This window comes from Topomyia yanbarensis, chromosome 2 (assembly GCF_030247195.1).
Source record: "Topomyia yanbarensis strain Yona2022 chromosome 2, ASM3024719v1, whole genome shotgun sequence".
NCBI classification, from domain to species: Eukaryota; Metazoa; Arthropoda; class Insecta; order Diptera; family Culicidae; genus Topomyia; species Topomyia yanbarensis.
The window spans coordinates 391396393-391540571 of NC_080671.1; the positions used below are offsets into that span (position 1 = coordinate 391396393).

A 144179-nucleotide genomic window follows, 5' to 3' on the forward strand; every position below is an offset into this window, starting at 1 on the left:
CCAGAGAATATTTTGTTTAGAAAACAAATTAGTCCTTATCAGCGTTATCAAACCATCAACCAAGACGGGTCGAAACTAGCATACACATACGGGAAAACCAAGCTCATTCCTGGTTGGTTCCCGCTAATTACATGCACCGAGTCCCAAATCTTGATCGAATCGGAATCGGTCTTTGACGATGAAAATAATCTGAATTCTTTCAATGGCCAGGCCATTTAGCTTCGAACGTAAACTGAACCGAGTGCCAAACCTGGGGTCGTATGCGAGTGCGGCATCATTTGTGTTACATTCGTGCTAGCTACACAACACATACGCTCGCTATGTCTGGATGCGGTAAAGGAGGAAAGGTGAAGGAAAAATCAAAGTCCCGCTTGTTTCTTGCCGGTTTCCAATTTCCTGTAGGCTGCCTATATTGGAAATATTGGAGCTGGCAGAATACGCAGCTCGTGAAAGCAAAACTAAGGATAGGTAATGTCCAGGCCATTACCGGGGTGTTGACGTTGAATTATTTTGCGTATAAGTTTTCTGCAAAACAATAAAAAATCCTGACAAAAACATGTTACTTTTGCTGGTCATTCGCCAAACTTAATTTTCAAATTACTGAACTAGTCAACATTCCTTAACTTTTATCGGCAGAAATTTACCGAAAACTATATACTCTTATTGACAAATGTTTATATATACCTATTTGAAGCGGATAGCTCGCTAATAAAATTGTTTTACTGAATTGATTACCGAACAGAATACTATTCAAATCCCCAGAAAATTTCACTGAACCCGATGAATCAAACCTAATATGTAAATTTAGCTGTTGGAAAGAGATACAAGCAGAATTTTAATAATATGATACGAAAACGGAGAGTTCTACGTCAACACTGCGGTTATTTCCCGGATATTATCCATTCTATCTAGATTAACTGTTTAGAGCACGAAATCTAATGAACACTCGATTTTGTGGGTAAAATGATCGTTTCTCGATACGGTATAAAAAAGCTTGCTGTACGGTCAATTTCTTTATGTAGTGTCGGAATTTTTCCAAACCTATTTGTCAAACTATAAAGACAGCTATAACCATGCAATTCCTCACAATTTCTAATGTTTCTATGTTAGTGAGTCTGAGCAATTAGTTTGTGCTTAACAAAGGAGGACGCTCCAGAACTGTTTCCAGCATTTTTTTGAATTCTTTGAAGTGTTTTCTGCTTGAGAAGCATAACAAATTGCTCAAGTTGGCACTGCATATACACCATTACCGGTCTAAATAATTGCTTAGAAATTAATAGTTTGTTCGTTATGTAGAGCCCAGAATTTTCGTTTATAAAAGGATATAAACATTTAATATGTTTGTTGCATTATGCTTGAATTGCTTCAATGTGTCTTGTTTTAGTTGTAAATCAAGCCTATCTAGTTCAACTTGATCAGGCTAAATCAAATCCAATGAATTTGATAATATGATTATTTTTTGCGTTGAAAAAGGTGTTATTGGCTTATGTGAAACATTTATTTGTTGTATTTTTCACGCGTTGGGAGAAAATTTACATTTGTTGACAATACTCAAGCTAGATTGCAGTAAACTGATCTACCCTTATTGTCACGTCTTATCTTCGAGCTCATTCCATTATTTACGTTAATAATTATCCAATAAAATATCCTCTACGTTTCTTGCACCCATTTTTTCCATTTGCTAAATTCTAGCATCGAAACGTTCGAACGTTATTGAATTGTAGGTTTATTCGAGTATTTCTGACTGATTTCCGGTGGCTGTTATTGATGTTCTCTAGAGCAACCACTAGTAAGCATAATTTCCTTTGGGGCGTTGCCAAAACAAATTAACTCCTCAGTTTTGAAGGAGTCAATGGTATTTTTTCCTCAGAACCTTCGCCGAACATTTGACTTGGGGGACTTGAACATCAAAGGAAGCTAAACATCAGCAAAGCTAAGGGGGTGTTGCTATTGATGCACTATCATTGCTATGCATAGATTTTGTTTGATTTTACACTAAGTAACCGACAAGGCTCATACCATCGGATAGATAGCTTTAAAAACTCGCAGACTACATGGCACCTGAGCTCAACACAGTCAATAGAAGCCGCCTATAGTTAGCCTGCTAAATTATGAACAGATACGAGTTATTTTAATATTGTAGCATATGGTTTCCACATAACGTTCTCAGTCTGGCTCGCAGAAAGCCTTCGATGCCATTTGATAAAAGGACTAGTAGTTAGGAGGTACGTTCACATTGATGGTGACTGTTGTTGTACGAGTTACTATATATTCGCGTCCGATGTTATTTTCCTGTCCCCCAATTTATGATGGATGTTTAGACACAAATGGCACAGGTTGCATTCAGTTATTTAGTATCGTATCAACCGTGCAAGGATTCGGACGAACATTTAGCAACAAAGTATAATCGATATTGTAATGAGTTTCAATAGTTCACTATATGCAGAATATGATCTAGTATCGATGCTGGACTTCTAAAAATGACTGTGGGCGTAGTCGGAAACTATTCCATGATAAAATGGTGAAATGGAAATAGGTGGAATATAAGTAGTTAGTGTTATCATGCAATACGATGGAATCAATTGTGCTGTAGATTCAAACCTGCGATTCCCGCTCACGTGGATACCACAATGCACTGCTGCTGTCTCGGTAGTCGATCGGACAAAGTTTCACCCGGAGAATCGGTACAGGTATGGATTCGTTGTTATAGCTTATGACCAATTTATTTAAAATAATTTTAAATTGAGTGAATTAAGAAGATACCGAAATTTAGGTACAACAGTACACTATTGCACGCCATATTGATTGTTTGTTTCATCACTCATTTCAAATACATAGGTATTCACGGGAAAAATATTTATATGGAAACCTTAGCTCCACCAGAAATGAAGGCTATAACGTCGCTGTTGTGCTATCTTATGACAAACGCCATTTTGGGGTAAACTGAGTTAGATATGCCACATTACTCATCTAAAAAATCTCTACAAAGTGGCGTTTTCAGAATTTTGACATTCTGCTTGGTTACTGAGATATAACGAGATATATGCCGAGAAATTTTCAATTTTTTGCTTCAAATGACTATGTGTGGGGATTGGCTCAAATTATCGTGATGCATAAGATGTTTTTACGGGTAAAACTATCTGAGGAACACAATGGAATAATAATTTTCAAAACAAAAATACACGAATGGCGAGAAAAATGAAGTTTTGGTTTTAAATTGGAAATATTGCATATTTGGCAACACTGTAGCCAAAAATAACTATTTTTTCTAGATTCACTGAATAATTTCCCTTAAAATGCATCTCACCGATTGTTTATAGGCCCAATAAAGCCAAAGATATAAATAAAATTAAAAAAAAAATAGATGCTTTTTCTCTATGGAAAATATTCCATGCGTGATTATGACACGCCATACGAATTTTGTCATCAATACACACCTATGACACGTGTGAGTGCGACTTTTGTTTACATTTTTAGTTAATACTCGCAACATAGTCAACTAATCTTCGTAATATTTGAGAGACTATTACAGAATAGATAGAAGCATAAATTGTCTTCTTTGAATTGTTTGCATCATTTATAAGTGCCAAGATATTTTTTTAACGGGCTTATAGGACTGCAGCTTATAGCTTGAGGGATCTCGGTCCGTCCCGCGAGACAAAATTTGCAAAATCGGAAGGATTAGCGACTGTCCGCCAAATAAACACCGGTCCTCGGGAGGAGGACTAAATTTTGCGCCTGTTTGTCTCGAAGTGTGTAACGTCAAGTTCTCTATTCTGTCTGGTCCAATATATCCTGCTCCTAAAAACGCGTGTTAAGTCGTCAGTGATGCAATCAAAACTTCGCATTGATTCCGCTTCTATTTTCTTCCTGATCTCCTCATGGGTCCCCTAGGTCAGAAGCGGATCAATCGAATACAAACTATTTGGCGCAAGTTCAGAGCGTGTAACGTCGTGTCATCTAGTCTGTCATCCTATGGAAAATCATCCTACCATCGCCTTGGGGTCATATTGGCAAATTTCGCATTGAATCCGCTTCTGTCTCTTCCTAATCTCCTTTTTGTCTCCTAGGTCCGAAGCAGATCAATCGACTATTAATTGAAACGGTAAACATACTAGCAGTATGGGTCCTTACTCGCGAATACTTTTCCTTGAACTGTGCTGTTTCTTCTCTATCTTACAACTGTGCTGTTTCTTCTCTATCTTATAACATAACTCGATTATCCCTGTACTAGTCAATATACATACTCATTACATTATGGACCAGGCAAACCCTTAATTTTTCTATTATTGTTATCCTGAGTAGCTATACCAGTGAAGGTATTTTAGGATTTCGTTAAAAAGAATCTCTGCCAATAAAGGCGTAAGCAATATTTATCCACATAAAGTTTGCTCGAAACGAATGTCCGCCTGGTTCGACTCGAACAGACCACACCGACCCGAAAGGGTTGCTTATCATTTCTGAGAGCCGGTGTGCTTGATCGAGTTTAATAATCATGAGAACAAATCCTGAATAATTAACTATCTCTTAGGTGCCAGTCCTGCACTCCTTTCCTGAACTAGCCTCATACTCACGATCAAAAGAGTCGACAACTAGTAAGATCTACATGTCCCCCACCCAAGCGAATTGATCAACTTGCAAGTAGGAGCACATATCTACCAACCAGCTAAGAAGACTTCTGAATCAATGAGAATGGACCATGCCAGTCGAAGGCCACAGGCCCAGCGCCATCTCGCAGTGTCATTGTCATTTCTCAGCCCACCCTCTGGCAGACGTTCATCCCCCCATCTAGACTCTGTCAAGATGAGAACCTACAACGCCTAACTGTTTGTATGTGCTAGTCCGTTTAGATTTTGGTTTGCTGAATCGAAACAAGAAAAGCAAAATAATTGTGATTAGTGTCGTAGTTATAATAAATAAGTAAACGATTTCTCCTCTGTTGTCCGTTCCCTTGTTCGTAGTCCTCCCTCCTGTTCCTGATCTGTTTGGGCCACTGGCTTTCCGTTTCCTTGGCCATCACACTCGAACCGCACCAATCCGTTCATACCATGGCAGGAGAAACAAATGAAAAGACAAAACAAAACAAAATGAAAAAATGGACATCTGCTATCTGTGCCTAAATTGATGTTGCTTCTCAGTTTTGCACGACCCAGGGGGGACTTGGCCTTGACCCCAATGCTCTGTCACCGATGTTACGTGATATTCGTTATGGAATATTCTTTGTTTGGGGGCCACTCATAAACAATGTTGTACTTTTTTTATCCCTGATCCGCTGATACATCTAAAATTCATTTTTAGTTTTTATCTCGTTACGTGACGCTCTTCCCCTATTGTCAATATCCATCATCATTTATGAATGGTCCCCTGGTGATATATTTAGAGCAGACAATCCAATGAAAAATGGATTGACAGGATTTTAGTGCGCTCTTGGCGCCTTGTGTCACATCTTCATGTTTGTTATACATATTAAGAATACCAAAGCATGCGATGTGATGACCGGAAGATTAGAGAAACAACTCCTCCCCTTCCCCCCATTTATAAGTGTCAAGATATTCAATCTCAAACTTTAAAAATCGTTTTTCTCGAAATGTGCAAAATGGCGCTTGTCATAAGATAGCACAACAGCGACGATAAAACAAAATAAGATTGATCCGCATTAACAAAAAAATCATTCAGATTTCGTTAATAAACTTTCTACAGGTCAGAATAGATGACTAGAAAACTCTCACCACTGATAATCGAATTACCTGAATAATTGGATCAACCATTTTTTGCCTTTCTCATATAAAGAAAGGCTATGCAATCACTCCAAAAATCGATTTTCCAACCGAGGCCCGGAGGGCCGAGTGTCATATCCCATTCTATTCAGTTCGTCGAGATCACAAAATGTCAGTGTGTGTATGTATGTGTGTGTCAAATAATGTCACCCAATTTTCTCAGAGTTGGCTGAACCGATCTGCACAACTTCAAATGAAAGGTATAACGCTGCCATAAGACGCTATTGAATTTTTAGTTGATCGGACTTCCGGTTCCGGAGTTACGGGTTGAAGAGTATGGTCACACAGCAAATTCTCATATAAACTGGTAATCCTATGATGTCCAAATGATGTAATACATATTCCAATACGTTCAACATTACTTGAATTTGCAGGTCTGGATCACTAATGGCCAATTAAAGTAGTTTTGACCACATTGGTCACCTATGACGGATCTTGATGCCCCCTGGGAACTCGTCAAGCTCCTGAGCTAATGTCACGCCTGTTTTCCAGCAAACTCTTAACCGATGCTTACAAACTTGATTTCAAATGAAAGATATAATACTTCTATTGACTGCTATTGAATTTCATTCAGTTTTGACTTTTAGTTCCGGAGTTACAGGTTGGTTATTGCGGTCACATAGGAATTTCTCATATAAACTGGTACAATCGTAATACCTAGGTTTAAAATCTGGATCACTGATGGCGAATCAAAAATTTTTGGAATGTATTGTCCACTAACGATAATTCCGAAAGTCCCGGGGTAGCGGGCGATTCCAGATCTAAAGCCACTTCGGTGATGACTGAACCAAATTTCACTAACCTAGTCTCAAATGAAGCTCGGTGTTGAGCCCTCCATCTACCCCTCTCCTTCTCAAACCCTCCCCCCACCCCCCATCCTCTCAGACCAACATGCATTCCCTTCATCCACTCCGTATACTAAAATAAGTTAGATGATTCCCGACGTATCCTCCCCTCCCACTAATTATATTCCTTCCCTTCTCCATCATGAAGTTAACATGAAGACAACATTGAGCTCACGCTGATTAAGCTATATAAATATTATATTTTTGTTTGTTTCAAGTGTGTCAAGTATCGACATGTTGCTTTATCTGGTTCGTCACAGTCGTGCACTGATATCTAGTGTAATAAGAATGTAATTGACATTTCCACAATGTTATATTGAACATAACCAGCCATTAAATCATAGTTTGGATAAATGAGAAAGGCACAATTACACCACTAGGTGGATTAATACAGGTTTTTCATGTTACGTTTTACATTTTTATTCAGATCATTTTCAGCAATTTACCTACAGCAGAAATCTTAATTTAAAAAAATGAAACGACGTCACCGAGGGTAAAACCGTCATATGCACAGCCGAGATGAATCCACCCGATTTTATCGCGTAATACCATAAGCTCTATTACCACAGAGAAAAACAATTATATAAGCTAACGCATTTTTATCTGAAAATATTCAACTGAAAATATGTTTCAAATTACGGCCGAAGTCTAGTGGTCACATAGGAAAATGTGCCTCCAAGTATATTCTTTCACAGAGTTCACCACTCCGTAATTTGACATGAATCGTTTAAATATATTATTAGTGGTACGAGATGCCATATCGTGTAGTCGTATCTCGATTGACTCACCATTCATATATACGGTAATCCCGAGCGCAATGTTACAGGTTCAGACACCACACAAACCCATAAAAAGAGCATGTAGATGGTCCGGGATCTTCCGGACCATACTGATGGTGTTTTCATGGTTTGAACCCATTTCAAACACTATCAAAACACCATGGAGGTGAATTCGAACCAGGAGCATGGTGGATTTATGGGCTTTTCGTTTGCTTGGGATGGTGACTTCAACGTTTACATATTTAACAGCATGCATGTTGTTTCGCGAATCTAAAATTGTGGATCTTTGGACGTAACTATGAGGATAGGGTTTCTTATATAAGCAACGGAAAATAAAACTCGCTGTAGGATTCTACTTTCTAAGAGTCGGATAAAAAACCTTCAGCGAAAACCTGAAAAATACATTTCCGTTTCTTACAAGGTAGTTTTTTAGCCGACTTTTAATCTTGAACATCACGATATACGGATGCTCCTACGTGCGATTTATTTATTTTTAACCGGATTTTATACTGATGGTTCAACCTTACCGAGTTTTACGGATGTGAACTTTTTAAGCGATTCTTATGCTGAAGGATCTCTGTCCAATTTTTACGATTGAAGTTTATTTCCGATTTTTAAATTCTAATATGTTTTAAACGGGTTTTGGGAAGCATGTTCTGTCCCCCAAAGTTTTTCGCTATTCGGAAGATGAACCCAATCTGTATTGATGCTTTACACACGATGTATGAAGTTATGTGATTTGAACATGAGTACCGAATCTATGATACCATGATTGTTGATTGTTTGATATTGATGTCATTAAAGTAGAGGACCAATATTACTGGTCCGAGATGACTTTCTTGCGGGATGCCAAATGTAGCAAGGAATGGTACAGGTAGACAGCCCTTAATGCTGATTTGGAGTTGCCTTCCATCGAAACGAGGTAGCAACGGATCCAGCGCATAGGTTGTCCATTAGACCTCTCCACATTTTGAAAAAGTTTTGAAATATACATGGGTCAGCTCAGATTTTTGTTCTAGGTGTTAATTTAAGAACTTTCGTCAAAAATGACTTAATTTGGACGTGATTAAGGGGTGTCTCCAATCAAAAATCATGTTTTACTATGTGTCTGTAGTAAGATTACTTACACTCTAATTTAATAGGCCCTACATGCCCACAAATCATCAAAGATTGTTCCTTAGACATATCTTAACATGTTTTAACAGGTGAACATAGCTCTAATCGCAATAGAAAATTTGTTAACTGGATTTTTATATAGAAAAGTTCATCAAAACCAAGGGAAATTAGAAATATTTTTTCTTGGTTTTGATATTCTTTTCTATATAAAAATCCAGTTAACAAATTTTCTATTGCGATTAGAGCTATGTTTACTTATTAAACATGTTAAGATATGTCTAAGGAACAACATCTGTTGTTTTGTGGGAGGGTAATACTTTTTAAATCTCAGAATAAGTGAAATTACTATGGAAACATAGCGAAAATACGAAAGTTTTTTCAAAATGTGGAAAGGTCTATTGTCCATGAATGCCGAGCTTGTTCCGCTTCGCTATTGCTATATCATGGTTGATTTTGTCGAAGGCCGTGTAAATAGCATCGGTTTGCAGTCTATCAGCGAGTCCATCGCGTACATATGTTGTGAACGAGAGCAGGTTAGTCGTTGTTGATCGTTTAGGCATAAAGCCATATTGGTTGTCTGCAATGTAGTGTTTGTAGTGAAAGAAAATAGGTTCCAATCAGCTCGAATAGTTTCCATATGGCACTCAAACCCGAGATTCCCCTATAACATTAGTTTACAAATTTTGGGGTCGATTGCATGAAGTTAAGAAAAAAAGGTGTTTCTTAAGTCAATTTTGGGTCGCTGACCATGAAAATCATGTCCATTTTCTTTTTCAAAGAATCGTGTTTGAGATTTTTTGAAAAACGTATTTTTGAGCACTTTTTGCAGTAATTGTTCAATATCTCAGGAACGAATCTTCCAATTAACACAATCGACTCACCATTCGATAGGTGTTAATATGCCCATTCCAAAAAATAATGCATAACATGTTTGTTGCCGGACAGCAGTGAAAACTAGCAAATCTATGAATCTTCTTTTTTCGTTGTGAATCAAGATTGGATTATAAATTCCTGCATGGAGGATAATCTTGTGTTAGGATTAAGTTTTAGGGTATAAGTACAAATTCTTAATGTTAATGTTTTCGCTGCCGTACAGAGCTGTCTAAATCGTACCCCGTACAGTAATCAGTCTGTGTCCTAGCATTTAAGTATAATAGTATTAGAGATTCACGGTAATCAAATAAGCTAGCTTGGACTACTAACCTTAATGACCTGTTCGGTTTCGAAGTCTATTTAAATTGTAATTTAAATGTGCTCCTAATGGTATTGTTCGCACAGTCTTCGATCCGTACTGTTTCTCCGTATCAATTGTATCCGTACTGTTTCCTACCCGCACTAACTCTGTCCGTACCGTAGCTTTAATTCCTGTTAGGTTCAATTTTAGGTATTTATAAACATCTAATATAATTAAACTTACCACAGTACAGGTAGGGTAGATTTAGTTAGAAATGGGAACAATTATTTAACTTGAGAATTGGGTTAATTTATAACAATTGTGAAAATATGTTCTAGCTTACGCTACTTTTTACCGAATGACTTGACTTTTTTTTCTTTCTTCCTATCTGACTGTCTTGTCCGTGACCGATATTCGTGCCAATCCCTCGAGAAGGCGAAGGGCGCGGTTTGTTGATGTTGATTTGCTGTATGGGCGCCGAGGGGCTCGCTGAACTGTATGGCGCTATTAACAATGTTAGTTATGTATATCAACAATTCAGGGTTAAGAGCAACCAAAGTAAAAAAGCATTTTTTTTTTGAAAAATTACTCATGTTTAGTTGACTTTTCATAAAAAAATAATTCAGCAAAAAAAATCTTTCAAAATCTTATGTGACAAACTTCTCATGTGGATTTTATGCCTAAAATCATGAAAATCTGATAACGTTAGATGTTATTCAGCATTACATTAGTTTACAAGAAAAATGAAGTTGCGAGAAAAGGTGTTTTCTAGCTTAATTTTGAGTCGCATAACACAAAAATCATACTCAATTTCTATTTCAATGAAATTCAAGTTTTTTTTTCAAAAAATGTTTTTTTGCTTACCTTTTTTTTGTTTTTGTTCTAGTTTTTTATAGCAGAAATTTTTTTTTTCCTTTTTGCATAATCTAATAGCGATAAGCTAAAAAGAAAGATGTTCTCTAAGTTCTTTGAAAAATATGTTTTTGCGCTTTTTTTAGTTATTTGTCAATATCTCGTTCAAAAAGGATCCGATCGAAACGAACGACTCACAGTTCGAAAGGTATTGATTTACGAAAATGTATAATATGCGTAGATCCAAAGTGCAAATATTCGTTGGAAAAGTTTCGTTTTGCCTGTGGTGATTACATATTTAACAATCGTTCCAGAAACCGGTTGACCGAAAATGCTTTTACCGCTTATAAACATTATTTCGGATTCTAAGCTAAATTCGTGATTGTGTGAGTAGCACGAAGGTATATTTATAGTTAATAGAAAGAAGATTTCATTTAAATTTCATTTAGTTGTAGATATTTATTGAACTGTGCAGATACACATTTCGTTAACGTCTTGCTATTATAAAGCCTTGACAGTACAATCCCTTAGAGGAATTTTTGTCTACTGCTTTAACAGACTCCCACTGAGACTCCTTCCCGATAGTGGTTCGAGTATTTGACGACTGGCAGTACTACACCCTCTGAACCGCCACATCGGGGCAGGGTCTGCGAAAATCACAAAATTTTAATTTAGCTCAATGCGCCATAGCATCAATATTTTTCATACGATGTTAGTGATATAAGGCTTAAAATTAACGTAAACATATTATCTGTCATCTTAGACTCTAAAAGGTCCGAAAAAAAATGTTCCGCTGTAAAAAAATCAATTAAAAATGGGTAACTTTTAAAAATGGTCAAAAATTCACTATTTTTCAAGTTGGATTGCTTGCAACACTAAAAGTTTTACATTTGATCGACACATATTATATGTTTTTGGAAAGGGCATCTCGGCACCTGTCAAACTGCATATTGACGAAATTTATTGGATGATTTTCATGAGAAATATTGACTATAAACTAAAAAAAGTACTCAAAAACAAGTTGAGAAAATCTCAAAATTGCTTCCCAAAATAAAAAACTTAATATTGTTTTCGTGTTCAGCGACCCAAAATAAGGCTAGAAAATATTTTTTCTTGAAGCTTCATTTTTCATGTAAACTAATGTAATTATCAATGATGGATTTGTTTCCCTTTTTATGAACTGGGATCATGTGGGCTGTAGTGAGTAGTGATTGTCAGCTTGAAGACTCGCCGAAGTGGTTCATGAATACCGCGCTTTTTGTCAAAAATCGAGGGAACACGATCTGGGCTCGGGGAATTAGATGCTTTCAACTTGGAATTTGCTGCCGGAATGGCAGCGTCTTGTCGACTCAAATTCGGTTGATGGTTCGTCCTGGAGAAGGAGTGAGATTGTCGGCGGCAGCGGCTTGTTGTGGTGGAAGACGCTCGTCGGGTATATCCACCATCATATGGATGCACCACATCCGCGAAAACCACTGTACCGACACAACCCTAGATTAAACTGTTGTGAGAATTGTATTTCAAATTAGGAAGATATTCAAGTATTTGTTCGTTTATGTCTACAGTAGATCTATCCAACTAATTATACTTAGAAAAAGAATTAGTAGTTCTAGAAAATGCTAGAAGACCACACAATCATTTTTTTAAATTTAGTTTTGTTGATCGGTACTTCCTTGACATACAGTGGTCCTATATGCTTTATCATTACAATAGAAATCATCCACGCATGAAATTTTTTGTTTCATAGAAGCATACGAAGTGTCTCTAATCTAATGCCATTATTGCAGCCATCAACATCCTCCTCACTGAACCGAGACGATGCCAATACCTCTGACAACAATCGCCACTGCACCGATTTATTGTTCATAGCAATCAAAGCAGCATTCATATTTATTCTGGTAAGATATGATCCACGCCCAAGGTATTCTATCTCCTGAAACACTTTTTAGTAAACCTCTACTGCTTAAGGATTATTAGTAACCATTAAAAAGTGATTAGAGAAATCTCTTTTAGAAAAATTTCTGACCCTATGTGCGGTGTTGGGAATCGCACATGAGCTGCATACAAGGCAATCGATTTACCAACTACACTAAGCCCCCCCCCCCCCCTACAATCAAATATTGCACACAGTAATTCATAACCATCTAATTATGAATTAAATTGTTTTGCTATCAAAACCAGAACGATAATGATAATCCAATAATCATCTGCATGTTTAGGTAAAATAACAAAAATGAAAAATTGCGTAATTTTGTGATTTTCGGATTTTTACACAGAGCGTCCAATTGTTGATCGTTGATTGCTTTTGTACCTTTTTGACTTTTTTAATTAATGAGTAAAAAATAATTATCTGTGTGCAGATTTACCTTATTGCTTCGTAATGTTTAAATGTTTAATGCCATGTGAAAATGCATAAAATAGGCGTTCCACATAAAGGTAAAAGCTAATCCATGTTTCCATTGTTTTCCATGTTCCGTGACCTATTTGTTGGGAAACACTAGCTGGTGCTCATTATCTACTGTATGGCATTCGGAGATATCTACCGAATTATAAATGGCTACGACGACTGTGCCAACGTGTGTGGACATGACAACAAACCCGATAAAGATCTCTCGTGTAAGGTAAGGCTACCGCTAAAGCGATGTACAGGTTTAATCTAGTTTGATATGATTACATACATATATATTATATGTAATGTACAGCTTGTACCACTCTACATATTTACAATGGTTTAGCCCATAAATAGAAAGCGTTTAATATTCAAACAGATTTCGTGTGGATTGACTAACCAGAAATACGTGTTCCGCGAGCATTTTTAAGTAGGTACATACCATTGAGTCCTGGTGTAGGTTAAAATTTGCAATTTTGGATGATTGGGGAGCGAAAATGTTTTTGGTCTAATTGGTCATTTTCAATGGTTCCTGTAACGCTTTAAAGAAACGTACATAAATTGAGTACCAGATTTCTTGGTATGAAAAAGAGCTAGCAAATCAGTTTCGAAAGTCCGAAACCAGTGTGAATACCAATATCAGATTTCTTGGTTCGGAGAACGGTATGAAGCTACTAAGTTTCGCTAGTTTGAATCATCAGCCATAAATGGGAATCCAGAACAAAGCGTCAAAATGATGCAAAAAGAATAGATCGCTAGGACGAAAATTCGGAAGGTTGCACTAGACAAAACATCGAAATTAACAGAAGTTCGAAGTGGACAATGGTCCATGAATGCATAACGTCGTCAACAGACTGAACAAAATCGATTCATTTTAAAAGAAATGTAAGCCAACAATCGTGGCACAGTGGTCCAGAATGCGAATTTAGGAACAATTTTAAGGTTTTACTAAAACCTAATAACTTAGCTATATAATATTTATAGGAACATTGTTCCTTCTTTTCTCAGAAATAATAGTTAGGATGGTTCTAATTTTAGCAAGATTTAAAATTGATCTTTTTAACATTATTTTAGGGCGCATAATTTGTTTACATACACTAACTACTAAACTATTTTCGTTTAAATGTTATAACTTTCAGAATCATCCACTACAATGGCAGACGAGACGAGAAATGTGATAATCATTTTACGGTTCAGATATGTGCAGGAGTAGAGATTTCGCGATCGCGTGTATCATCGCCACGGTTCGAGCATTTGTACGTTAACGTGTTCGATCGCGTGTGCGTTTGTATGTCGCGTGTGCTAACGTGTAACTTCGCGTGTATAAGTTCTATTTTACGACCGTGTGTCCTTTCGTAATTCCGCGTGTGTTCTTGGATGATCGCGCGCAGACCGTGAATCCGATACTTGACTTTCAGTCTACGGTTCAGATGCTAGAAGAAAGTGAGTTCTTTCATATCACTAAATCATAAAAATTCATAATCCGGCCATGTCGCCATGGTGGATTGTCTAGTGGATATGAGCATTATTTTTTTGATTGGTCCAACGGAATATATGGATCTAAGTTGCTAGGAAGGATGGTAAAGGTTTCCGTACGTGATCCATTCATGATTGCGCGAACACGGTCTTTTTGGGTTCGCGTTTGAGACCCCATTTGTAGCTTCGTAGGTACTAAAATGTTTACCTTATTACCGGATATTTAGCTTTCGGTGCACGGCTCAGATTCTGACAGGGAGTGAATTCATCCATATCACTAGAGCTCTTGGTCATGTTGCCATGGAACATGTTGCCTAGTGGATACGAGAGCTTTCTTTTTTAATTGGACCAACTGAAAGCATGGACCTAAACTTCTGATACCGAGGATAGATTTCCGGAAGTGACGGATCCATGATCGTGGGAGTTTGTAGGTTCACGCTTGAAACTGCATACCGAGATGTTATCATGTTTGCGAGAACGCTGGTGTAGGTGGCATGGATGATCGTGAATGGTTCAGGCATTTGTATGCTAACGTATTTGTCGCGTGTATAAATTCGTTTTTTTGTCGCCATGGAACGTGTTATTTAGTGGATAAGAGCATCATTTATCGTTTGGTTCTCCTGAGAGCATTGGAGCTATGCGACTAGAATAGGATTTCCGGACGTAACCGATTGAGGATCGCGTGAACACGGGAGTTTGTAGGTTGTCTTGGTACCGCATTTGTAAATTTATAAGTGCTAAACCGTTCTCTTAGTCGCAGAGGTGTTTTCATGTTTGCGAGATCGCGGACGTAGGTGTTCGTGGATGATCGCGAAGGGCCCGAGCATTTGTATATTAATGAGTTTGTCGCTTGCGCTAGCGTGTAGTAACCTCGCGCACATAAATTCGAGTTTATAATCATGTGGCCATTTGCATATTCACGTGTTTTCTTGAATGATCGCACGCGGACCGTGAATCTGATGCCTAATTTTTAGAGTGTGGTACAGATGCTAGAAGGGAATCAGTTTTTCCATATCGCTAGAGTTTCCGGTCATGTCGACATGGAACGTGTTGTCTAGTGAATAAGAGCGTCATTTTTTTATTGGTCCAACTGAAGGCATGAGTCTAGGCTGCTAGGACCGAGGGTAGAGACTTCCGGACGTGACCGATTCATGTTCACGCGAGCGGCGGGTTGTAAGTTTATAGGTGCTACAATGTTCACTTAAATACCGGGATATGTTAACGTTGGTGAGAACGCGGGCGTAGGTATATGTAGATGATTGCAATTGCATGTTCGCTTTTGTGACCAGGTTTGTGACATAGCGAAGGCCACGAGTGTTTGTGCGCTTATACGCAAATGATGCATACCTTGCAATCAATTTGCTTAACTCATCTATATGCCAGCAAATGTTTATATACCATTAAGTTAGAATTTCATCATGTTACGCTGACTGGGAATGGATGAGTCACGCGCATCGGTAAATTAATTGTACCTTAATTTATCCAAATTTAGCCGAACTTCCCGAATGCTCAAATGAATACCCACTATTTTATCATATGCGCCAGTTGTGCACTAAAACAAAGCAAATAGCAAACAACAGCGAAAAGTTCTATGAAATAGTTTCGGTTTCATACTAGTAACAAATCACAAAACAATTTTTTTCCATTCCCGAAGGGTACCGATCGAACAGAGCAAAAGTATCTTCTTGTCGAATCCTCTGGCGTATCATCCGATCTACACCGACAGTGCGTGTCACGATGCGAGGATATCGAAGGATAGTAAGACATACAATAGCGTTTCAATTAATTCAAAATTCATACCTACTCACCACTTTTCCAGCAAGCCATTCCTGAACCGGTGCATTCGCAAAGAAAATCCCGCCGAAGAGGTGGCTACTCGTACCGGGCTGCGTAACTACTTCCAAGAGGTATCGGAGGATCTTGAATCGTGCTACATGGAAATACTGTGGCTATGCGTCATAGCTTTCGTTTTCTCACTGCTGACACTGGTGCTGCTTCGATTCGTACCGGGATTGATAGTGTGGTTGGTGTTGTTAGCCGTCGTAGTCGTCTGCTCCGTGGGTACTCTCTGGTTGTGGCTGAAATGGAACTACGAATCGGATAACATGGCTAAAGAGGCGGGCGACGGGGCCAAGATGCGAGTCAACAACTATCTGTACTACGCCATAGCTGCTACGGTTGCGACGATTTTCGTATATCTGGTGATACTGGTGATGAGAAAAAGGATCAAACTAGTCGTACAATTGTTTCGAGAAGCGGGCAAAGCGATTTCAAATATGCCGTGTCTCCTCCTGGAACCTATCCTGGTACAGTTTTAGCTTCAAGTCGGACCAAGATTTACTAACTAGTTATAAACTGTAATTTGTTTGCAGACCTTCATTTCTATAGCCGTAGTAATAACTTTATACATATATTTCACCATGTGGATTGAAAGTTCCGGAATATTGAAAGTAGAGAATAATCAAAGCGCAAGATACGAGAAGGACTCAACTATGCTTTTCACCCGTTGGTACAATCTGCTAGCTTTCTTCTGGATCTGCCAGTTCATAATCGGATGTCAGCATATGGTAATTGCAGGAGCCGTGGCTTATTGGTTCTTTTCCAGAAACCGATCTAATCTCGGAAGCCCCATTTTGAAAAGTTTTGGAAATTTGATACGGTATCACATGGGTACCGTTGCCTTCGGGTCGTTCATTATAGCTCTTGTGCAGATTTTACGCACCGCGTTAAAAGCTCTTATGGTGAGTTATTCTACACATGCTAATCAGCTAATAATTCCTCTTCCGTTCTAGTGTTATGTTCGAGAGCATCAGAATAAACTTGCTAATTGCGTTCACGACTGCTGCCAATGTTGTCTGAAATGTTTTGAGCGATTTCTGCAGTATCTTACTAGAAACGCTTACATTATGACAGCGATGCATGGAGACCCGTTCTGCAAGGCGGGAAAAAATGCTTTCCGACTGTTGACAAATAATGCTCTTCGGGTGTTTGCAATCAACTCAGTAGGGGACTTTGTACTGATCCTTGCGAAAGTGTTTGTGGTTGTAATCACCTGTCTCATCGGGATGGAACTGATTCAAAAAAAGGCTGGCCTACATCATCCGTACGTGCCGATTATTTTAGTTGGAATTTTCACTTACTTGGTAGCTCACTGTTTTATGACTGTCTACGAGGTACATATTACTTCACATATGTTTTCGCTTATTATGATTACTTAACGTTTGTTTTATCCAGATGACGGTTGACACCATATTCCTGTGCTTTTGCGAGGATTGTGAAACGAATGATGGCATCAGCAAACCGTACTACATGTCACGAGGACTTATGGAGTTTGTGCAAAACTCGAAGAAGGCACTGGCGATACACGACAATCGCGCCGCAAGCTCTTTGCGGGAGGGAAAAGCATGGACTGACGAAAAATCCAACAAGATACAGACTCAAACAATTTCGGAAACTGTGGACTGATGTGTGTTTTTTGTCCATTTCTGAATGTAGATTTACTACTTCTTCGTTTATGTGTGGTGTGAATTTTTTAAGTAAAATGATAAATCAAATAGCAAACAATCTATTTTCAGTGATTCCTCACATTTCTAAAATGTTCTGGGATTCTTTTTCGTCGTGAGCCTTTGCAGTTTGCGATTGTCAGCTCCAGCAAATGTTTTCATACTTTTCAATCGTTCTGTAGTTGTGCGTCCCTGTCGGAAAGCTCCCCGACGCTTTTATCTTGTCGCATATAGAACTCATTCATCACATAAGCAGATCTGTCGTTGGTAATGTGTAGTGTTCGATCAAGCTAGTATTGAATACTCTAAGATCTACTTCCTCGCTCAGGGTTATTTGGAAACTATTTCTTACAAACAGTCGACGATATTTTACAATAGTCATCCGAAATTTATTATTTTAAGTTTCACTGCAATGATGTCATCATTGACCATGCGAGTAACGTTATTGTATCAGATTACTTGTGAGCTTTTCCAGCTTTTTTTTATTGGATTTTATTTTTTTGTGATTTTTAATAAGTTATAAATTATTATGCTTGCAAAGAATAAACGCCTATTAGCTCTGAACTTACGCCATATTTATGCGACACTAGTAGCGGGTTTACCAGTAGTAATTGATTAAATGGTAATTGTGTAATAGGATTATCATAACTCCAGATTACAATCGGTACTATTACATGCATCATAATCATTGTTTACGTTACTGCTAGTATACTTGCTATGTGGGTATATTGGTAATAGGAAACTACTTGAAAATCCACCATATGAAATATAAATAAAGGGAAAACAATCTGCGCTAGCGCAAGTATAAAAATATTTCCTTCTCTGTCGTTCTTCAAAGTATTTCTTTACCAGTTTAATCCTTAGAATCTGTTTTGCGTGCTGGTGTTGCAGATGTGTGGTAATTAGTACTGTTTCTGGACAGGCTGACTACTAGTTCACATGTTGATGAAGTTCAGTGTTTGTGGTTGTGATTTTGTAAATCAAGCTTTGGTTTTGTTTTTTTTTCTAAGGAAAACATGTTTCATTTTCTTTCTCTGAAGCACTGATCTTCTTTTGAACAAATTCCTCAATTCAATTTTTAGGTTGTTGTCAACATTAAACACGGTTTTAATAAAATTTATAGAGAATCTAGCTAATGTTTTTTTTTTAAATTTTATGTCATCTGTCTTTATTTATCCTTTAGTAACTGTTCCGATTTATTTCTTTCAAACGAGCATCAATATATTGAAGAATGTATTCTAACTCTACCCAGGTGATAGCACTCTAGCGATATAAGGCGAAACCATTCCTATGAGTACTTAGTTGATGTAGCGCAATGTGTGGAGTTATCTTTCTTAACAGTGTGTCAATATTTGAAAAAAGTTCGTTCCAAAACACAAACGAATGAACCGGTACGCGGAATTGTGATGATTAACCCTCCTTTAGCAGCATCTTTTTCTGCATTTAGGGGACCGCATGAAGCTCTAAGATTCGCTAAAATGTCATAACGATGTACGCTTACTGCAATATGCGACCTCCGGAAGGTTAGGAACATTGCAACAAACTAAAACCCTGAACAAACCACACATTACTCTACAGGCAACGCAATATATAAAGATACTATGATAATAAGAAACAAAATCAACTACAGAAAATTGGATTTATTTACATTACATTTGAATTCAATCAATGTATTCTGTCTAAATAAGGCTGTAAAAACTCCAAAACTATATTTTCTTTTCTCCGTTTCTAAAGGAATCTGTCCTTGTATGCTGTCGAAGATTTATGGAAAACTTTTGACAAACTATCGCATGATATCGCAACTTCGTCGAAAGCCGATTAGGTAAGAAACAAGCCTATCTACGACGAGCCATTCAAATTTTGGGTAATTTATGGGCTACCACCAAAGGATTTTCGCGCTCGAGTATTTTCTTGCCTTCCAGCTTGAAATCGAAAGAACAGTTGTGTGCCTCAGCATAGCGATGTTGGGCGCAGAAAATTTTCTCACAATGACACTTCATGATCATAATGACACCCAACTTTCGATTGCACTGAGCACAGCGAAGTTTCTTTGATTTGAGCGGTTCGGCCGGATGATGGATGGTTGTTGGTTGTTCTGATGACTGAGGAACCCTAACGAGCGATGGTAGTTGTGCATCCACGCTGCCAAGCGGAATCGAGTCGCCACCATCGATTTGACGAATCGGCGCACCGTCAATGAGCAAATCGTCCGCTTCCGGGAAGCTTGATTGAGTCTTTAGGAGGAGTTCGTCTTGTTGAATAATCTCCGGCAACAGAAGGCTAGAGTTGTTCGATTTCTGTAACATTTTTGATGTGGAAGGGTTTGAATTTCGACTACCTCCGATGTTGATGTACTCTGCACTATCGAAAATATCACTGGTATCTATTTCGACAAAATCGTCGAAAAATGAGTCTATGTTGAACAGGCTTTCGTCCGATGGGAAATAGTAGTTAGCGGTAGGGTTTGAGCTGTTATTAAATGGTGAAGAGGTGCTATTGAATGCAGGATGCCCGTGCAGCAACCGATTCCGATGGTTCAGGTCGTTCAACGATGGCATTCTATGGCTGCTACCTCCACTACTACTATGACAACTACTATTGTGTTGACTGCCACTGCTAGTTTGAGTGTTGCTACTGGTAACATTACTACTACTACTACAACCCGCACTATGGTGGATGTTCCCTCCGGAGCAACTTAGTCTTGAAAACCTATACTCGAAATCAGTAAAACTGTCGTCAATCAAATTTGAACCACTCTCACTGCTACTATTCAAATCAGAATCAGCGATACTATCTAAATTACTAATACCAGGCAATAGTTGCCCTGCACCCTGTTGACACCGCAAAATATCACCTGAATCTCCATTTTTCATAGAAAAACCTTTGTAGCGGTTTAAATTCTCGTAACTCCGCACATAGGCAACGTGATCATTGTTTCTATGCTTTAGCAGTGGCGACAACTCCCCGTTCTCACCGCTTCCAGTCTTCTTTTTGGTGGTAGCGTTAACACACTCAAGCTCAGAAGTCGAGCTGGACAAGCCCGCATCGTTTAGATTGGTGTAACCCCTTCGGTATTGGGAAGGAATCGCATCCAACCGTGACAACTGCGGGACTAAATTGCAATTGGTCCCTCCGAAATTGTTCAGCAGCGTAGGACTGCTTCCGAACGTTTTGCGAAATTCATTCAAATCGATGGACTTCGACTTATTGGCCTGATTCTTGTAGATCAGATCCGATATGCTAAACAAATCGTCCTCGTCAGAGGAAATGGACAGATCGCTATGAATGAACCCGTTGGATGTGCGAGAATTGGAGACCTGCTCCTCTTCCTTTTCTTTGCCTTCCCCAGATCGAGCATAGTTATTCACCGAATCGTTAGACATGGCATTCCAGTGATTGATTTCCAAATTCGAAACCGCCGGCAGTTTGAAAACGGAACCACTGCTGTTACCCTTCTCCATCAGTCCATTGTTGATGAACTTCAGCTCCAATTCGTTGATCCCTAGATCGGAGTGGTGGTGGTGGTGTCCTACACCACCATAGTGAGGAGCCCAGGTACCACTATTCGAGGCTCCGCTTCCTATGCTGCCGACAGAAGCAGCTGCCGTAGTAGCCGTAGCAGCTGTCGCTGGCGGGGGATGTTCATACAACTGCAGTAAGGAACTAGAAGCTAACTTATTCTGTTCACTGTTGGCTTTCGATAGGGTGCCCGGAGCCAGCGCGGTTGTAGTCTCCGCAACCTCAGCGGTGTCAGCGGTCTGCAGGTTGGTAATCGAGTTGAAGTTCTTCGGCGATTCACCGCGCAAGGCCACAGTTTCCAGCTGCGGGTAGGAACTATGGAACGATTCTACTGGGGAATCCTCACGAATCAACAGTTTCGGCAACTCGTAGGAGGAGTTATCTATAGAAAAAAATGTTTATATTGATATCGGGCGTATTGCGTAGCTAAATTGATAGGGATGAAGAACAATAAAAAGATAATAATAAAACATACCGTCGGAAGTAGATTTGTACAGCGTTCGAAAGGTCTTATCTAGCCCGCCCGCAGAGGAGCCCTTGTCGAATGCTAGCTCGGCTGAAGCAAAACCCGTTTCCTTGTCGAAGACACTCTCCGCCAGCAGGTTAGAGCAATCTCTGGCCATCGAAGTCGCTGCAGATGCCGTTTTCATTCGATGATTTGCCATTGTTATGTCATAATCGCGAAGAAACTCGTCAATGTTTTTCAATGAGCTGTTGTCCAACAGTTTGGCTGAGGCGTTTTGATGCGTCTTTTTCGATATCATCTTATTGAGGGCATCGTGGGAGATGGTTCGCAGTTTGGATGGATTATACTTGAGTAGCTCGATGATATCATGCAACGAAGCGGAGGATAGCTGGTGTTGTGATTGGCTGTACACACTACGACTGCATTCCGTTGGGTCCGAATCCATTCGGTTAAGAATTCCGTTGGAGTGAAACGATAGCGATCTTTCGAGCCTGCTCGAATCGTGTACAGCCATATCGTGGGCGGATACGTTTAGGTTCTTAGCACTGATGGTTTTGAAGGAACGATTACGCTGAAGATTTTCGCGGATCTGTGAGTGACGATCCAGCTCGGCCTGACGTGAGATAGTACTGTGAATGTTATGGTAAGATGTGATATGCGGTAGAAGTGGTTCCCTTCTGGATGATACCATATTGGTCGTTTGTGTTAAAGGCCGAGAATGATGGGGAACTGCAGAACCTACCGGACCAGCCGAATAGGTGGGACGCAATATAGGTGTTCTCTCTTCTTTAATAATTGGTTCCGGTGATGTCGGAAGAACAGAGCTAGCCAGCCTTTTTTTCTTCATGTTTAACTTGGTCTTAATTTGAGTGAGTTTCTAAAACCAAAAAAAAAATATGTTACGCAATTCAGCTGAAGCATTGATCAATTACAAACCTCAGCAGTAACCTTGTCATCCCGCTCCTTCTGAGTTTCCCGTTGGAGCTCCTCGCTATCGGCATCACCTTCACTTTGGCTTCCGACGGTTCGGGACACTGTCCCCTTGATGCTGTCTGATGCTTTTTCGGCACGAACCTTCATCAGACGATGAATGTTTTTCTTATTGACCAGTAACTTCAATCCGGGTGTCTTTAGACTGGCTGCGTCTTGTCTGCAAATAAAAGAATATATTTAATTTGGAACAAATAGTTTTTCAGCGGGTTCACAGGACTGCAGCGAATTGGATATCTAGTGTATCTAATCCTATGATCCGATCTTATCCTGTATTCGAATTTGAGTCATCGTCATCTTTACTACATGAATATCGCAATCAATTCACTTCTATCTTGTTTCAATTCTCCTTTTTCGTCCTCTGGTCAGATCGACTTTCAATAAATATAATAAAGGGTGCTTAAGGTTGGACAGAGAAAGGGTAAAATTCGCAAACGAAAAAAGCAGTTTTTAATCACACCGTATGTCAGTTCTTCATAAAAATCAATCAGCAGTACTGTAACAACATTCTACATACGCTGATTGATTTTTATGAAGATCTGACATACGGTGTGGAAAAAAAACTGCTTTTTTTCGTTTGCGAATTTTGCGCATTCTCTGTCCAACCTTAAAGCATTGGCTCTATGTCACGAATACTTATTTTACTACAATTGTGCGGAATACGCTAATCTTTGTTTTAGTCGATATTCGTAGTTATTAATATTGGAAAATGGATTATTGAGAGTTTTTTCGAGCTCTGTAAGATCAATCCCCTTTCACAAGACATATTCATCTTCACTTTCGAAGACGACAAATCAATTTGAGTTAACTGGACATTCTACTACAATAGATCTAAATATTGGTCGCAGTGATTCGTTTTCGAAACAATCAAGTACATTAACATTCAAGAACCTCCTAACGGCCAGTCCTGCGACCCTCCCTTGAACCAGCCATGAAATAGAAGGTCACGAAAAATAGGCATATTTCGGGAAGGTTTTATGACACAAGAAGGAGATAAATCTAAATCCTGTAAAATGGGATTTATAATACTAATTGTGAGGTACAAAAATAATTTTATTAAAAGATGGCGGCTGTGCAGCATTTTTTCGCCGGTGAGTTTTTTTTTGAAAGGGTCCACGATCAGTATCCTCCTTTAATTTTGGAATAAACAATTTTGAATATGCTGTGAAAATTTCCGCAAATGATCAAAATTATTGATTCGAGTTACATTTCCGGCGAACTGAGAAATGTGGTTTCGAGAAAAATGCGATTTTTAGTTCACACAAGGTTTACCTAAGAGATGTTGCGCCAGAATTGAAAATTTTAATATTTATATATTAAATATTGAAGCCTCTCATGTTTAGGCACATCATTTGAAGACTTCTACAGTGAAGTACCCCCTAAACGAATCGACAGCCAGCAGACCCCACATGTTCCTCAACAATTAATTTGTAAGTGATACACACAGTAATCAACCATCCAGAAAGACATGCGAACCAATGAAAATGGATTATGCCAGTCGAAGGCAACAAGTACGGCACCAAGCCGCTTCTTCAACAAATAGAGATACTCTAACGCGAGCAAGAGCTAAGGGGACAGTAACCATCGATACTTACTCACTCTCGGAGACAGCCAGAGGAAATTTAGCATTCGTATTTCGAAAACTTAACTTGAGATTGTAACCTGAAGCATGCACCTGTTACAGACCAGCCAAGTAAATTTGGTGAGATCAATCCAATTAATAATTATTTTCTCGTTCTTATTTGTATTATATAAATCTTTTTAGGATCACATCCCATTTTACTTATCTATTTACAAAATCTTACCCCTAATACATATACACAAACAGGGATCATAGTTTTAGGGTTATCATATTTAAAGCCGTGATGCATATGTACAATGAAGTTTACTAACTCCGCCAAACTTCCAAAGGTTATCAGTATATAATTATGGATGTTCTGTAGCTGTTTATAGGTTCCTTTCTTGAGAGTTCTGTTTTCACCTTAGGGAAACTGGGGGTAAGACGGACATATAAAGGAAATACTGAAATATAACATAGTAAGAGCATGTTTTTGTCAACATGTAATACTCTATGTTGTAGCTCCATATGTTGGCATTCGAGGGCCCAGAGGGGTTATTTTACAAAAATCAATAAGTATCATTTTTTAAAGAATTAGAAAACGAAGAAATATCTGCACTTTTTCAATACTTTGGGTGAAACGGACATATGGTGGGGATAAGACGGACATGTTTCAGGAAAGATGATCACAACACAAAATAATAAAATTTACTATTTCTAACGGTTATTTGGAATAGATTATGGTTCTTCTAATATATATATGTTCAATTCGAGGTACAAAATAACGTTTTGGGGTACGATTTAGAGTTGAAGTAAATGAGGTATTTTCTAATATCGTTTTGCCGTTGTCATAACGAGAGCTATACAATCAGTTCCAATGATCACTCACAATCACTTATACAAAACTGGAAAGTTGTATTTTAAATGCATTATTGGTATCATCAGCTCCTGGATTACACATAGCCAGAGTATGGGACTTGCACAAAGTTGTCTACCTTTTCCATGGTCTAGGAATTTAGCCTCGATTACATTAACGTACACCCTGCAGTCTACTGCAGGTGAGACTTCAGCTAACTGGATGGTTCTCCACGTTTGACTGCTAGAATTTCGTTTCTGCATGCGATACATTCATATAAAGATGAATCAACAGAATTAATCGACCGTCCGTCTTGCCCCACCAGTACACATATTTTTTAAACGTTTGTTCTTATTCACGCATAAATCAACGTACCTATTATTTTCCACGAAGATGTCACTTAGGAGTTACTTTATCGAAACAAAGAAAAAAATCCGCAATATACTTGATTTTTTATCGATATACCTTAAAATCGGAAACTTGAAAATTACATCCGTAAGAAGCTGCACTACTGATTATCAATATTTGCTTAAATTGTACACGTTTAACAGTATTCAAGGCCTACTGTTTCATGATTCATGATTACCCATAATGATAGGGCACATATACAATACAATTGAAGTTTTAATGTTATGTCCCTAAAATAACCATGTGTCCGTCTTACCCCACCTGTCCGTCTTACCCACAGATCCCCTAAGTAGCTGTTCCACCTCTTGCACTGCAGGTCTAAGATGAGTTTGTTTTAAGTTAATTGAAATAGTGTATTTCCGTAAATATATTTTCTGTGGCACAATTGGTCGGTATTAAATCAGACCGGACCAAGTGACAAAATATTGATTTCGAGAAAAACGAGATTAAAGTTTGAATCGCAGCATCCTTTACATTATGATTGGAAATTAATTTTTGCCATTATTCTTGTTTATTGTTACATATTTCAAATCTGGCAAACGTCGAATGTAGATAACGATATTCTTTATCCAGTGCGTTGCGTTGCGTTGCGTTGCGTTGTGACGATGATTTTGGCGGATTGCACACTGACTTCATCATGTTTGACTGCTGATTATCTAATAAGAGTTGCTTAGGAAGTGGTAAGTAGGAATTCATACCAATCCGACCCATATTAAAACCTCAACAGCATGATAGCCATCATTGCCGGCCGCCCCCATCTCCATCGTTCACGGGGAAGGATAAAGGATAAGGTAGACAGGAAGTGTTGATGCTCCACCTACTTAACGGAAGGACGACGATTCATCAGACTCTTCCATAGGTGTCGCGGAGTTGGTGGTTTGGAAGGGTATCAGGTCTAGGATTCGCTCCAAGCAAACGATGCGACCTGTAAAGCATATTTTATTAGGTAGTTGTTTAGTTAGTCTTCGAGTGCACGATCACTCGAAAAAGAGATGATCTTGTTTAGTTTTTGGTTATTTTTAAACTCTGGGCAGCCGGCTACCGAGAGTATACTATGTTCCCTAAACAAAAACAATTTGAACTCCACACAGCCGATCGTGGGAGTATTGCCTGGAAAAGCTAATCTTATCTGCGTAATGGGCCGGATCACTATTTATTGCAACAGTATTTGGACAGAACTCGCTACTTCTTCTCTACGATATATTTATTGGCTTGAAAACTACCAAGTGACAGCATATTATACTGGCAAAAATAGCGCGAGATGTTATAAATCAAGGAAAGTATTTCTTATTTTCCATATCGGATTGTTTGTGGAATACAAGTATACGAGCGATAATACCGAACACTGAAGGGAAATATAAAGGATTGTTAATCTGATGCACGGGCTTGTTAGCAATAACGGAGCTTTAAATTAGGTTCATAAAAACAGACGCGGCGAATTTTCAATACGTATTGAGCCGTGTTCATAGATACTAGTCAGATTAGTCGTATTGGGGCTAATTTCCGATCAACTATTCATTTTTACGGCAATGTTTTCTCGACTAGATCTGTTCGCACCCTCTCATTCTGTTCGCACCCTCTCATTCTGCGGTCTAAGGACCAAATGTCATCAATAGACTTAGAATCGCGTGGAGGCATGAGATAGGAAACTTGTAAGAATTTTGCTATCCCACCGTTTGACTACCAGAATGGATGGGAGAACAGTAATACTAGCAAATACCGACTACCATAAGAGCGGTGCAAATTTGAACGAGTGACGTAGAGTACTGCACTGAAAAAAGGACCAGGAGTGCGATTTTACGAAGTTTTAGCTTCCGATGGCCCTACATTTTCTGACAAAGTGAAGTTCTTGAATGTTGAGATTTTTATTACTGTTTAGAAAAGCAAAAGTATCATAAAGCTAGTGTCAGGCCTTCATGAGACCTCAAGAAGTCACTTTTGGAGGTATTCGTAAATGTAGATTTGTCGGTAGACGGTTCCAAATATAATAGAAAAATACCTAATTTAACACAACTACAGATCACTTGCAACATAAAAAGCTTTTTGTGAAATTCGACAGCTCCATCTTAGGCCAATTCAATAAATTTCCTGCATGAAAGTTTCCATTTTTTAAAAACGGTTTTTAAGCCAAAGCTTTGGAAGTTAAACCTTGGCGTGGAAGTGCCGGTATATTAATATATTCTGTTACTTAGTGTAGAATTAGATTTCGTCATTTACGGCTAATATACAACCGCCAGAAGAAACTTAAAACGTTGGTACACAATCAAGAAAGGCGAATCAGAAAAGGTATATGTCAGTGATTCACTAAATACAGACTGGAAAGAGGGTAATATGGAAAACCTTAAGGTCCGCCCAGATTAAGTCTTCGGTACGGAACAAAACCTCGGCCTAGGAACTCCTAGCATGTTGTTAGTCGCCTCTTACGACATGGGAGCAGTTCCCAGAGGTTCTATTCTTGGTTGAAATAGTGCAAAAAGATTTCAGCCCGCCGGACACCACACGGCTTGATAACGATATTCTTTATCCAGTGCTATCAATATCTCATTTTTTGATGTTTTGCGACTTAGTCCGGTCTGACTTAACACCGACCAATTATTATTATTATTATATACTGTGCTGCCGGGGTACTGCTTGTCCAGTGAATGAGCAATAAAATGGTAGGTAGAATTGATTGCTCTTTTACTAAAATCTATAGCGGAGTGATTCTGTGATTCGGAGAGTTTCTGCTCTATGCGTCACTACTGATTTTTTTATAAAAAGTACTATTAACCTTATATTACTGATTTTGACTTGAGTCATATTTTTAGGAACATATCTAGACAGAGAAAGAATGACCGCAACGGTGAGAATGAAGATACGGTGATAATTCAACTTTTTTTTCGAAACACTGAGAAAAGTTATGTCCTCAAGCAGGAATCGAACCTGCAATCTCCCAGTCTTTAATTGGGTGCGTAAACGACTCCACCATCGAGGAAATGTGATGATGTTTTTATATATTCCCAACAGTATCGTGATCACCGCCACAACCCCAATACCTACCAATGGACCCATCGACCTCCAATGTCTCCTATAAGCAAATTGTCACCGCCCCCTCTCTTCGATCGGCTAAATCTCTCTCATTATCTTTTTTAAGCTCCAGTGGACTGCGTTCAGGTTTGGGATATTATAATGTCTGTTTGCGTCCCATTAACTAGCTCAGATACTCAGACTTGGGTATACCATTTTCAAGACCCTAAAGCACATTTTAGGTCAATCAAAAAATGTCGATTTTTCAAAACTTCTACAGTGGTATCCCAGAAGTAATAATGGAATATTTGTTTAATGACATAAAATACTTTTAATGGGATTCTTGATTAATAAAAATATACTTAAATACTAAATTAAACAATATCTTCTAACAAACTGAGTTTTATTGGATTCTGAGATAATTATGACACTTATTGGTTTAGTTTTCGATAGAAATACACTGAAAAAAATATTCAGTTTGAACAAGAAGTTTTTTTTCAAAAAACTTTTTTTCCTTGAAAGTACTCAACTTGAATTTTTGACTGTGGGTAGGGAACATAATTAGCTACCTTGGAACAAAATTTAATCCAAATCAAGGATGTAAATCGACTTTAAATTTTCAAAATCGACTTTTTTCAGTGTAGGAGTCGATGAGGAATTTTTTCAATATTTTTATTCAAAAATTTGACTAATTTTGTGAAACACACTCCTACAAAATTTTTTTATAGGATTTGTTCATTTTAGACTATAGCCATACGAAAAAATTGGTAAAAAAAAGATAGACCCTTTTCAAAAGACAGTCAGATCATTTTTGGAAAAACAAGGTATGCAAAGTGCCTTTTTGTGCCAAAGTCTTCATGTACCGAATGTTTCATTAAAATCTGAGAGGGTGCTGCCAGCTCTGAATACGATTTAGCGCGAAATTCGTCGTTAGTGTACACGATACACGGAAAAAATTCTTTTCATAAATTCATGAAAAAATCACTATTTTGAGAACTTTACTATTTTTGAAATTCCTCTGTGAAAATTCGATTGTTCTGGACAATTACGGAGTAGCAATTACGAATTGTACGGTCATCATGCTCAACTTCACCATTTTTGAAAACCTTGACAAAGTTCCTGAAATCGTGAATAATAAACCTCATATTCATTCACCCATTTGTGTTTTCGAAAAAAAATACCATGTGTTTTCAAAAAAACTTCCCACGCCAAAAATATACAACGTAGGGTAGACGAGCCCTTATTCATCTCATTAGTCGGGATGTCATACTATTTCGCTGATAACTTGGCATACAGTGATTGGATTGCACTTAAATATGTATCCACATCTTTGCTTCGGTCCTAAGAAGCAGTACCATAAAAAATCTGGCTTGGAAAATGTGAAATACTCGCGTTTGAGCGAAGCAAAAAGTCGAGTACAACGCACCCTTATTCATCCTACCATTTGCACTAATGCGTTGAATAGAGATTGCAGACACTGCCCTAACTAATGTGTTCAAATGAGTGGAATGAATAGAGGTGCTAAGATGAATTAGGGCACAGTAACCCTATATTTTTGGTGGGAACTAGTTTTTTTGAAAACACAAATGGGTGAATGAATATGAGGTTCGAATATTTGGTTGGGCTGCTGTGGTGCTTCCATGGACATGATAAGTTTTACACTGGTTTGTATTAACTGACTGAAAGAGCCGATAATTAAACGATGTTCATGATTTCAGCAGTTTAACCGTGAATTTAGTAACATCTCATCACATTTTCATCATATTTTATTCACAAGTTTACTGTTAATTTTTTCTGACAGAGTAATGTTATTTATCTTCACAATTTTAGGATCTTAGTTACGATTTTCGTAATCTCTCTTCACGTTATCGTGATGTTTCTTTCATGATCTTTCTATCGGATTTCTTTTGGCAGAATAATGTCATTCACGTTCGTGATTTCAGGACCTTATTCACGATTTTCGTATTGTATATGCACGTTATTTTGATATTTTATTCTTGAGCTTTCTATCGAATTTGACAAGACCCTTTTAATAAGACAATTGTAAATTCTCTTCGCGTTATCGTCATACGTGATTTTTTGCTATTGGTTTTTTACTCGGAGTAACCTGACAATATTAACTGGATCAGTAAGTATAACTGACTACAGAACAACAAAATACATATTTCCCGAACACGATTTGTGACTCCACACTGTATTTTTGGCGCTCAGTGCTGTTTTTGTTTTCTTTCCTGATATCACATTGAACCTTATCAAATGAATAACGATGTGCGAGGTCTTAATAGTTTTCTTATATCTACTGCTCTACCCCATGACTGTTCGCCAGCGGCTGGACACATCTGTTACATTTCATGAAATAGTTCACAGAATAAAAAAATGGTTTCATGAATAATATTCTAAATTTTCTGATTCAATTCACGTGAAAATTTCTAGATCAAGTGCAGAGTTGCAAGTAAGTGAAAAAGATTATGGATATTTTCTTAATATTATACTGTGAATCAAGAACCATGAATAATATTTCATGGTTGTGTGAACTATTTCACGAGCACGAATCGCGAGTTCTGAATAATACACTAGAAATCATGAACCAGCTCTTGAATCTACGAATATTTTACTTTGTGAACTATTTCACGAACACGAATGGTGAGTAATGACCAATACACAAGGAATCACGTACTATTTCTAGAATCCATGAATCATATTTTATGACCACTGTACGAATCCACAATAAATGTTCTACATTTTTACGAACTATTTCACGAGCTCGAATAGTGATTCGTGACTAATATTAAACGAACATGAACATAAAAATATAAACGAAACTTCATAAATATTGTTGCGTGAATTATTTCACGAGTACGGATGGATAGTCAAGGCTAATATACTAAAAAACATGAAGCAGTTCAAGACTCCATCAATAATGTTTCATAATTTTGTGAACTATTTCACGAGAACAAATGGCGGAAAGTGACCATTATACTGGGAATCAGGAATCAGTTCACGCTACTATGAATAATATTCTGAGTTCTGTGAAATTGTTCTCGTGAACATCATGTAAAGATCATGGAACACAATTGCATATTTATATATAACTATAGCATGAAAGTGGAAACATATTTTATGATTTTGTGAACTATTTAACCAGAACCAATGGGGAATTGTGACTTATGCATTAGAAATCATGACCTAGTTCACGAAACAAGACGGTTTTAATTTTGTAAACTGCTCACAACCACGAAAACCAGACCATTAATAAAATTTAATAAATCATGAATCAGTCGTATAGTCGATCCAAACAATATTTCTTAATTTATTAATAAAATCACGAGTCGACTTTCGATTTATGTATAAGCATAAGCATAACAGATCGCCCGTTGTTGCTACTCTGTTATTGACCAGAGCCAATTGAGATGGAAAAATGTTCATTGGAATAACATGCTTGGTAATAACGTTGATCCACATTATGCAATCTATATTGATCCTTGCATGCTGATCAATACCGACGCCAGCCACGTCCGAATGCAGATCTTCTGGGAATGAAAGAATGTTAGTCCGATACAGTTCGCTGCTAGAGACCGAGGAATCCTCTGCATCTCCACATGTATCACGGGAAAAGGGAGATTTGTTAGTGAGCTAATAGCGTTATCATGTAAAAATTGCTTTGGGCAGCCGACTGCCGAGAATTTGAGAAATTTATCTTTTATTTATTAATACGATTGGTCAAATATGCAACTAGAACTCCGGATAGCCGACTATGAGGAGCATTGCTTATATTTTAATAAATCGGTAACGTTCAATTTTCTATCACACGGTGAATTTTTCGTATATTTAATCGTGCCTATGTTAATTTTTCTCGGCCATCATTTGAATGAAATGCCGAATCTTATACAACAGATATTTGCGTGAAATTCCCTTTTTCTCGTGTCAGGTTCTATTCTTATAGATAGTTGGAATTGCACAAGTATAGTGATTTGTAGTAAGAGGAACTTTTACTAATATTGGAGCTCAAAAATTATATGAGAACAGGAATGGAAAAACGTTTTGTTTCCATCGTGGACAACCGGGTGAATATAACGTCGATCCTAAACAATCATTTTCGCTCGCAATTTATTTATTGTTATCCTCACTACTGGTTATGCTAAAAAAATACTTGATAAGTATAACATTAAATACAGTTTTCATTATTATTTTACTTTTAAAGTATTCATGTGTTATCAAAATCATAACATAGTGTTTCAATGATTGATGTTCTATGCAAAATTTGACCTAATCCAAATATGGCCTTCCCTAAAGTTGTTGTCAAGCAAAAACGCTAGCTCTGGAAACAAAAAAGGTGCTTCTTTCTATGTCGTGTTTTATTCAGTAAAATTGGATTGTTCTCGGGTACTTGTTTGCTGGTAAAACTGATATAATTTTTTTAATTCAAATATGTAGTTGGGTGTGATCACGAATTCGTCCAATCGAGTTGATTTGTTAGGTGTTATGTGCTTTTTCATTCATTGAAGTCTATTTTTCGCTTGAGAAAAGAATAATAGAATTTAAAGATTTCATATTTGATCTGGACATATTGGTGATATAAGCATAGTCCATTAAAACAAGACCAGTAGACAATCGACCACCTATAAATTGAAATTTTTCCACTTTTCACTTTTTCTTCTTTTTTCATAAAGCGTGTATACCTATTTTAATTAGTCAGGTCCAAATGCCATTAACTTTCTTAGCAATGTCTCTTCCAACAACTCAAAATATTTATTTAATCTGAAACGGTCGGTACGCTTGTCCTCGTTTCATCCTTATTCAGGACCCAAATTTATTTGTTGGTTAACTAATACATTTAATGAATAATTTAATTACTCTTTAATTTTTCAATTATCTTCAAACCCAACTCTGAGCAGTGGACCTGGCCGTTTTAATATTTGACAAAAGAAATACTCAAGAATAATCGGAGTCTTTTCCAGAATGCTTTTCATTACTGGCTTTGTAAGGTTTGAAGAATAGAATAGAATGGATTCGCACGCTTTCAATGTTACTTCTTTCCCTTCAAATCAGAGAAATCCCTCGATTACACATATGAAACGTGCCACTTGAGCCAGTTTATTCAGATTCTTAAGTGCCCTTTCTGCAGTGAGTGTTCAGTGTGGATTGAAAAATGGAAGATAAAGAGCAACTTTACGTTCGCTCTTTCGGAACACTTATACTGCGTTACTCTTCTGATGGGTCTCTCTTTGACATCCGTTGTTACGGGATAGATTTCTGAAGACGATGATATGCTGATTTTCGTCAAGCTCTTGTAACGTGCCCAATAAATATCAAATCTGTCCCGACTTCCAAAAACATTTGGAGCACGCCAATTCGTCACGTAATTAGTGCACCTTCAGCGCCAGCTGTCACGGCACATTCATGGTTATAAATAATAAGTAGAGTAAAGGGCCTGTTTTCACCACATAAAGAGGGTGCTTACTAATTCATTAATTACTCTGCCTGAAATCGATAAAATGCGTGCAAATTGGCATCAACAGTTTTACAGATTGCTGCGAAGAACCAGAATAATAAGACAAATTCCTTGAAAACAGAGAAATACTCGTGTTTGAGCGCAACGAAAACTCGAATCGAGTGCCCCTATTGTTGCGCTACCATTTGATTCAATGCGCTGAACAAAGATGGCAAACGCTGCTCTAACCAATGGTTTTTTTTAATGGGAAGGGTGATAATAGAAACATGACGAAAAAAGGGTCATTACCCTATCACCCTTATTCTTGTTTAGGAGGAATGCGAAATTCGTTGGAAAATGGTTCGTATTCCCGTTTACAACAACGAAATCAAATGGGCTTACTATTCGTTGCAATCTCTTTCGAGCGAATCTCGCATTCGTTGTAAACAAGAATATGGGTATAAATCTAATTATGTGATGTGATGAACCGGAAGGGTAGATAAGCAACTCCCTCCTATTTTGTGCTGATTATCTCCAAGTCTATTTTCTAAGAAAACTAACACAAACACCTACAAATAGCATAAAACTGTAATTGACATCTCATACAGCTATAAGATCAATGCCAGTAAATAGCACTGCAGTCATAGCATTTTCAAATCATACACGTCACTGGGCGCCCTTATACGAGAATAACAAGTGTCCTATCTAATGTAATGACATTACTGGCAGTGTTGGAATTACTCGTGTCGCACCATCTTTATAAGTGGCATTACTGCTTGCTTAGCTCACACTACAATCGTCTCGTTTAAGAGTCCCTAGTGACGCGGTAATCACAGAATGAACCAAGCAATGCCTGCTCTACTTTTCGTTGCAATAAAATGAGTAAGGAAAGGGTGAGCAGAGCCTACGAGGAAAAACGTATGTGTATGACCAATGATGATACCGTGGGTTCATTCGTCAAATACATTCCACACTAGCCGTGCGGAACTAGGGACGAGAGAAGTACAATAAAAATCAATTAACTGATCACGTAATACGCTCTGGCGGGCGTTGAATCGATATCTTAAAAAATCACTCCCCACCGCGTAATGTATTCCTGAGCGCATGTAAGCTTCTTCGTCAATATATAGTACGTAAGTAGGTAATCTGTTGATCGTTCGTTTCATAACTACCAGAATTACAACGAAACTTTGCGGATTGCTGCAGTTGCCTTGCAGTTATCACAAAAACATTTAATTTTTGTTTGGTGTGAACAGAGTAATTCGTAATGGATACGTCACAACGCCCCGATCGCAAAGCTTCTCCGGAGCGGCATCCCATCGTTAAGCATATTGTCCAGTTCGTTCCCTCACACCTCGCCTGTTTACCGTACGTAGTACTCGGGTCTTTCTTCCAGTTACTTTCGAATAGATTTAGTGATAATGAAGAAAATCAATTGCTGGGGTACATCTCATTAGATTTCTTACGTTGTTATTTCTGAGAATCGTGGGAGCTGCTGTGACGTACAGTCGTTATTAGCAACTGAACGATTATTCTCAAAAAGAAATCAGCAAGCCATACAGCAACGATGGGAGTGGAACGTCACATATTAAGCGGATTGACATTCTATACAAACAATTGAGTTCTACAAGATGACGACAAGAATGCATCCATGATGAATAACGTTTACGTTTGACAATTCCCGGTGGTTTGTTTAATTTGCCCGTTTTTTTTAATTTTATTTTAAATATATTTGACACGGCTCAATGCATTAGCACAACTGAGTCGTGGATCTTCCGTGTTTTTACAATATGTAAAAATAAAAAAAAAATCGCTACAGTCTGTCCATCGGGTCTTGTTGACGCATCTTACTATTGCCTGTTGAGATCCTCTTCTTTTGTGGTGAAATATTAGGTGCGTTGTCTGCCGCACCTTGGGGGTCATTCGGTCCGTCTTCGTTTATGTCCATGTCATCATCGGTACTGCATTCATGTTGCTCACGGTCGGATGTTCTTATTAATTGTTTGTGCTCGCGGGTCGCTATTGTAAATCCTTCTTCATCGGTATTTGATTCCTTATTGGTGGTGTTGGTTGTTGATTTGGAAACATTTGCTGTAATCGTTGTTACTTCGATGTTGGTAATGGCAGTTGGTTTAGTGGTACTAAGTTCGATCGTTGTTGAGTTGGGGTTAGTGAATGCCCGGTCCGCAGTCGTTGGTTTACCAACCGGTTGTGGTTTAGCATATGACGACTGTATACCGGCTTTGGTCGTATCACGTGGAATTTCCTTAGCAGTCTTTGCGCAAGGTTTCCCGTGGTGTAGCGGCTGATCACAATATTGACATGTAGGAATCTGCCCTGGGTACGTGATTAGTGTTCGTTGAGAATATTCAACACCTTAAGGTGATGTGCATGTGAAAGTCAAATAAGAGGGAATAGGTTTTGTCGGACGCATTCTCACCACACGAACACCGTTGCGGAGTCCTGGAAAGAAGTTCCTCCAAGTATCTTCCGTAACACTATTCACCTCTCCGTATTTTGACATGATTTTTTTGATAACGGAGGAATGAGTACGTGGTGTCAGGTCATGTATCTACATATACGTTGGGATACTGTATAAAATGTAATTACATTCGACGACGTGTTTCATGTTGTTCTGAGAAGCAAACGATTCTGCTTGACTAATCTAGCTAAACATGTCAAATGGTCCTAAGTGCAAATTACAGTTTCTCTTTGTTTACTTTCTCTTTCGCTAATAACTCGGCAGTTTATACGTTTGTTGCTCAACTCTTAGCAGAATAAGCTAGTCGAAATCAGTTTTTCGATATATCCTGAAACAATATTGAAAAGTTTTAAGATGACGCCGTAATAATCGAAAGAGAAAGTAAACAAAGAGAGGCTCCCATTTGCACTTAGGACCAATTGACATGTTTGTCGAGTAATGTTTTTGAACATAATCAGTACCGCATGACGTAAATGATGGAATTGCACCGCATTAACTTCTGCTACGTTGAGCTTCATGTTCATTTTCAACATTTGCTCTACTTCACGAATTGATGGTCTTACCGGGCATTTCAAGAAGTCTACAGCAACACAGTTTGCCCGCAACGGGACATACTCTTGCTTTGTATTGTCACTCATTGTTTGTTCACGTTTCACACATTAGGTAGAAGGAATCAATTTTTGCCTTTGCTAATAGCAGCGGAGCGATTTCTAGCGTCTGAACTGAGCGAGATGAGAAATCGAACTGAATTTGCCCGTTACGTGAGTTCGAATGCAACGAATCCAATCTTTTGTATTCGAACTCACGTAACTCCCATGTAAACAAACCACCGGGAAATTGTCAAACAAAGTTCATCCAGTTTATTTTGTAGGGTTATGTCCGTGGAAGTAAAACCTTTTCTTGTTCAGCTTATTCTATTGTACCAAAGGTTTGTTCTGTTTCAGTCGTTCTATTACAAAAAAATTAAATGGTTGTGCACAGGACACAACCACGGTGACATTGAAAATGCAACTTTTTCAAGAGTGTGCATGTCTTCAGTAAAAAAAGGTTACGGCACATGCTAGCTTACTCCCCGATTCCATACAGTTTGTCATACACCCTTCCCGCAAAAAAAATTATCATTTGCCCTCCGACAATGTAGTCATGCTCTGCTATGCTTTTAATCTAATCGATTATTTCAATTAATCAATTATTTCTTAGCATTAACCATTACAATTAGTCACTTTGTGTAATACAATCTATGCACTCAGCACTCTACTGAGGGTAAGCCCACGTTCTCTAAATTAAATATTTGGTTTTGCAACGAAACATCAAATATTTTCCAATTAAATTTTCCATAATTAATTCTTCTAAAGTTCTGGTTTTGAAATTTTCAGTCTTATATTATAGAACTTTCATAATTATGAATCCAGAACTTTACCACAGAAGTTCTAAACGTCTTTCCAATGAAGCAACAAAGAAAACGGTAGCGTATACCAGTTTTAATGTTTGAAAAAATATAACAAAGCGCAAGGTGATTGTTTCCGACCCTGTTTTATTTTGAACCTTCTATATAAAATACTACGCTTCTTAATATGTCCGACGAAATTTGAACAACATAAAATACTAATGCTTGCAAACCTGGGATAACAACTAATCGGTTTTCGTCTTCGTCAGATGGCTTTACTTTTAGGTTGGCTACTCAAAGATCGCTTAATTTTAACCTTTTTAAAACGAAAATCAAATCTGAAACTGCTCTAACATAAACCCCCGCTCACCCACCAACATCTTCATCAGACCCCCCCATTTCAGTAGACGCAAACCCAATTAAGTTTGCCCGTGCTTAAAACATACATAAACATGCCAGATGCCATAGCGCCCAAACACACCACGTGTATCCAAAATATAAACATCAATCGACAGCAAGCCATTTTTGGTTTGATGTACGGTCCCAAACAATTCGGGATCAATTGATCTTGACATCATGGTTTCATAATCATGAAAATTCAAAAAAGTAAGTTTTCACCCACTAATTTCCATTCAAATTTCAAATGAAATGCGGAATGCCAGACCATAATCCTAAATTTTTCATAGATAATTGGGACTCAAAAAAGCAACCAAAAATGTTGTTCGGAAAAGATGATCAGTACACACTAATGGAACCTACAAAATTTCACAAATTTCATAAATAACGTAACGCTTTTAGGGAAGGAGGGAATATGGCAAATTGTGACATATGGGGGAGGACGAGTAAGCTAGAACGTTACCCAACTCGTTTTTACTGAAGAAAAAATGTAAGTATTTGTTACGTAATAGGGGAGGGGGATAGAGAAATTTGTGACAATTTGTTATACGGATGGAGTTAATTTTGGGCAATTTTTGTGTTACGCAATTTATTAACGTCCCTAACTACTGTTTCTTATCCTTTACGAGAGATTATCACACTTACCTTGCCAGCACGTCGCTCATGTCGAACCAATTTTCATAATCGGAAATAGTGACGACCCGTTTGGAGGATATCGGACCACCTTTCATCCCTAGCACCAACTTCAACCGGGAACCGTTGACCAAAGGAATATCCTTCATCTCCATTGCATCGTTTAGTTCTTTGTGGTTATATAGTAAGTGTTGTTGGTTGACCGGGATTCCTGCAAAAAGTAATCAGAGTAATCAGAGACGATAGTACGGCTCGAATTTTGTTTCAGCTAATGAAAAACTCAAATTTAATCAATGCATTACGGTACAACACTTCGACACTAGAGGGCCCCCAAAATGTCGCTATGTCGGGAAACTTGGAGGCTTTGTAAATATAATTTAGTAAAATATATGAAACTACTCAAATCAGTCAAATAAAAGAACATGTATGCACAACAAGTACATAGGTTTGATATGGCGACCATTTTGAATACCCGACATGTTAACCTTACCTATTTCTACAAAGGTTTTAAGTAATTGAAGACAACTGTCGTTCATTACAACTTATTTGATTATCTAATAAGTATCGTTTCCCCTCAAAATTTGTGTTTTTTTTCGTGTTGAGGGTGGTTTCACTAGAGCGGTAGAGTTAGATTCTCGGAAGGACTTGCTATCAGATTCACTCACTACAATTGCAGACAAGACGAAATATAACACACACTAAAACACTTTTTAAGCCCAACTGCAGCACGCCATATGAAATTAAGTGTACGCTTCAGATGTGGGGACGTTGAGACTGCATCATCGCGTGGGAACGAGCGATTATATGTATGTTCACGCTTGTGATCACGTTTGTAAATTTTTATGTGCTGAAACATTCACATAATCACCGGTGCTATTTCATGTTTGCGAGATCATGGCCATAGCTGTGCGTGGATGATCGAACAGAGATCGAGTATTTCTATGTTCACGTAAGCGCTTATATGTCGTATGTATTAATTCGATTGTATAGTGTTGCATATTCGAGTGGATTAATGAATGGTCGCGCTGACCGTGAATTTGGTGTTTACTTTTGAGTGCATGGTTCAGATGCTAGAAGAGAGTGAGCTCTTCTATATTACTAGAGTTCCCGGCTATGGCGCCCTGAAAGGTGTTGTCTAGTATATATGAGCCATGTTTGGAACCATTTTAAAATTCAAGATTGCAACAACACGTTGAGGAAAATTTTCGGTAACCCTAGTAACGGCTTGACGAGTCGAGGATGCAAAACGATGTTTAGCGTCACTTTAAACTTCCACTTTATGAGTTCTGAACAGTGGGACAGGAAGCTATTTTCAACGATCAGAACCTTTCCTACTCTGAATATGCAAACTAATGGTTTGCTGTCTTCGGTAAGGTATCTTGGGTGAAATTGGACTACACTTTGAAGCACTGAGATAAGTCGAAACTGATCTAGATAAGCTTTGTCTTTTGATAGAAACATATTAGCAGAAAACTTTCTCTTGCAAAGATAATTTTTTTTTCATTTGCGACATATGCTCTGACGACACACATACTCATTCCAAAATATCAGCTGTGGTAGCCGTGAGATTTTTTTAACGATAACAACTTCCGTTGTACTGAACGAAATGTTTTAATTTTTCTACTATGTTACAAGATTCTTGTGTTGAATATTAAAATTATTTTTTTCGTTGATCGATTCTATGAATAACAAAAAAATGATGTTATGAAAGCAGTCCTTAACTGTGCCCTGATTGGTGGGTGGGTGATTGGGAGAATTTTATTGCATTTTTATTGATTCTGATATTTAATTTTAAGTGTACGGTTCAAAGGAGGGGAAAGTGATTTCCCCTTTTTAACTGGAACCCCTCCTACTATGACTACTACTACTCCAGAATGAATATGAGGGATTCCATGAGAAACCGGCCGACCGCAAAATATGACCATCGCAGATTCGAACGAAACTTTGCAGGTGTTTTCGGTGTATGAATCTCCATGATATTCTCTGGCAATTGGAATATTTTGATACAAGAGCAATTTTTCAAAAGGGCGTAAACGTTTCTACGCGTATAAATTTCAATTTTTTTTGTTCGTTCACTGTATTTTATACAGCAAAACTATATGAGAACGAGTTACAGGGTATAAATACTTCTATCCAAAAAAAATTTACACTGAAAAAAATGTGTCATTTTTCAAAAAAACAAAAATTTATGTTAAAAATTTAAATTGCGAAAAAACCCATTTTTTTAATTTTTCTATTTTGTCTACGAAAACCTAAAGAGAAAAGAAACATTTTGAATGTGATTGCATGATGGAGAACTTATCGGTAAAAAAGTTTTTCTAACAATAACTTCATACATGTTTTAAAATTTCATACTAATTGACATACAAAATTGTAATTTTATCACAGAATATAATTCTAAGAATCATTTAAAATCAAAATGCATTTAACAAAAATCTTCCAAAATCCGATAGTTTTCGAGATATTTGGAATTTTGCTCCATCAAAAACAATTAATTCCTGTAATTAAGCTCCTTTCAAAAGTTATTCGCGTTAACCCATCATAAAATGTCAAAAATCTAATGTTTATCGTTTTAAAGACGTAAAAGCAAATTTTTTAGTGTATTTGGAGCATGGAGAAGCTTTCAATAAAAAAGTTTTCTTAACAACAACTTTTGACATATTTTTATAATTCATACTATTTGCAGTCAAAAATACAATTTTCTTTTTGAATATGATTCTAAACGCCTTTTTAAATCGAAATGCTCATAACAAAAATTTTCTGAAATGTAGTATTTCTCGAGATATTTTAACTTTTGTTTTAACAACACAATTATTTTGTTTTATTACGACCTTTTCATAAGTTATTCGCGTTTCTCCAACAACAATAATAGGTTTTTCAAAAGGCCCATAAACTTTCCTACAACTTTTTCTTTGGCATCAAGGCGATATTGTAAACCATTTGAAAGCTACATGAAAGTAACAAAAATATTATTTAACCATAGGGTCAGATGATTAAACTATATAGGGTGATGAGCCCATTATCGCTATGTTTCTATTATCACGCTACCCATTCGAAGCCGTTGGTTAGAGCAGTGTCTGCCATCTTTGTTTAACGCATTGAATCAAATGGTAGCGCAACAATAGGGGCACTCGGTTCGTGTTTTCGTTGCGCTCAAACACGAGAATTTCACTGTTTTCAGCGCATGTATGTTATTATCTTGGTACTTAACAACGAAGCAAAGCTGTTGATGCCAATTTGTACGCATTCCATTGTTTGTAGGCCGAGTAATTAATGAATCAGTGCGGCGCCCTCCTTAGTATGGTGAAAATAGGCACTTCACCCTAGTTGAATCATATTTTGGTTGCTTTCATGTAACTTTCAAAAGATTTCCAATATCGCCTTGATGTCAAAGAAAAAGTTGTAGGAAAGTTTATGGGCCTTTTAAAAAAACTATTATTGTTGATGGAGAAACGCGAATAACTTATGGAAAGGTCGTAAAAAAACAAAATAATTGTGTTGTTAAAACAAAAGTTAAAATATCTCGAGAACTACTACATTTCAGAAAATTTTTGTTATGAGCATTTCGATTTAAAATGGCGTATAGAACCATATTCCAAAAGAAAATTGTATTTTTGACTGCAAATAGTATAAATTATAAAAATATGTCAAAAGTTGTTGTTAGGAAAACTTTTTTATTGAAAGCTTCTCCATGATCCAAATACACTGAAAAAGTTGCATTTACGTTTTTAAAACGATAAGCATTAGATTCTTGAGATTTTATGATTGGGTAATGCGAATAACTTTTAAAAAGAGCATAATTACACGAATTAATTGTTTTTGATGGAGCAAAATTCCAAATATCTCGAAAACTATCACATTTTGGAAGATTTTTGTTAAATGCATTTTGATTTTAAATTATGCTTATAATTATATTCTGTAATAAAATTACAGTTTTGTATGTCAATTAGTAGGAAATGTAAAAACATGTTTGAAGTTATTGTTAGAAAAACTTTTTTACCGATTTTTTCTCCATCATGCAATCACCTTCAAAATGTTTCCTTTCTCTTTAGGTTTTTAACAAAATATAAAATTTTTAAAAAAATGGGTTTTTTCGCAATTTAATTTTTTAACAGAAATTTTTATTTTGTTGAAAAATGACACAACATTTTTTTCAGCATATAGTTTTTTTCGGACAGAAGTATTCATTCCCTGTAACTCGTTCTCAGATAGTTTTGCTGTATAAAATACGGTAATCGAACAAAAAAAAATTGAAATTCATACACGTGGGAACGTTTACGCCCCTTTGAAAAGTTGCTCTTGAGTCGAAATAATCTTATTACCTATGGAAAATGTTTAGTTTTCCATGCCGGTGAAATGTGTAAAGTTTCATTGGAATCTAAGATAATCGGTCATGATTTTAAAGATTTTCGGACGGATCTTCGTGGAATTCCTCATATGTTTCATGATCGCACGAGAGCGGGCCTCCGCATGTTTATAAATACGTAAGTGATAATGCGTTGACTCAATCGCAGGAACGTTTTCATGATTGCGAGATCATGTGCGTAATTAATGGAAATTATCGTGTTTGCGACGGTGTATTATCGCAAAAAGCTCGAACGTTTGTATGTTAATGAACGCGTTCTATTTATCGTGTGGGCATTAGTACATCGCGTAGTTTCGTATTTTCTATGACGTTTCTACAACCGCGTGGTCATTTGCACATTCCCGTGGCTTTTGAGTTGAACCTTCAAGCAACCCTCTGTTAAAGATCAATATGAAGATCTACAATTATATTCAATAGAATATGGCTATATTTTTAGCCGCATTAAATGTAGAGTCGAGATTAAACAAGTAATCATAAAATTGGTTATGAAGATGCGTTTTGAGTTTCTCTTATCAGCATTCGCCACTAACTTAGTGACAGGACTAAGCTATTGCCTGATTGACGCTAGCTTCAAAAACGAAAACACTAATTGTGTTTTTAAGCAAACCTCTAGTTCTGTGTGATGTTCCGCAAGAAATTGTTTCAGAAATGATTCAGCTGATGAGCCAAACCAAGGTTCGATCTCAATAATTCTCATATCATGGGATATCACGCAGGATTAGTGGTGCTCAGAAACACGAAGTGTTTTCGTTTTTGGAGCTCGCGTCAATCCGCCGCTCGCTTGGTCCTGTCACTAAGTTAGTATGTAACGGTTTGTTCGTGCACACAACGTCGGCAACTTCAGCGCCACTTCCGTAAGGAAGGCTGCCGACGCAAGACGGTAGTCCGGCCAGAGACTCTAACCACGGGCGGGTAAATGAAAGTGGCTCAAACACAATGTCTCATTCGACTTTCCCGAACGCAAAAAAGAGCAGAAGACTAAATCCGAGTAAGAGATCGAAAAGGTAAGCTAATCGCGGGTTCAAATAAACACGGGTAAACTAAATTAAAATCTACGCGTTCGCCTTAGGGAGAGATTGCCGGTGACCTTTAAGCTTGAGAGGAGTAGCGTTTCACTTCATGATCACATTGTGTATTTTCAGTTGGTTTACATTTGTTCTAGGTCCCGGGACAAGCTTTACTCCTACACTTATGCTAACTCATTAGCCTAGCATCGATCTGACCTGCAGTTGGTGAACGGCGGTAACGGGAACTGGTTGGTGACGTTGGCGGTGGTATCTGGAACTGATTGGTGACGTTGACGGCGGTAACAGGAACTGGTTGGTGACGGTGACGGCGGTAACTGGAACTGGTTGGTGACGTTGACGGGCGGCAGGCGTGAGCGACCGCGTGCGTCGATTTTCGATGAACTTACGCAGAATGTTTCAGTAGGCTGCTCGATTCGTAGCAATCATCCCCGAATTTGTACCATACAACAGCTCGAGTGGGTGATGGTGTCTCCGATAGCTTCGTGACAGGTTTGCTATGTGCCGCCAGGTGGCACGTGGAGAGTATAGTTCTGACGTTGCACGTAATGCTCGGCGGGTGGGTTATGTTGCCGACCTTCTATGCGACGATGTGTTATGTAGCAACTGTATTTTCCGACGAGGGGCGCTCTGAAGCGTACGCGCCGAGTTGTCGGTTCTACGAGCCCCAACAAAAAACCCACGTTGGCGCGGGTTTTCAACCTGGTCAACGTGATCGATTAGATGAGATAACCTACTTTTCTGCTCATGTCTTACCTGACTATCTTGGTACAGACCGCACAATTCGGACTGATTGGCTACTTTGCTTGCCTATTTCACTGGTTTAAGCTTTCTTATGAGAACGGCTACAATAAAATAGGTTTTAGCCCTATGTGCCTAGCACGTGTTTAATGACATCGGTCGGAATTTAGCTCACCTTACAGAAACAGTAATCTTTTGCACCGTAACCGTGCTCTACACAAATATTGTCAAGTTTAGCCGTACCGTAAGAGAAATATCACCTCGAAATTGTTTTAATTAATTCTATGGCTAATGGTTTCACTCTATCTGACCGCCGTGTAAAGGGATCGACAGTCTCCACTTAAGTGATCTGATCAGTCTTTTTTGAGACAATTAGTGGCGTGATCTTGGGAAAACAAAAGCATTTTCCTTCTCGCTCAGTCCCATCGGCATTTGTAACTGATCCTTCTACGGGTGGGAAAAACGAAGGGGAGTGCGTGGAGCAGATCTCGGTGATTTAAATTTCCATCAGCAAGACAGTCTCCCGTTGACGGATAGATGGCACTGAAAGTAATGCTGTCAGTCGTATGCACAGTGGGCTAATTAATATCGTTACATACTCGCGCATGCTAATCAAATAAAAATTTTGAAATTTGAACAAAATTTCAAAATTTTTATTGCGTTATATTTTAATTAACGGAATAATCATTTAGAATGTAACAATAAGTTTGGCTAAAATTTCTATCGTTGAATTTGTATTCTCAAATTACGCAGAACTCTACCAAAACATTGGATAAACTATCTGTACTCGGCTTGACTATGCTGTTCTGCTTCCCCTTTTACTACCTTTCCATGTGTTCATTCATGCGCTCATGTGAACCTACCAATCATTCTAACAAAATCCGATTACTTCAAAAAAATTTGAAAATTTGCTAATCCTAAACCAAAAATGACTCCAGAAATATCTGGAAAAATATTCATTCCGAAACCGATAACTCCAATTGATAAATTGGAAACATATTTTTACTAATCCTCTCGAGAGACTTTACTGATCTCCTTCCATTCGCTCCTTCTTCAACGCCCTTTTCAAATCTTTATAGCAGAACAACACGTCAAAGCGAATCAGACGCTTTCAGACGTTACAACATACTGGATTTTACGGTGCGGGTATATTTCGCGAAGCTGTCAAATGTCAACATAATTTGGCATGCAAACGCAGAAAACAAATTAACTAAAACCAATTTGATACGGAAAAACTACGAACAGATGCAAATTAAGATATTTTCGGTGGGCTATTCTGTCGGTAAGTGGTTAATTAGTGGCGGTGGCCTTATTACTGGTGGTTTAACTTTCCGGAGCTTAACTATATGGTTGTCAACAACGTGAGGAAACAGCGGACTGACATCTCGAACGTTGGACGTTTTGCCGTAGCACCTCAGTGAGTGTTTTATTTAGGCTTGTGCGATTGTTTTTGTGCATCCCGGCAGATGCACCGTCATAGCTTAACTTTGTTTACTGGAAGTAGCCGCGGTTGCAGGCCACGGTCGTTACCTACGCTCGCTTCAGGAAGGAACCGTGGAACGTTCCAGGAATTCGTTGCCCGGTTTCATCTTCCAGCACATACGTGTTTGTACCCAACTCGGATCGAATCCGCGCTTTGGAATATTTATTTCCAAATTTACCGACGAAATGCTTCGATTTATCGGACAGGTGTACGTTTCGTTTGTATACAAAATCGCCGGCTCGGAATTTGTGTTTCTGGTTGGACCGTAAATTGTATGGTTTTGAGTACCTTTCGTACGCTTTGTGGAGGTTATGTCGCACCAACTCGTACAACTTCTGGATATTTTCACTGCGTTGGGGGGAGTCATAGTGGTTTCCGTCATCTGCTTCTCGAAGATGTTCGTATTCTGTGCCACTGCTGACCATATTTCTACCGAAATTTATGAAGTAAGGTGTAAATCCTGTGCTCTCATGGACGCTCGTTCTAATAGCCATTGCAATTGTCTGGACTGATTCGTCCCAGTTACGATGATCCGGTTGCTTGTTCAAAGCACATCGAATAGCGGTGACGATGACACGGTTTACTCGTTCGGACGGGTTAGGGCTCGGGTGATACACTGCCAAATTCCATTGGGTGACCCCGTAGGTTTTCAGGGTTTTCCGGAATTGATCTGACAAGAACACCTTCGCGTTGTCCGTAATGCATATGGACGGGGCTCCAAATAGGTTGAACACCAGGTTTTCCATAACCGCACAAACGGCTGGGGCGGTGGCGGATTTAAGACATTGGACTAAGACAAATTTGGAGAAAAAGTCGCAAATGACTAAAATCCACACGTTTCCCTTTTTCGTTCTCGGGTAGGGTCCAAGGAAGTCCATCGAAATCATCTCCCAAGGTCTCGTGCAAAGCTTAGGTTTCCCACAGGGTGGGCGTACGTTTTGATTCGGCACTTTCGATTCTTTACAAATTGGACAACTATAGCAGAACCGCTTAATTTCAGTGGCCATGCGAGGCCAATAATACCTTTCCCGGACCTTTTCGAGAGTTTTCAAAAAACCGAGATGGGCTTCATTGTGAATTGCTTCTATTACTTTTTTCCGATCTGCTTGAGGTAGGACTTGTTTCCATCGGTAGGCAGGGTCCTCTAACATGGATGAGTTAGTTACAAACTTGAAAATGTTTGCATCAACTATCTTAAAATCACGATATCGCTCCTGATCGCTTTCTATTACCCGTTTCAGATCTTCGATGTACGGATCGGCCAAAGAAGCTTGGACGGAGAATATCGAACGGCTTAGAGCATCCGCGGATATGTTCTCGGAACCCTTTTTGTATTGCAGCTCGACGTCATACTTCGATAGCTTTAGCGCCCATCGAGCGATTCGAGGACTTTTTGACTCAATGGACATCGTTTTCAAGAAAGTCAGACTCATTGCGTCGGTTTGCACAACGAACCGATTTCCCTCCACGAAATGCCGAAAGTTTTCGATGGCCAGAAGGACCGCTAAGCACTCACGCTCGGTGGCACTATATTTTCTCTGCGTACTGGATAACTTCCTAGAGAAATAGGCGATGCATTTTCGCTCCCCGTTCTGGATCTGCACTAGTACGGCACCGATAGCAACGTCTGAGCTATCCGTTTCAATAATGAAGTTTTGTGAAAACTCAGGGTTGGCCAACACGGGTGCCGATATAAGCACCTCCTTAAGTTTCCGTAGTGCTATATCACCTTCGGACGACCACTCAAACTTCTTACGTCCCTTTTTCAATAGGTCAGTGATTGGCGTAGTTATGTCGGAGTAGTTACGGATAAATTTCTGATAAAATCCGGCGAGACCAAGAAGCCTGCGTACCTCTTTAACTGTCCGGGGTGCTGGATAATCGAGGATAGGTTGGATTTTTGCGCTGTCGGTCGATAGACCTTCTTCAGAAAGCACGTAGCCGAGATAGCGAATACTTTTTTGGCAGAATTTGGATTTTAGGATGTTAATTGTGAGACCGGCCTTGCGCAAACGAGCCGCGACACACCGAATCAACTGAAGGTGCTCCTCAAACGACTCGGCCGAGATGATTATATCATCCAGATACACGTAAACGAAGGGTTCCAAATCATGTCCTATGACCTTCGCCATCAAGCGGGACATCGTTGCTGGAGCGTTAATCAAACCGAACGGCATAACCTTGAAACGGAAGAGGCCTTTGTTCGTCCGGAATGCGGTCATGTTTTTCGCCTGCTCATCTAGTTCCACCTGATAATACGATTCGGTAAGGTCAATTACTGAAAAGAAGCGGGCTTTTTGAATCCTTTGCAGTATCTGGGTCATATTCGGGATTGGAAATTCGTCCTTTTTGGTTACCGAATTCAAACGACGAGAGTCTAAACAGATCCTCCACTTTCCGTTTGGCTTCTTAATTGGCAGCAATGGGTTCAGGAAGTCCGCGGAATGGGTACACGGTTCGATTACATCGAGATTCTGCAAACGCTCCATTTCAGTGTCGATCACAGCTTCCACCGTTGGTGACCATTTATAGGAAGGGATCCGTTTTGGAGTCGCTCCAGTAAGTAACTCGATTGAATGTTTGATCAACGGAGTTCGACCTAGTTGGCCTTCTTGGGTGATCGGGAGTTCTTGTATTGCCTTGAAGAGTTTCGTTCGTTGATCGCTATCAAGTGCATGTTCCGTCTCCAGATCACTTGCATCAAAGGGTCTGTTAGGTATTTCGACGGTTGGCATCTCCAAACTTTCATCTTCCTCGATCGATGGAGTAATGGCGACGGGCTCGCTAGAGGGTACAAGGTGAAAACAAATGTGACCAGTATCTTCTCCAAAATAGTCTTCTATATACGCTAATTCAAACCTTTCAGTTTCAGACTTACTCTCTGCTTCTGGAGCTCTGGGCTCATCAACCAATCGAAAATTGAACGCTCGAAGGAAGTCAATACCAAGAATTAAATCTTTCGATATTTCGGGGACTACTAGCGTTGGGATCACCTTGGTGATGGATTTATACCGATATGGAACATTTATGTATCCAAGACAAGAGTATGGCGTTCGATCAGCTGTCAGGATTTTTAAGTTGCAAGGCTGGATTTGTAACCCCAGTCGATCAATCAGCCGACGTGAGCTTATAATTGACACACTTGCTCCAGTGTCAGCAAGTCCTTCTACTTTTACATCAAGTATGGATACAGACAAATGAGGGCAACGTCTAAAGGTTGTGTTGATTAAATAAATCTGTTGTGAATGTGGAAAATTAGGACGGGGAACCGCTGCGAGAGGAGGGGTTGGAGAGAGGTTCCCGGAGATCTCCTCCTCTACCCGTTTTTTGGATTCGTTTCCCCGACGGGACGGAGGTTATGTTGTTGGGGACATCTAAATGCGGTAGTTTCGGGATGACCACACATGTGGCAGAAAATCGATTTGTGCTGATCGCATTCGCGCCACAGATGACCTATTTTCCGGCAATTCCAACAGATCGGCTGGCCTGGAGTTTCGGACCTACGGGACGGGTCGGGTTTCCTGAATCCACGCTTGACTTGGATTGCCGCTACTTCGTCCTCCTCAAGACCCTCCTCATCTATCACGATCTCATCGTCATCAAGTCGTATTTCGTTGACGCTATTTCCTTTCGCAGAAGTCCGTGGGTTGTACGAATGGCCTTCCAAGGTGTCAAAACGATAGCACAACTGGGCTAGATGATCCATAGAATTTACTCGTTCCAACGCCAGTCTTCGTTTATATGACATTTTCATATTTTCCACGACAATATCAAACTTTTCCTCTTCAGGCATTTGCCGTATCAGCCGTTGAGACAAAGTTTCAATATCGGTTAGGAACGCACTGAACAGCTCATTCGGTCTCTGCTTTCTGTTGCGCATTTCTTCCTTAGTGAAACGATCTCTGTTGGGGTTGTCGTATCTTAGCCTGAGATAATAAATCAAGGTTTCCCATGAATCGAATTTCGGTTCGTAGGCCGTATACCATACATACGCATCTTCTTTGAAAAGTAAATGGGCATGCGTTCTAAGTTCATCCTGACTAATCTGATAAGACCGGCATAATAAATCTAGCTGCCGAAGAAAGTCAATTACCGGTACCGGGTTTGCATCTCCAGCAAATTTCGGCCATTTTTCCATGATGTTGCAAGTTTGGTGGGGTAACCTTCGGCGAGCATAAGGTTGAGACAATCCAGCTATTGGGGATAACGGAGATGGTGTTGCAACTGGGGCTGCATAGGTAGCCGAGTTATTAGGACGACGCTGAAAGAGTCCAGGGTTGGAAGTCGTCTCCGGCGTTGAAAAGGTTGGTAACGTACTCCGGTATCTGTCGCTAAATATTGGCGGAGTATATGGGGTGTTCCCACGTCCTGGGTGGCGATCGGAACCTGGTCGAGGCAGTTGTAAGGGTGGCGACAGAGTCTGCGGGGCGTCTCTCTCCAATAGTTGTGTGGGATGCCCTGCTCGAGGAGAACTCACCAGCTCTGGATTGCGAATGCCAGCATCAGCCATCTGACGTGCTAAGCTGTTAACGATCGTATCTCGAACAATTGGCCGCTCCGAACGAAAATTTAACAGGTTGTTCACGTATGTTTGCACATAATTTTCAATGTCCGAGACGTGCACGTAATTCAACAAATTTCTATTTTCATTTCTAGTCATCCCTACTGACCTAGTGTCCTGATCAGGGGCCTGTTGTGTCTGAGAAACATTTCCCGCTTCAGAGACCAGTAAATTGTTATCCAGCTCAATATTTGGTCCTACTTCATTGATCGCAGGTCTTGCACGGGAAAATCTCGATAAAGGTGGACTCAGCGAACGATATCCGGGCAAGAGTGATGATTGAATGGACGCAGTTGGGCGTACTTCGGGGTTTAAATTCGCTAGCCATGGTGTGCCTGCGGATGACACTAATTGCACGTCGGCGTTCCGAACGGGTAACGATAGAGATCCGAAAGACCTAACATTGATGGCTGTACCCGAGGGCTCTACTAAAGACGTTGTTCCTAGGTGGTCAAATCTCGTTGCCAAATTGATAGGCCCCAGATTGAACGAATATCTTTCCGATACTCCGGGAAGTTGGAACGGCGTTCGACCAGTCGCCAATGGAAACGAAGACCTGGGGGTCATAAATAGCTCACGTTGTATAGCTCTGTGACTCGGGAGAGAAGAGTTAAGCTGCGGATTGGGTAAATCTGCAAGGGTTTGCTCCAACTCTAATTGAGCTATTGAGATTCGTTGAGCTCGAAGGTCATCCGTAACTTCGAAAGTTGCGTGGGTTGATAACTCTCCTGATAAGTTAGTACTTTCCCTTCTAGGAAGGATTGTGTCGTCTGCGGTTTGCGGTTGAGGGGTTGCTACGTTTGGGAAATCAAGTTTTGTCATGTCCAGTTCAAAATATTGTAGGGCAAGTCGCAATACTATCTCCAGCAGAATTTTCTTGTTGCCTCGCTCGGTAACTGTTGATGCACTGCACCGTCGAAGTCGTCGATAGTAGTGGATCAATCGTGAACGTCCACCTAAAGCACGACCGACCTTTAATGCTTCTTCGAGGTCATGTAAACTATTAGGGATTATTTGATACTCTTGGGTGATCGAGTTCACTGATGGGTACTCGGTTAAACCCTCGCTCCGAAACCAGTTGCGCAGAATTCTTCTACCTTCCGGTCCACTATTCCCACTAAGACATCGGAGGTTAAGTTCATATTGAACTTCCTCGTCCGTAAGATCATCCGCATTTATATGAAAATTTTCCATTTAGGAATGGTAGTAAAATTTTATCGAAATATTTCTCTCTAATTTAGAGCAATAGTATATAAGAAATAACCAAGTATGCAAATGCTAACTAAATCTAATTCCAAGCTAATCCTAAGCTATATCTAACGTAACGCCTACAAACTAACTTTATATCGATCCAAACCCTAAACCAAAAAATCTACCTCCAAAACTTGAATTGCAAACTAAATTTTAGCCAAACTACAAATATTTAATCGTAGGCCCCACGTTGGGCGCCAAATGTAACGGTTTGTTCGTGCACACAACGTCGGCAACTTCAGCGCCACTTCCGTAAGGAAGGCTGCCGACGCAAGACGGTAGTCCGGCCAGAGACTCTAACCACGGGCGGGTAAATGAAAGTGGCTCAAACACAATGTCTCATTCGACTTTCCCGAACGCAAAAAAGAGCAGAAGACTAAATCCGAGTAAGAGATCGAAAAGGTAAGCTAATCGCGGGTTCAAATAAACACGGGTAAACTAAATTAAAATCTACGCGTTCGCCTTAGGGAGAGATTGCCGGTGACCTTTAAGCTTGAGAGGAGTAGCGTTTCACTTCATGATCACATTGTGTATTTTCAGTTGGTTTACATTTGTTCTAGGTCCCGGGACAAGCTTTACTCCTACACTTATGCTAACTCATTAGCCTAGCATCGATCTGACCTGCAGTTGGTGAACGGCGGTAACGGGAACTGGTTGGTGACGTTGGCGGTGGTATCTGGAACTGATTGGTGACGTTGACGGCGGTAACAGGAACTGGTTGGTGACGGTGACGGCGGTAACTGGAACTGGTTGGTGACGTTGACGGGCGGCAGGCGTGAGCGACCGCGTGCGTCGATTTTCGATGAACTTACGCAGAATGTTTCAGTAGGCTGCTCGATTCGTAGCAATCATCCCCGAATTTGTACCATACAACAGCTCGAGTGGGTGATGGTGTCTCCGATAGCTTCGTGACAGGTTTGCTATGTGCCGCCAGGTGGCACGTGGAGAGTATAGTTCTGACGTTGCACGTAATGCTCGGCGGGTGGGTTATGTTGCCGACCTTCTATGCGACGATGTGTTATGTAGCAACTGTATTTTCCGACGAGGGGCGCTCTGAAGCGTACGCGCCGAGTTGTCGGTTCTACGAGCCCCAACAAAAAACCCACGTTGGCGCGGGTTTTCAACCTGGTCAACGTGATCGATTAGATGAGATAACCTACTTTTCTGCTCATGTCTTACCTGACTATCTTGGTACAGACCGCACAATTCGGACTGATTGGCTACTTTGCTTGCCTATTTCACTGGTTTAAGCTTTCTTATGAGAACGGCTACAATAAAATAGGTTTTAGCCCTATGTGCCTAGCACGTGTTTAATGACATCGGTCGGAATTTAGCTCACCTTACAGAAACAGTAATCTTTTGCACCGTAACCGTGCTCTACACAAATATTGTCAAGTTTAGCCGTACCGTAAGAGAAATATCACCTCGAAATTGTTTTAATTAATTCTATGGCTAATGGTTTCACTCTATCTGACCGCCGTGTAAAGGGATCGACAGTCTCCACTTAAGTGATCTGATCAGTCTTTTTTGAGACAATTAGTGGCGTGATCTTGGGAAAACAAAAGCATTTTCCTTCTCGCTCAGTCCCATCGGCATTTGTAACTGATCCTTCTACGGGTGGGAAAAACGAAGGGGAGTGCGTGGAGCAGATCTCGGTGATTTAAATTTCCATCAGCAAGACAGTCTCCCGTTGACGGATAGATGGCACTGAAAGTAATGCTGTCAGTCGTATGCACAGTGGGCTAATTAATATCGTTACAAGTATCGGATTGTGATGAGAGGAACTCGAAACGCATCCTTATCACTAATTTAGTTATAAATGTTTAAACAATTTTCCCCTTAGTGGAGAAAAAATAGTTTTGTTTTAAATTTTCCACTAAGGAGAAATATACTGCCCACAATCGCAAGTCAGTCCCATAAAGATAGAAAAACCCATAGAAAATGGGAAAAATATGCAAACATGGGAAGTATAGCGTAGTAGTATTAATTGTTGATAATTGATGCACTAAGTTTATTCAAACTGAAACATATTATTTTGCTTGCAGATGTTTACAATACCGTCATTTCATTTAACCCGTGGGAGGGACGAACCAAATACCCTGTAAGATAGCATAAAAAATTCAGGATTGCCACATACAACACGAAAATTCAAAGCAGTACTACTTAGTATTAAGATTGAGAACCACTATCCTAGTCTAATATGCCTTAGTTATTATTCAAAAATGTACCAAAAAATTGAATACTGGTCAGTCCCAATACGCGTTCGTAAAAGATAGATATTTGAAACACGCGCCGTCAAGATTTGACCTTGAGCCGGAGTAATATTTGCAGAACACAGCCGTACCATTTCTTTATCGCATGAACAAATCAAGTAATTTGCGCTGAATGGTGTTGTGTGAAGAATGCTAGATTGGCTGATAGCGATAACAGCCTGTAATCATACAATTTCGGTTGCAGCCAAATTTGTGCCAGACATACATAGAATAGATCCGATCGATGGAGTACCATCTTTGGCTTGTAGTCATGTATGTACAACGGAATGGTCCACGAAATTTGTGGTTTTTATATTAAGAATACCGTGAAATCCGAAAAGAAAGCAGAAAATAATTGATATTTCATGGCAATTTCCTTTCTCCTAATTTTTAGCAAATACATTGGTAGTTACCATGGATTTATTTCTTAAGAAAAAGTACAGTTCAAAGCGATAACTAAGTCCGAATGGACCTAATACTAATCCACAAATACTTCTGGTTTTTTTTTTTTTTTAATTAATACTGCTGAGCTGAACATGTTCAGAAGATATGAAATATGAAAGATATTTAAGGAAAATTTGTCAACCCATAGCTGTTTACCTCCCCCACCTGCAACCGGATAGATATGCGTCATGTGATGTAGAATGGCACTGCGTATTCATATTGACTTGTTGCCATCGCCTGTTGGTTGGTGATAATTTAATTTCAGTTGGTGCCACTTCTGCAAACAACGACACCAGTCGGTGGCAGTGATAATGAAAATAGCTACTGAAGTGTGGAAATTACCGACATTACGCCCACCCACACTTGAAGTTGGTCGTTTGGTGTGGCGATCAGCTGGTATATGATAACTGGCGAATAGAAACTCGCTAAAATCATCCATATTGCAGTTAGTTTAACGTTCAAATGCATTTGCAGTAATGTTTATGAGCCAATAATCAATGTTTACTTCCTTCTGTGAGCGTTATTTCTACAGGTGAAATATACAATCATGCCACTATCTTATGAATCATTCTAATGGGAATACAGAAGCCCCATAGCTCCTCAACGTTCAAAGGAAATTGATGATACACAGAAGCAAATAATTCAGACGATGCTATTTAGTATGCATGGTTCAGGAGAAGGCTTGAAAAGTGGAAAATTGGGTAAAAAGCATCACCTAACTCAAAAACTAGAAAGTACCCTCCTTCCAACTTCGAATCTTTCCTGATTTCGCCATCTCCTCTTCTCTCCTACTACTCCTTCAGTTTGCTTGTCGTCCGAATCAGCGAACGATGACAGATATTTGGGTGGCAAGATAAAGTATTCAAACGGATTTAATCTTCTCTATTCCTCTTCTTGCTGCACTATCCTATTAATTTTATAATTTATTGCAATTTTTCGTTATTTTTCAGATCGCAACTTACAATTTGCTAGCTGTCCAAATTCACGTACGGCGAAAGTAGTACAGAGAGTAGACGGCTCTATAACTAATCTTTCGAGTTTTTCCTTTACCTAAATTTTATTTTTTCCGCAATAAAAAAGACTATTTTCTTCACGCATAATTTCTTACTTTGTTTTGATTCATTTTTTTCTTTCCTCGCATGACAGCGTTTCCTTGAACTATTTCACCTTTGCCAGTGGTGTCACTTGAAATGGGTTCGGCTGTCTTGCCGACTGCGGTATTACCAACTGCGGACAGTGACCGCCCAGCGCACCATGGGCCACAAATCGATTTTTTTGGTCGAAAATCCATAACTTATAAACCGTTAGTACTAGACTTTCAGTGTCTTTGGGACTAATTCTCTACAATAAGTGCTCTTCATTTTAGGGAAAACCAAATTAGGGTGGCCCTCTTGATCTTTGAAATAAAAAAATTATCTCCTGAATGAAAAAAGATAGGTGAATATGACCTTCCAAAGAAATGTAGAGAAATCAATTTTGAGTAATTTTGCTGAATATGTCGAAACTCTATCTTCAACGGTTTTTATTTTACAGCGATTTCCCTTGTTCCGTTTAGGGTGGCTCTTAAAAATTCAGTTTTTTAATATAACTTCTTTGAAGTTGATTTCTCGTAAATATCGACTTCAGACAAAAGTTAGCTCTTACAAATGCGCACATTTCTCCTTCAGAGGCCAACTCATTAACTTTTATATAAACAGAGTTATTGACGATTTTATGCTCAAAATTCGACATTTTCTAAGCTAAATAACTCCGAAGGTGGCAAAAAGCGGCAATCAATATTATTACCATCTGATAGTACTTTAAAAACACTACAAAATAAGGGGTACATGGTTTGTCTCCTAGCGACTGTTCATGTGAAATGTTTGCTTATAAACTACCTCTGTTCCATGAGCCAAAAATTGATTTTTTGTTGAAAATCCAGTTCTTATATCCCGTAAGTGCTAGACATTCAGTGTCTCCAAAAGAATTTCTTCACAATAAGTGCGCTTCATTTCGGTGTAAAAAACAGGGTGGATTTCTTGCTTTTTGGAATGAAAATAATTTCTCCTGAATAATAACAATAGAAGTATAAAGACCTACTGAAAATTAAAAAATAATCATGTTTGAGTAACTTTGTTGACAATTCCTTAAATATCGTCAGAGACATTTATTTTACGGCATTTTCCATTATTTGGTTTAGCTTGACCTTTAAAAAATAGTGTTTCAATAAAATACTTTTGAAGTAAATTTTCCAAAAAAAAATGAAATTTCGTTCTGATAAGTGCCTATTTTTTCTTTGGAGACCAACTTGTTAGTTTAAAAAACTAATATGGGATCATCCATAAATGACGTAGCATTATATGGGGGAGGGGGAGTATTGTATTTTGTGATGATGTGTGACGACAGAGGGGTAGGGGGTCATGTCGTACTGCGTAGCTTTTTTAAAGGGGACTAACTAATATCGTTTTTCATTTTTTTTATATTTTTCGTGGACAAGGGGGGGGGGGGTAATTACCGTCAAGCTACGTAATTACCAGGGGGGGGGTATTTAGAGGTTTGTGACGAAATGCTACGATGGGGGAGGGGGGTGTTAAAAATCACTAAAAAAATGCTACGTCATTTATGGATCGTCCCTATAATGATTTTCTCAGTGGTAAATTTTTTTCTGTGCGTTTCAACAATTTCTTCTCTGATAAATTAAAGTACCTTTTAATGCATAGAAAACTGCCCATTTTGAATAAAAGTGGAAAAACCCACTTAATGGGTAAAGAGCTTGTACGTCAACCTGGTTACGTTTTACCTATTGTTTCTTGTGGAAGACTTACAACGAAATACGTAAAAAATACCCATTAATGAAAATCGTCCCAGAATGAAAAATACTGAAAATTTATATTATACAACACCAGTTTTGCATTATTTCCTTCGGTGAAAAGTTTAAGAATCCTGATAGAATCTCTATCCTAAAAGCCTAAAATCAACATAAAAACTGTCACTTGACAGAATCCCTGAATCTTCCACAGCAGTCGAAATTGTTGAATTATCGCATATTTGCACCATCCTTAGTAGTCTAAACTTCCGTTTTTAATATGTAGGTTTTCTCGCTTGAAGTAATTCATAAAGGACCCATTATTAGCATCAATTAATCCATCGACGTAACCTCATCGAGTTATTATGAAATGGATAATGGATTGATATCATTGAAGTAGGAGGCTGCCAATCTATCCGTTTGATAATAGTAAAAATATTAATAATGAGAGCTGAACAGCTTGTCCCCCAACGTTCACGTGGAATTTTTTTTTGTTAATTTCCAAAGACAAAAAATTGTATTTTGGGAAACTATTAGAGCAAATTACAGTGAGCTGAAACAGAGGAGGTAATATAATTAATAAAAGACAAATAAATCATTAATGCTAAACAAAGGGTGCTTCCTTTACGGTAAATCTGAGTCAGGGTCGGCGGAAAGCGTGGGTAGTACTACCCACTCGAAAATAACCGAGTGGGTAATTACCCACTCGAAATTTTGAACCATTTCAAAAAATTTAGATGTGCAACGCAAGTATCTCGCTTTACACACATTTGAAAACATCGATGTACCACAATTCCAATTGCATAAACGAACGTGACTTAATGTGAATGTAATGTAAGAGTATGCATTGCGAAAAGGGAAAAAAATCATTACTAAAGGACCCCTCATCCTATGCTTTCTACCCACTCGGGCGTAAAATGTTTCGTCGCCCCTGACCTGAGCTTTCAATATATTGAAACGCGTTGATAATAATTTCTTTTATGCCATGCGAATAAAACGTATGCCATGCAAATACTCGAAACATTCTTTTTATAAACCGTTGTCCGAAAACCACATGTTTTTTGTACAATTTCACTCCACGAAACAAGTTTAGAATAACATGTTTCGAGAGTACCATTAAATTTGATTAGCATCGGAGATCCGGATATGTGTATATAAGAACGGCGACTATGATTAATATATATTTTAAGTACGAATTTAGATGAATTCCGCATACATTCTCTATAACAGAGGGAGTTTATAAGCAAACATTTCACATGAACAGTCACTAGGAGACAAACCATGTAACCCTTATTTTGTAGTGTTTTTGAAGTACTATCAATTGGTCATAACATTGATTGCCACTTTTTGCCACCTTCGGAGTTATTTAGCTTAGAAAATGCCGAATTTTGAGCATAAAATCGTCAATAACTCTGTTTATATAAAAGTTAATGAGTTGGCCTCTGAAGAAGAAATGTGCGCATTTGTAAGAGCTAACTTTTAGCTGAAGTCGATATTTACGAGAAATCAACTTCAAAGAAGTTATATTAAAAAAACTGAATTTTTTAGAGCCACCCTAAACGGAACAAGGGAAATCGCTGTAAAATAAAAACCGTTGAAGATAGAGTTTCGACATCTTTAGCAAAGTTACTCAAAATTAATTTCTCTACATTTCTTTGGTAGGTCATATTCTCCTATCTTTTTTCATTCAGGAGATAATTTTTTTATTTCAAAAATCGAGAGGACCACCCCAATTTTGTTTTCCCTAAAATGAAGAACACTTATTGTAGAGAATTAGTCCCAAAGACACTGAAAGTCTAGTACTAACGGTTTATAAGTTATGGATTTTCGACCAAAAAAATCGATTTGTGGCCCATGGTGCAGCGGTGTCAACATACCCCAGCCCGTAACATCCAGAAATTTCTCCGGAAGTCCCGGATTTACCATCCTGAATCTCCAACACCGCCAAATGCGCTACCGCACACCTATGCACCTTTCCATCAGCAGTTCTTACATCCGCTTGACGAATCCCTTCATCCGCTCCTCTGACTACTTCTTGTATTCTTCTCGTACCCAGTTCTTCCTATTAATCAAAAACACCAGATCTCCAACTTGCAATAGCTTTCGGTCTTCTATCCACTTTGGTCGATTATTCAGGGTTGGTAGATATTTCTTCGACCAACGTTCCCACAATTTGTTGGCCAGATACTGTCACCGTTTGTAACTATTTCGTAAAGCTTCGGCGATGCCCACAGAGTCTTCTATTCGCACGTCCGCACTCGTCACCGTTCCACGGAGAAAATGGTTGGGGGTGATAGCTTCTTCCTCAACTGATTCTTGTGGGATATGTGTCAATGAGCGAGTGCTAATGATATCCTCAACTTCGCCAACGTTGTTGAAAGGATTTCGTCCGTTAGCTTTTGCCCGTCATCTAGCACACGCAGAGCCGTGCATCATCCATTCCCAAGCACCGCCTATATGTGGTGTAGTCGATGAGACCTTTTCAGGACACTCACTATAAATATTTTCTATCACCTTTTTCATCACTATGTCTGTCCCACGGAAACACGTAACCGTAAAAATTTGTTCCGATACTCCTCGCTTGTATGCAAATCTTCGGATAACCATCAAGCAATATTGCGTAGTCAAGCTGTGAACTATCTCCAGGCGTACGGCCCTTATCGCCATACACGTGAAGACCGCGATCCATCTCTTCCCTTTCCTACGCCCCACCGTGACCTCGACAGGACCCAGGTAATCTACACCCACTGCACTAAAGGCACGCAAGTGAGGGGTGATGCGTTGAACCGGCAGTGGTGCCATCATAGGAATGTGAGGTACACAGCGATTCACCTTGCACCACACGCATTCTTTTGTCACTTGCTGTATTGCAGCGCATGTATTTAGTATCCGAAACTTCTGCCGCAATTCGTTGAAACGGTTTCACGATTCACATGGCCGTACTTCTCGTGGAAAGGCAGGATCAACTTTTTTGTTATTTCGTGCTTCCTGGACAGCATTAAGTACGATTCAGACGATACATCAGCTTCCGTCAACGTCAACGGAACGTCACCGTTCCGTCAGGATAAGTTTAATACTTTTCTCTTGTGCCCGTTCACACATGCCGTACGTCAAAACGTTCCGTGCCGTTGATGTTGTGTGTGAATGCCTCCATTTAACTGCATGTAATTTATCCTGACGGAACGGTGACGTTCCGTTGACGTTGACGGAAGCTGATGTATCGTCTGAATCGTACTTTATCGGATACCTTTTGTTGAACGGGATTGAGTCGTTTTTTCCAGCCTGCCTCGTACTCTCAACACACCCTCTGCATCAAGCATCGGCGACAACATGTAGAGGCAACAAGATTTTTCGATTTTCGCAAGTGGAAATCTGGTTTATGCTGCAGGTTTTTCGTCAACACACTCATCTCATCCGGAAAGCTGTCAAACTGCACCTGCGTCCACAAAATGGTTTCGGCCTACCTCAGTTCCTCCTCCTCAAGTGGCTTCTGAACAGTTACGTCATCGGCCTTTATGTGTCTGTGCTGGATCTTTGTGGCCTTCGATGTAACGATTGGTAACCCGGCTTTCTTACGCTTAATGTTAGCAATGAAGCACACAGCAGTCACTCTAACCAGGTTTAGCCATTGAGGAACAGCTACAGCATCGACTACCGCATGACATAGCACCACTCCTCGCCTTTCTTCGTTCGTCTCATCTATTTGCCCAGTGTAAGGCCAAAGATCGCGCGATTGATACAGAAAATACGAACCATTCTTCTATTCCGCATCGTTCTGTAATGGTGGACCACGGCCTCATTTGGTAAGCACACCTGCAGCGTTTTGCTTCGATGGGACCCAGTCTACCAATCTCGGTAAGTCCAAAATCTTCCCAGCTTTGAATGTAATGAACTCTTTGTCTGTCCTGTACGTATCGAAATGCGGCTAAGAAAGAACTGTTCGCGAATCGGTCCAAAGGACGGTTCGTGTGATCTGTAAATTGTGCGATGATAGAATCGTTTGACTCATCCTGACCCCAAGAACCGCAGCCATCAACTCCAACCGAGAGATCGATTGTCTCTTAAGCGTAGCCACCTTTGCGCGGGACATGACCAAGCTACACTGCACCGCACCATTCAGAACTGCAAGTAGATAAGCAACACAAACGTAGCCATGCTCGTTTGCATTCGTATATGTGTAATTCCAGCGAACCGATCAAGGTCCATACAGCACCACATAAATAAATAGCATCGCGGGTTTTTTTTTGTTCGGAGAAACTTTGCCACTTCGACCACTATTCAAGTTACCTTTTGTGGCTGCCCCTGTTTGCTCCACATGTTACAAAATTACCCGAATCCAATGTAGTTGGAAATGAGTTGTTTGCTTGTTCACACCAAATTTTTGTCGCCGAATACCCGTAAAAGTTTACTGAAGTTTCGGCAAGACAGGATGCCGAAAAATCGGCAATTTGAATTAAACCTGTTTGACAGATTCGCTTTGCTGAAAATTCAGTAATTTAAATTGTCAAATTGACAGCGCAATTGCCGAATTCTCAGCACTCCGGGCTGCATTGCTGTAATCCGGTAATTGCGCTGTCAATTTGACAACTTTAACTACTGAATTTTCAGCAAAGCGAATCTGTCAAACAGGTTTAATTCAAATTACCAATTTTTCGCCATCTTAAATTGCTGAAACTTTCAGCTGACCTAAAATCGACAACCAAATTTTGGTGTGTTCATTTTAGATCCATTAGTTTTTATGGATCTCGTTGTATCTGGATGTATGAATTTCTTAGCTTGTCGAGCGTCTTCTACGTTACGCCAGTCGTTTAGTAGTTGATGCCTTGTCCAAAACGAAAGTTCTAGTTTGATTTCACAGGTAGATATACCCAGAAATGGTTCTGGTCCAACAAACATGTTTGATGAACCACGCCTGGCTAATTCATCTGTCACTTCGTTACCATCGATTCCTTGTTGGCCAGGTAACCAGAATATCATTACTTTATTCCGAGTTGTCAGTTGTTGTAAAGATGTGATGCACTCCCAAACCAGTTTGGACTCACATTTCGACGACCTTAATGCCAATTGTGGTGCTTGGCTGTCCGAGAAGATAGCGATTTTTTGCATGTCTATAGTTTCGTTTCCTGCAGACCTCCGAGCAGGTGTATATTGCATATACCTCAGTCTGGAAAACGGTAGGCCACTTTCCAATTGATATCGCTTCTTTAATTCTTGGTCCGTAGACTCCCAAGTCAGTAGAACCATCCGTATAGAATGATACTATACCTTGAGGTTGTATGGGACCGCCTACATTCCATATCTGACGATCCATTATGTGGACCTCATATGAGATATCGAAGTTCGGTTTAGCCTCCATTTTATCTTGAACTGTAGTCAAGAGAGGGTTTAGTTTGAGTTCCTTTATTATACTCAGGTGGCCATTTAAATCCCCATCAAATAGTGGTTTACCCTTTAGCACTCTCAGAGAGCCAAGCCTCACCTCTCTCATAACATGTTTGTGCAATGAATGTAGACGAAGCATGGTTTCTATGGCTGTAGTGGGTGTTGATTTCATAGCGCCTGTGATAGAGAGGTAGGCTAGTCTCTGAACTTTAGTTAGTTTAGCTTGGGCGGTCTTTCGCTTAACTTTGGGCCACCACACAATGGAGGAATAAGTTAATCGTGGTCTGGCGATGGTCGTGTAGGACCAGTAAGCCAACCTCGGTTTGAGTCCTCAAGTTTTCCCGAAGAGTTTACTGCACGCCCACAGTGCTGTTGTTGCTTCATTAACGGCGTATGTCAGGTGCGAGTTCCAATTCAGTTTTTTGTCTAGGATAACACCTAGGTGTTTCGCTTCTTCTGCGTAGTTGATTGTAGTTCCACTGAGCGTTGGGGGAACCAACTCCAGTTTTTTCGCATTGGAAAACGGTACAATGACCGTTTTTGCAGGGTTCACGTTAAGTCCCTCTTTGAAACACCATGTCATGATGAAGTTTAGGGCTAGTTGAATCCGATCGCTTAGTTCAGATTCATGTTTTCCCCTCACAATTAGGACAATGTCATCTGCATATCCAACAATCTCGAAACCCATTTCAGTCAGATCATTGAGAAGATCGACCACCACTAGTGACCAGAGCAGGGGTGATAGCACGCCTCCCTGGGGACAGCCTCTATTGGCTGTTATAGTTGCTTTCGTGTCTCCCAACGTTGCTGTGATCTCTCGACTCCTGAGCATTGCAAGAATCCAGTCCCCTATCGATTTTCTCACTCCCCTCCTTTTTGTCATGGCCTTGTGAATTTATATGTAGGATGTATTATCATAAGCACCCTCGACATCCAAAAAAGCGCAAATTGTTATTTTCTTGAAATCGACGGTTTTCTCAATAAGTGTCACTGAGGTATGTAGGGCTGTTTCCGTAGATTTGCCCTTTTGATATGCAAACTGGTACTTGTTTAGCGGAACTCTCGATAAGTGCCCCGTTCGAGTATAGTGGTCCAGCAGTTTTTCCATCAGTTTCAGAAGCGTTGATGTCATAGTTTGACCTTGTCATGTCATAGACCTTGGGTAGTGTCAAGTATTTTTTACCTGTTTTGGAATAAATATTACCCTAATTTCTCTTTTACCTTTTAGGTATGTCCCCAAGCATAAGACTGGATCTCAGAATGTTTAGTAGATCCGGAAGAATTATGTCTGCCGATGTTTGTAGAAATATTGGAAGAATTTTATCAGGGCCGAGGGATTTGTAGGGTTCGAAGGTGTTGATAGCCCATTCAATAAGAGATGGTGTGAAAATCCGACAGACCAGTTTCTGTGCTGCCTCACAAGTCCTATTAGGACGGAGTCCATCGCAATCCTGATCTGTCGAATTCTCGTCTTACGCAACCGACCCAGAAAAGTGGGTATTCATTAGAACATACAATGTTTCACTGTTGTCAATTGTGAGAGAACCATCGCCTTTTTTCACTTGCCCTAGGCCATTTGTGTGATCCTTTGATAAGGCTTTTGAAGCTAAGAAAGCGATCAGGCTTACAAAGAAAAAACTACAGCACGATGGACGAACAGCAGCAACTTTGCTAATTTCTTCTACCCACACATTCCACAAAGGTGACAATCTGCGCATTGTTCTATTTGCATCGGTCATGATTTCGCATTGATAATAACTTCTCTACGTCTTCATTTGGACTATATTATTTTATACTCAGCCTTGAATCAGGATAAAATTATATTGCCGTCAGTTTTAATTCATCAAGGCACTAATTTTAGATTTCTTACGAACGACCTGATTCAATCCAATTTTGCTGGTCTGAACAACGAATTAAAACCATTCAGTGAGAATCACGATTAAATTCAAATTATCAGCTGCTTTGGAATTCAACAGATGGCCCAATTTCAGAAACTTATGAAGCATTTCAAATTTTTAAGCCACGATTTCCAACCAGAAAAATATTAATTTAAGTAAGAAGTTGTTGTTGAATGCAAATTGTGTACATACAATAATGCAATATTCACTACAGGATAGATACATTTACACACGCAAAAGAAGCGCTTAGCAGTCTGGACAGTGCCCCACAATCGGCACATCTAAAAGACGTGAATGTTGAACCTAGGTTCTTACCTTCATACTTCTGGATCTTCGATTTGATGTAGCCAACGGTGTCCCGATCGCTGACAGTGACCTCGAATTCCGACCCGGTTAACGTTTCCACAATAATCTCGTACGACGGGCTCCACATTTTGACCAACTTTACTTCACTCACGAACAGTCTTCTCAAAAAAACCGGTTCACAGGTCAGATGACCTTACTTCCGCGGGACAGATTATTTCTGTCGCCGCTCGGCCGTTATGACGAAATTGTATGTCGCTTCTTTTGCTCCGTATTCACCGTTCGAAGACGGCTGGTTATTCCGTTGAATTAAAATGTGTTTTGATTTTACTTTATTTTGATCTTTCTTCTCTCCTTTTTCTCACCACTCTCTCGCACTTTTAGCAGCAGAGGCACAGTATTTTTTTTAGCGAAAGAGAAAAGTGACACGAGTGAAAATTTTAATTGGCCACGAGTTTAGCTGCTGTTCAAAACTTTTGAAGGACAGAAAAAAATTTCTTCCACATTGCACAATATAATTTCTAACCAGTTGAATCCAATCAACTTTGCTCTAGTATAAGTTTTCTGACAAATTAAGGCAGTATACTGCGTTTTAACAGCAAAACCTTCGATATTTCCAATAATTACATTTTAAGTTATCCCCAGCTACACCTGCCAAATGAGTCATTCTCAATTTCGCCCTTACCCACCACAAAATTCGGAAAAAAAATATTTTTCTGAACAAACGGCGCGCGGATCCACGGTGATAAAAAAAACGGTTCGCGATGACACGAAGTAGGCGAATATGCGTTTTAATTCTTGTCGACCATCTTTCTTTTGATGCGGACGGCAAAATCCGGAATGACGAAATTCCTGCGAAAATTTTGCGCAGCACCACTTAGCGGTCACACATTACGAAAAGCACTATTCGACACCGGATCCATCCGGAATCTTTCCGTCGCTTCGATCCAGATGGTTGCACTAGTTAACACAGAAAGCAAAGATTTTCTTTTCACCCATAAACACCATGAATCCGAACGACAATGACGATGACTCGCGCGGATTGCAGCGAAAAACTTCTTTGACGGTAAAGAAAATGACGGTAAGTGCAGTGCTCGCGGTAGCTAATCTTTCTTCTCTTTTCTTCTGATGCACGAAATATACGTCCATTTCGTTTTTTCTCTCTCCTTTGATGCTGTCAAACACGGAGTGAGAGGAATCGAATGTCATACGGTGTCCCAGTGAAAAAGTTATACCGGTGCTTTCGGAAATGCACCGAAAAAAATCGGTTATTATTGTGACTACCCGAACAGAAAGCAATATCGAAATTGATTGTAGAAACGTTGAATTTACAACAATTTTATTTGTTAACACCGGCTTTTACTGTAACATCGATGTACTTAAGGTTTAGCCATTCATGATTTTACTCAAAAATAGTGTTCATCTTTTTTTCGTGCATTGAATTTACTACACGCGTCTTTGCAACACAGTGGCTCGTTTGTTTATTTCGGGAATGTTTTTCGGTTTTCAATACTTTTTTTATAAACATGTTTATTTCGATCTGATCTTATTATCTGAAAGCAATTACAGGTTAAAAAAATCCCCCTGAAGCTATTGACAGAGTGTTACTAGCATCTAATATAGAATTTATATGTAAATTTTATATTAGATGCTAGTATAAATATTTTTAGATCCCTGCTTTTAATCTCTGGACTTATGTTTATAAGTTCTGGAGTAGCTATATATTTGTAAGTTATTCTATGGTTTATCCGAATATGATTCCAAAGATATTTTTCAACACTCGGGTAAGTTAAAAAATTTTAGTTGTCTGTTTTAGAATAATGAATATTTTTGTTTTGCAGGTGGTCCATCTTCAGCATTCAACATGTGTAAAAATCTCTAACGGTTTCGAAGGTGGTTGGGATATCCAAACCAAGTGCGCTACTGTCGTCATGTGGGTTGTGGCTGAGTTCGACTGAATTGACAGCGGTTATTCCTCTACCCAGTCAAACTAGTCCGGAACCGGTTCGGACTTCCAGTATGAATCCCAGCTCAAATGCATGAACCGATAGTCAGAATTGGTTCCGGAATGGATTTGACGCATAGTTGGTATAGCGGCGCTAGTGTTTATCGTATATTAATTCAAATATTTATGCACGTTTTTTAAATATTTTTGTTCGATCATGGATGTCTGTTCTCTGTGATAACGTCAACCCGTTGTGCTTCTGGATTGTGTACGTTATTTTGTTGCCAACACTAGCAAACCGGGTATTCTGCTACATCAAATTTATATCACATTAAGATTTCTGACAGCTTATATACAACTGAGTATACAACCACAGGCGCAAACTCAAACCAAAGGAGCTTCCCAGTTAAACTCATTCCGGAACCGGTTCGGATTTCTGAATGGAGTCATTATGGATTCCAAATCAAATGCAACAACCGATTCCGACTCAATCGGTTTCAGAATCGGTTTTTGCATTTGATTTGGAATCCATACTGACTCCATTCAGGATTCCGAATCAAATTCCGAATGGTTTGACCGGGTTGGTTTGTTTTCCTTACGAAATACCTAACCTCAACCTGTTTTTGCAGTGAAAAACGTTTTGTTTTCCTACCGAAATAATTCTCCGCTTTTTCTTTTTTACCGGGAGTAGAATAGTAAGGGCATGTTCAGGAGCGTTTTATTTTATATAGGAGTTTTAAAGTAGAACTGGAACTGAAACATTCACATCTCCAGCAGAGCATTTTGTTTTATTATTTCGAACAGATTTGTTTCAAAATTTAAAACTGTTATACGACGGCGCTCTATTTGTTACTGATTTTAAAACACGTTTAGAACTGTGTTTTAGATACATGCAAAGTTTTCAGCAGAGACACTTAGAACAGATAGACTGGGGAAAAATAAATTTGAATGCAGTAACGCTGAAGGCATGGCGAGACATGAATTTTAAAGTGAATAGAACAACCGCTAAAACTGCTGCTGGGGACAGAAAGTTCCAGTTTTAAAATTTCCAGTTTTATATTATAGAACTGTCAAAATTATAAATCTAAAACTGCAACTCTCCTGAACATGCTCTAAGGTCAATAATAAGCCTTTCTATTCCCGTTAAAAAAGAAACGGTGCCCAATTATTTCGTGAGGAAAACAAAACATTTCAGATTTCACACTGCAAAAACCGCTTGAGGCTACACACTTAAAATCCATTACCTACCAGTAGGTAATTTTAATTTGCTGTCCTTATTTCACTGCTGGAAAAGGAGGGAGAGGGAATGATTTTTTTTACTCAAAATTAATGGGATGAAGTTTAGTCGGCTTTGGGGAATATCTCATTATTTTTGGGTAAATTTGGACTCCCTCTCTTTCGTTTTTCGTTGGAGGAAGTGGGATGCACAGATGTAAAATCACCTACTGCTAGGTAATGCAAGTTTTCTGTGTAGGTATTTCGTGAGGCGAACAAATCAAAATCCTTTGGCGATAGATTGCATCTGCGGTTGTAAATCAGCTGTCAGAAATCTTAATTAAGATTTCTGACAGTTCATTTACAACCACAGATGCAAAGTCAAACCAAAGGAGTTTGGTTTGTTTGCCTCATGAAATACCTAACCTCAACCGGTTTTTGAGGTGCATTTTTTTTTGTTTTCCTCACGAACTAATTCGGCAACGTTTCTTTTTTAACGGGAATAGAAATGTCAATATTCATCTTAAAGACTGCGACATCCTTTTAATATACACGGTTAAATAAAACAACCTGCAGAATAAGTTCTTTTAACTTACTTTTGAGTTGTGCGTCGCTTTCGCACATATTACCCAAGTAACCATAAGCATTAAGCCATTGCACTATATTGGCTATACATTTGCACTAATGTTGCATTGAAACTCCATTACAGCATTAACAACGCAATAAAGCTCTTTATTAGCATCAATAATGCATAACTGCACAGCCGACATATAGCATTATAGCTTGCTCTATATGCGTATATAAAGCTGATATAACGCGTACATGCTTCAGGGATCTTTAAAGCATGTAAGCTTTACAAGTGCATTTAATGCCATTATAGAGCATATAAAAAGCTGATATAATGCTATTGTAATGCTGTGGGTTTATTTGTTATGCAACTCTTCTTGAAGATTATATTCGGCATATTTCATTTCAATCGAATATATGCAATATAGTCCAGGAAGCAAACGTAGCGCACTTACCGTGAAGGACGAGGCAAAGTACCTCAGTTCGAGATTTACTAAAGGTAATTTTCGTAAACATTCATATGTGAGAACGAAAACCCATTAAGGATATTCATTACAATGCATTAGAACAGAGTCAATTACGGTTTTATAACAGAATATTTTATTTTAAATTTTTTCCTTTTTGCTCATCATACCGAAAGGAAACATAAGAAATGGTTTTAAAACCATGGCGAACAATGACAACCCACTGAAGCTTTTTAATAGCATTAGTAGTGCCAATATAAGGCTTTCAAATTTGACATTTGTACGCTTTTGCTATATAATAGCATTAGTACTGCAGAAAAGAGCTGTCAATCTCTGCACAGTAATAGCACTATATTTCGCCTTTTCTGGCATAATATCAGCATTATATAAGTATTTAGTGCTTCACGGCTTTTAAGGATAGCTTTATATGTGGATCTAAAGCAGATATTAGGCTACGTTATAATGCTTATTGGTTACTTGGGATTAGTGTTGTCAAAAACAAAACGAGAGGTTCGACTCAGTCGAGGTCTTCCGTGGAGGAAGGTACTTTTGAGTTGTTTGGGGTGAACTCAAAATTAGGTAAATTCAACATAAATTTGAGTATAAAAAACCTATCAATGAGTTGTAATTTTTGCCGTGGTTAAATGGAAACTACCTTCAACACGGTTTACCTAATTTTAAGTTCCTCCACGATACCACGAGATTGAGTCAAAGGAACTCAATTTTAGGTAGTTTTTCGTTTCCGTGTACTGATTTTTGACGTTTTGATCATCTCAATTTGATAACAACAGAAACTATCCCATTAATCGTAAAACTTCTGCTCAAAAGAATAGATTTTCACTCACTAATTACTGATTTATTGGTTTAAATTAGAAAAAAAGAATGGCTATTTTCGAGGTAAGATAAGTGAAATAATGTTCATTAAAGTTATATTTTGTTTTGATCTGGCTTCATTCCAATTTGCTACAAACAGTGGCGGAAGTTCAACTTTTTTGATCTGCGGTTAGGAGTAGATAAGAACCAGGTTTCCGAAACCTTGCAAGGAGCTCGGATAACGGCCACAGCTAGTGGAAACAATCTGGTAGTAATATGCGACTCTGATGGAATGATCCACACATTTTCCCGTTCTTGGGAGCCGATTAGCTTCAAAGGGCACGAAGGAATGATTATGTTATGCGACGTTTCCAAGCAGATTAATTTACTGGTGACCGTTGGCGAAGATATTAATGGGCCATCGTTTAAGGTGTGGAACATGGGAAAAATTTCATCCGTTACGGGAGCACAGTGTCTGCGCACAGTTCGTACGATGGTTTCAGTACCAAGTGCATTGGCCGTTTCCGAAGGTGGTCAATTCATGGCGATTGGTTTTGCAAAAGGTAATATTTCGTTATATAGAGGAGATATTAGTCGGGATAGGTCCAAAACGCTAAAACAGCTGACAGCTGGTACCACGTCAATAACGGGAATTGCGTTCAAGCATTTTAGCAAGGTTTGACCCATAGACTCAAAGGATTATCTTCAATTATATGAATGTAATTTACCTTTCAGGTTACTCAGATGTTCGTCTGTTCGGACTCGGGAGTGTACTTGTACAATCTGCAGAGCAGAGATAGGGAAGTTCGGGTCATACTAGATACGATTCAATCGACTGTTGGTTGTTGCGCTTTGCAGATGGGTCACAACGAGGGTCACTTCATGGTCGGTCGTGCCGATGCCGTGTATTGCTATACTTCAGATGGACGTGGCCCTTGCTATGCACTGGAGGGAAAGAAAACCCTGCTACAGTGGTTCCGATCGCATTTGCTTATTGTGTCCAAGAATTCCCGAACGAGTGGTGCAAACACGGAAGGCTTTGTTCTAACGGTTATTGACATTCAAAACAAATTTATCGTGTTTACCTGTCCCATTGAAGATGTGGCGGCGATACTAACGGAATTCGGTTCGTGTTTCATTCTGACGGAATCCAAACAGATTTTCCATTTGGACGAAAAAGACCTGCAAAGCAAGCTGAATTTATTGTTTAAAAAGAATTTGTACGATATTGCAGTGCGAATAGCGAAGAGCAATCAATACGATGCAGATGGTCTTGCAGGGATTTTCAAACAATATGGAGATCATTTATACAGTAAGGGTGATTTCTCCGGATCAGTTGATCAGTACATCAAAACTATAGGCTTTCTGGAGCCGTCCTATGTAATCAGGCGGTTTTTGGATGCAAGACATATTCACTATCTGACGGATTATTTGCAAGCAATTCATAAATCTGGACGGGCTTCGGCTGACCATACTACGCTGCTTTTGAACTGTTTCACGCGATTGGATAGAACGGAACAGTTGAGACAGTTCTTGGAGAATGAAAATAAGCTGAATTTGTTCGATGTGGATGTTGCGATCAAGGTATGCCGAAATGCATCTGTGGAACAGGCACTTGCGCTAGCGAAGTCTCACGGTAAACACGATTTGTGTCTTAGTATTCTAACAGAAAATCTGTGCCGATACGAGGATGCTTTAGACTACATACTTCAGCTAGACTTTCCGGAAGCCGAAAGGAATGTAAAAAAATATGGATTTCTGTTAATGGAGCACTCGCCAGAGCAAACTATTCGTCTGTTGAAGAAGCTTTGTAAAGACTATGTTAGCACAGATATGGGCACGAGCGCTTTGCAAGACCATTTTGGCGATGATCTCCCAGAACTACTCGATAATGGTTTTAATAGTGACCGAGGCAATCCCGAAGATTTCATTCACCTTTTCTCGAATGATACAATGCTAATAGACTTTCTCGAATATTTAATACAACACCTTCCGTCGTGTAGTAAGTTTGTGTACAACTGTTTGATCGAACACTATCTCTACCGCTGGCAGGAGGAACCTTCGATTGAGCGTAAGCTGCTGGATGTGCTGAAAAATGATGCTGACCGCTACGACAAAAAACATGTGCTCATTCAGTGCCGGGTGTACCAGTTCTGGCCGGGAGTTCTGTATCTGTACGAAGAAGATAAACTCCATCATCTGATTATAAGGCACTGTCTGAAGAATAAGGACTATGAAAATTTGCTAAGCTACTGCAGGAAGCTAGGGCCGCAAGACGCATCGCTTTGGCTGCTGGCACTCAACGGATTAAAAAATGATAGGGGTGCACCCTCGAAACTGTTGTCGCAGGTTCTGCATGTCATAGGTAAGAAAGGTATCGAAGTATACCAGTTAATTAGTTACTTGTCTTCTGATCGAATATGTTTAAAGACATTTACGGGTTTTTTTATTACAACAACATTATAATTTTAGCACAAGAGAAATTGCAAGCGCCCCTGCAAATTCTCAACTGTTTGGTGGTAGAGAGTGGCCCTACTTTGCTGTCAGTGCGAGACTACTTCATGCAAGTTTTCCAGAAGGAGCAGGAATCAACTCGCCACGATGAGGACCTAACGAAGAAATACAGCGAAAAATCAATATCGATCAAGAATCACATCAAACACCTACAGGAAGGAAACGTTGAGTTCCGAAACACCGTATGTGACACATGCAAGCAACCGCTTTCTTGGCCCGCATTGTTCTTCCTGTGCAAGCATTCATACCATCAAGAGTAAGTCATTCGTTCGTCTATATTCTCTTTGAGTTACTAAAGCATTTCTTCGCAGTTGCATTCGTGGTTACTCAGAAACCGAACGGGACTGTCCGGTGTGCAACAAAACAAACATTCAGCTGATGGATGCACTACGTGCACAGAGTGAGTCACGTGGTCAGCATGATCCATTCCACAATTTGCTGGATCGTTCACTGGAGCCATTTTCTGTGGTTGCTGAGTACTTCGGTCGTGGTTTGTTCAACAAACTGCTGATCGTCGAAGAGGAAGACAGCAAACCGGAGGTAACAGTTGTACTTGAAGTGTTTTACGTGCTGGTTTGACAAAATATTATTTACTTAGCATGTCGCAACTTCAACCGATACTAAAACTCACGAACAGATGACACAATCCATTCCAAAGCGACCCGTCGATCCAGTCACGAAAAGCTACCCAAACTATGGAGTAGGCGCCGAAGCAAGAATGCGACAGGAGGAAGGACGCCATGCGCAGGTACGACTGGAAGCGCAGGAAAGTGAAATGCGGCTTCGATTGATGGAACAAGAACGAATCCGCCAACGCCAACAAGCAGGTTTGCTTGTACAACAACAGTTGAAGCTCAGGGATGAACGTAGTCCTAACAGATCACCCTATGGTAGCCCGAAACCACCGGGAATTTTAGCCAACAATGCTAAACCGATGGCAGCCGCGGGCAAAAAACCAGTTGGCGCTAAGGCGAGTAATCCCTTCGATGTGGACGAAGATGTCACCGGATATGATGACACAAAGAATCCCTTCGCAGAGAGTGAAGTAGTACCATCCAAGAAAGTGACTGATGGTGGTAATCCTTTCGAACAGGAGTATGATAGTAGTCTGGATCCTTTTGCGGAGTAGATTTTATAGGTATTTACGATTGATACATATAAGTGCGCAATAATCCATAAAAAATGTAATCGTATTCGTCCATGATATGGAATCGTCTTTATGAACAAAAATTGTGTAGCGAAAAGATGAATGTCAAAGATAAACACTTATATATAATAATTATTATTATGGCCAAACATTGATTGTATATATGTTTACAGAAAATTTGACAAAATAACAATCCACAAAACTTTATTTCGTTTTTATCGTTAAGAATCTGTCGGGTTTTGTAAACTCCCTTATCCGTGATTCCTGTAAGCTATTTCCGTACGGCCATCTTGAATTAAGCAAGAGATTCGATAAATTCGTCATACGCTTACTTCTTGGTAGTACCTACTGGTATTACCGTAGTTTGGAACGGTCGAGCGCTTCATGAACAAAGTGCTATCGTATACTCGCATGTTTTGTTCTAGGATTACACGAATTGTTCTTGGCAATATACTATATACCCCAGCGGTTCTCAATCTTTTTCGTACTATGGACTCTTCCGAAATCACTACGGCGTGTTACGAAAAAAAATGCTTAAAATTCCAGTATACACTCGGAAAAGAAATTCTTTTTTGGCGGACACCTACACGACCACAAGGATCCGTGAACCCCAGGTTGAGAATCGCTGATATACGCTATATATTGAACTTCACAGGAAGATAACACCGCTGAACTTTGAAGGGTATCGCGTCGCACATAAATACTATAAATTGCGCCATATTGCCTTCGAATAAATAATTATTGAACATTCGCGAAGAGCACGAAGAAGAGAGGTTCAAGGAGGCTCCCTCGAGGTACACCAAAGTGATATTCTGCATTACGGCGTGGAAACTACCCCGCTTTAGCTATTTCACATCGAACTGATAAGGAACGCGATCGAAAGCATTCGAGAAATCTACATATAGCGCATCAATTTGCCGGTATTTTTTGCCATTTTTTTGTAAAGCAGCATGGATACGTAGCTCATCAAGTTTGTCGTTGTGATGCGCGTTAACCCATGCTGGTCTGCATCCACGATGTTTTACTGCATTCTCTCTAAAACTTTTGGATGACCTCGTGCACGTTACCGGCTTGGTGTTATCAAAGCTTCCTTTCATTTTACGGGGAAAATATTCTCACCGAAAGAGCGATTGAACTGGTACAGATGTCAGTAGAACTAATGAAGTAGAGTATTCTTTGATAAAACGTGGATGAAATCCAACCGTTCCTTTGAACTAACAATGGCAAATTGCAGGATGCTTAGAGTTAGAGAATAAAAGCTCCTTGGGCAAATTTATTGGAGTAGGTATATCACAGACTAACAGACATAACACTCAAAAACAAAGCTTCGCCCGCTTTAACGGTCATTTTAAATATATTTGTAGTTGGGACTATGACCACATTTGAAATTATGGCGCTACTGACATATGAACAAGCATATGGGGGATAGACCACTAGTGAAAAATTGTCCCCAAACCTGAGGGGTAACCCACCAGTAAATGAGTGATTGGGACCAAGCATGGGAAAAATCCGAAAAATCGCATCGTGAACCGATCGTTTGCGCTTCGCAAGCAAGCTTTCTTCAGTTGTGATGCATTCTGTTAGCTTCGAAAATGATACCTAGCAATCCGTCGTTACGGACACATGCGATTCAAAGCTATAACAACCAACGAAGAAGCACATCAGTTGTGTTTTAATTCTTTCCTTCCCCAACGCAGATGGCTTCGTTCGCGAAGTTTTTCTCGAGCTGTTCGCGGTTTCCATAGGCTTTTCATTATACAGTTTTATTTCATTTTCATATTCGCACAATATAATTAATACTTGGAAAACCATATACCATTTTCAAACTAGCTGATAATTTTGAAAATTTGCAACAATGCACTGCTAACAAATACGCCGCAAGGAACTTCAGTAGATCAAATTGCTAATAGTGTATCACAAAACTACCCATAACGCGATCTGCCAGCAAAAAATTCAGTGCAAAAATAGGTAGGGTGATGAGCCTATTTTGGCACCATTATGGAGAGGGTCGCACTATTTTTTGAACAACTTAAAAAGTAGCCATATTACCTATAACCTTTTTCAGAATAAAGTATCAGTGTACTGTTTCTTAAACATCTGTATAATGCTTATTTGGCAGAATTGTCTCAATTTTCAGCATAAATGAAAATAAATGTTCTGTTCTGTGCATCTATTCCCACCTGAACGTTCAAATTATCGCCTCATGGGTGTGCCGATTTCCACCTCATCGAAAAACAATCTAGTTGAAACGCAATGCCTCATATTTTATTTGCGTCGATTCTAACTAGGTATCCAGATCATGGACGCCAACGCGTGATTTGTAAAACGAATCATTCTGCTTTTTTCAGCCGATCAAAACAAACGTAAACATCACGCACACGAAAGAAACTAATCAGCTGTTAGTAGAAGAGCGCCCAGAACTGCGCATGCAGGAAATAACCATGCGAAAGTTAACAACTGGAATATAAAGTTTCACATCACACATTACTTCCTCCCGATCCAAATTGTGTGTGCAGATGAAAATAAAATATCTGCAATCAACAGTTAGATGAATAGCTTGAAATAATTGTTTACTTATACATGAAATTGCATTACAATATATTTTCAAGTTCATGTTTTGGGTTGGCCGCACTGGTGATTCTTTTCTGTACGATGGATGCAAAAAAGTTTGTTTTGATTGTGGTAGTGTATCGGCAAAACATGGCAAAATTATGAACGCCAGTATTTAATATTTTCCTATTATAACACTAGGCATATATTAGTGTTTGACGAGTGCTTTTAAAGTGAAATAATCGTAAAAATGTTCTCCAGCTAAAATAAAGGTATGTAGGGTGATGAGCCTATTTTCACCATACTAAGCAAGGTGCCTCACTAATTCGATAATTTCTTGCCTTACAATCAATAGAATGCGTAAAAATTGACATCAACCGCTTTGCTTCGGTGTTAAGAACCAATATAATAACACAAATGCGTTGAAAACAGTAAAATTCTCGTGTTTGAGCACAATGAAAACTCGAATCGAGTGCCTCTATTGTTGCGTTACCATTTGACTCAATGCGTTGAACAAAGATGGCAGACACTGCTCTAACCAACGGCTTCAAATGGGTAGGGTGATAATAGAAACATGGCGCAAATAGGCTCATCACCCTATCAGTGCAATATTTAATATATTTGTACCGGAATAACAAGATATGAGGCGGTAAATGCTGGCTCGAAAGTGTTTATTTTGCTAAGCGCCGTTGCGTCCTGTTTCGGTTCACTACGCGAATGAGGCGGATCAGCAGATATTTCAATAAGGTGAAATTCACAAAACTACCCATAACGCACTCTGTCAGCAAAAAATCCTGTGAAAAAATATGAGGTATGTTTTATTCATGCATCAAGAAACCTTTATGAGCTTCGCGAAGCTACGTGATAAACATTCACGAGCGAACAATCAACGCTGCTCTTAAAAATTTTAAGCTTCACTGTTTATTCGCAGTTTGCTTATCTAGTGACCTACTGTGAAGTTTTTACTTTTCTCCCTTGGTGCGTTGTTCATCGTTATTTAGTGAGCACAAAATTGTGGTTACTTGGTGATCCACAGTCAGCAACAGTCGCGCGAGTGAATGAATTTTCCCATGCCTGAAGGTGATTTTGTTTTAATTAAAAGTTGGATTTAGTGAATAGTTCTGAATACGTATGTGCACAACAAATAAAGAATATAGCTTGAGCTTATTTTTGCACACCTGTTTTAGCCAAATCGATATTGTCATTATCTCATATGCTTGGTTCGAAACCAAGGGGTACGAAATAGGGTCACAATAGGCTCTACTGCCATAATAGGCACATCACCCTACTATGTTTTAATCATGCATGAAGAAACCTTTGTGAGCTTCGCGAAGCTACGTGACAAACATTCACGAGCGAAGAATTGACGCTGCTCTTAATTTTTTTAAGCTTCACTTTTTATTCGCAGTTTGCCCATCCAGTGACCTGCTCTGAAGTTATTAGACTTCTCCCTTCGTGCGTTGATTATGGTTAATTAGTGAGCACAACATTTTGACTACTTTGTGATCCACAGTTAGCAACAGTCGCGCGAGTGAACGAATTTTCCCCTGCCTGATTGGGACTGTGAATAAAAGGTGGAGCTAGTGTTCTGGGGAAAATGTCGGATCGCTGTTTTTTGAGGGAATTCCCTCATAGTGTTATGTCTGTTAGTCTGTGGGTATATGTCCATTTCTGTGTAAGGAATAAAAGGAAATTTCAAGGAAAACATCAGCAAACTAATCAGGTACGATTCAGACATGGGTAGTTGGTTATCATCTAGCACCCTGTGGAAGAAAAAAAATGTTCACTCGTCGTTGTCATTGGAGTGGTTCTACATCCAGAATGAAATTTTCTGCAGGCTCGTCAGGATCCTGTACGTCCTCGAAACATCTAAAAGTTTGCATCATTTCGTTTCGACCTTGTATTTTGATGTGTACATATGTATGTAGTAGGACCAGTTCAAGGCGGATAGACTTACGTTAAACTGTTTATTGAGTAACTTTCATATTTATTACTTGAATTAAGTTTGATTTTTGTGTTTCGAATTCATCTCGTCAATAACAAACACTAACAGGGTGTCTATCTAGGCGATGTAGCAAAATCAGTACCCAAATTAGCACTAGTTAGACATAAAAAGTCCAAACAGTTCACCCATGTGAACGCCCAAAGCAACTGGTTTGCCTCGAGTGATGTCCCGGGAAGCAACTACATTGTCTAACTAGACACCCAGTTGACGCTAGTTGCTGACGAGATGAATTCGAATCACTAAAATCAAATTTAAATTAAGTTAGGTTTTGTGCCCTTAATGCGCAAATTGGTTTAATCAAACTTTCCCTTCTGAAAATTTAATATTGCATATAATTATTGTAAACAAAGGGCCAAAACATAGTTGGGTGGACCCGTAAACAGAGACATTTACTCAGCGGCGAAACAAAGAATCTCCTTCCAACAAAAACATCCGGCTATATGACAAAAAATTAGTGTGTGAATCAGGAGATTTTTGCTTGATTAGGTCATTGTGAAATTTTATATTTATTTTCTTATTTTTTTTTCTCAAGCCAGTCTGCTTATGTTAATATTCTTGGTACAGTCGTGATTCGCTGGTTGGGCCACACCTCTGTCCAACTAACGAATTTGATTCGTTAGTTGGACCGACTGACAGATGTCAAAAACTCTCTAAAGGAGATGTTAGTAGTGTAATTACATCTATTCACATATCTAATAATTGTCAGATTGATCGTCAAAGTAAATTTGACATAAGATTTTGACATTCAGATGCTTTTTAGTTGGACAATGGTCCAACTAGCGGAGGTCCAACTAAAAAGCGGTCCAGATCAAAGATGTCCAACTAGCGAATCACGATTGTATAGCACAGACTAACAGACATAACACTCGTAAACAAAGCTTCGCCCGCTTTAACGTTCATTTTAAATATATTTATAGTTGGGACTGTGGCCGCAGTTGAAATTATAGCGCCACTGACATATGAACAATAGAGTGGGACATGGTTATATGAAAAAAATAAAATTTGGCTCCAAATTAGCTCTCAGAACTTTTTAACTCGATCGGTGAAACTATATTTTTGCGCCCACGGTTTAAAGTTTACATGGGAATTCGTATGGGAAAATTGTCTTTTGCAAATTAATTCTTCCAAGAGTCGACCGTTTTCTTCTAAAAATAAGTAGATGGCTGATTTTGTCTAGGAAACACAGTCTAGAAGATTGCAAAACGATCTGATGATTGTGGAAAAAGTTATTAAGCAAAAACTGATTGATGCCCTGAAGATTGATGAAAATTTCACTTTTCTTAGCATAACTGCTTCTGGCGGTCTAATTATATACAAAATTTTTAACATGCTCTTAATATGTACAAAAGAAGCCTCAATTTATCCCTCATAACCTTGAGAAGTGGCCAAAAAGTATAGATAAACGATTTAGACACATTAAGAGAGGATTTAATCGAAATTGCGTATAATTGGATAACCAACAGCAGTGGTGCTAGAAAAAATGAATATTTTATGAATCATCAGAGCATCAATCGGTTTCTGCTTAATAACTTTTTTCTCAAGCATCAGATCGTTTCGTGGTTTTCGAGACTTTGTTTCTTTGTAAAATTTTCTATAAAAGCCACGTAATGAATTATTTTTAGGAAGTAATGGGCGACTCCTGGAGGAATTAATTTGTAAAAGTTAATTTTCCCATACAAAATCCCATGTAAACTTTAAACAGTGAACGCAAAAATATAGTTTCACCGATCAAGCTAAGAATTTGCACAGTTGTTCTAGAACCCAAATGGTACCGTAAACCGGGGTGACTTTGATCATCGGCGTGACTTTGATCACTCGAAACTTTTTTCGTAGATCGCTTATTAAACCAGAATAGTCTACCGAATCGTTTTAGTTTGAAATGATTTTTACTCTAAACTTATGAAATACTGGTTTGTTATACTTTTTGAGTATTTTGTTCGGTTGTTGGGTACAAAAACTACAAAAAACCGAAATTTGACTTTACCTTATTTTTACGAAGCTTCATAAAGTGTCTATTTTTTATGAAACAAATAAATCTCAGATTTGAGCAAGTGTAATAAATTACAAGCGTGATTTTCATTTTCCTTTAGAGTGGGATGTACCAAATTTACTTTTAAGAGTTTATTTATTTTAAATACAATTTTTTTATGAAACTAGTTGGCAATTATTTTAAATTTTTTTAAGCTCAAACTCGCAACTTTTTTTTATTGTTCAATATTCCAACGTGTTAAAATGGATGAAACATTTTGTACATTGATAAAGCACCGAAATAAAACAATTTTAGCAGTTTTAAAGGTTTTCAGAATCTTTTATTCTAGTTGGACACAAATTACACGAATTTTGGTTACTCGAATTTTACAGTGTATTGAATACTTTGTATAATACCAATTAACATCTATTTAACAATGAGCATCTTTCCAGAATTAGCGAAAACAAACATTTGAATGAAAAACATTGACATCAATAACTTAATGTGGGTGAACATGCAGGTTATCAAAGTCACCTCGGAATACGAAAACGGACATCAACTTGAAATCATTTTTGGAAAAATAGCTGTAAGCGGACAATTTTAGGTAAAACCATCCAATCTCGTGCTCCTTACATCAGTACATGGTTTAAAAATATTAAACTTGAAAAAAATGTGTTGCGTCTAAAAATATGCAATGATTACTTCGAAAAGTGATCAATGTCACCCCGATTTACGGTACCTAAAAAGTTGCTCGGAGCTGGAATCTAATTTTTGTCTCACCCTAATGAACAATCATATGGGGGATAGACCACTAGTAAATAATTGTTCACTGAGAAATAAAAATATGCATTGTTAGCATACTTTATATTCCCGTCTCTTTTCTTCTGCTGCGATTTTTATGCATTTTCATGCATATACTTCTAGTAAGGGGCCGTACACAAATTACGTAGCTTTTTTCTGCGTTTTTCGCGAGGGTCTGCCCCAAAGGGAAGAAGAGCGTGCCCGGATAAGAATAAGAAGAGTGGCAGATTTGACAAGCGCAAAACAGATTCAAGATAATCTGCATAAGGTGCATGCACGTGTGTACAATAATATTATTGGTGGCAAACGCCTTGAGAACCTCAGAAAGGCTGAAAGCACTAGTTTCTATATTCAAAACATTGTTTTAATTAATTTCGATTTTAACAGCTTCTTTTTTCTGGAAGTAAAGCAGTATTTACGCAATATAGATGTTGCCAATTGTAAAACCTAAACTCCCCAAGTAACCAATAAGCATTATAACGTAGCCTAATATCTGCTTTAGATCCACATATAAAGCTGTCCTTAAAAGCCGTGAAGCACTAAATACTTATATAATGCTGATATTATGCCAGAAAAGGCGATATATAGTGCTATTACTGTGCAGAGATTGACAGCTCTTTTCTGCAGTACTAATGCTATTATATAGCAAAAGCGTACAAATGTCAAATTTGAAAGCCTTATATTGGCACTACTAATGCTATTAAAAAGCTTCAGTTGGTTGTCATTGTTCGCCATGGTTTTAAAACCATTTCTTATGTTTCCTTTCGTTATGATGAGCAAAAAGGAAAAAATTTAAAATAAAATATTCTGTTTAAAACCGTAATTGACTCTGTTCTAATGCATTGTAATGAATATCCTTAATGGGTTTTCGTTCTCACATATGAATGTTTACGAAAATTACCTTTAGTAAGTCTCGAACTGAGGTACTTTGCCTCGTCCTTCACGGTAAGTGCGCTACGTTTGCTTCCTGGACTATATTGCATATGTTCGATTGAAATGAAATATGCCGAATATAATCTTCAAGAAGAGTTGCATAACAAATAAACCCACAGCATTACAATAGCATTATATCAGCTTTTTATATGCTCTATAATGGCATTAAATGCACTTGTAAAGCTTACATGCTTTAAAGATCCTTGAAGCATGTACGCGTTATATCAGCTTTATATACGCATATAGAGCAAGCTATAATGCTATATGTCGGCTGTGCAGTTATGCATTATTGATGCTAATAAAGAGCTTTATTGCGTTGTTAATGCTGTAATGGAGTTTCAATGCAACATTAGTGCAAATGTATAGCCAATATAGTGCAATGGCTTAATGCTTATGGTTACTTGGGTCTCGCTTTACGTATGCCTATACCTTATCTGGTATCATCTTGGGTTTTCACGTCATTTGCAGTTTGACAAGACCAAAATTTGACAAGACCATAATTTGATGTTGGAACGGTCTATCCGTGAGAATCATCATAGGAAGGGCAATCCCTCGGTTTTTCGACCCCTCTCCCCTTGTAGCATTTTGTCACAAAACTCTAACCTCCCCCTTGTAAACAACGTAGCATTTCTGACAACCCCCCGTCCTTCCCAACGCGACCAAACGACGAAAAAAAAAATAAAATATGTTTTACAATTCTTTTAAATACATGTATTTACAAAATGTTTGACGGCTTTTATCTACATTTTCATTTTAATAGCAAATTGCGAACAAAATAAGCCCATTTCATGACAAATAACGTCGTAATAATTTTGTTTTGAGTTTTATATGTCATGGAACATGAACAAAAGATCGCTCAGTTCACGATGCTGCAGCTGCCCATTATTCTAAGAAGCATACATTCAACAAAATTACTAAATTTTGTTAGGTTAATTCCGAAGAGAAAACTTAATTCAGCTAACAAACTAATGGCGATTTCGCTTGAACCTGAAACTGAGTCAGGTTCTAACCCCAACTGCTGTCAGTTCATACATTTTGACAGCAGTTGGGGTTAGGAACTGACTCAGTTTTGCCTCAAACAAAAACCAGATAAGTCTACTAGTTAGCAAGATTAGCTAACTAATGTAGCAAGCTAAATCCGCATACACGCAAACTTACCACATTAAAAATTTCATGAAAAGTAACTTGTGTGAATTTAAATTTATTTCTCTTGGGAATGGAGTAACACCAATTTGTTTTTTTTTTCTAATCAATGGGTTTCAATTCCCGAAAAAAAAATCATAATGCTACGTCGCGCAACTTCTGACCCTACCCTCCCTCTCGTCACACTTCGTCTCAAATTTAGTATGGTTGTAATTTTTCAGCTAAATATAGGGCAACCACAGTATTTCTTTTAAATTCTATCGCTAATCACTTTTGGCAAAATATGTTGATAATAATTTTTACGCATTCCATTGATTGTAGGCCGAGAAATTAATGAATTAGTCAGGGAAGTATGGTGAAAATAGGCACTTTACCCTAGATGATTATGCTTGGGAGTAGCGCAACATCTTTCAATGTGAAACTCCTGGTAATCCTAAAGTGTTTTTGATCAATACCGGCGCCGGCCAGGCCCGAACGTAGATCGCGAAAGGAAAGGGAAGGAATGGTTAGTCCGACACTTGCTTTTGTTAGAGGCCGTTATATAGTAGGGTTTGTATGCCTATAATGGACCCTTTGCGTATTATGGACCCCCTGACGCTTTTTTGTCAATTATTCCTCATTAATCACTGTTTTTAACGTATATTGTTGGTTACAGGACAGCTTTAAGACTTAGACAGAAATTAGAATGTGTTTTTTCACCATAATTCATTTCAAAATTGATATTCGCACTTAATTTCAATCCAGTGCAGCATGACACAGGGTTTGTAAGTAATTGTTTTACTACTATAAAAAGAATACTTCGCTCTGATGTAAATAAACTACGCATGAAAAAGATATTGTTTTACTGGTTAATACCTAACACTAACACAATCTTTTGCGATGTAGATCTAACAAACTAAGATAATTTAAAATTTATATTGAAATTCTGGGGGTCCATTATGGGAACAAGTGAAACTAGGTATCTGCGCATTATGGACCCCTGACACATTAATATAACTAGAAACTTGTAATATCAACTAATAGAATTAAAAAGAGTTATCAACATTCTGAGGATTCAGTATAAGATTGATTGAAACCATCGAATTGAAAATTTTGCAGCTTCTCAGTATTGGATCAACAAAAATTATGGTTTCTACACCAATAAATAGATAAAAACTAATAACAGTAGGTACAAATACATGAAGGCTGCTATGCGAAAGTTCATTCGAACGACTAGAACCATGTTCTGTCAAAAAAAGCGTGCAGGCAATTTGATGTATCACGCTCTACTGTGAAGTATCGCAGAGTATATGGAAAAACTGGCCTGAAGAAACAAGAAAAGGTCCACGCTTTCCACCATAGAAGAAAATAAAATAGTGACATGGATAGCCTGAAAAGATTACCTAATAACCACGAAATATTAAATTCTGGAGTAATACTTTAGCAAGTTCGTTGTGCACAGGTTTGCAGAATGATTGCAACTTATTCACTAATATCCTTCCATTGAAAAGTAATATAATAAATATATTGATTTAGAAAAAAGGTGGTGCTAAACGTTCAAGAAGCTTTACTAGAATTTGATTATACGGAATACTAAAATAAATACTGTAAAATGAAGCATTGATTACTGTTTCGAATAACTCGAAATCGAAATCAACGAGCTGTAATTAATTTCATTTTTAAAATAAGATAATATAGTTCGAAATCTTGTATACATTGCATATATTCAGGCAATTTCATGTCCATTATTGTTACGTCCCAAAATAAAACAAAACTAAAGATACAAAGTACTTTTATCGAACTTTTTCAGGAAAATGATAGAAATTAAATAGTTGGGGATTAAATCATGTAAATCAAGGGCTCTGTCAGCTAAAATACTAGCGGTTTCTTCAAAACGCTTCAGATATAGCTATACACTCAAGTTTTTTTTACGCGGTTTTTTTTGCGCGGTGTTTTTTTACGCGGTTTTTTTTACGCGGATTTTGAAATTTACGCGGTTTTCATTTACGCGGATTTTGAAATTTACGCGGTTTTCATTTACGCGGATTTTGAAATTTACGCGGTTTTCATTTACGCGGATTTTGAAATTTACGCGGTTTTCATTTACGCGGTTTTCATTTACGCGGCTCGTATCCCCCGCGTAAAAAAAACCTGAGTGTACATGAATGTAGAAGCAATTGTATGAACTGATCAAAATGATGCACGAAGTTGTGTCGTTTTTAATTTGTATTTGGTATCTTTAAATATTATTAAATAACAATATTCGTTGCCTTTAGACACTGAACATGTTTAGAGCCGACTCGTTAATATTGCAAATGCTTTACTCCACTGTATTGTTGATGGATTGTCGTAATTCGACCACCAATCAATTCAGACAATTGTCAATTACAATTTTCGAAAACTTGTGTAAGACTTTCTATAATGCAGACCTCATCACTTTACTCATAAGCGTCATAAAATCACATTGCTTGATATAAAAGTCATGTTTGTCTTTGAAATCAGCATCAGATCAATTAAAAATTTAATTCATTAGTCAAAGGTTTCAAGTGCCTTTAAAATATTTAATGAAAGGAAAGAATAACAAGATTTTGTTATTTTTCATATTTTATATTTTTCTTAAATTGCTGTGCCAAAATGACTCTTGATATTACCAGAAAACTGAAAAAACACAATTTTATGTATTAATTGTTGGATATGCGTATAATGGACCCGGGTCCATAATGCGCATATTCGACCCTGGGTCCATAATAGGAAAACGGGTCCATTATAGGGATATGGATTCCAGTTCGAAATATCGAATTTTACTAAAGGAATCAAGTTGAAATGCTTTAAATTTGCATTATATTGTTTGAAAGACTTGGTATCATCAATTGATAGAATATTACATTAAAAGTACAACTGGATTTATCCAAATTCTTTGAAATTGTTAGCACCGTCTACTGCGGGGTCCATTACTAGCACATTAACCCTACTTCGCACTCCACAAGTATCACGGGAGGAGGATATTTCTATACTAAATTTGCAAAAGGGCGAATAAGATTTGTAAACAAACTTTTATTTTGATGGTTTCTCTTAATTTACTATAATTTCAAAGCAGAAAACAATTGAAATTACTTCTACGAACGGTAAAAATTTACATTAACGCATATTTTTCATGAAATTCCACTCTGCAGCACCCAAGTAACCATAAGCATTAAGCCATTGCACTATATTGGCTATACATTTGCACTAATGTTGCATTGAAACTCCATTACAGCATTAACAACGCAATAAAGCTCTTTATTAGCATCAATAATGCAATACTGCACAGCCGACATATAGCATTATAGCTTGCTCTATATGCGTATATAAAGCTGATATAACGCGTACATGCTTCAAGGATCTTTAAAGCATGTACGCTTTACAAGTGCATTTAATGCCATTATAGAGCATATAAAAAGCTGATATAATGCTATTGTAATGCTGTGGGTTTATTTGTTATGCAACTCTTCTTGAAGATTATATTCGGCATATTTCATTTCAATCGAACATATGCAATATAGTCCAGGAAGCAAACGTAGCGCACTTACCGTGAAGGACGAGGCAAAGTACCTCAGTTCGAGACTTACTAAAGGTAATTTTCGTAAACATTCATATGTGAGAACGAAAACCCATTAAGGATATTCATTACAATGCATTAGAACAGAGTCAATTACGGTTTTAAACAGAATATTTTATTTTAAATTTTTTCCTTTTTGCTCATCACACCGAAAGGAAACATAAGAAATGGTTTTAAAACCATGGCGAACAATGACAACCAACTGAAGCTTTTTAATAGCATTAGTAGTGCCAATATAAGGCTTTCAAATTTGACATTTGTACGCTTTTGCTATATAATAGCATTAGTACTGCAGAAAAGAGCTGTCAATCTCTGCACAGTAATAGCACTATATTTCGCCTTTTCTGGCATAATATCAGCATTATATAAGTATTTAGTGCTTCACGGCTTTTAAGGACAGCTTTATATGTGGATCTAAAGCAGATACCCAAGTAACCAATAAGCATTATAACGTAGCCTAATATCTGCTTTAGATCCACATATAAAGCTGTCCTTAAAAGCCGTGAAGCACTAAATACTTATATAATGCTGATATTATGCCAGAAAAGGCGAAATATAGTGCTATTACTGTGCAGAGATTGACAGCTCTTTTCTGCAGTACTAATGCTATTATATAGCAAAAGCGTACAAATGTCAAATTTGAAAGCCTTATATTGGCACTACTAATGCTATTAAAAAGCTTCAGTTGGTTGTCATTGTTCGCCATGGTTTTAAAACCATTTCTTATGTTTCCTTTCGGTGTGATGAGCAAAAAGGAAAAAAATTAAAATAAAATATTCTGTTTAAAACCGTAATTGACTCTGTTCTAATGCATTGTAATGAATATCCTTAATGGGTTTTCGTTCTCACATATGAATGTTTACGAAAATTACCTTTAGTAAGTCTCGAACTGAGGTACTTTGCCTCGTCCTTCACGGTAAGTGCGCTACGTTTGCTTCCTGGACTATATTGCATATGTTCGATTGAAATGAAATATGCCGAATATAATCTTCAAGAAGAGTTGCATAACAAATAAACCCACAGCATTACAATAGCATTATATCAGCTTTTTATATGCTCTATAATGGCATTAAATGCACTTGTAAAGCTTACATGCTTTAAAGATCCTTGAAGCATGTACGCGTTATATCAGCTTTATATACGCATATAGAGCAAGCTATAATGCTATATGTCGGCTGTGCAGTTATGCATTATTGATGCTAATAAAGAGCTTTATTGCGTTGTTAATGCTGTAATGGAGTTTCAATGCAACATTAGTGCAAATGTATAGCCAATATAGTGCAATGGCTTAATGCTTATGGTTACTTGGGTATTAGGCTACGTTATAATGCTTATTGGTTACTTGGGCAGACTAATAAGCGAAACAAGTTTGTTTACAAAAAACACTTTCGCCCTTTTGACGAATTAATATTGATTTGTTAGTAAGTATAGAAGTTGGATTCTACTTCTTCTTTACCGACGCCAGAGAAGTGACTGCACTACTGGACTAGATTATCGATATCTCAACGACCTCGGCTGGAATTGAACCCAGGACAACTTGAGTGAGTGGCGGTCACGCTTACCACTCAACCACCGGCGGCTTCAGCTATGAGTGCTAGTGCCATCTGTTGACAAACAACGAGAAGCTGTGTTGAAATCGCCCGTTAATCCTTAAATGCATGAATTCCATTCTTCTTTGATGTTCATTTCTCGTGATTGTTGAGGCTTTATATCACAAATTTCGTTGTTGCCATTTGATAACAAAACGCATTTAAGGGTTAATCGCAAAAAGTAAGAATAATTCGATACATACTTGGAGATGGGGGATAAAGAAATATGTGACCTGGTATGAAGAGTATGACCAATCTCGTTTAGGAGCAGCATTGGACCTTAGGAATATTCTGCTAAATTGAAACATTGTTTTCAAGTCTTATATTACGTTTATTTAATCCCTCAAGGATTACACCTACAGTCAATAACTGTTACAATTATTACGCAACGTTTTTCGTTTGTTGAGAGCAAAAAAATCATCGCCAAAATTTAATGATTACCTTCCGTTGGCGATAAAAGTTCATCGCTGAGAAAAACCGTATATTGTTCTACATCGTTCGCTACTTCTGGTTTGCTTAGTATCGATGTTTCTTCTTTTGTCCAAGAATTGCAGCAATTTCACGCACTGTTGCACAGATTATTCCAATTAAAAAAGCCTGATTGTACCGTTTAACTACTGTTTTCTATCACGAAAGTTACCGGGGAGCTATCCGCACAAATTGAGATGCAACAGACTAAGGTTCTACTGGCCAATAACTTGCCTTAAGGAATGTGTGTTTAGTTTATATAAATGAAACATTTATCAAAACCAGCTGCACAACAGTTCTCCGAAGGCAAAACAAGTACAAATATTTTATAAGCACGGCATATTTAGGGATTTTATTAGACTTAAATCAAGTAATTTGACATTTTTATGTGTTATTGTACCAGTATTTTACGAAAATGATTTCGTATGTATTTTATAAATTACAATTAATAAATTACAATTTAACCAGTATTTGAATTAGTTTCTGGTTGACGGGTTGAAAACACAGCTTATGAAGTCGCCGAAAAAAAAGTCTATTCGGAGAACAGTTATACAACACCGAAACCCTTCAAAAATAAAAGTTACTAAAACTAATCAAACAAAGAAAATTGAAATTAAAGGTTTCGGGACTTTGTGTATGCTGTTTAAATTTTACAGTTTTTTACCTAAGGTATTATTTCTGTGCGTTTGTTTCTCTCTTTCCAACTACAAGATGCATGTGAGAATGATAAACTTACTCCTGCACTCGGAAGTGCGATGCTTTTCATTGAAAGGTTGTTGTTGTAGTTGCTGTTGAGTCTGGCCAAACCGTGCCACTATCACTACTATTTAACGTATCGTCGAGTATAGAAGCAGTCCGATAACGGTGACCAAAAACGTCACTGGGATTTCATACTGACCAATTTACGGGCCCGAGCCCTAGCCTCTTGTCGCGTGACAGTGTACTCGAACCAAAGAATATTTGGAATTAGCGTAGTGTCCCGTAGAAGAAACAATTCCGACACTCGCCACGAGACCACCATCGGGAAATAAGGCGTCAGGACATAATGTGTTAAAAAGAACCAGAATGTTCCAATGAAGATGCCAACAAAAGCACCGACCAGCACTTGACTCAGGCTGTGATACTGCAGATAGATTCTGCCAAAACAGACGAGGATGGTGACCACCCAGCACATTACTAGGACCAGAATTCGTACTAAGCGTTCTGCTCGTGCATTGTTGTTATTCATATGATGCAGTCTAAAAAATAATCCAAACTTGAATGCTTATTCCAATGAGTAAATCTAGATTTACCTTATAAAAATGAAAAGCAGTACGTATTGCGCGAAAAAACACATGCACTGCGAATGACTAGAAGGCATTCCGTACTCAGTCCAGATCTGTGATCGATTCACCGGTCTAGGTTCCCTAATCCAATGTTTTAAAAATATATTGATTCCCTCATTAAATAGAGTACCCACAAAGAATACGATCTAAAAGAGTAACAAAAACGAATTCATTGATAAAACGTTTGAATAAATTGAAGAAAAACTTACGGTATGCAAATCTCTTCGGAACAATATTAGTGCCACGAAACCGGCACCGATACCTAACGGTGCCAAACTGATCCACGCAAGAAGCTTACCCAGCAGATCATCTGCAATTGAAGAGAAAAGAAAAATCGGAACGTCGCCTAAGGGGAAGGTTACAAAATGGGAAAAGGATACATACCTTTAGGATATTCCACTAGTGTAAGCGTTATAGGCTGCCAATTGGCAATATTGTATGCTGCGGCATTCAGAGTCGATTCCGTGTCCGGTGACGACATTTTCCCAATAGTTTGTCTTTATTTTTGTTTTGACATTTGCCTATGTTAATGATGCGAAGGAATCCTTTACAAGGGCAGAACGTTTTTGTCTGAATCCTTTTTGGACTGGTTGGATAGAACGGGGGTCGTGGTGGGGCTACTGTGGCGCATCCAGCAAATAAGCTGTGTTGTCACTTTTCTGATGGCAAATTCAATGAAACAGGGTGATTCAGCTGAAAACGTCAACATTCCTTGCAGCGCTGTCAATTAAATAGGTGCGTTCAGAGCTGTTCGGATAATCGATTAAAATTATTGTACACGCTCGTCTATAGAATAAGGGTGCTTACAGAGTGGCGGCGAGAAGCTGAGCTGGCGCTGATGCTGACATTAGAATGCGAGATGCGAGAAACTAGAAAAACTCTAGAAAGAGAACTGCGGAGACTCCATTTTGGGTCGAATGGATTCGCGTTTAGCTGTCAAAAAACGAATCCAATCGAACATTGCCTATCCTTATAACAATGAACGTGTTGCCATACAATGCCGGGGCATACGTTGCCAAAAATGCTGTTTTTTTCTCCGCAGTTCTCTTACTATGAGTTTTTCTACGAGAAACCTGCTTGCTGCAAACCAAAGGGATGATGTCAGAGTGAAAGCTGAGCGGATCGGCGCCGACTGCCTGTTTTTACTCTGACAGGTTCCATTTGATATGCTGCAAGCAGGTTTCTCGCATCTCGCATTTTAATGACAGTGCCAGCCCCTGCTCAGCTTCTCGCGGCCACTCTGTAAGCACCCTAAGGGTGCTTACAGAGTAGCCACGAGAAGCTGAGCAGGAGCTGGCACTGACATTAAAATGCGAGAAACCTGCTTGCAGCATATCAAATGGAACCTGTCAGAGTAAAAGCAGGCAGTCGGCGCCGATCCGCTCAGCTTTCACTCAGACATCATCTCTTTGGTTTGCAGCAAGCAGGTTTCTCGCATTTCGCATTCTAATGTCAGCATCTGCCCCAGCTCAGCTTCTCGTCGCCACTCTGTAAGCACCCTAACTCAAAAGTACCATTCCGGATAGAATTTTACAATAGCATTTACCCTACAAACAATCATAAAACAATAAATATTATAGTTATTACTATTTCAACATTGTTCGATGCAAAGTTCTCACAGTAGATTTACAATAAAATTTCATGTAACAATAAATTTCACTGTTCAGCAAAAAACTGATACAGTCGTGATTCGCTGGTTGGACATTTTTAACTGGACCGCTTTTTAGTTGGACCTCCGCTAGTTGGACCATTGTCCAACTAAAAACATCTAAACGCCAACATCTCATGTCAAATTCAGTTTGACAATCAATCTGACAATATTCTGAGATGTGAACAGATGCACTTACACTGCTAACATCTCCTTTGGAGAGTTTTTGACATTTGGAAGTCGGTCCAACTAGCGAATCAAATTCGTTAGTTGGACAAGGCTGTGGACCAACCAGCGAATCACGACTGTACAGTGCATTCACATTAAATTTTACTGTTTTCGAGAAAAAAATGTATGGAGAAAAATTGTTTTTTTTAAATTTTAAGATACATAACCATCCCTCTGTAACTGTAAAAGTCTATTTTACATTGAAATTTACTGTAAAAATGTTAAAGTTCATTGTTTTTGTATTGTAGCCGTCAAAATGTCAAAGTACATTTAACGTCTATTTTTGACGTTCAACTGCTTTTTAACTGGGCTGCAGCCCACGTATCGAAAGCCCAGTTCAAAAGCAGCCCAGTAAAAAGCGCCCGGTTACCCGCTTTTACCTAAATTCTCGACAAACATATGAGCGACCGAAAATAAAAGTTGCAAGGATACAACATGCTTCGCAAAACCCGTTGAAAACATATTAGAATATAAAAATCGGAAATAAGCTTCAAGCATAAAAATCGGATAGAAATCCTTCAGCATAAGAATCGCATAAAAAGTTCTCACCCGTAAAACTCGGCAAGGATGAACCTCCAGTATAAAAATCGTTTAAAAATAAATATCAATGCTCGTAGGAGCATCCATATATCTTGATATTCAAGATTAAAAGTCGGCTAACAAACTAAGAATCGGATATATTTTTTCCGGTTTTTTTTACTGAAGGTTTTTTTTATCCGACTCTCACAAAGGAATGTCCCAGTCCGATTTTTATGCTTGAAGTTTCAATTCGGTTTTTATATTCTAATATATTTGAAACGGGTTTTACGAAGCATGTTCTGTCCTTGCGACTTTTATTTTCGATCGCTCAATACGATTAGGGCCTAGGGGCAGATCACTTGTGATGCATTTTTAAAAATCAGCGAAATTAAATGCATTTATTTCCATCAAAATAGAAATTCATAATGTATTTTGCGTTACGTGCAATGTTTTTGCGTTGCGTGCAATGTTGTTTGCGTTGCGTGTAAGATGTCAAAACCCTACAGAAAAACTAGCCCTACATTTAACAAAACGTCGAACAAAGTGGATCAGCGTAGGACGTTTGTTAAACAAACTTTTCTGCGAGGGAGTGCAAAGCTGATGCAAAAATGGAAATTAAATGCATTTTTTCTAATTTGATGCAAATTTGTTATACATTCTTAGAGTGATCTGCCCCTAGATTAGGGCTCAAAAACCAAATGTCGAAATTCACTTTGAAGGGTAATTCTGGAGAAACCGAAGCACGATGCATAGCTGTCTACGAAAGAGAAAACTTGTCTTTTGTTGTTATCAACGGCTGTGCTGGAGTGGAGGGTGAAGAAATCGGCCCTAATTCTATTTGCTTCATAATAATTAAAATCCATATTATTCATATATACTCATATTATTCTAATGTTATCACGCACACATATATTCTATGCGTCGACAGTATAAGCTATGTATTCACACACATAAGTTACATGAGCGTATTGTTATAGAATCGGGTTTTATGTGGATTATGAAATGTAAATGTAAGATTAATATTTCTTGTAAATACACACATTAGGTTTATGTACCAGCAAATAGTGTCATGATGCCTCCGCTAATTGGGTCATTAAGCTATATATAGTTTTCCGTTCCATTAGATAAATTTTAGGTCCAATATACATAATATAACATTATTTCAAAAAAAATTTGTTGTAGCACGCTAAAACGATTTTTTTGTTTTCTAAAATAAATCTTATGTAAACTTGGCAACCATACGTAGGAACACTGCGGTTGTTTACATCTGGCCTATCAAGACAACACCCAAAATGCAAAAAAAACTATATGCATTGGATGGTGTTTATGTCAAATAAAAATAACCCTGCGGGAAAACCGGGAAAACATGTATTAATTCTTTCTGACAGGGCATCATTTGTCGTGAAATTCGATATGTCAAATGCTTCTGATAGCGTCAAATCCAAACTGTCAACATATTTCTTTATTTTAAATTTTGGTATTATTTTTACGTTTCCTGAGTTGGAAAAAATATTGTTGCAATCACGAAAATCAGCTTTATCGATGTATGTAATAAAAAAAGATTTTTTTTCTCATTTAACCCTTGTGAAGGCAAGCTAAAATCCTAACATTAAAGGGCAAGCCGGGCCTCTAAGGCCCGTCTAAATTCAAGCTCCTTTTTTGCCGTTCTCATATAGAAAGGTTATGCAATCGGTCGAAATTTCGACTTTTTAACCGAGACCCGCAGGGCCAAATCTCTTATACCATTCGACTCAGTTCATCGAAATCGTAAAATGTCTGTATGTGTTTGTATGTATGTATGTATGTATGGATGTATGCATGTGGCAAACAATCTCACCGATTTTTCGCTGAGGTAGCTGGGCCGATTTGTACAAATTTAGTCTCAAATGAAAGGTGCAGCCTTCCCATCGGTCGCTATTGTTTTTTTTATTGATCCGACTTTTGGTTCTGGAGTTAGGTGTTGAAGAGTACAATCACACAGCAAATTTCCATAGAAACTGATACCACCATGATGTCCAAATGATGCAATATATATTAAAATATGTGCAACATTACTTGGCTTTGCATGTCTAGATCATTAATGACCCACCGAGGGTACTTCGACCACATTGGCCAGCTATGGCGGTTCTTGATGCCCCGGGGGAACTTACCAAGTTCCTAAGATAATGTCATACCTATCTCTCAGCGAATTCTTTTCCGATTTTTACAAACTTGGTTTCAAATGAAAGGTACAGCATTCCCATTGGCTGCTGTTGAATTTCTAATTGATCCGACTTCCGGTTCCGGAATTACAGGATGATGAGTACGAACACGCAGTAAATCCCGATTTCAGCGTATAAGGCGATGAATGTAAAAAGCTCAATTTTTTTTTCCAAAAGGGTAGTACTCGGAAGATCACGTCGACTGTCGATTGGTTCTAAGCTCCATTTCGTTTGAACACGAACAATAAATGTTTCTGGGTTGCTATCAATTTCTTCTGATGCATAACCGGAGTACATATTCATATTTTTCTACATCAAATTCATCATCGGAAGCAATATCATTCACATCTTCTTCCTCGCTTTGCAAATCAGTTTCGGAATCGTCTGCTGTTGAATTTGCTCAAATTTCTTCCATTACTTCAGATTCTTTGAGACGATTGAAAACATGGGCATATCGTCTTATAGCCATTTCAATTTTTTGTTGTTTTTAGATCCTACAATTTGAATTATTACGAAAACTATAACAGAAAGAATAGACAACAAATAGACAATAACGACAGAGTTAGGTTATGTTGTATCCAAATAATTGTCAAGTAGACCACAGTGAGTGAAATAAAAGTATTTACCCAAAAAAATATGACACACGTCATTATCGTATGCTATTTCTACATTTCTTATAAAAGAAATGTATAGAATTCGCTCAAACTTTCAAGATTTTTTTCTTAAAAGAAAAGGTAAAAAGATAAAATCAATCAAAACATGAAAAAATTCCTGCTAATATGACGATGAACTCATCCAAATGTTTTTTTCAGATAAATATTAATGTATAAAACCCGTGGTATTCCTAGTAGTAGTAGTAGCCTAGTATTGCATGCACACCGGGCCTGCCAGACCCGGCTTGCCTTTTTGTGCATGTAAAAAATTCAAACATAGCTGCGCAAAACTCCATAGATGAAAATTTCACAATTCTTTATTTTTGTTATAGATTTCAAAGCTACTTATCAAAATTTCCATGCCCAAGCTTATACTGCATACACATTTTTTTGTAACTAAAAAATTGTAACGTGCCGGGCCTCTTAGACCCGGTTGCCTTTTTGAGGGTTAATGACCCAATTGCAAAAATCTATGTGTAAAATCAATAGGCATAACGTTTACATTTTTATGAGTGTATGTTTATCGAGAATTTCGGTAAAAGCAAATACAGCAATCATTCGGTAACTGGGCGCTTTAACTGGGCTGCTTTTAATCGAGGCTGCAGCCCAAAGTCCTTATATAGGCAGGTTCTAGCAGGCGTCAAAACGAAAACTGCCGCTGTGCTTGTATGTGTGACAGTTTCTACGGCGAATGGTAGCGTCTACGTCATTATTACCACGTTTAGAGGGATTTTGGCTGCAGCTCAGTTAAAAAGCAGTTGAACGTCAAAAAATAGACGTCAAAAGTGCTTTGACATTTTGATGAACCCAATTTCAGGTTGTTTTTCGTATGCGTGTGTGGCATTTCTCAAAAAACCTATGAACGTACCCTTAATGCATCGATCAAGGCGATTGATCGATATTTGGGAGAATTTTAACGCCGTAGGGTTGCCTATCCTGTGCAAGTGTCGACACATTCTTTTTCCGGCAAGATCCTCAGGTGGACGTATCGTAGTTTTTATAATTTTAGCCGTAAAATTTTCTCCATCTTCCTATAATGAAAATCTGGAAGGATATTTTCACTGGTAAGTGGATCGGAAATTCGTGTGAATTGGGGCAATGCTGCAGTGAACCCGGCAGGAGTTTTACGTGTCGCAGAAAATCGCGAAGAAAATGTTGGTTGAGACGATTCTGGCAAAGTCGAAAAGCGTTTCTGGATGCGTTTTGTCTTTGTGTAGGTGTGTGCTTGCAAAAGTTGATACGTGTTTAGAAAAGTGCATTCCTTCGGAGCACATAATGCACCGAAGTCTTATAAAGCAGTTTTGTTGTTTTCTAATTGATAAGCTTGAATAGGTCCGATGTTTACACGTCAATGTGCCGAATGTGAGATATATTGTGAGATAAACAATATTGACTGAACTGGAAATGCTAAAACTGGAACCGTATTCTAAAATTAGCACCTAGTGCGTTAACCTTTACAATTTGCATTACAGCCATAGGAAGAGGGCGGGAACTGCGTCGATTGTGGTGACTCATTAGATAGAATTGATTTTTCATGGCTTACTCGTTTCAGGTGACGAGATGTTCTCGGACACATACAAGGTGAAACTGGTCGACGATGTGATGTACGAGGTGTACGGCAAGCATGTGTCGCGTGTCCTTGGTGACGTCCAGCTGGATGGTGCAAATCCGTCCGCTGAGGAGGCCGAAGAGGGCACAGATGCTGCCACCGAGTCCGGTGTGGACATTGTACTGAATCATCGGTTGGTAGAAACGGGGTTCGCCGATAAGAAACAGTTCACCACCTACCTGAAGGATTACATGAAGAAGTGAGTACAAATGACATCAATACAAGCATCAATAGTGATATTATTTTCTCATGGTGGCCACACATGGTTTAAAAACGAAAATAGACGTGCATCCAAGTTTGAATCAGTCGTCCTTTTACACTGGTGTAGTGCAATGTCAATTTTTATTACAGAGATCATGTTCGTAAGATGCTGGACTGTTGCCAGTTGTCATGAGATACAAACCTAAGAGTAACGGATTCGATTGGCAAAGCAAATCAAGCATGATTTTTGAAAACACCGTAACTAACAAATGTAACAAACTGAGATTATCACTCCCCCGCATTCTACGCATCTTAATGTACATGCTGACAAACATTCGTTTCATTATTCGGTAATGCAGCTGAAAAATGCGCAATCGAAATAATGACGAACAAATAACTGACACGTCAACAGTGCATAAATACAGTTTCGTCATGTTAGTTACGTTAGGTTTGGTACTGCTGTAACACTTACGTTATTTTAATTTAATCGGTTTTTGTAACTAAATTATTAAAATTTACTACAATCTTTCTACTAAAATGCTCAATATAGGTAATGTTTCCATAAGGGGAACAAGAGCATGCAGTTCCTTAATTCTAGCCAATATTTTAGAGAAAAAGAATACAAGTAATGTTATTCTAAGCACCACTAATGCACATTCAGCACATTTTTATTTTTGATTATCTAAATCTATCCTACAGTAGATCAAATCTAAATACTTATGACAATGCGAGCAAAAATGAGACACTAAAATCGACTAATTGAAAAATGTCGAAAGTGTAAGAGTGATGCTCAGAATAACGTAACCTTTATTTGTCTTCAACACACTGCTCAAAAGTGACAAACTACAAATGTTGGTTGTCCTCATTGGCATACTGCCTCGGCGGAACAGTTCAGTTATAGAATTGATTAAAAAATAATAAGATTAGTCACCACAATTGACGAAACTGAAATAACGTAAGTGCAACAAAGATACCAAACCAACGAAAGTAAAACGACGAAACTGTGAGCGTGATACAAATAACATCGTAACTTTAATTTTTCTTCAATCCGCTCTTTTAACTGTCTTGATCGCGAATGTTCGTTCCATTCAATGGAAAGGCGTCTTTGGTGAACATTTTGGACGAATAATTGGTGTAAAAATCGGTATGGTTTTTAAATAACATTTAAAACAAAACTTCGAAAATGTCATCGCCGTTTTCTCTGTTTGGGTGAAGTGCGAGTTTCGCTGTTTTCAAAAATCATGCTTGAAATGTGCTTTGTTGCATAAAAAGCTTATGGCATATTCGTTTTTGACACTGCACTACACCGGTGTAGTCGGTGCTACACTCATTCAAACTTGGGTGTAATCAGTCTATCTCTTTCTTTGCACTACACCGGTGTAGCACCAAGAAAAATTGTTACTCTTCAGAGACATCAAATTCTGGTAGTTTCCAGTAAATCACGTAGTGTTTGTAATGGATTCGCAGAGACGCTAGTTTCTTGCGCATCCTTATTCTGAGAATTTCAGTTTTATTCTGCTAACGCCTTTGTTATGTCCGATCGGATCCGTACTCTTTGAATTTCGTGCGTATATAAATCGTTGCTGCAAATCTCGGCAATTCTCGCTGGAGATAATAAGTTTCAATTTCGTCCTCTAGATAATCTTATAATTTGTACCAATATTCGTACTCACACGCGTATTTTTAACCTGCATTTTGTCCTTTTTTTATTCCGTAGACTAGTCGCCCGGCTGGAGGAAAAGAATCCTAGCGAGGTGGAGGTATTCAAGACCAATATCAACAAAGTGATGAAGGATTTGCTTGGTCGCTTCAAGGATCTGCAGTTTTTCACCGGTGAGTCGATGGACTGCGAGGGACTGATTGCCATGCTCGAGTACCGTGACATCGATGGCGAAAGCACGCCGATTCTGCTTTGCTTTAAGCACGGCCTGGAAGAGGAGAAGTTCTAGACTAGACTGCACGCAATCAATCAGATACTAGGCCCTATTTTTTCGATTTGTTTTTTTATCTCAATCCCCTGCTTTTTTATTTATTTACGGCTACCGCAGAACAACCTTGTTTTATTGATTTACCGGCTAAACTTTATTCAGAAGGGAACCACAATTCTGTGACGAGTGGCGACGACCTGTCTATTATAGTGACAATACAATTCCAATAGAGTGAAGACTTGTTACAATCTTTCTGGACCAATCCGTCTGCCGAGTCGTCGTATTTGCTGAAGCTTTGTGTTTTACTACAAAATTTTCATTTGCCACAGAGAAGGATAGATAATCTAACGCAAGCGGAGACTTAGGACATTTTTACCATCAATACTCGTGACAGCGGCATATCTTCCATACAAGCGTTGTATAGTTATGTTCGGAAGATTCAATCACTTTGTTCAACAAGGGTGACAGTTTGGAAGGTGGAGAAAAGTAGATTTATTTGTAACCTAACAAACGGCAAAAAAACGGATAAACGATTATCGATAAGAAGAATGTCAAAACAGAAAAAAAATAAAATTGTGCGAAACACTCCAGCTCGTTTCGTGGATGTTGTAAAAGGAATCGCATTCTGTCTCTTAGCTGAAAGAAAGTTCATTTGCATGATTTGTATTAAAATACGATATCGGAGGGGGAGTTAAGTCGCATGGTTGTCCATATTCTCTAGTTTTAGCTCCCAGTACATAGGTTATTTTATGAATGGAAGACCAAAAAAAAATAAAAAATTGAAAAACCCCGAATAAATAATTGTTCTATCGTTATATATCCAATGGTGTGAAGTTAGTTGCCATGTGATGAGTTTGCAATGCCTTGGATAGAATACTGCAATTGTGCTTGGGAAAATGCAACTAATATTAGGCATTTTTTAACGTAAGTTTACAAGCTACCCTAATGGTTGGCCTATTCGGACACAGCCCAAGAGCGAATCTTGTGCGTTATCCAAATTATCGACAGTTGTAAAACTGGCTCTGTATTAACGAAGTCAGTCCCAGCATCTGCTCTAGCCAGTTCGTTCGCCAATTCATTTTCAGTAATCCCGGGATGACCGGCATGCGATTAGTAATTTCGAACAGGAATCTATTGGACTACGTGCTTTTAGGGAAGCAAAAATAAATTCTTGCACCCGGAATTCCCTGTTGAAGTGTCGATTATCCTGCTCATAGAATTGCGAAGACCTCTGCTTGGAATACGGTTGAGTATCTACCAAGAAAGTGGGATTGATCTAATCTCATTTCACGACAATAAATACCAGCATCGCCCGACCCTCCAACAAAAAACCACATTCTTCAATTTATCGCTTAATACAGCAAGCTCTTTAGCGGCCACCTTTGGGAATGAACCGACGCCAATTTGGTATTGGTTTGGATATATCGACTAACTGACAGCAAGTTGGTGTCAGTTATTGACGAGTGGAGCACGAAACATTAAAATCTTTTCAAAGCTAGGTCATGTACGCTTATGCGCAAATTGGTTAATTCAATTGCATATTGGTAATGAATTTTACAATTATTTTCCGCTACGCTAATGGAATGTATTCTGTTAGAAGACCACATTGGCTTTCTACGTGTACATAGGCCTTTATAAGGCCATGAAGATTAAGCAAAGATTCACTGCCCTCAAAGATAAATATAGTGAAGACCCAATTTTAAGAGCCGCCGATTTTATCTACCCCCGATTTTATCAGCCTCATATGAATATTGGTAGTTGGTAGTTTGATGAGCTCCTAGCAGACGAACCAAGTTGAATTCGAGTAAATACTTTTTTGAGCATATTTTTCTTGTCTTAAAGATCCGAAATATGCAATAAAAAATTATATATTTTTTTTAAATTTTGTGCCCATTTGATTTTGCTGTCGTAAACGGGAATACAAACCACTTTCGAACGAATCACGCATTCGTCGTAAACAAGAATTCGGGTGACTGTCAATATTGATGCCTTTTGTAACTAGGTTCCTCTCGCTCAAGGTTTCTTATAGCATCCTCTAGCTCCTTCTTGCATTGTATCTAGAGTCCCTTGGCTCTTGTTTCTTTAGTACCTCTTCTCGCGTCATTTTTATTTGGAGTTTTTTAAATCTTTTATATTATTTAATTCTTTCATTCAAATAAATAACTGTTGCTTTGCGGTGTCCTAAGTTCCCGTAGTTCCTTTATTTCTCTTACTATAAATTCATAGATAAATATTTTGTTTAAAAGATATTTTCCTATTCTCATGGCGATGCCATGGCCATACTTCTTGTTATTCGGATCTCATTTTCTCTTAAATGGGTAAACAATAACTACCATTGATCACTTTCCAATTTGATTTTTTCGTTGGTAATTATAGGAGGTGAGGAGAGATTTAAAGTTCTGTCAAAAATCGTTTTGATTCATATTTCATCTCGGAGCCTCACTTCGTTCATGGAATGGCTCGACCTATGAGCTTGGATTCAACTCTCGATTCTTCTCTTACTCCTTGTCTCCATCTATTACGACGCCATAACCTCTCGTCCCCGTGAGCCGTTTTGGTGCCAATTCCTTGAGCCATTTAGCTCATGTTTCCGTGAGTCATTCAGCTACCGGCCTTTATTACTTCTATATTAGTCTTAAACACCAACAGGCATACCAAAGCCCCAATGGTGTTGGTCTTAATAATAAATTTATTACTAACATTCAAGTCATATACAACAAATAGGGGTCAATAATTCACAAAAACAGTAAAAAAGTCAAATGTGGTTAAAAGATTGATTAAAAAGTCTAGAAAATCGCTGACACAGAGTCTGTCTAGACACGTTGAAATCGAAAGCTGAAGCAACCTGGTTGAAAATCCTTTGTAGACCAGTGATGGCTCCATGCATACTATAATTAGAGCGCCTGAACGGCAATCGAAGCATAATGTTGTTGCGTATTGTCTATCCCAAGATAAACTAGCGTTTCGTCGATTTGTTGCCATATGTGACACACATGAGAGCGAACGAAACAAAAACAAACGTCAAATCGTTTTTTCGCTTGCACTAATGCGGAGTGAACATGCGCGTAACTCGGCGCACGGCTGGGTGGCGCATGGCTGAAAGGTCAGGATGTGGATTTTAGAAAAGATTCGCAATAATGTTCGTGGTGCGACGTTTATATTAATTTGTTCTAATATAGCTGGGGCATCTATATGACCTTGCAAAGTGTCGGCGATGAGCAAAGTTCTTGCTGTATTCCTTCGAACATAAAGGGGTTCCAGTTGAATCAGCTGACACCGGTTTTCATAGCTAGGTAATCGGACAGGATCTCTCCACGGCAATCGACGAAGCGCGAAACGTAAAAAGCGACACTGTACGCTTTCAATTCTCCCAACGCCGTTATTATAGTTTGGGCTCCACACTTCAGGGCAATATTCTAGGATTGATCGGGATAAAGCGCAGTACAACCATTTGAGACAATAAACATCTGTAAATTTTTTGGCTATCCTGAAGATGCATCCTAACGCTCGAGACGCTTTACCGACTGCATATAAGACGTGTTGTTTGAACGTAAGTTGAGAATCCAGAATCAATCCCAGGTCTTTCACGTGACTGACGCGTTCGATTTCGGTTTCTAGAAGACGGTACTTGTACATGTCTTCTAACTAGTGGTGTTTCAGATGATTTTACAGTCATAATCTACCGCCGAGAGGAATTTTGGGAGATGATCTTTAGAACTGTCATTTTGTATTATTCCTAGATCAAAACTATATCAAAATATACGCAAGAAACAACAACGTGTGAGGTTGTCCAAAAAAATCGTGGGTTCTGGGTTGAGTGGTCGTTTAATGAGTAGTTACCGCAATTGTGTACTAGCTTTGAAGTGTCTGCATAAATACACCTAGCTGAATAGACCGATATTTTGAATACAACTTTCTTTAAATGCCATAATTAGTAATACGAGAAAAACAAAAAATAAAAGCCTACGTAGACTTTTTGAAAGACAAGTACAATTTACGGTCTCCAAGCTCGATAATCGTCCAAACCTGCTCTAGACAAACCCAAGAGGTGTTCTCGACGATTCTTGCTGGAAATCGAAGAGCTTTGAGGCAAGGAAGAGCTCACAGATGCATTGTACTTTCCTGAGGTAGGTTTGCGGAAGACCCCTCGTCTCATCTCCACCACAGGACCGGGATGGCTGCTGGTCGCTGGAAGGAAGGGCTCGACTGTGGTGGGGGGACTCAGGGCTTCCTCACGGCTGGCGGCAAGTGTGCGTCCCGGTGACCGAAGAGACGACATTGCGTGGGATGTATGCAATGCAGCTGGACTAGGTGTCTCGTAAACAGCAGGCAGGAAGAACGGCATCTGGTGCTGATACGGTACAATTAACGGAGAACTGGAATCGGGGAACATTTCAGCGCTTAAATTATTCAGAAAGGATGGGTACTTGCCGCGGAGGGAAGTTTGGAAGACCCTTTCTCCACTCCCGGACACAGGACCGGGACGACTGGTGAACGTTGGCTGCAGTAGCTGGACTGTGGCGGGGGGATCGAGGGCTTCCATAATACAAGCTGCGGTGCATCCCGGTATCCCATTAGCGAAATCTATCCTGCTTTGGCTGGTCGAAATTAAATTCCTGAACAAGTACTCCAGTCGGCCAAGTAGACGCTTTGAGTGCAGTGTCCTTTAGTTCGCTCGGAAGCTCAACTCGGAAAGAAACGAAGTTGAGTTTCGTGAGATCGGTATTCTTGACCAACAAAATAGCTTATTCCAAGGCATTCTTGGGTCATGGCAACGATTTCCTCCACTGTATGGCTCGTGTCAAGACGGCTCAAATAGACCCAAAACTGCTCCCGCTCATCCGCAACTGTTCTGATTTCCCGCTGAATGGCTCTAATACCGCAGACAGCGGCTGCAGTGGCGCGAATTTTAGCATTATTCTCGCGACGTCGTTTCGGAGTGGGTGGATCCTCCGGAAGTCGCTTGACAAACAGTCCCCTTTGAGTTACAGAACCATAATTGGCCGGAAAATGATTTTCAATACGGCTCGAGAGATTTGAAACGACCGTGGTCAAATTATCAACAGCCTCACATAATTTTTTTGTGTCCACAATGGGAGCAGCGGAAACGGATTGCTGCACCCACTCGTTGAAACAGCGAGCACAATCGTCACAGAGCCAGTACAGGTTATTGTTGAAACTAGATAACAGGTCTAGTGCGGATCGCTGCATACCGGGAATATAACCTTATCAAGATCTACTTGGATAGTGTCCGACGGTGAACTCAACCTACTTCGACCGATAGTTCCCCGACGGAGGAATTTTCCCTGGCACTGATAGCCACTTCCTTGAGCCATTTAGCTCCCAGCTTTATCGAGATCAACTCAGGCGGTATCCTACTCCGACTGAGCGTTCCCCGACAACGGTTACCGGAGTTTATTTCGTGAGTCAATTAGCGCCCCTTTCGATTCTGTCGGGTAGCCCACGGCGGCTAATCTACCCTACCGTGAATTCCCGATACCGATGTACGTTTTTGTGAGCTCGGTCTAGCTTCCGGTTAACTGGCACCCCAACGACCCACTGCTAGCTATTCGACACGGTCTACTCGGTCTAATTCCCGGCGGTGGATCTAGTCTACTCACGAGCTACCCGGTAGGGTGTCGAGGTCGTTCCGGCGATTCCGGTGAAGCCTGGCGTCCGGTTCACTGGCGTCCCGACGACCCAAGCCTGTCTGTGTGTGTATGTATGTGTGTGTATGTGGAAAAAATATGTCACCTCTGTTTCTCGGTGATGGCAGGACCCGATTTGCACAAACTTAGTCTCAAATGGAAGGTACAACCTTCCCATCCCATGATTGGACTTCTGGTTCCGGAGTTACGGGTTTAAGAGTGCGGCCACACAGCAAATTCCCATATAAACTGGCACCAACATGATGCAAAACTTGCTAAATGGGTGCAAAATTACTTTGATTTGTCAGTCTAGATCAATAGTGACTAACCAAAGTCGCTTTGACCTGTAACATGTCACCCTGTCCCATAATTAAAATTAATAAATTTGTATTTGAGTTTGTTTGATAGGAGTTAGGTGTAGAATTGTTTATTTAATTAACTGCCAATTCAAACACTACCGCTACCAAACCGTCCGAGTGCGATCATCAGCTACCAAAGCCGGAAAACACACAACGCTCACAAAGATCGCAGTTGATCATATTGGAGGCTCGGGATCAGCTTGCAGGATAGACTCGCTCTCTTTGGCTCCAGCTGTTGATCAAGCCACACGTACTGTCGCAATATCGTTGAGTGAGTCAAAGTAAAACCGATATAATAGTGTAGAAGTTGAAACCCTTTTGGGGATCAAGCCGTTTTCGCCTGATCCGAGTGTAGAAAAGTGTGACCGTTTATGTGATAAATTTCCGGGGGTTGGTAACGACAAGGTAACAGCAGTTAAAGGTGTAAAAAGCTATTGTCTATCGGGTCCTGCAAAATCCCACCATCCCGAGCTCGGGTTAAACTTCGTGCGCGCGCGTGGGAAATACCACTTTAAGCGAACCCACCGTCCGTTGATGACCCCGCGAGTATTGGAAAAGTGTGGTGTCACCGTGAAAAATCCCACTGTGGCCGTGTTACGGATACCGGACTTTTTCCGCCCCAAGCCACCTGGAAGTTCACTGGAGAAGAGCACCCGTGGGTGTCCGAGCGTGATTGCGTGCTCGGAGAGAACAGCAGTTCCACGTCCAATGGCAGGATAACTCTCCCAAGAGCTAGTTTAGACAACCCTCGAGAGAGTCAAAGGTGAGTCTGCATGCTCATTAGAGTGGCTCGAAAATGACATTTTTCAGCACAGCACTTTTTGAGTTCCTTTTGTTGTCCCAAATGCCTGTGCAAAGTTTGGGAGCGGTCGGTTGCTTCTCGGGTTTGCGCATTGCGTTTAAAGTTTGTATGGGATTTTATATGGGGAAATCAATTATTTTGCATTTACGTTAATAAAGACCGCCATTTCACTCAATATGAAAAACCAGCTTTATAAAACGATAATTCAAATCTTGGTTAACAACTTTGTCGAAGACGGTAACTAGCTACGAGTTTTCAAAAAACAGTTGTAACGATTTTAAAACATATGGTTCAATCCAAATGCAGAAATTAATTATTTCTTCAAACACTGTCGGTACACCACGACACCGATACTTTACACTTGAATAAATGAGAAAATATTCATCGCAGAGACTTGGTGCCTTTGAATGAAATGTTCAGAATGAATTGCTGAATAACACAGACTGAGTCAGAAAATGAAAGCAAGAGGGGGTGTGGCTTGTGCACTCCCCAGTTCTCTGTTTAGAAAGTTTAGTATAACATAAGGAGCACACCTTCAATGCAGGTTTAAACCGCCGAATTAAAAATTAATCTTACGTGTTTGAGTGCCACTAATTAAGGGCTCTACTGTTATCTCATTTAAAATGGTATAGCGGTTTATAAGTTTTACATATTTTAAAACCCTATTTCTTAGCCGTTCAGAGTCAGAATTTTAAAAAAATGCATATCCTTAGATTCCTTGAAGTCTCGGAATTGTTCCTATTGACGTTTTCGTTTGAGAATCTAGGAACGAAACCAGGATAGTTATTTCGAACAAGTGTTTTTTGATGAAATTGAGTTAGGTTCACGCAAAACAGAGGTGATGTTGGCGAACCAGAAATATACGTCAGGTTAGAACCCAACGCGATTTCCAGACCTGAGTTAGTTTTTGCCCCAAGCAAAAACAGCACATAAATTTGTAGGTGTAAATTCTAAATATTGTAAATGTTATTTCCCACAACAAAGATTGTAGTATGATTCATATTTGGGTCTATCAAAATATTAAAAAAGTTCAGTCGTTGACATTTACAAGGACGTAATGATTCTTTGTACAAAACAATCTAAACAGGGACTGGGGAGTACACATGCCCTTCTTCTTCTTTTCATTTTCTGACTACGTCTATGATATTCAGCAATTCATTGTGAACATTTCATTCAAAGGTACCAAGTCTCTGCGATGAATATATTCTCATTTATCTAAGTTTTTAATGTCGAAGTCGGTGGTGCACCGGCAGTGTTAGAAAAACTAATCAATTTCTGCATTTGGATTGAACCATAAGTTTTAAAATCGTTTTAACTATTTTTTGAAAATTCGTAGCTAGTTACGGTCTTCGGCAAAGTTGTTAACCAAGGTTTGAACTATAGTTTTATGTAGCTGGTTTTTCATTATCAGTGAAATAGGGATCTTTATTAATTAAAATGCAAAATAATTGATTTCTCCATATAAAATCCCATGCAAACTTTGAACGCAATGCGCAAACCCGGGAAGCAACCAACCGCGAGCCAATCTAATGCTCATAGGTAAGCGAACCCTAACTTACAGACCACATGGGCCACCCACGACGGTTCTTGATTATCGATAAGCAGGAACTGAAAAATGCTCAAAGGGGGGTTAGCAAAGGAAAATTTGAAAATCGAATTTGTATTTTTGATGCCAAATGTCTTTAAAATGCATGAATCGTCGAGATTTGATATGAGTTCGAAAAAAAATTTGACTATAATTGATTTTTTTGGACTTTGACACATTTTTGCCTTTCTTATATAAAAAGGTTATGCAATCACTCTGAACATGACGAACTTTTTTTGACTAATTTTTTTTGACTAATATTGGTGTTCTGCATTTTAACAACATTTTAACGTAGCTAGGAATATGCGGTGAGAAGCTTTCCCCTCTCTCCTTACATCAGTACCGTCTTTACGCATGGGCACACTGGGCCAGGGCCAGGGGCCCCGGGCTTTTAGGGGCCCCAACTTAGGATGAATACAAAATCATTTTAAACGCTTTGTTCCAAAAAAATAGCAGCACTCAATTGTTTACTCTTTAGCACCCACACGCAACAATGGATCAGTCTATTCGCACATTGAACCTTATCCCACGAACATCAGACAATCAAGCGTTGGAAACGAGGCACTGCATGATCAGGATGGTATTGGACTAATTCACACTTTCCAACATTTCGATTCAAGCTTCAATTCATTTCGAGCAAAAACAATTAAATGTTTTGTACAACTCTCGTAGAAAGTTCGAAAGACACCAAACAGGAGCGGCAACCAACAAGGTGACAAAGTTTGCACAAGGAGGCTGTTAAGAAAGTGAAAGAATATGTCGAAATTCGAAACACAATCCTTGTTGGGCAAGCGATCCGCGCTATTGGCAAATTTTCATTTCTTCATCACATCAGGGATTGTGAGTGGGCAAATCTTCTTGAGGTCTCACTATACTTTCGCGGCCAGATTAGACAATTTCCACTATGCTGTCGTAGTCTGGTACAGAACCAATGATGTTATTTTTGCACGACACTCCGCCTTATCACAAATATTTTAGGACGTCAGAATCAGGAATCAGAATATTCTGGCGCAAATTGAACGTATCCCGTAGGTAGCCGAGGGTTTCTGCATCACGGCAGCGTTCATTAGATATGTTTCCTATTCTGGCTATTTTACATAACTGGTATTAATATGAATTTATTTTAGCTTAAATTTTATGTTTGTGTTTACATTTTGTATGATATTGCAGTCTAAGTGATATAGCGTTTGCTTTTCATCTTTGATGAGCTTCGTTGGTAGATGGTTGCATTTCTGTTATTTATGCAGGAACTGCTAACAGTTGTGGTAGTGAATTATTGAAATGATATGCGTTGCTCATATTAATAGATTCGGGTAATTTAATAATGAAGGTGTTGAAAAAAAATTTCATTGTTATGCAAACAAATTTTTGTACTTTCGAAAGGTGAAAAGCCGAATTATTGTTATTATTATTTTTCCTTCGGTCTCTTTTTGCACTGCCTATCACCGACACCAGAGAGGTGGCTCTATCATCAAAACCCTAGACTTGCCACTTAACTACCGGCGCCGTCTTTGAGATACTAATTCGTTGAATATGAAAATGATATTATTACTTATAATGTACTTGTTTGCTACCTTCGCTTCTCCGAACCGTTTACTACAAAAGAAAACACAAAAATTCTATCAGAATATATAACAAAAATCTACCTCACTAACAATTTATGCATGAAGAGATACTATTCCAAAGAATCATTATATTCCTGCAGCGAAAATGCAAATATCTAAAATAAATGAACCTGGAATCGCGCACTTTGATTCAACGTAATATTGATTGATTTCAATAGCTTCAATATTCAATATTGTTGTCTGTAAATGTAGTTGAATTATGATTCAAGAAAATATGCCTTTTTTAAAGCTGGCAATTGACTTTTTCCAGCTGCATCATATCAGGAACAGCAAGAAATTGAGAACAACATTAAACGAATCAATGTAACTTTTGAAAATCACGTAGTCGTCTATTTCTTAGATTTTCATAGTGTAAGGATTGAATGAATCGTCGACATTGTAGTCTAGACGTTTAACCCGCCTTACTCCATCATTCCTCATTATTGAAGGAGGCATTCTCCAGCTTCAAACAACGTCTTACAAATATGAAGGTTAGATTATATCATATGGGGTGGGAATATCGCAGCTGGTAAGACCATTACACTGTACGCAGCTCACCTGAGTTCGAGCTCCCACAACCACATATAGTTTGTTAGGCCCTTTGCCACGTTCGGTCAGATTAGTCAGAAATGCTAATATCCTTTTAATATCTACCAAAATGATAGATATCTTCTAGATATCTTAAATTTTTTATCCTTATATTTTGATTGCTACAGTATTTTTAAAACTTTCACATGGTTAAATGATTTGGCATCAGTTTGAAAAATGGATCTCAAAGTGGCATAGATGGTTCCCTGATCATTTTTGATCCTCCTATTCTACAGCAGTTTATACCTGCTCAATTATAGGGGCCCCTCATCTCAGTTGTGCCCAGGGGCCCCGAGTGGTCTTAAGACGGCCCTGCCTTACATTACACAACACCTTTCCCTAAACACCCTCTCCGACGGGAGTTCAATAAAAAATAGGAATGATATCAATACCTTTCTGTAATTAAAGTAAAGAGCGTAATTTTTTTCCTCTTCAACAGAATTACTCTCTGGACTCCCTAGAAATGGGTTGCATGTTTCTTTTCGCTCGGGTGCTGCCAGTTCAATTGAAGATGGCGTCGAAACAGTAAGCACTCCGTGCGCGTGTTGTACGGCTTTGCGAAACGCAGTACAGTTCACTGGATCCTGGCATCCCTGAACGTGGAGCGGAAGGCCGGTAGCGGCCGTCCGGCGAATATAATGACGAAGAAGAAGAAGAAGGAAGCGTCGAAAAAGCTGTTCGACAACAAGGACGGAACGAGTTTGCGTGACGCAGGCCGAAAATATCACTGCTCCCATTCCTTGATTCACCGAACCCTCAAGATGGAGGTCATCATCTGTCGGAAGAAGACTCGGTTCTCCGACACGGACAAGCAGATAGTGATCGTAAAATCGCAGTGCCGATGGGTGACGAAGAACTACCGCGGGGCGTCGTTCGTGCAGGACGACGAAAGTTACTTTTCGCTCTCGAAGACCAACATTCCAGGAAATAACAGCTACTATTCCAGCGACAAGTTGGTCACAACCCCTCCCCCTCCGAAGTAAAATATAAGTTTAAGCATAAATGTGATAGAAAATTATGCTGTGTATCGCCATATCGGACAGAGGGATTCCAAGCCGTGGTTCAAGCCGAGTGGTCTGGCCATCAATCAACAAGTGTACCAGGAGGAGTGTCTTGAGAAAATTCTTCTGCCGTTCTTAAAGGAGCATCATGTGGATGGGAAGTACGTCTTCTGGTTGGACAAGGCGTCTTCTCATTACGTCAAGAAAACGCTGGAGTTTCTTGAGCAGAAAAAGATACCGTACGTGCCGAATGAAAAAGGAACCCGACCAACTAGCCCCAGTGCCGCCCTATTGAGGATTTTTTCGGCTCCCTCAGTGCCCTAGTGTACAATTGGCGGGCCAAGGATTCGAAGCAGTTGACCACCAGGATCCGGAATTGTATCCGGATGATACAGGTCATTACCGTCCAGCGCTCTTGTGAGAGCATCGCGACTAAGCTGCGTCGTACGGGCCCCTGCTCCAATATTCATTGACGTTTTTTTGAAGAATAAATATTATGTTTTGAATTATAAGTACTGAATTCGTTGAAAAAAATTATTTTGTTTTTAAACCAAATTACTGAAAAATGCTCATTTCTTATTGAACACCCGTTATTCTTTCGTGCTCTACAGTCGTGTAACCCCTTAAACGATCTGTGCCACGTGTGTGTGCATTGTGAAAATCATATCACCTAAAAAAACAAAAAGCAAACAACAAGAACGGTAGATTCTCAATGGTTATTAGCAAAGCGAGAAATTAAAAGGATAGAAATAGCGAACGTAAGCAACAAAATAGTTGTAGCCACGACAGCTGAGATAACGACTACACCCCTAGAGTCGGTGAACGATGTGATCTCCAATTGGTATTAGGGTGCACTACAAACGCTATCCCTTTTAGGAAATAAACTTCTGCGTGTGCATGACACATCCTACAGCTATGATAGTTGTTTATTAATTTTTTTGTAAAAAATATAAACAATGTAAGCAACTTTACTCAATTAAGTTAAACGCTACAAGCCGTTACATTCCAAAAGTGAAAAAAGTTCATGGGGAAGCATGGTGATTTGTGTCGCCATACAATACCATGCGTTCCACCAGAATGAATTGGTTTACATACCTATACTTATATTTCTCGACAAACATATGATTACGGCCTAAAAGCCAACTGTCAAAATCCACTTTTGATGGAAATTCCGGACAAACCGTTACTAGCTGAGCACATTTCACAACAGTTTATGAAAGAGAAAACTTTTCTCTTTCGTTTACTACCAACATCTGTGATTGGCATGTAACGGTTTGTCCGGAATTTTCATTTAAAGTGGATTTTGACAGTTGGCTTTTAGGCCGTAATCATATGTTTGTCGAGATTTTCACCGCTCAGGTCAGTATTCTGTTCCATCCTGAACTCTTCTAATAATGAATTCTTCATCATCCTGTCGGCACATGCGCATATTTTCCATGAACTGTCAGGGGTGCCAGGATTGGTGAACCTACAATGAAAAACGAATATTTTTCCACTGCATCGCAGTCGCTAGTGGGCTGCACGTGAAAGTAATCGAATTGCTTCCGTCTACCATTGATAATCAATTTAGCGTGACAGCACAAAAACAAACCGTTCGTTCTATGTTGTGCGTTCTTATCTCATCTAATCTCTCATCAGACTCACGTGAAATGGTTGTTTGAATTGCTGATCAATGGCAATAGTTGTTTTCTTTCAAGTGGTTGTTGACAAAGAATCAGACACTGATAACGAACTGCATAGTGATTTAGTGAGATAAGGGAAACATCTCGACTGCATATCAGGTGGGTACTTAATTCTTCTATTCATTCACTAACGTATATAGCATTGTGTAGTAAAGTGTAGCGTAAAAATTCAGGCGTGAATTACTCACACAATTTTTTTCATCCAATGGTTACATATTGGCCGGACCACCTTCAGCAGTGTATTTTTAGGTTTTGCAGAGAACGTAGTTTATTGTGACAAAACATGTATTAATTTATGTAGCGGCAATAGTTATATACCATCAATCGGACAAGATAACAAAAGAAATAATCAATATTTGGGTGAGTTAGAGTTGGTTATCGAATCAATGAAATTTCCATTGGAAGGTGCCCGAAACATTGCGAGTATATATTCGGAAATTTATCCTCCCACACACTTCGCTCCACATGGGAATTATTCTTTGCACCTGCTATCGACTTTTTGCGATGTGATCTTTTATGTGCTGGTTCCATGCTTTGGTGAATACACTATGCAATCCATCAAGGGTCGCAGATCGATTCTGTTTATCGTGATGGGCATTGCATAAAGGAGCAGCTAGAAAAATTCCATATTAAATTTGCAAAAGGGCGAATAAGATTTGTAAACAAACTTTTATTTTGATGGTTTCTCTTAATTTACCATAATTTCGAAGCAGAAAACAATTGAAATTACTTCTACGAAGGGTAAAAATTTGCATTTACGCATATTTTTCATGAAATTCCACTCTGCAGCTGACTAATGAGCGAAACAAGTTTGTTTACAAAAAACACTTTCGCCCTTTTGACGAATTAATATTGAATTTTCTGGCCAAAACTAAATAAAATTGTTGATTTTAGGTTTAGATTTATATCCATCTATCTATCTCTCTTCTTCTTCTACATATATAAAAGTCAATGTTTGTATGTATATGATTTATGGACTCCCAAACGGCTTAACCGATTGCCGTAAAAATTTATATGTAGTAGACATTTGTTATGGAGCGTGTTTGTGTACTATTGGTTGGGGATTATCTGCCCGATGGATGCCGCTTCGGAACAAATTGTGTTTTACTCCTATTTCGTTGAAAGTTGTCGACACGCGCGACGGGTTGACACTAGTACTTAATATATTTCAATGGCATAATGCATATTTCGGTAACATTGAGAGAATGTCAAGAATATAAAAAAATATTGACAATATGGAAACGTGAGATATTTCAAACAATTTATATTTTTTGTGCGATATCCAGCAAAGTTGCTCTCTAGCGGCAACTACAATAATAAATAAGATAAAGTAACCAAACGTTTGAATAAGGCGGGAAATCCCCAAATCTAACGAACATGTCCCGCATGACCAGATGCCGGTAAACGTCCCGCATTTTCCAGCATAATGATTTTTATTCCAAATTAAACATATATTTCGCATAAAACAACCATAAAATATTTTATGTCGTGGTATTTTACTTTCGAGCAACGTGGGGAATGTGCAAATTGAGCCTTTGTAGTTTGATTCTCATGGTAACTATATCTTCTTTTAGTAAGAGACAGATCATGAATGCAAAAATACCGTATACCAGTGTTCCCGGCAGGCATGTCCAAACACGCCACGGCACCGCGTGCTGCATTTTACCACCGCAACCGAGTGTATTGAAATGAGCACCCCAAGCCAGTGCTCGATGCGAAGCAACGATGCACGATAAACGAAGCACCTGTGTCGGTGGCGGTGTAATATTTTCGACCCGGTGCTTGGGTGCTTCGGAAAACACTCGGGCCGGGTGCTTTAAAATTTCTGAAGCACCGGAGCCGAGCGCTTTCAACTTCGGATAACACCTCGGAAACTCTTTGACTTTGCACCCGTATCAAAGCGAGAATGTTTAAGCCCGCTAGCATATGCACAAAAAGAAAGAAAAAAGATTTTTCGGTGCGACGGAATAAAAGAGAACAGCAAATATACTTCTATAATCACGGTAGTTTGATTTTTAGTTAGATATGTAATTATAAAATATCCAAAGTCGATGCAAGTATAGATCGCGGATAGTGGATTTTTTTATTTTTGCGTCTTGGAAATACTAGTCAACGAAAATTCTATTTCTTTATCTTCTTGCAAATGTATATCTAATTGAAAGCAAAAGGTATGAACTTTGCCATCGATAAACATCTTTTTATTTTTTTTATGATCCCAATCTATACGGATAACACACATATGGTGCTTAGCTCAATTTGAATCTATTCCTATTGCCGCCATTTAGTTGGTATTTCTATACAACTCAATCTTATTATGGCGTTAGAATTGGGCACACGTTTCAAATTTTCGATCAATCAATCACAAGTATTTCACAGTATTTGGATAATTTTTATTATACGATGCTTTGGTACCAATTTTTAGACATTCTATCTATTGCTGGTCGTAATAATAAAGTATTGAGTCATTTTATGTCGCAAACTCTATTACAATATTTAGCTAAAATAGTGATGAACTGCCTCATAGTGCTTTTTAGACTGACAAAATGGAGACACTGAAAAAATCAGTTTATCCGGTGATGCTATTACCTGTAAGTCGATTATTCTGGGAAAGTGAAAGTGGGTTACCAGGTTGTTTTGAAAAAAAAAATTAATTTCAATTAGAATGTCAAACTACAGTACTTATTTTATCATTGCGGTCAATAAAACGTATTTTCAGAGGAGCTAATCTCATATAAAATTGTGGCCCTTCGCTAAAATAAGGTCATGTATAAGGTGATCATGTTTCTCAAATATTTTATATTCATTCCAAGCACCCCGGCCTGGTAAATTAAAAGGGAGGGAGACTTTGCTTTACTCTAATGGAACTGGAATTGTTCATGTCATTTGTAGCAAGTTTCCTACTGCAGAGAACTTCAATTTTCAAAATTACTTGAAACACGTTATCGTATATAAAGGCGTTAGGGCACAATCGAGGTGCGCCCATACGATTTATTTCCGCATTATACGTAATTACCAGTGCCATTACAAAACTTCTAACACAGCACAATGCATATAAATGAATTTTAGCCAAACTTCATTACTTTTCTGGTACATCCAATGGCGTCCGTGTGTTGAAGTACCGTTTGGTTCGCTGTACTATAAACTTATAGAGCATTAATTTAGAAAAATCTACGTTATCATAAATATCGCCAGCTAGTGTCCTAGTCCTTATCAGTTCTTCGATAGTTATACTATATAAGCTATATTCATTATTCCGCCTGTAAACTCAATAAAACAAAGACAAATTTAATTGACAAGATGGTGAGTGATCACCCAAACCACATTCTAAAGTGATGCAGTTTGAAATCTGAAGACTAGATTTTTGTCTTGCTATATTCTGCATTTTTAATAATTGTTCCGATACCTTGTCCTTTTAATATCTATTCTGCTTTAAGGTATAAAAAAGCCAGCTTCAAATGAGTTTTTACAATTTGATCGGCAAAATTTAATTTCTGCATGCATTTTAGATACATAAAATTACGGTCGGGCATCTATCATCGACATAACTTTTTATAGTCCATCGGAGATGGCAAACATTAGTTGGAGAGTTTGTGAAAACTAAAAGCATATTGACCACCAGACCATCCAGTACAATATTGGTCAATGAAGTTATGCTTTGTGTAAGCACTACGCACAGGAAGAGACTCCTCTCACTTGAACGTCGGGAAGTTAGATAAAGCATGTAACACCACAACACCAACGAAACGCTCATTAATTTACTTTATTTTTTTAGTAGTTGAAAAAATAATTGATTTGCACCAGAAAATCGAATAACAGACAAATGATTTCCCGGATAATGCGACCTGTAATGCATTAAATACACCTTAAGTTTGTTTGAGAATTCATGCACAAATAGCTATACAAAACTGAAATATATCATGAACCAATATTAAATAAATAAAAAGCAACTGAAAAGACAAATCACGCCTTGGAATTTTCAAATTGAGTAGAGCCAAATTGATACATTTACATTTAACATATTTTATTTTAGATTCGATTACCCGGGGTAAGATTTTTTAAATCCCCGGATATTCGAATCTGACCTGTTAATTATTTGGAATAATACTACGTTCACACTACGAGTTAAAACGTGTTTTAACGCTATCTTGATGGCATTTTTCTTGTTGCTAATTATTATAACATGTTTTAACTCTGTAGTGTGAACATGGTATAAATTTCCCTTATTCCACAGTAAAATCAAAAAAAATTATGTGTGCATACTTTGCATCTATAAGATGTGAACAACATTCTTAAGAAATGATACTTGAATTTGGCTTGGTTCGTCAATAGACCATCGGTATAATCTGTGTTGAGTTTGTGTAAGTCATAGAAATTAAAACGCGCATGTAAATGATATGTTCCCACGCGAGTTGACTTTATTCGCTTCATATTATCGTATGAAAAGTTGTTTCTTTTACTTTTACGGTAAATTTTGACAAATGAACAGTTTATTTGATTGAATTTATTAGAATGACAAAATAGGATACAGATGTAATCGGGAGTTGGTCTGATTTGTCTTGAACAAAAACCAACATCAAAAAATCGAAATACAAACTAGTTGGACCCACTCACATTTGCCCGAAAGGTAGACTGAGTTTTTCTTTAATTCATACATGGCACTCATGAAGTCATTAGATGGTAGCTGAAGCCGCCACTTTAGAAATTTTACTAAAATACTACAATTTCATGTTTGATTTTACCTATGCACAAACAAAAGACAATTTCCATAGATTTTAAATAATGAGCTTGCTACCTAGAGTTAAAAACTAAAATGTTTTCTCAATCAGTGACATATTCACTTTCCAGACTGATGGCTGGAAACATAATTTCTTTTTGAAGTTATGACTAAAGCTGAATACTTTACAGGGTACTTAACGACCTTGGCTTATACTACTTTTTCAGAAATCATATTTTTATTAATTTTATAATGACAGGACATTATTTTGAGCATTTCGAGACAAATGAAAAATACAACCGTCAAACTGGGAACTTGCAACACTTCTCACTTCCTCTGTTAATGTAAATTTGGCAACGGTAATAATAATTTTAACAATTTGGAGTCAAAAGTCTTAAAATTATGCAAAAATAATGAAAGGTATTGACAAAATAAAAATATTTAATATCAACATTCTTTTCTATCACGCATTCCTATTTGCTTTTCAATTTAATTTAGGCGCATATGAATTTCCATACCTGAATAAAATTTTCAAACTGAGCTATCTAGTACTAAGTAGCGGAAACTTTTGACACCTTAGTCTTGCAATGATACTTTTAGTAATACAAATGTGGAGGTTACAATCCAATCGCTATTAATCGTTAAATAGTTAGTCTGAATATTAAATTTTTTAGTTTTTAGAAGAGAATTTTCTCTTATTTTTAAAGAATACAAATGACCGGACGATATTAAAATTTCGAAGTGCAGAAAAATCTTTTTAATGTTGATACTGAATAAAGGCCAGTTATGGTCTTCAAACGTAATAATAATGAGATTGTTTGAAGTAAGAGTTGGCTAAGATGTACAATTCGACTCCAGTTCCAACGCTAATTTAAATCCATTCATTCATTCATTCATTTATAATTCCTACTTGCACACCTACTTAATCCTTTCTTACTGTATAATGCATTACAGATTTTTCGCAAAGTACCAAGCTCGTTCATGCATATGAACGCACCAAATTGCTTTAGGCCACTTACCAAGCGACAGCCATAGCGCGGCGATAATCGCTACCGAAATATAAGCTGCCGTGTTTTACGAATTTAAAAACACTCGGTACGGTGCCTGCCGATGTCAGAAACACCTCGGTTGCGGTGCCTGCCAATATGAGATGCACCTCGGTTACGGTGCCTACCGAAGACAGAAACACTCGGGTCGGTGCTTTGCCGAAGCAACGAGCACGGTGGTTAAATATCATGCGCTGGCACCGACACCGGTGCCTTGGTATCGGCGACCGGTGTCTGCTGTTGAGCACCGGTACGGCGTGCCAACTTCAATGCTCTTGGTGGCGTGATTATTGGTAGAAGTGCCCACCGTGCAGCACCGTTCGGTGCTTTTGCCATGCCTGGTTCCCGGTGGCCGGCTGTCCCGAGTTCAAGTTGATTCTGACGGAAATTACTCTCGATAATCGGTTATTCAGAGTTTAAATATTTTACATATATATTTATTCTAATCACTCAATAATCTGTTCAGCCATAAGTAAATTCAAAACTTCTGCAACACAAATTCATATGCTCAGTCGCATCGTTTGCTTTTTGAATACCTGCCCGCTTCTTATTCTGTGTTCACCGCTGTGCCACTCTAGCCTCAGCATGAGAAGACCATTCATTCATTTCTCCGCGCATAACCCATTCCGCTCTAGCTAACCAATCCCAAATTAGTCATGCTCCTCGCCTGTTGCTCGGCGTGCCATATTCTCTGCAACCTGCAGGCAATCTGAGTGGTAGCAGTCGAGACTGCGTTCCACTTCTCCACCGCTTGGCACATCCCCTGTATAAGGGTATTAGGGGTTGTGTCCCAGCCGCAGACATCTAGCATGGCTCGTCTTTCGACGTCGAAACGGGGACATACGAATAGTATGTGTTCCGCAGTTTCGTCAACACCTGGGCAGTCTGGGCAGACTGGGGCCTCCGCGTGCCCAAACCTATGGAGGTACTGTCGGAAACAGCTATGGTCTGACAGGAATTGTGTCAGATGGAAGTGAACTTCCCCATGGGGTATTCCCACCCAGCTCGATATATTAGGTATCAGCCAGTTGGTCCACCTACCTCTCGAGGAGTTATCCCATTCGCATTGCCATCTGGCGACCGAGGTCACCCTGGCACGCTCGCGGACTTCCCTATTGCCACGCAGTTCAAAACACTCTTCGTCTTCCCGGATGACCAGCCCGTCTGGCACGCAGGATGCATCGTGTGATACCGTGCCGTAGGCAGATATCACTCTGAGACACATCAAGCGATAGGTGCTCTCCAGTTGGCGAAGGTAACTGGTCACTTTCAGTGCACTCGTCCAGGACGGTCCACCGTACCTAAGGATAGATACGGCGACACCTGCCAGTAACCTACGTCTACTGGCGCACACCTTAGAGCTGTTGGACATCATCCTCGATAATGCCGCAACAGCCGTCGAAGCCTTCTTGCACGCATAGTCGACATGGCTGCCGAAGGTCAGCTTGTCGTCTATGATGGCCCAAGAATCTTCAGACTCCGTTTTGAAGTTATCTCGACTTCTCCCGCTTGGATAACTGCTTGTTGTACCGACTTACGGTTATTAACAATAACCAGCTCCGTCTTGTGGTGGGCGAGTTCTAGGCCTCTCGCGCTCATCCATTCCGCCACCATGCTAATCGCCTGTGCCGCCGTTAGTTCTACCTCGAGGATTGACTCCCCGTAGACCGCCAGGGTGACATCATCGGCGAAGCCGACGATTTTCACACCAAGAGGGAACTCAGAACCCCGTCATACATAAGGTTCCATAATACCGGCCCAGGATTGAACCTTGCGGGACTCCTGCGGTAATAGGAACACTTCTCTGACCGGCCTCGGTCTCGTATAATAGTACACGGTTCTGGAAGTAGCTTTCCAAGATCCGGTACAGGCCCACCGGCAGACCAAGCCGGTGTAACGAGAGCGCGATGGCATCCCAGCTTGCGCTGTTGAATGCATTCTTCACATCCAGTGTCACTAACGCACAATATCGAATACCTCGCCTTTTCCGTTGGATCGCTATCTCGGCAGTCCTTACCACTGAGTTGATAGCGTCCACCGTGGGCTTGTTTTTTCGAAAATCGAACTGATTACTTGACAGGCCATCCGTACCTTCTGCGTATGGAGTTAGCCTGTTGAGGATAATCCTCTCAAGCAATTTGCCCGTTGTGTCAATCAGACAGATTGGTCTGTACGCCGATGGGTCAACCGGTGGCTTCCCGGCCTTCGGCAACAGTATCAGCTTCTGCCTTTTCCATATATCCGGAAAACTTGTCTTGAGAGCGCTATTTGGGACTCCATTAGGCCCTGCAGCTTTATTCGCTCGAGACGGGAAGAGTATTTCGATAATCCTCGCCAACCGGTCCGGCGACCGTTCGGCGGGTGAGAAGCCCTTTGGCCTTTGCCATCACGATCCTGTAGGCATCGCCCCACGGTTTCACGTTGGCATCCTCGCACAATTTGTCAAAACACGCTCTCTTGCTGCTCTTGATGGCCCTGTTAAGGGCCGATTTCGCAGCTCGAAACACTTCACGGCGGTCCACTCTTACCTCCTCGGTGCGGGCTCTCTGTTCGATCGTGCTTTAGAAATACCTACAGAAGCATGTTGTCAGATACCTTAGTGATAAAAAACGCATCACCTATATCCGAAATATGATCCGTATGTCCCTATAAGCACATTACCCCACAGTTTTTTTTACATTTTGACTGCTCATCGCAAGTTTTTGCAAAAATTGCACAGACTTATTTTAAAGAAAAAATTAAAAGCTTTAGAATAAGTATAGTGCGATCGCGGGCATTCACGAGCGTCGTTGTTGTTATCGCATTTGAAGTTCGAATTCAATAAAAATTATGAAGAATAGGTATCCAAACAATAACTAAACCAACTAATGACTTATTTTTGGCGATTTTACGCTGAAATTTCATCACTCGGATAATTTTGGTGAAGTAATGCAATGCATAAAAACAACCGTTTCTTTGAAAAACGAAAATCACGGGATGTAGTTCCCATGGTCGAATAATGCAAAAAACCCTTGAGTTATGCCCTTCAAAAAGCTGTCAAAAATTAATTTTACGTTCAAATCACCTCAAATTTCAAAAAAAAATGTCTGATGGCTCAGCTGATACGAGAACAATACTAGCAATAAAATCGCGTAACCTTTATATTTGGACTTAAGTCCGGGATCGTCCCACTGTGGACAGGTAACTGGTAACCAGCATGTACCGAGCGCGATTTTGTGCTATCCCTTCAGCTTTCCTTCTTCAACGCATCCAGACATAGAGAGTGTATGTGTGCTGTAGCCAGCACGAGAATATCACACGAATGATGCCGCAGTTGCATAAGACCCCCGGTTTTGTACTCGGTTCAGTTTACGTTCAAAATCAAAGGGGCTGGTCAGGCTTGTGCGCAAGGAGAGGGTTTCGGGGCTTCAAACCCCTCCCGTGAGGGTTCTAAATTACTTTTATAAATTTCTTGTTTAGGGAAGAAATTATACTGTGAGCCCTACTGAAGTAGTACCTAACGGTAACCCCGGATGGATGAGAATGGTGGGATGCAAAAAGTTTAAGTTTAGTCGGTAGGATTAACTACTACAAACTAATCAGACACTACCACGAGCCTATTCCATTCCTTGTCGATGGCAGACATTTAACCAATTTGTTGGGCTGAGTTGATTAACACACAAGACTCAACCTCGGAAATTTTTTTCAAAGTCTGAGGGTTTCTATACCTTTCTTTAATAAGAAACATAAAGAAATCAAAACCTTTTACTTGATAATTTTCTGCGTACGGGCTTGGGACTGGTCATCAAACGAAATCAGTTTACTTTTATCGCCAAAGAGGTGGGGCTTTGAACAAAAACTGTTCAAGATTTGCCGCGCGGTGCAAAAAATTATCTGGAACCAATAACGAGCGAGCTTAAGTCAGATGATTTAAAAATAAATTTTCGGTGTGTATGCTACTTTCCAACCATCGAAAATACAAAAGGGTAGTTGGTGAAGGAATTTTTTTTCAAATTTAGATAGCGCTGATAAGGGCTAATTTGTTTTCCAATAAAAAATATTCTCCGGGTGAGAGATTTCTGTTCCAATTGGCTCCCGTTACTAGCACGGAGCTGTACAAACTAATTATTATAGTTAGTCCACGGAGTTCACCAAATCCTAATAATTATCTTCTCTCCTGATGTTGAAAGGATAAGGTTGTAGTAGAAACCGATCAAAATCACAATTCTTTCTGTTCAAAATTTGCGGCTCGGTACATGAAATAAGTGGCAACCAATCACGAACGAGCTTTGGTCGGGTGTTTTTAAATGTGGTTTTTCAGTTTGTATGCTATTTTCCAACCATCGGAAATGAAATTAACTCCTCTGCTAGCAGCACGTAACGACACAAACTGATTCATCCATCAGCCGTGTACAGTTCACAAATATTTCCTTCTCGGTATTGTACAGCCCTTTGAGGAGAGGCCCTGTTCGCTGCAAACAGTTCAAAACGAATGTTAATAGAAACAAATCTGTAGCAGAGCTATATTTAAAACTTTTCATCGTTTATGTGTACGGTTGATGAATTGACGGCTCTGATCGAGATCAGCTGAAAGTTTTCACATTTTACGAGTAGTTTTCGAAAGATTTTTCAAAATACTGTTTTTTTGTCATAAAAGGGTGCGTCTGCTGTAGTGGGCAAAAAAATCGACTTTATTTTTATTCGCTTAATTGTTAGTATTAATCCTCTAGAATAGGCTCCCGCAATCTCGGTGGCCACTGAACTTCTTTTGTTTTATACAGCCATTCCTCCCGCGTAAAATCGATTTTTTCGACTTTTCTTGGATCATCGAGTAACTACAAGTGTAAGCTTCACAAATCTTATTGAATTTCATGTGTCATACAATTTTATCAAGAGTTGTAGTGTTCGCCGCGGCGCTCTTCGACGTGGAAATGGTTGGACATCTACTCTTGGAACGCTCGTATGTGTGGCTCTGCGTGTCTGAAAATAGTTTTTTATGAATGTATAAATAAATTTTAACTTTACACAAAAGATCCATTTTTACCTTGCCTTCAAAATCGTAAAACAAAATAACTTTCGGTTTGAGCACTTTACACCAGACGCCCCCTTTAACCCTCCGGAAGTCGCGCAAATGGCTAACTGAACGAGCACCCGCTGGTGCCCTAAGACAATTTCGCTAGATTTTCAGAGCAGCGTGCACTCTGGGCACTGGCGCGAATGCTGGAAGGTAAATGCATGTCATACATATTGCAAACAACATTGTTGAACATATTGTCTCCATTTTGTTGGAGAAGAAATTATTTTTTTCCATGTAGTACTATACAAAAGATATAAGCGTTCCAAACCTTACACGACTTTTTCCCCGAAATTTTGAAAAGGGGCCCCTGCAATGAAAGGTAAGTCGTTAGTCACGACAAAATTTATTCAAGGCCTTCAAGTAGGAGACAGACAGGGCGGGGGTTGTTTTGAATCTCCAAAAAAAAAAAAAATAAAAAAATAAAATAAAATAAAATAAAAATAGGTTGCGCACCGGGTCTGTCCAGAGTACCAGATGTTATGTTCGTCTTAGGTAGTTTTCTGGCCCACTACGTGTCATCCGACTGCTGATCCCGGTAAAAGAACGACGATAGCTGATTAGTAAGCGTAAATGTTTCTCACCCTAGTGGTTCTGTGTTCAATCCCAGCAGAGATCGTTGAAATTTTCTGAGGCAAAAACTGTTTCGGGTGACTTCTTTCTTCGGAATGGAAGTAAAGTGGTTGGTCCCGGTCCATGTGTTGATGGGTACAGCGTACAAATGGTGAAGTCGTCTCTCTGGCGTTGGGGAACGACACTCAGTGCTGAAGAAAAATAAATGTGAATATATAAAACGGTAAAAATGATTTACGAATCTGATTCTACAGAGACAAGATAGACAGGAGCACATGGGGCAAAGTAGTTTAACCAAGACGATCTGATGAGAGACTGACGACGAACAGCTATGAATCGAGTTAACTTCTACATATAGAAAATCATCTCGAGGCGTTAGTCTTAATGGCAAGGCAATGGCATCTTCATTCTCAGACAGAAATTGTAGAACGAACCCATTCCGTCGAAAACTAGTAAAAAGATGATCAAACTGGTACTTTTTTAAACCAAAATTTCAATCTCACATATACCAGTTTTTAGAGAATTAAGATTTTCTATCTGTTTATTTCAAATTGAGCATTGGCATTGGTATACCGCAAATCCAAAACAATTAACATTATCAATCTCGATAAGCTTTACGATCACCGTGTAATAGAACTCTTTTAGCGCAACCCACAAACAAATCACGTGTAAAGCATTAAAAGTTGAGCGCCCGAAGCGTCTATCCATCTATCATTTTACAATCCAGTTTGCAGTTGCGCTTACTAAATCAGTCGGCCACTAGACTACCACGTGCTGCTCTCGTCGCAAATTGACGGTGTGTGCGAAATCTGTGACGATCATATTCGCTCGCTTAGTTGCATTTCGCGCGACATTATTCCACCAGCCGGTAGTTCGGATGCGGAGGTGTGCACTACACTCTCTAGAAACAGCAACACCACGCGCAACACACCCATAGCGCGCCACTAGCTGTCTGTAGGTACTACGTACTATAAACTATAGCCTGGGTGGGCGAATGTGCAGCCAGCTGAGCTCGCTCTATTCAGTTCGCTTCGCGACGTCCTCGAAACGATCTCGTCCTCTAGGTTTTAATCCCTCCGGCAGAACAGGTGTCTCCAGAAGTGCTCTAGTGTCAAATTTATCCGTTTGTAGCTTTTTGTTTCGGACAATTTGGATGTGAATTGAAAACGATCGGATCTACAACATCGAGTGAAAAGTCAAGGTAATGGCCAAGTATCGATTTAATGTTCAATCTAAAAAAGTACTTGTGAAATTCATTGAAAGGTGGTGTAGGAAATTTTCTGCAATTACATAATAGTGAAAACGTGAGAAGAGTTTTCGCTGATTTAAGGCTGGTGATAGCCAGCTGGCGTTTATGTTTTGAAGGTCAGACGAATGATTCAACGGCTGGAATGTGACTCAAAGTAACTATCGAGCAGTGCTGGAAGAAAGATCTGAACGCATTATCTTGCCACTAGTGGAGTAGAGTGAGAAAAGTTTCGCTGCTTTGAAAGTTAATCAACAGTTGAGTGGCTTCATAAGATAGTTCCAGTTGAAGCAAACAAGTCATAGTTCTTGGGTAGCATTAGTGAAAATCATCTCTACCAACTGTTTACATAACGTGGAAAGATAGTACATGTTGCGCTAGAAATGTGTGTATTAATAGATCGGATTTTTCGCAATTTTCAAATCGAATGCTCTGCATTGCACTGCCAAGTGCAGTGCAGAAGTTTCGCGCCTCGATTGTAATCAGATTTTCGGCATGCCCTATGGTGAAGTTCAAAAGATTTTCGATTTTATTGCCATTGTTCATTACATTACTGCCAAGGTCTTTGAAATGACCTCCGTAACCTTCTGCATGGGATAAACAGTCGAGAGAGTAACGAACGAAAATTAGCCAGTAAAAGGACGGCCACAAGCTATCATTGTTGAACAGATCGGCAATCGAAAACAAAATTGAAACCAGACTTGTTTTAAACGAAATAATAACTCAACAAGTGGTCATTTTTGCTATTCACCGGTTCGGAAATGTGTATATCTCGTGTGTGTTTTGTTTGTGACCGAGTGTTGTGTTCTATACGTCATAACATGTAGGTATATGTGACTCGTTTATCGAGTGGAGACTAAACGTGACCTTTAAAAGTGACGAATGAAGTCATCATCATGGGAGAGGTTAATTTATTAGCGTTGTTTATTGTTAATGATCTGTTTATATTGCGCTGCATCTGTGATATCAAGTGATGGTATTAGTTTAGCCAAATGCCTGATGAATATATATTTTTTCTTGAATGTATATCATTTGTTTAGGGGGGACAGTGCCGGCGGAACACCTTTTTCCCGAGTGGATAGTAAGAATCGTAGTGATTTCTTCTCGTACTGCCGAAAGTTCAGATATGGCGTGTGTAAGTGAAAATGAAAATTCCCTGATAATATCTGGTGGCTATTCGGAAACACTCTTTGTTAACAGGGCTGTTTGTCCGACGGCTCAGCGAAAATGTGTTTGTTGAATACTATACCCAAAATCCAACGGGCATGTTTCTATTACTTTTGGGTAAGATTCTATTGCGTTTTTGCTAACAGACCATGCAATTGCGGTGTTCAACTCATGTTACTGCAAAGGTAGTAAACGGTGGAATGACGATGTAGGATAATTCGGTCGATTTCTATAATAGTATTAGTATCGAGTCAAACCAGTCGGAGTTCTGGCGGATTTCTACCCAAATTCAGGCCGGAATCTGCACCAGTTTTGACAGAAATAGGCGGAATTACGGATTTTTTATAGTGTAACTTGGATAGTGAAAGAAAAATTTTAGGCAGTTTTCGGATCCGGCCTAGTTTCTGGATCCGACACAGCTCCCGATCTGGACCAGTTTCCAAATTTGGACCTCCCAGATCTGGATCAGTGTCCGGATCTGGACTAGTTCCTGATCCGGACCAGTTTCCGGATCCGGACAAGTTCTCGAATCTGGACCAATAGCTCATCCCCTTTTCCCCTTACCAGGTCAGGACTTGAACCAGGCCCAGATTTGGTGCTTAGATCCAGACAAGAGTCTGGATCCGGACTATCGGATCGAATACGTGGATCCATACTATATGTCTTGCTTTCCGTACATGACGGGAAGGACTGTTAGTCTTTTATGAAGTCGCTGCCTTGCTGTTGACGTTCGTGATAGAAAAAAAAATCAAATTAACTACGACGGAAATACCCCACCACTATTCCGAGTCGGCTTTTTTTCCGACTGTGCTTTGAAGCTAGCTGAGTGTGAGCCGATGGGTATCTCCGGCGACCGACATCCTATTAGGCTTAGTGGAGGTCGATTTGAATATTTCTCCGTTGGCAAAAATAATACCAATAAGTCTCATTTTCGATACAAATTATATCAAATACAACCGGCTCCCGGATGGTCTACTTCGGGACCAAAGACAAGCCATTTAGCGCCATCGATAAATCTAACTAAACAACACTCGACCGTGTACGAAAAAGTATTTTGTCTGCGTACCCGCCCGGGAAGTAGAGATTGATGGTGTAGTCTTCGAGAAGGGCCTTGATTGCGAAATAGAGGGTGGCTCCTTCCAGATCCCTGTGCTTCAGTCAGTGTAAATTCTAGTATGCAAGCAATTGTGTTCAGTAAAAACCGAGGAGTATTAGAAAACTTATTTTCTAGCAGCCTCATTTCGAGCGTTTCGCCGGATTTGTTCTTCCAAAATTTGTTCTTTTGAACGGGGCTCGTCTACTTGTTCGTCTTTTTGTAACTCGGGGCATGAACTGTAGAACCCATTGTAGAAATAAGGCACGGTGTGGAAAATACGGAGAGGATCAAGACATTGGCTCCTGGTCTCGGAAAGTCCACATGGGACATTCAAAACTTCCAGTGTCTCTATATTTCAGTCATATTATTTTTCTAGGTTTACTTCCGACGTAGACCTTTCTCAATTTTAGCATTATTCGCCATGGCCGAAAACAATATTGAGGAGCGTTTTGGGGATCAAAACGTGCTATTATTTCAATCGGATTAGCCTTTGCTCGGTACCAGGTATTGAAGTTATCGCTTGTTAAATCCGAATCATAGGCAAAGATTTATTGATATTCTTTCCATATACATCGCACCTCAACTGGTTCGACAAGATTTCAACTCCCACGGCATGTCATTGGGTTGTCTTCATGCTGATAAACGATCTATCTTACTGCATGATATTCACGACAATTTCAGTATGACCATCTTGAATACAGTGGAAATGACACGAATGCCTACCAGCGAGGCCAAGTGCGTTAGATTTATCGTTGAACTCTATCTCATTTTTGTGCCCATTGATTGAAAGAGCTGCGCGTCCACTATATCCGAAACAATCGAATCAAAATGAGAAATTCCTCCGGTGGCAGTGTGTAACGTTTGGACTGGCTTGTTTTTCTACACTGAGATTAAAGGTCAGACGAAACGAATACCTTGCGCGAACAATCGTGGATGGTTTCCCACTCTGTTGTGGGCAGAGAGTGCTCAGAATTGTATGCGAATAGGTCCTATGAGGACTTTTTGAACGTCAGATCGCCCAAATTTTTCCGAATATACGCGACGTTAGAAACACAAATAAAAAACTTGATGCAAACTGAAAAACGCGGTTATTTGCACCGGTTCGGCGACGGATTAACGAGAGAAACAATATTTCGTCTAGCAGCTGGGCCCTACGTCGTGTACTCGATTCGACCCTTGAACGGAATACACGGAACTAAGAATTCTTTGTCGGCGACAACAGCATTCCACGTAAATTCACATTTAAATGATAGACGTTTCGCGATGAAATTATAATAATGTATATAAACGTAATAATTGTTCTTCAAACACACAAATCTATCCGAAAGAAAAGATACTCGCGCTAAGCATTTTCCCCACAAAACTTTTGGTTTTATATTTACCTACGACCATGTCTACATCGTTACAGTTCCAAGTAGGCGCTTCGATCGATGGAGCATGGAAAGCACTCCTAATTTTCCCGGAGAGAATATGGGAGCCTAGATTCTTTATATTAAAATTGTTCCGGATTGCCTGATACAAATATTGGTTTTAGCTCATTCGCATTGATCTATTCTGGGTAATAAGAAAAGTGACACTTAGATTAGAATGGTAATGAGAAGGCGGACACTTAGAAGGTAATATTTGTAAAACATCGCGCAGCTTCAACGAGTTAGAGAACGCTAAAAAATTGGCCAATTTTGTGGGATAATGGAAGTTTAGGAATCCCAAAGGCATCAACCAACCTTGGTTAAAAAGGCTGGATGAACGTTGTGACTTCCTTCGAGTGGCATTTCGGGTCATATCCAATCATTATACGTTGAAAGCGCATCTCCGACGTATTGGGGTCGTAAAAAGCGTTCTCTGCACATGCGGTGATGGCTATCGCGACATTAAACATGTTGTCTGGTCGTGCGGCTAGTGTTTTACACACAAAAAAAAACCGTTGAGGTATTTCGAAACTAACCACAATCTAACAAACCGTAATTGATGAAATGACGAAATATAGCCGTGTTCTGTTTAATTTTACATGAAAGATGTACTTTCCAAGCGCAGTGCCATAAAATTACACATTTTAAACAAACGCCATATGTGGAGTAAAATTACGTGACTCGCAAAATTCAACGACATGTTTAATTAAAATCAAATGTAAAACTATTTCATTTGTGATGCTCGTATAGTCATGGTCAACAGCCGTAAATTTACACGATTTTTTCTAGTTGTGTAGTGCCAGATCTGCGTTAAACGAATGCCTTCGGCCTGGTTCTATTCCGAGATATACTGGCTATCCTCCAAATTTATTTATATCTACTCTTTTCGTTGACTTACTACCAGGTACCTGTAAATGTGATCCCAGGAGTTCCAAGCGGATCCAAGGAGGCCAGTTGGCGATCCGGTTCAAGATGTCCTGATAGTGATCTTCCGTTTGCCACAAAGCTACAAGTTTAATTTATTTTTTTCTTTGTCATTTTTCTCTGATTGTCCTCTGGTAGGTCTCTGCTACTGATGTTGTGATCAACAATCTTTTGCCTTCCTTATACAAAGTCTACTGATTGTCTAGTGATTGTTTCTCCTTGCTTCAATTTTTAATCATATGATTATTCATGTTAAAAAATTACAAATTGTTTATATTGTCCTTAAAAATATTTCTAACTGCATCCCATAGTCTCAATAAAATTGCATATTAATATTTTTGTCTATCGATCTGAACTCATTGTTTTAAGATGTAGATGTGTCAAAATGTATTTCCATGAGTATAAATATAATAAATAATTCCAAATTTCAAACGAATCCTAATTATTCTCAAGAAATTTAAATTGTAAAGCAAAGAAATTTGTATCTGAATAAAGATATGCAATTGTTTTACATCGAGGATTTCCAACGCAAGAATTTTGTGCGAAAAAAACACATACGTGGTTAATCTCAGGTTTCAATTTGTTCCAAACTTTCGAGTGGGTAATTCCCCCCTCGGTAATTTTCGAGTGGGTAGTACTACCCATACTACCCACGCATTCCGCCGGCCTTGGGGGGGGGGGATAAGTTTTCGTAACTGGTTTGTTACTCTCTGAAAACAACTAATTTTACTTCCTGATTTAGAAGGTTTACGCATAGCAATCTTCCGATAAGATATCCAATTGTGATATTCCCTCCTGAAATTGTCTGAAAGTTATTTCAAGTTATTCCGGTGCAACGTCCAAAAACTACATTTTAATAAGATTGATTTCGATAATAGACCGTGCGATTGAACGTTTCGATTCTATAGCCTTATTGTCAAACTTCAAAAACTAAACATGTAATTGTATGTGATCGTAACTGTTAGAAAAGGTTTTTTTTTTAAATCGTGGTCCAATTGGAGTTGCAGAGCTAGATTTTCAGAAGTCCCTAGCCCTAGTCCCGAGACGGAAAATGGCCCAACCTGGGAGGGAGAAACAGACACTACGCACGAAGTGTAAATAATAGCACTTGTCACGAAGCAAGAAAACTTTCGACAGCCAAAATCGATCAAGGTAGGCGACGCTTAAATGAGCAAATTTCTATTGGCGTGTTATTGATGAAAGCGTGTTACCGGCACATGACTTCAATCGTGTGATGGAAATAGAGCTTGGGATAGTATAAAATCAGTGAAAGTTTTTTCTCCGGCTGCTTTACATGAGTGAAAAGGAACACATTTCGGAACAATGTGTCTCACCTCCTATTTTAAAAATAGGATTTTTGTACCGTTCTTCTCCTTCATTGTACTACGATTTCCTAAAAATTTTCTTGCGCAGATTATTAAAAACCGTTACAATATTAAATTGAAGCTGAAAAATAGAATTTAATTTTATATAAATTAAACTAACAGAATCCTTGAATAAGCAAACTCGCCGGTAGAGACATGTTTATCTGATTTGTGAAATGTGGACCGGCATTGAATTATAGAAATATACCGGTTTATTTTTCAAATATAAAAAAGAGTCTGCCAAAAAGTTCTAGTTTATTTCATGCTACATTCGAGTGTAATTTACGATTGACGGCTCCAGCTCATATCTCATAGAAACATGTGGCGTTATTTAAGTTAAGTCTAAAAAAATATTGCCTATTCTGAAAGTACATACTTACGAAAATATCTGTGCGAAATTTCATCCAGATCGGAGCACTAGATTTCAAACTACATCCGTTTGCAGCGCGATGGTTCCATCCTCATATGTAGTTAACGCACAACTTTGAATGCAATTATCTGAGAATGCAGTTTCTTGAAAAGGACCGTTGCGGTGAACGTGACATCTCAAAAACTACTCAACCGATTTTCATTAATTTTGTTTTAACTTGTTCGAATTTTAAATTCTCGTGTACTTGAATGATTCTTTTTTCATCAGAATTTTTTTGATTCTTTGTAATGATATTTTATTTAAAACTTTGAACACCTAAAACAAAAATTTTGTTATCAACACAGTTTTTTTATCGCAGAATTTTTTCTGAATACCGAAACCGTTCAAGTACACCAGAATAAATTTTTCTTTAATAACTTTCTTACTTTTTCGATTTAAGTTGAGCGGTTCGTCTGGGAGAGTGTTCACCGCAAGCCTCTGCGAAAAAAATGTGCTTCGGGAACGCGGCCATAATGCCGATAATTTGCAATATTTTTTTTCATATAACTTGTTTTTATTTTCTTCGATAGTATGACTAACAAATTGCCTTTCGTTTCCCAAATAAAACTTTCATAAAACTCTTTTAAAAAATCACGAACTTAAATATATGAACTGATAGCGATTGGGGTTGTAACCAGAATCAGTTTCTACGTCTAGAACAAAACGTCATATATACTTTTAGGCTATGGAGCATTTGGCGAACTTTTTTCACTTTTGATTCGAGTTTTTTTCTCTCGAATGGTTAAATCCAATCACAAGAGCGGCCCATTCCAAATGTTGACCAATGAATAGGTATTTGGAATTGACAGCTGTAAAAACAGCTTTAAGTATACGCCTACGTTGATGATTTTCATTTTCTCAGTACACGCTCAAAAGAAACTTTAAACTGGGACAACGTCAAATCTGACAAGCAAAATGTCAATCCTTCTAAAATTGTTTAATGAACCACACATTTTTAAAACTCTTCACACGATTTTCGTCATTACTATTTGTCTTCACTATAGATATGAAAATAGCTTTTAATTAACATATTTATAAATACAAAGATAATATAAATTATTTGAAACCAAAAAGTATTTTTGAATTATCAAAAAAACTGGAAGTCACAAAATATTTTTTGATTTTTTAATTCTACATTCCCATTTCTTGGAGTAGAGAAAATTTACAGTGTCGTCGCATTTCCATAATTACATAACGAGCATAAAATATATGTTAGGCGAAGTTCATTGAGCTTTTAAGCGACGATACAGAATAATAACATAATTCCAACAGCATAAAGACTTATAAAGATTTATAAAAATTCAAGTGAAAAACTGCTTTTGTTGAATCCTTCCACTAGTTGTTTTTTATAGTGATTATTTCCTCCTTATGTTCAAAAACAGTCGTTCTGTCTGGTAATTTGATTAATTAATTGAAATGTAAGGATTATTTGAAATTTTCATAAAAATTTTAATTTTTTTTTAAATCTTAAAACGATGCTCGAAACTCTTTAACGCATCCAAATTCTTATTCTTCATTGAATACTTAGAAATACAATTCATTTGATTATGGCAGTAGAGATTACCGAAAAATTCATCTGGTTAACTATAAAAATGACAATAAAATCACAGAAAAACTTTGATAATATTTACTATTTTGCCCAATCTAGACAAAAAATCAAGGAAACTTATTGTTCGGAAAAATTTTCAAGCAAGAATATTATAACAATACTTTCATTTCCTCAATGTTCCCTTTTTTGTGGCTCGGAGTGACAGTTTCATTCTGGCTGGCTATGACATTCACATTTATTGAGTCTGTTTCTCCCTCCCAGGGCCCAACCACTAAAACACTGCCAAAGGCCAATGGCAGCGGGCCGAGATTCTGAATGTAATTGAGTGTACAATTTAGATTTTGGGACGTGGAGATTTCATGATCGTGAAGGAACGAGAATGGCTGGCGTCCAAAAGGGGCTAACCCACATTTTGCATTTTTTACAGGAAATGGAAAAACTTCCGCATTTCCAAATTAACATTGTTTTTATTGATAAAATAAACGATTTTATTAGTAGTTACTTGACTCATGTCATCCAGAAAAATAAAATCATTACATGAACTACCTTTCAATTCAAAGAGAGAGAGAGAGAGAGAGAGAGAGAGAGAGAGAGAGAGAGAGAGAGAGAGAGAGAGAGAGAGAGAGAGAGAGAGAGAGAGAGAGAGAGAGAGAGAGAGAGAGAGAGTCCAAAAGGGGGTAACCCACAATTCACACGTCCTTTCCTTATCTTTCGTTTTAGAGTTATGGCGTGTTTGGCAAAGCTGTTGCATGCAAGAGGGTGACGTGACGTCATATTTTCGTAGCCAACGTAAGAACTTTGCTTGTAACAAAATAAACGAAATTAATTTTTAATACGAACGAGGAGCACTTTAGTTTACATCAAATCAGTTAAAGTGTTCATTGTTTTCTTTTGTTTACTGCTACTATTGTTTGTTGATGAAGCTTTAAGCGTTGTCAAACTGACCCCCATCGATTGGTGGAAAAACGATGTTGCTTATTGTCAAACTCTGTATGTAGAGATAGGGATGCCAGTTACATGGTTGCATGGCATCTAGCGCTTTATTTGATCATTTTATATTAGTTCGAAGTTCTGTCGCTAGGGCGGCGCTGTCATCAACTTTTTAATGGAACTAGAGAGAAAGATGGTGTCAGGGTTGTCTTAAGACCACTCGGGCCCCTATAGTTGACCAGAATTCTTCAAACTTCATGCTGCGTTCTATTTTCGTTAAGATTGCGTTTGGCTATGTATAAATGCGTGAATATTGCAACTTCTATTATATATGTCAAAAGATGCCAATCTTCATTGACAGATGGGCGAACATTACTAGTTTAGAAATCTATCGCTTAAGTATAAGACTTTTTTTCATAGAACAACGCAGAATAACCATATTTAGTTGAAATAGAGTTTATTTATTTATTTATTTATTTATTTATTTATTTAGCTATTTAGCTATTTAGCTATTTAGTTATTTATTTATTTATTTATTTATTTATTTATTTATTTATTTCATTATTATGTTCATCGGACTTTAGAGTCTACATAGACAGTCAGGATGGGAAAAAGCCCATCTGAGTTGGACACCTTTCATACCATTCTCAGACGGGCACAAAAACCACCATCTTTTAAAATCGCAAACACATCAAATAATTATAACTACAATTCATTATAAGTCCTACACGCAAATCTTCACATTAAAAGTAATATCAAAGCACAGCAGATCGTCTAATTTTGTCGGCAAAGCGGCTGGACGGCTCACCAAATTCGAAGAGGTCCTCCACGGCGGTAAATGCGCGAATACATGCAGCAATCGATTCGTTGTATCCAAATACGGTTCTATGGAATCTGTGTTGAAGTAAAGTTCCGTTTCGCAGTGATCGATTTGGTATACGAAAATCTACTTCCGCAAGTATCTCTGGAGCGTGAATCTCCCCGTTGATTAGTTTTGCGATAAATACCGCCTGTTGAATTTTTTGGCGACTTTGTAATGTTTCAAGTCCCAGCAATTGACACCTATCCGGATATGGTGGCAGATTAACTGGGTCTTGCCATGGCAGGCGTCTTAGTACCATGCGAACGAAGCGTTTCTGCACTCGTTCGATTCTAATGCACTATGAAACTTGATGTGGAAACCAGATCACTGAGGCGTTTTCAAGCATCGGACGAACGAGTGAACAGTACAGAGCATTCATGCAAAGCGGATTCTTGAATTCTTTAGCTATTTTGAGGATAAAACCCAGTTGACGCGAAGCTTTTGAGTTGATCAACGAGCGTTGTGAATCGAACATCAGCTTTGCATCCAACTGCACTCCCAAATCGCACACCTGATCGACTCTCGTCAAAACGATGCCACTAATGCTGTAATCGAATCATAACAGGCCATGGAATTCGATGAAACGTTATCACTTGGCATTTGACCATGTTAATGACAAGCTTATTCTTGCAGCACCAATCAACAAACAGTTGCAGCAGACCTTGTAAGCGCCAACAATCCTCTACCGTGCGAACTAGGAGGTACAGTTTCAAATCATCTGCATAAATTAATTTACAACCAGCTCCCAAAAGCAATGCGATATCGTTAAAAAATATTGCGAATGGCAAGGGTCCAAAGTTACTGCCTTGCGGAACACCTGATTTATTTGTGAACTGCGATGATGTGCGATCATTCAATTTTACTTGTAAAACTCTTCCAGAAAGATACGATTCGAACCAGGCCACGAGTTGAGAAGACATTCCCAGTCGAGATAACTTGCAAAGAAGTATCCTGTGATCAATTTTGTTGAACGCTGCTTTTAGATCTGTATATATGACATCCATCTGTGCTTTGGCCTCCATGCCCGTGATGCACTTGGACGTGAAACTCAGCAAGTTTGTTGCGACTGATCTTCCTGGCATAAATCCATGCTGATCGAACGAGATGTAATTCTTTGCACAATCTAACATGGCAGTACTCACAATTATCTCAAAAAGTTTCGAGGATGCAGAAAGACTGGTTCTTCCACGATAATTTGCAGCGTTCCGCCGATCGCCATCTTTAAAAATAGGACACATGTATGACTGCTTCCATATGCGAGGGAATTAAGCTTGCTCAAATGATCGATTGAAAATTCTACTCAATGGACCTGCCAAAGCAGTTATGCAGCGGCGTAGAACAACAGCGGGCAAGCCATCTGGTCCGGGTGAAAAAGAGCTTTTTGGTTTCTTTGCGGCGTGTTCAACCAATTCAGGCGTAACAACAAAAGTGCCCAAATCAATTACACCGATGGGAACATCGGTAGCAGCATTTTCCGCCTCTTGTCATGAAGTAAAGCTGCTCGAGAAGACTTCAGCAAAATGCCTCGCAAATAGTTCACATGATTCGGAAGCTGAAGTAGCGACCGCACTACCAAGAAAGACATTTGGTATCGATGAGTTTTTTGTTTTGGAATTTACAAATCGCCAAAAACATCGTGGATTTCGTCGTAGGTTAGTCCGCATGCGAAGCACATAGGATTTATACAAACTGGCGTTTAGAGAATGATATGCATTGACAGATCGATGAAAGTTGCAAGCATTGGCAAGGGCCCGTTGGCGGCGAAGTTTACGTTGATAAGCGTTCCGCTCACGCTTTAACTGCCGTAACTGCAACGTGCTCCAAGCAGGGGAAACGGGCGGTTTGACACGAGGAACATTAAATTCAAGCCACCGGTTAATTTCACCATATCGTCAACATCTCCATTTACAAACATCGAATCCCAATCAATATTGCTCAAATAATCAGAAAGAACAGCAAAATCTATCAACCGATAATTCAATCAGCGCCTATTGCTAATGTCGTTAATTGTCGACGATTCCTTACTTTCACTATTTGTATGGATTGAAATGACAAGCGGTGGATGATGGGTATCTACGCAGTGGCGTAGCCAGAAATTTGGTTTGGAGGGGGTTTTGATGAAAATCGCAAATTTTTTGAAAAAATGTTAAAATTTAATATGAGTTTGATAAATTATTGAAAACTCAAAAACATAAGTAGTCTAACAGATGTCATTACAGTCTACAAACAAGAAGGATCAACATGAAACAGTTTTCAAACCTCTATAGATTATTTTCTTGTATAATATGTCAATGAAGTCAAAAATTGCGATCTTTTAAAGTGGGATAAATGATCTAAAAAATTTTCAACGTTCAAGATCGCCTAATATAATAATCCTTGACTTTGAAGGTTTGACAACTTCGGGAAGTTATCAACATAAAACAGCGCCTGCTTTGATATAGAAATTTTAGTGATTAACTCTCATAGAGGTAATTATGGTGAATTAATTTTTCAAAAATATTAAGAGACATGGTGCCTTCAGCAAAGTTTTTGATAATGTCATTTTAAACAATTTTGTTGAAAATATGAAGGCTACATGAATTCAACATATAGGGATTTAAATGGACTGGGCCTGCTATATTTCTTCTTAGTGAAGAAAAATTTAGGTGAAAACTATTTTTTTCTGCGCTACGGATAAAATTGTTTGAAACAATCATTGCGAGTTGAGAACACAAAACCTATAACTAAATTATGGATGGATGGAACTGAAACTTGCGTTTCGACTTCATCTCATCAGAATCCGACACTAACTTGGTGGGCGGACTAAGCTTGCGCCGAATTGATGCTAGCTGCTGAAAATGGAATCACTCTTTGTGTTTTTGAGTCCTTTTAATATCTGGGAATTATTTGTTTTATATCCAGTTCCCTTATTTTTTTGTAAGCTTCAAAGGCACCTTGAACGCAATGTGAATTTATTATTTAATTACCGCAGAAGAGATTTATCAAATACAGTAATTTCAGAATAGCTTGTTGTAAAGGTTTTCTACTACTATATTTCGATACTCTGAATATGTGGGATATTTATGTCTTTGACAAAGTTGTTTGAAATAGCACTTTCGAAAACTTTGCTGGAGACATTAAGTCTCGACCCAAATTTGGTTGAAGAGTAATTCTTGTCTAAAATTACTTCTAGGAGGATTAACCGTCAAAATTATTCTATCAGCAGATGAACAGTTTTACGTTTTGAAATTCTTCAATGTTACTTAACATCGAAATTTGGCAGTTTCGAATGAATGTGATCGTGACCGTTAAAAATTTATCGAGCATTAATTTTACTTTTCTTTATTAGTCAACCTCACAACTTGCAGTACTAGTACGTAGCACACAAAATTTTAGTACGCCATTCATTGCATCCTGCTAGGAGGCTATTCATATAGTTGCTAATACAACAAAAATCCAATGCTCATAAAACCGATCCTGACCTGCTAGAGACAAAATTACATCAGCTTTCAACTAGTTTCTGAAATGTTATTCTTGTTGTTAACCATATTGAATTGTTGTCTAAACTCTACACAATCTAAAAAAATACATTTTCAGCAAATGTTGAAATGTATGTAAGTGTTCGGTAAACAAGCTTATGTTTTATATGAAATCAACCTATTCAAATTTAGATTCCCATTCGAAAAATTGTCTCTAATCCATATTTTGAAGCATCTTTCCAAAAATGAGCTCATAATAATTCAGACAGTTATTTTAATTTACATTGAAGTAATTTGACAACTATGGGATTCTGGCTAAGGGATAAGTTACAAGATCCCCTTCCTACAATTTTCCAAAAGTTCTGATGACGCTTTAAACACAGTTCTCAATGTAGTGATCAGAGAATATTTTTCCAAAAATATTTTGTGGAATATTAAATTAAATTCGTCAGCATCAATTTTTTTCAATCCAATTATTTTGGTTTGGGGGGGGGGGGGGGGGTTTAACCCCCAAACCCCCCCCCCCCTGGCTACGCCACTGTATCTACGGGTAGTAGCGGGGAGTTTGACGAGTAATATTCATATTTTGTAAATTTGGTGAAATATTTTTGTGAATTTTGAGAAATTTGGTTTTCTTGTCTATAAATTAACATAACCAGAAAATAAAGCCACGCAAACTTTTGAAAATTCAGCTCATTAGAATTCTAAATCATCCCATCGCAATCGCAACAAAGAACTCGGGGCAATAAACGTCACAGTTTCAAGAGTGCCTGATATTTACCGCCAAAGATAGATTCAATATCGTTGAAAAATACAAACAACAATTTGAAATTGGTCAGGATTTTTTTGGTTTGGCAATCAATCGGTAGTTGCGCCAAACGAGGTCAGATTTTTGTCACACCCGGAATTATGAACCAGGGTAAGGAACTTACCACAAAGAGTGCATTAACAAACATCGACTCTCTCTCTTTTAGACAAGACTGTAGTTTTTCAGTGCTTTGGTGTGATTTGACATCGTGCCGTTATGCAAAAGCAGATGTACAATTGTATAGAGTTATCAAAATATGCCCAAAGACTGCAATACGCCAAACTACCCGGAATTTAAATCGAAAGGGCAATTACGAGGCAGCAACTAAAAACCCGATGTTACTAAAAATAAAATGAAAGTAGAAGATAGCTGGGAGAGAAGTCACAGATATTACTGTGTAAAAGTTTATGAGTACCATTCAAAACTTTTTAAATATTACATTTCAAAAAGTTAGTACTTTCAATTGTAATCAAAGCAATTTACGAATTTTTGCGATTGAGGAGGTTACTTAAGGTTGAAGTTGACCTTAAATATTTAAAATTGACAATATTTTTTTTATCAAAAGGACTACAGATTCGTCGTCTTCATTAAAAAAGTATGTTTAATATAAAATATCGTAAAACGTTATATTAGATAAACTGTTTTTAAGGGGTATATCGCAAGTGACCCTACATACCCATAGTATGCGGAGCTTTAGTATCTTCAGTAAAGTTCTTCACAACAATATTTTCTAGAACTTTACTGAAGGCCGCAAGCTTCTAGCTGAATTATTTGGAGAAATAGGGTGACGGGCATAGCGTAGTTGGTAAATAAATTGCCTTGTACGCAGTTGAATTGCTCTATAAATACCAGTGTTAACGAGTGAGCATCTTTTACAAAGTTGTTTATTTCAACCGTCTACCTAACTTGACAAACTAGCAACCTTAGTAAAGAACGGGTGACCAACCTCGGTGGAATCTTTGAGCGTATGCTGACAGGGAAGGTAGAAATGGCGTTTTCCATGTTAGGAGCGGCTCTAAACAGCATCTGGTTCGGAGCGGGTGGCTGCTCTATCCATCACGAGGCTAGGTGCCGCAATCCAGTAAGGCGGCATGCCGAATGAACAACTAAACAACCTTGAAAAATGTTGCATGATAGAACAATCGGTAAAAGAATACGGTAATGGTTAACAGAATTTGTTTAATCCTTTCATGCACAACTTTTTTCTTGTGCATACAGGGGTCCAAAACTATTTTTCTTTGAGAATGGTGGAGTCAATAAACACGAAAAACCTTAAAAAAAATAATGATTGCATACTCATAGGCGTTTGGCTCTAATGCCGAAAGACAAGAGTTCAGGCCTCTATACTCATCAGCGACCCAGAGCTTCTGTGCTTGGCTAACCGAGACATCATTCGGTACCTGCCAGTTGATTCAGGCGTGTACACATGTTTTGTGTTACTATGTTTTAATTGCCGCAAGGTTCTACTGTATCGATTTTGTTGGCTATTTTCGGCAAATTTGAGACTAAGAGAAACGAAAGCAATGAAATTGAAAGACGGATAGGTATTCTAGAGCGAATCAGTTATAAACTTAGAACGGAAAACTAGAACTAGGCAGGCTCATATGGGCATGATCGAAAGGAAATATGAAGAATTATTTGCCTTATGCAAAGTAGGAGTTGGGCATAAGGCAAATAATTCTTCACATTTCCTTTCGATCATGCCCATATGAGCCTGCCTAGTTCTAGTTTTCCGTTCTAAGTTTATAACTGATTCGCTCTAGAATACCTATCCGTCTTTCAATTTCTTTGCTTTCGTTTCTCTTAGTCTCAAATTTGCCGAAAATAGCCAGCAAAATCGATACAGTAGAACCTTGCGGCAATTAAAACATAGTAACATATAAACTAGTTGGTAAAAAAGTAGATAAAAAAATTCGATTTCTGCTAGCTGAGCTGTGTCATTAATTGCTATCAGCCATCCGTGTGTGCGGAACGAAAAAAATCAATAAATAGTTCAATCACAATAGGATCGGTGCGACACCGATAGCTTGGTGTCGATTGAATGCATACGTCACGGCTTGATGCTAGCAGAAAGGGAGAAGAATGATCGCATGGTCGTTCTAGGCGAGGATTTGTGAAGAATTTTTTGCCGGCGTCGGCGGTAAAACATGATGTTCTACCATAGACCATGCGGTAGACTTGGGTGCAACGCCCAACTCCTACTTTGCATAAGGCAAAGAATTCTTCACATTTCCTTTCGATCATGCCCATATGAGCCTGCCTAGTTCTAGTTTTCCGTTCTAAGTTTATAACTGATTCGCTCTAGAATACCTATCCGTCTTTCAATTTCATTGCTTTCGTTTCTCTTAGTCTCAAATTTGCCGAAAATAGCCAACAAAATCGATACAGTACACATGTTTTGTGAACTGTTTGGATTTAATGTCGTGTGTATGATTTGCGTGACAGAACCATGTGACTGAAAATAAATCGAATGTCGGCTGAGGGTATTGTCGAGGATTATAACCGAATGCTCGTCGAAAGAATCGAAGATCGACCAACACGGGGTAATCTGAATGTAGCATGGCAACAGATCAACGAGGCAGTCAGTGCAACAGCTACAGAAGTGTTTGGTACTACTCGTGGAAACCAGTGGAACGGCTGGTTCGATGGTGAATGCCTAAGTGAGATGGACGAGAAAAACTAGGGCACAATTCTAAGGCACAAACAGAATAGGGATTGAGGATGATGGACAAGTTGTGGATCCACCCACACTGGATGATGTGCGAAAGGCTTTCCGAGCACTGAAAACGGTAAGTCTGTTAGAAAGGACGGAATCCCGGCCGAACTTTGGAGTAATCCACCGCGTGATCAGGATGATCTTACTGGAAGAAGAAATGCCTGCGGATTTGTTGGATGACCTCAAATACACTATCTTCAAGAAGGGCTAAAAATTCGAGTGGCATAACTATCGAGGCATAATGATCCTGTATACTGCCTACACGTTACTCTCTCGTATTGCGTTTAGCAGATCGTCGGTTGAATCCTTTATCAGGGCATACAAAAGCGTTTTTTGAGAAGGATGATATCATCGACGGACCAAATGTTTACCCTGCGACAAATTCTAGATAAATTCCGGGGATACAACTTGCAGGCTCACCATCTGTTTGTGGATTTAAAACCGGCGTACGATTCAGTGAAATGAAACGAATTGTGGCAGATAACGCTTGAACATGGTTTTCTGACAAAACTGATTAAACTGATTCCTATGGCGCTAGATTGGTCAAATCAAGTGTCGAAATAGCCGAAAAGACATCCGACTCATTTGTGATGTTAGATGGATTGAAGCAGGGCGACTCTCTAATATATTGTTCAACATAACGCGCTATACGAAAATCTGATTTTCAAAGCCGCGGAACGGTCGTCACGAGATCTCACTTGCTTTTTGACTTCGCAAGCGACATCGACCTCGTTGGGGTTGATCGCAGAGCAGTGGAAGAGGCATTTTTGCCTTTATAATGGGAGACCATGAAAATCAGACTGACTATAATCTCTAATAAGACAAAGTACATGGTAGCTGGTTCAATCGGTGTTGGTTGCGAGGTGAGAGGTACTCAACAAAAGTTCCGTAGTCTACAGCCGCGCACAAAAGTTCCTCTATACAAATCGCCGATGCCCACTGTTGCTCTGTACGGCCATGAGGCATTGAAGAAACTAGACTTTCAAGTGCTCGGTGTGTTTCAGAGAAGATTTCTGTGTTCATTATTCAGCGCATAGTAAAATCTGGAGAATGGCGCAGACGCATGAACTACGAGCTGTACCAAGTATACAAGTATACGGACATTGGAAGACTGATAGAACACGGCAGACTACAGTGGGCTGAACATGTATGGCGAATGCCGGAAGATAGACCAACTAAAGTTATGCTCAACTGAGAACCCTGGAAGAAGTCGTCAACTTTAGGTCCGACCCCGAACTCGTTGGTTGTGTGTTATCGAGGAAAGTAAGCGTGCGGCAGGTGGCAGGCGTTCAAGGGAATGGTGCCCCAAGATCGAGTAACCTGGAAATCTGAAATTCATGATTCGGAATGGATGCTGAAAATGATATCTTAAAAGGGCACTCTGGAGTCTTTCAAAACTGATCGTAAGATCAATTATGGGTTCATTGAACCGTCGCTAGTTTAAGACCGACTAGTGGCGGGTCAATGAAACAACCAATTGGTTGTGAACAATAAGCACTGTTTAATAAATAATATGCCAACAAATTCACAAAAAAGGTTTATCATTCTTAATTAATTGCTATTGAACCCCTTTCATTCACTTTCAGACGTAAACCATGGCCTCGCGATTAAGAAAAATCGGCATCACGGCGGCCGGCGTCGCCCTAGGAGCCGCTCTGTCCACCTACGCCCTGAAAAGCAGTGACATTTCGCCGCATCACGTAAGCGATAGCGATTACTTAATTGTTCAGAAATAAAACCTCTCACTTATTGGCACAGGTTCAAATGGAAGAGGTTCAACGGGTGCGCCGCAAGCGCACGCTACCGTCACGTGCGGAACAGGTCAAAGCCCTGCAAAGCGGTGAAGAGTTCGATGTGCTGATCATAGGTGGCGGTGCTACCGGAGCTGGATGTGCACTGGACGCGGTCACCCGTGGACTCAAGACGGCTCTGGTGGAACGGGATGACTTTGCCAGCGGCACTTCGTCCAAGTCCACCAAGCTTATTCACGGTGGTGTGCGATACCTGCAGAAGGCCATTCTAGGGGTAGGATAGTTGCAT

General features: G+C 38.9%; 6 protein-coding genes and 1 long non-coding RNA gene across 9 annotated transcripts in view; 4 read left to right on the plus strand and 3 right to left on the minus strand.

Moving 5' to 3' along the window:
- The first annotated feature begins 1689 nt into the window (after positions 1-1689).
- LOC131684802 (choline transporter-like protein 1) lies at positions 1690-17960 on the plus strand. 2 transcript variants are annotated; one of them, XM_058967957.1, is made up of 8 exons: positions 1690-2690; positions 12331-12441; positions 13045-13164; positions 16063-16166; positions 16228-16714; positions 16781-17149; positions 17201-17581; positions 17643-17960. In XM_058967957.1, exons 1-8 carry the CDS (start codon positions 2631-2633, stop codon positions 17871-17873), a joined length of 1863 nt encoding a protein of 620 aa, XP_058823940.1. In that variant the 5' UTR covers positions 1690-2630; the 3' UTR covers positions 17874-17960. The 2 variants fall into 2 exon arrangements, with proteins under 2 accessions (XP_058823940.1, XP_058823939.1); XM_058967956.1 differs by lacking the exon at positions 1690-2690 and adding an exon at positions 8740-9050.
- Positions 17961-18366: 406 nt separating this feature from the next.
- Positions 18367-66619, minus strand: LOC131684803 (uncharacterized). The gene is made up of 5 exons (XM_058967958.1): positions 65547-66619; positions 39056-39254; positions 22833-23046; positions 21906-22773; positions 18367-21812 (listed from the first exon to the last, which is right to left on the minus strand). Exons 1-5 carry the CDS (start codon positions 65662-65664, stop codon positions 19765-19767), a joined length of 3447 nt encoding a protein of 1148 aa, XP_058823941.1. The 5' UTR covers positions 65665-66619; the 3' UTR covers positions 18367-19764.
- Positions 66620-70377: 3758 nt separating this feature from the next.
- LOC131684804 (vacuolar protein sorting-associated protein 11 homolog) lies at positions 70378-74348 on the plus strand. The gene is made up of 6 exons (XM_058967959.1): positions 70378-70622; positions 70699-71214; positions 71274-72903; positions 73011-73308; positions 73364-73592; positions 73651-74348. The coding sequence occupies exons 1-6, from the start codon at positions 70608-70610 to the stop codon at positions 74179-74181; spliced, it is 3219 nt and encodes a 1072-aa protein (XP_058823942.1). The 5' UTR covers positions 70378-70607; the 3' UTR covers positions 74182-74348.
- Positions 74349-89086: 14738 nt separating this feature from the next.
- Positions 89087-91238, minus strand: LOC131684806 (dolichyldiphosphatase 1-like). Its single transcript, XM_058967973.1, has 4 exons — positions 90944-91238; positions 90769-90869; positions 90527-90705; positions 89087-90472 (listed from the first exon to the last, which is right to left on the minus strand). Exons 1-4 carry the CDS (start codon positions 91038-91040, stop codon positions 90112-90114), a joined length of 738 nt encoding a protein of 245 aa, XP_058823956.1. The 5' UTR covers positions 91041-91238; the 3' UTR covers positions 89087-90111.
- Positions 91239-96719: 5481 nt separating this feature from the next.
- On the plus strand, positions 96720-100164 carry LOC131684807 (translationally-controlled tumor protein homolog). Its single transcript, XM_058967975.1, has 3 exons — positions 96720-96872; positions 97361-97616; positions 99336-100164. The coding sequence occupies exons 1-3, from the start codon at positions 96845-96847 to the stop codon at positions 99565-99567; spliced, it is 516 nt and encodes a 171-aa protein (XP_058823958.1). The 5' UTR covers positions 96720-96844; the 3' UTR covers positions 99568-100164.
- Positions 100165-123637: 23473 nt separating this feature from the next.
- Positions 123638-124508, minus strand: LOC131684809 (uncharacterized). Its single transcript, XR_009304685.1, has 3 exons — positions 124454-124508; positions 124213-124392; positions 123638-123774 (listed from the first exon to the last, which is right to left on the minus strand). It is a non-coding gene; the product is annotated as an uncharacterized LOC131684809 (long non-coding RNA).
- A 707-nt stretch (positions 124509-125215) lies between these two features.
- LOC131684808 (glycerol-3-phosphate dehydrogenase, mitochondrial) overlaps positions 125216-144179 on the plus strand; it is a 22260-nt gene continuing 3296 nt past the window's right edge. For both annotated transcript variants that reach the window (XM_058967977.1, XM_058967976.1), the window contains exons 1-3: positions 125216-125402; positions 143726-143839; positions 143898-144164. In XM_058967977.1, coding sequence (XP_058823960.1) covers positions 143735-143839; positions 143898-144164 — 372 coding nt within the window. In that variant the 5' untranslated portion in view covers positions 125216-125402; positions 143726-143734. The remainder of the gene's footprint in view (positions 125403-143725; positions 143840-143897; positions 144165-144179) is intronic.

What these genes read in the sequence shown, in the direction of transcription:
- LOC131684802 (XM_058967956.1), top strand. Translation starts at nt 8,901, where the DNA reads ATGTGGAAAGGTCTATTGTCCATGAATGCCGAGCTTGTTCCGCTTCGC. An exon ending in CAGCATTCATATTTATTCTG is followed by an intron (nt 12,442 to 13,044) that starts GTAAGATATGAT and finishes GGGAAACACTAG; the next exon opens with CTGGTGCTCATTATCTACTG. An exon ending in GTTTTATGACTGTCTACGAG is followed by an intron (nt 17,582 to 17,642) that starts GTACATATTACT and finishes TGTTTTATCCAG; the next exon opens with ATGACGGTTGACACCATATT.
- LOC131684803 (XM_058967958.1), bottom strand. Translation starts at nt 65,664, where the DNA reads ATGTGGAGCCCGTCGTACGAGATTATTGTGGAAACGTTAACCGGGTCG. An exon ending in GAAGATCCAGAAGTATGAAG is followed by an intron (nt 39,255 to 65,546) that starts GTAAGAACCTAG and finishes TACTTTTTGCAG; the next exon opens with GAATCCCGGTCAACCAACAA. An exon ending in ATGAGCGACGTGCTGGCAAG is followed by an intron (nt 23,047 to 39,055) that starts GTAAGTGTGATA and finishes TTTTATTTGCAG; the next exon opens with ACAAGACGCAGCCAGTCTAA.
- LOC131684804 (XM_058967959.1), top strand. An exon ending in GCAGGTTCTGCATGTCATAG is followed by an intron (nt 72,904 to 73,010) that starts GTAAGAAAGGTA and finishes TTATAATTTTAG; the next exon opens with CACAAGAGAAATTGCAAGCG. An exon ending in AAGCATTCATACCATCAAGA is followed by an intron (nt 73,309 to 73,363) that starts GTAAGTCATTCG and finishes ATTTCTTCGCAG; the next exon opens with TTGCATTCGTGGTTACTCAG.
- LOC131684806 (XM_058967973.1), bottom strand. Translation starts at nt 91,040, where the DNA reads ATGTCGTCACCGGACACGGAATCGACTCTGAATGCCGCAGCATACAAT. An exon ending in TCCGAAGAGATTTGCATACC is followed by an intron (nt 90,706 to 90,768) that starts GTAAGTTTTTCT and finishes TTACTCTTTTAG; the next exon opens with ATCGTATTCTTTGTGGGTAC. An exon ending in CTGCTTTTCATTTTTATAAG is followed by an intron (nt 90,473 to 90,526) that starts GTAAATCTAGAT and finishes ATTATTTTTTAG; the next exon opens with ACTGCATCATATGAATAACA.
- LOC131684807 (XM_058967975.1), top strand. Translation starts at nt 96,845, where the DNA reads ATGAAAATCTGGAAGGATATTTTCACTG. An exon ending in CTGGAAGGATATTTTCACTG is followed by an intron (nt 96,873 to 97,360) that starts GTAAGTGGATCG and finishes TACTCGTTTCAG; the next exon opens with GTGACGAGATGTTCTCGGAC. An exon ending in CTGAAGGATTACATGAAGAA is followed by an intron (nt 97,617 to 99,335) that starts GTGAGTACAAAT and finishes TTTATTCCGTAG; the next exon opens with ACTAGTCGCCCGGCTGGAGG.